This window comes from Excalfactoria chinensis, chromosome 12, assembly GCF_039878825.1.
Source record: "Excalfactoria chinensis isolate bCotChi1 chromosome 12, bCotChi1.hap2, whole genome shotgun sequence".
Lineage (NCBI taxonomy): Eukaryota > Metazoa > Chordata > Aves > Galliformes > Phasianidae > Excalfactoria > Excalfactoria chinensis.
Genome location: NC_092836.1, coordinates 6,191,630 through 6,335,808, shown reverse-complemented (window position 1 = coordinate 6,335,808; position 144,179 = coordinate 6,191,630). Strand labels below are relative to the sequence as shown.

Here is a 144,179-nt window from a genome sequence, read left to right as displayed (position 1 = left end):
AACCTGGAAACTTTCCTGACTGAAAGGTACAGCTCATAGATGAATAGAGAGATCCTGCAAAGACAGAACTGGAAACTACTGCAGAAGCAATTTATGTCACATTTAGCAGCCGGTTTGGTTTCTGACTCATGTGAAGTGCTGGCAGGACAACTCAGGGCACCCACTGCCATTTAGGAAAAAAAAAAAGCATCAAAACAAGGGCAAAAAGCAATCACTATTTTGTGTCTGCAGGCCTACAGCTCATCAGTTAATGAAATCTATTAGATGTTAATAGTGTCCTGCTCAACTCTTCTTCAGAAGGAGGTGAATTTCTGGGTGAGGTGCATGGTCAGAGTTGCGTTACATGAGCACATGGGGAAGAGTGACTCTCAATAAGCCAGCCCTTCCAGCTGTGCCCTGCTTCCCTCTTCCTGCTCTCTTCACTTCATTGCTGCTTTCTCCAGCTCACTGCTGCTAAATCAAAGTCCTGAGCTCTTTGCATGTCTTTTCCCTGGCAGCATCAAACCGAATACAAGGACCCTGTCAAAACACGACATTCTGAGAAGTATTTTCAGAATAAGGAAAAATAAAGGTCAGGTTATTTTTCCATAAAGAAGATAAAACCTTCCTATAGCAGCCAAGAGAGGATGAGATTTTTCAGAAGAGTGCAACATGCTGTTTATTATATCCAAATGCCTCAGAAAACCTGGCCTCCTTTGTGAGCGCTGAACACCTGGAAATGGCCGTGGTTGTTTTTGGATGTCTGGTCTTAAAAGCAACAATAGCTTGTGCTACACTGGATAATTCAGCTTTGGAAGCAGAAGCCTTGTTTTACACAAACTCCATGCTAATGGAGAATTACTTCCAGTTTGTTACAGATTTCAGCACTGAAATTAAGTGACTTTCCTGCCAAATTCAGGACCAATATGATTCCAATTGAATGGGTTTTGAAGAGCTCCGGCTCCATTATGCACTATAGCTTGCAAGCAGCTTTTACAAGTTTGGGGTTACCCAGTGCTACAAATTGTTGTTTTATCAGATGCAGCTGACTGAAAAATGAGGGGAAAAAAATCCACTCCCTCCTTCCTCCCACTCTAAAAGCATTTAAAACACTGTGTTTCCAGGAACCTGGTTGGGTGGAGGGAATTGGCAGAGTAGATTGGTCTGTATTAAGTACAGAGGGACAGATGTTCAACTGAATGCTTTAACAGATTCCATGGTGACACAAGGATAACAGCTCTATTAGATTTCAGGAGGTGGTGTGTCACTCGTTCAGTAGGCCACTCCACATCTTCATAAAAGCAGTTTTTATGGGGTGAGACAAGAGAAGTTCTGATAAGGGCGACGTAAGAATGGTAGTCAGCCATAATCATGAACGTGATGCAAGATTTGTTAGAAATCGCATTAAATGGGGGCTCAGATCTGCAGATCACTTGCATGGCATTCCCAGCTGACAGCAGGCCTTCTCTCCTTGCGGCCCAGTGCTCCCATCCACGCTTTCTCTTCTTGAACTTGCACTTTTTGTTGCTCATTTCAAGTGTAGGGAACTGTTCGCTGCTCAGATCATTGCTGCACAATAGACTTTTAGAAGAGATCCATGCCTGAGACAGCAATATCCCAGTAGTGCTGTGTCACTAGAAACCAAGGCTGGAAATTCCCATGATTTGTGAGACAGGAACAGCCCAATTATGCCTTCTCCATGCTATTATTTTAGGTACTTCAGTCTTTACTTTCTGCCTGTGATCTTCTCCTGCTTCACTTTGCATTTCCTTTTGGAACTGATTTTTCAGCTCTTGAATCCCAGGTGTTTCTCTTTCTTCAGCTGACACTAGGGCTGTGCATCAGGCAACCATCACCACTTGGCAATGGCTCACTGGGTCAGAGGAGGAAGATTCTCAGATCCAGGTTTCTACTATTAGAGTTGTCAGTCACACAAGTCCCTAGAGACTGCAAGAGTATGGAAATCTGATCTACAGATTGAATTATCCTGCGTTGTTTTTTTCCCCTTCCCTAAGTGCACATGTGGGCTTGTCATCTTGTCATTTTTTATCATTGTTAGTGACAGTCTTGAACAAAACACAGAACAAAACCATCCGATTTGGTACTCATGCTGGGAGCTGAATACCAAATATGAACTCCTCAAATTGCAGTAACTTATTCTACTCTGACTGTCGCACCATTAAACACAATGCTTATGTAGCATTTGCAATAAGCACAGTTAGAAACAGAAAGGAAAATATATATATATATATTTTTATAGGATAAAGCAGGGAAGGTTACCTATTTCAAATTCCAGTTCTACTAAGTTGAGGTTCATAAAAAAAAAGTAAATACACCAACAACTCAGAGCATAGGAGAACTACGTCACAGGCAGCAATGCAGGAAACGATGCCCTTATATCAAGAAGTGGCGCTACCTGAGAACATCTGCACTATGCCTAGCAATCAGTCAAGTTGGAAGAATAGGTAAGACTAGTACAATGGCTCTGACCTATAGATCTCAGCCTCTGACCAATCACGCTTAGTGATTACTAAGACACTTACAAGAACCCCTGGAAATCCAGAGCATGGAAGATATGGTTGACAGCTATGGAAAAATTGTGCTGCTCATTTTAAAGGCAAAGTTCATTTTTACCAAGCTTTCAGTCCAAAATGTCAAGTCAACCGAGAAGAGACAAAGACACAAACGCATGAAAAATTCTGCTTCATATTCATGAGTTCTTCAGCAACCTCATTTTTTCTAATATTAACATAACACCCTATTAAAATAGACAAAAAAGAAATCTAAACAGTTCTTTCCTTTGGAAAAATAGAAAGCAGATAACAACCAGCTGCATGCAAAAGCTGTACAGCACATCATGCTCTGCAGATGCAAACAGTGTGCTGAGAGTGGCTACAGAACAATGCGGACAGGCTTCAGTACCTCTACTGTAGGCATGCCAGGTCTGAACAGAAACAAGAAAGGGGCGACTAATTGACAGTAAGAGTTTCAGGTGTGATAAATATTTGTGGATTTTGTTTTTTTTGTTTTTTTAAATCAGCTTCTGTCAGAGCAATCTTATATAGGGTAAATAACTCACAGACACTGAGGAAAAGGTTGGTTTGCCACAAGGCTGGATTTCCTAGGAAGCTAGCAACAAAGGACAGGATTTGGGAGCTCACCATTAGTGAGCTGAAGTCTGTTGCCTTCTCCACGGGTCAGCTGTCATCTGTTCAATGTCAAATCATGCTCGGTTTATCTGGGTAAATGTCAAAATGAAGTGAGGCTTCATAACGCAGAACAACAGAGTCGAGCACCCTACACATGGGCAGCAGGAGCCAAGAAACCCCTCATTAAAATGTAACAGGTTTTGTCTTGGATTCATTATCTGGGACTTTCATCGGTCTTGAACAGGACAAACATCTTACATTGATAAATGACTGCAGCAAGTCAAGCCCTAAAGCAAATGATGTTGTGTCTGTACAACCAAGCAATCAATCTGACATCTTATGTCAGCACTAAATATTCATGTACGATTGAAGAGGAAATATTTGAGGGAGTTGGCTCTGAGAAGCAAGCTTGCTTCTAAAGTTTCACAAGATGTTCTATAAACAATCTCATCAGTAGAAACCAACTGTTTCAATACATAGCAGGCTTTAGAGCTCGTCTTCATGCTGAGGTACCCCAAAATGTCAGATTACACTGGAGAATTATATATGTAGCTCCTCCAAATATGTCCCTCCCACACTTTGTGTGTCGTGTCTACTCCCAGCTTCTCCCACTCTTTCCAGCATTTGCTGAATCCAGAGTTCTGACAGGCAATATGGACATAGGTGTGATCCATCTATTCTTAAAAAAAACCACAATGAAGAGTAGTGATAGACTCATTCTGGCAAATATAAAACATACAGCTCCACAGTTTGGTTGCATCTACTCTCTTTTAGGGTTCAAGGATAATTAGGCAATTGAAGGTGATGTTTTGATTGTGTTCCTCACCTGAAGGGGGATGAACATGGACCCACTTCCCACCCTCTGTGATGAGGAATTTATTTCCTAATTCTTAAAACTTAGACCAGCACATAGGATCAGCTCTAACCCAGCAGTAAGGATTTCTGCATATCAACTACACTGCTGCACCATTTGTACTCTATCTCCTGGAGTAGCTCCAACACAGATTTATTTCTGATTAAATTGTATTTTTTTTATTTTTATATAAGAATTGTGTAACTGTAAAGTTGCATTTTGCTTGCAGTTTTGTACACTGCCCCACTGGTGCTTGTTTCATGAAGAACTCGAGGGTACGAATACAGAAAATGTTGTGCAAAATGTCAAGGTTGTTTTAGCAGTTTCTTTTCCAGGGCCGCATTGCAGGAGAAAGGTAGGTCCACAGGGAAAGGGGGAAAAAAAACAACAAAAAAAGAATATACATACTCTGTAAATTCTTTATGCTTTATCAAAAAGCTTGGCCAAGATTCAACCATGGCTAATAGCCCAAAGTAAGGCTAGCAGGGAAAAATTTCTTGTACACAAATGCGTATTACTACACCCACACAAAGCATAAGGCATGGGTGATGAGGTATCTGAAGAGGTGTGTACCTGTGTCATCTGCATGTCACTATTCCCATGGAAAGCTTCTCCAGCATGCAATAAATAACACTACAAGAGTTTTGTGGGTATATTTTGGAAGACAATGGAAGACCTGTGTATGAGTCTTCCCTCAAGGACAGAACAACTGCTGAGCGATGTCCTCACTATAGACATTGATAAAAAAATACAAAGCCAGAGATAACCAAAATCAAATGTTTTCTTCCTAAAACAAAAGCCAGCCAACCAACAACAACAAAACACCAACATCTGTCATTTAAAAACAGACAGGGTTAGTTTGTGTTACTCCCTCTATGAATAGTCAATCCAGCCTGGTAGCCTGGCCCACCGTGAAGGATTGGAATATGAATCCCTCATGCTCTCTCACGTAGTGACACCACTCTGAATGAAAATGTTTAGGCTGTTAAGTGAAATATTATTGTGCCCATAGGAAATACAAACTTGAACGAAACAAAAGAGTAACTTTCATTGGAACAGCACAATTTTCTATTAAGAAAGCTATTAAAATTGGGCTTCTTACCAGTCACAGCAGGGCATCGTTTCTTCCACTATTCTACTCTATCTCCACAAAGAAAACAAACAAAAACAAGAAACTAAACAATATCCAAAGTTGTCTCCTCACAAGAAATCCATCCCTCGGCTGGATATCTCAAGCAAAAGTTCCTCTAAACAAAATAAATAAATAATAAAATAAATAAAATAAATAAAATGGAGAACAGCTATAGCCATTAAGAGCATCAGGGATTTGGCCCTCAGACGTTCAGAAATCGAAAACATACACAGCAGATGCAATTTTGTCTCACAGCAGAAATGAATATTCAACTTACTACAGGAATGTCCCAAAGGACATCTTTTCTAGAAATAAATTTCAACCGGAATTCATTTAGTTTTGCAACAGATGCTTTGAATCTGAGTCTGCCTGCTTTCAAAAGCATGAGGCAACAGCTGACCATAAGCCATATTTTTTTTTCCTATCTCCCTGATTCTCATATCAATTTATGAACTGCTGAATGAAGTCAAGAATAGAATCAATCACACATTTAGGATTTACGAATCACTTGGAAGAGTTCAGCCTGCCCTGATTTTATTTCATTCCTGTCGCTAAAACAGTCATTAACTACTGTTAAAGAATCACTAAACGACTTCTAGAGTTTGTAACACATCTATTAAAAGCCTTTTGGATCTGAACAGTAGTTGTTCAGCACAAATCCATCTCTCCAGCTCTTGACAGGCATCACATAGGCAGACATCAAGAGGAGCTGATAAAAGTTTAACTGAGCGACCTGCTGGCAGCAGTGAGGTTGCACACCTCCAGTGTTTGTGCAGGGCTTAAGTCAGGGTGCACAATATGAAGGTGCCTGATGTCCCACCAACATTCAGTACACTCAATCATTTGTGCTTGAAATGAAAGCAAATCTAAAGCCTCTTTAGTGAACGCTGTTTATAATCTTGGACAGAAAACAATGTAGGAGTTAACGTGCACATAGCATATGTATTTAAAACTCCCTTTCTGTTGTCTTACTTGTTTGAAACAGTCCAAATGAAAGTAGTGATATTCCCTTTTTGTTATCTGACAAAGGGAAACATTTACGTGAGTGCAACCAGACACTTAATATCCTAATTAGAGGTTTGGTTTGCTATTAATATTTGAAGAAAAATATACATTACTGATAACTACAGAGTAAATATTTACACCTCCTAGTTAATAAAAAGAAATAGTTCAGAAACAGCTTTAATCCACTGTTACGCTATTTGCTAGCAGCATAATGACTTAAAGCATCATGAACATTAAAGAGAAAATCAGTGGTGAGAATAAGGATCTCTGTGATGCGTGAATAAAGTGACTCCTCAGAAATTAGTTCAACGTGAACTTACAATTATTTATGTCTAGAAAAACACACATTTACACCATCACTCTTAAGCATGCGTTTAGGCCTAACTAAAGTGTTCTTAACTGCAAAGGGGTAAAATCTGATTTAGAGACCTCATGAGATAAGAACTTAACAAGAAGCAATTCTCTCATAATTGGAAAGTTGTTTACAGCTAAGAAGCCACGCAGAAAGCTTAGTCACTAAAACTGCTGAGCTAAACTCTGGCCTGTTGATCTTATCCTATTTCTCATTAAAAAAAAAAAAAATAAAATAGAGAGAGAGCAATCTGGCGACATACTTGGATTATCCCAACCATGAGTGAGAACACGTACTTAGAGCATTCCTGAAATTAGAAATTTTCTGTTGGAAGAAATAAGAATATTCAAAGCAATCCTAAAGTCCTCCTGTGGGGAATCATTTTCCCTCCCTGCCCTTACCATTTGCCCATCCTAAATTCCATACGTCTGCAAAGAGTGGGGCATTTCTTACTAACGATGCAATTTTTTGTGTTGACAGAGAAGAAACTAAACAGGAAAAATAGGAAAGCTTTGCCCTCTGACTGCTGCTGAACAACAATCATTGCCCAAAGCTTTTTTCCAAGAACATTCCCATCCCCCAAAATCAAAATTAGGGACATCAAACAAATCAGGGCAGCTCTTCACTTTTCTTGAAAGTTTTGCTCTGTCACCTACACCTGGCTCATGAAACACTGCATGCTTTTGGACTCTGAGCAGAAAAGAACTCTGAACATTTCACAGTTTGCATGTATCTGTTATCAGCTGTCACTTCACCGCTCCTTGGGTTTCTTACTGCTTTCATTCTCCCAAAGCACCTGGTTGCACCAGGTATCAGGAGAGACCAGACAAGGTTGTGCCAGGTGTCTCCAGCCCTGTGTGGGACCAAGATCATCCTTCCTTTTGAGATAAGGAGAGTGCTCTGTATGTGATTATGGCACAACCACAATATCCTCCAAGCTCCTCCTGTCCCCTCCTTGCTCTCCCATTCTCCCATGGTTGTGTTCCCTTCCCAAGACACAAAGAAGCAGTGGGCGATCCAGCCCACCTGTCTGATGCTCACTTCAGCGCAAAACCAAACCTGCAGCTGAAGTTTTCTGGTTGCCAACTTAATTTGGTTCCATGGAGTTCTTTGGTAATGGTGAACGTGCTAAGCAGGAAGAGGTATATAGTCACCTAACCTTGGCATTCCACACTGCCAGTGAGCACAACATTCATTCATCTGCACTATGCACAAGAAACCCCTGACCAATGTTTCTTATTCTAATTTAAGTCAGCTTTCATTAAGTTCTTCACTTCTCAGACCTGAAGCAACAAGCCTTGGACACAATATTATCCATGAAAAATACTCTCCCTTCACCCCTCATAGAATAGACTGCTGACTTACTTAAAAAAAAATAATAACAATAAAGAAGAAGAAGAAATGAAATCACACAAAGATGCTATTAAAAAAGTTCCTTACTGCTGCAGTTTGAAGGAGTTTTCTAAATGGCTCAACAAAGCATAGCAGACAAATGGCTGAATAACACTTCAGACAACTGCCTAAACAAGAATCATTTTTCTTATTTTAATCTGTGTGATACATACACGAGCGATGGTAATGATAGCAAGGAAACAATTTCTCTAAGTACTCTGTGGTAGAGTATAATAGAGTAAATAGGCTTTTGTTGGCTGGGATTAGGCTCAGATGGGTTCCTCAGAAGAAAACCCCCCGAGATGTGGCTGGACAAACACCAGACACAAATACATGCAGAAATTCCACGAAGCACTTTATTAGCAGGGCCATTCACTGAATGGCAGCCGATAAGATTTTCAATAACGTGGGCACTGCTAGTTGTATAATGCTCTGTAATCTAAACATAATTAAAAGTGTTAACAATTTTGTAGCCTTTATCTGAATGCATTTTTCCCACATGCTTTGGGTGACCGGGTCATAATCTGAAGACAAGCAACTCTCTTGTTTTACACTATTAGAGGAGCAAGCAGCAATTTTGTTCCTGTGCTCAGAGGTCATTGTACCCCAGGCAACATCTCTTGTCAGTGTCTTCCACAAATCCAGGATGCACCAAAACAAACACAGATGGATTACATGGTGTCTATTAGCTCAGCATTTCTCTTCCTTTCCTCAGATGCCAAAAAATAATTAAAGAGCATTTGTGTGCAAATGGTGGTAATGAATTCATATAATTTGGCAATTATCTTGTCAGCTACCTTTATTAGATTCTCAGTACTGTAAATTGCTTTAAAGCATGCGCTGTATGGCTCTGCTGAACTTACTGCACCATCTTCTGCAACTGCAAGCTCAGAGATAAGTTTAAGGGTAAACAAATTTTAGAGAATTTTGGGATGTATTTATAGAAAAGCCTTCTGTACTGTTTAAAGGAGCCACATCTTCTCTAGGAGGCTGAGTGGACCTTCTCTCTTTGATATTTTGAGAGGAAATCAGTTCCCTTCTAGATATGTACACAAATAACCAGCTTGGAAGGTTGCACAGCACCCTAGACCCTTAGGCATCAGTGGATGTACCAAGTTTTTCAGTGGATTTAGGAATCTAGTATAAATATGTCATCACACAATGGGGCAGTAGGACAGGCAATGAGGATGTGCGACTCCATGGAAGCCAGACTTAAAATATAAAGCTTCAGTCAAAAGGAAAAAACAGAAAGGCTGGGCCACTGGTAGGCAGAAATACAGGGACATGAGAGCTTAAGTCCTCTCCTTGGGAGCTGGAAGGCCATGGGAGTAAAAACATGAGATTTTGGAGAGAACAGCATAATTGCTGATTACTATTCTGGGTTCATCAGAAATGATGTACCCAGTATAATGACCATCTTTCCCTCCTTTCCCCTAACCCAGCGAATATGAAAATCTCCAACAAAAGAGTTCTTGGCTGGCTTGGTTTCCCTACATATTTTAAGGGAAGATTTATCTGTCTCCAGTTTCCAATACTTACTGACATAATGAGATAGACCACAACAACAGCAAAGCCAAACTGCTGTTGTCGTGCTGAGACGCATGCAGTGCATCTGAGCCAGTAAAACCTACTTCAGTGCTACTTGGAACACTGAAAGATACTCAGAGGATAATTACTATCTCACTTTAATTTGCAAATGCTTCTCATAAGCCAGGATAATTGAATGCTCTATAAAACTATTTTAATTGTTTGAACAGTCTGTTCATACTCCAATGCCCATCTAACAAATGCTGATGTTATTTAGAGTATCTACTCAGCTGCTCTCTTAACTAATGCCTACAAACATGCAATATTTGTCTGCTCTGTAGAATATGGATATTCCTAAATAATTGCAGGTAAGACCATAGTATCTCTCCCCATGGAAATTTTTCCTTCCTGGATGACATTTAACCACACCCCCTGTATGCAAGAAAAACACAGATGTGTGAAAAGTAAAAGATCCTAGGAGTAGAATACAAAGACGGACCAGTTCAAACATAGGAGTTTCTGCCTTTTCCATCACAATATGAAGTGCAGAGGTGGACATATCATGCTTGATTTCATGAGGCACAATCACAGCACTCAGTATGCAAGGCTTGATTTTACAATGCAGGCAAAATTACACAGCAGAGGTGCTTGACCACCTCCATCTGTTTCTTGCCTGCTTCATGCAACACTCACAAGAGCTACTTCAGATCTAAGCTGAGACAACTTTGCCATCTAAATGACATCCTCAAGCATGAGATCTGGCCTCTCTAGCAGGGATACTTATGAACCCAACATCAGGCAGTGGCGATGGGTGACAAGACTCTGATCACACAGGCAACATATAGAAACTCACAGTTACCACACATGTAGGAAGATACTGCATTATCCCTACCAAGGGTCAGCGATAAGGATGGCAAAAGTTACAATAACAGTCATAAGTGCAATGGGAAGCTGGAGCTGAAAGTTCCTGAAGCTGGGTTGGGGCCTTGAGGAACAGACAGTCTAGAAGGGTAGCAGGGTTAAATCCTATGCCTGATCTCTCCAAAGTTCAACTCATGGATTTATATATACTCTCTTCTCAAAACATTACAGCTATCAGAGAAGCTTAAGACATTAAAAAAATCATGAAGAAAAGCACTGCTGTTCTATAAACATACAGAATACATACTTTCAGTGTTTATAACTAATTAGGTTCAATACAAAAGTTAACAAGAGTTCATTCCAGATACAATGAAACAGCATCGTTTGAACATTCAATGGATGTGCATGGAAATTTTGTAGCAATATCAGTTTCCCAATTTATAAGTTATGCAGTTTAGTACTTATTTAGATCTGATAAATGAGCATATGAATATTACTTGTGACTTCTATGGACTGTCTGTATCTGAAAGTCTTAAGTAGGGGAAAGAAAAAAGACATATTTCCAAATTGGAAATCTCAGTATTTCAGCTTCCAGGCAAGTGTTCTAACCAACACCTTCCAGGCTCACTCTCATTATTTTGCACTGTCTTTACTCTCTTCTTTGAATCATTTGATGGAAATCAGCATAATTTTAGCTGAGGAGTCCCCTGCCCTGCCTTTTTCATAGCATGATGGTTTGGGAAGGCCTGGGAAAAGCAGAGACAGAAATATCAGCTTGATGGGGGCTGAAGGACCCACTCCACTTGGATCCATCAGCCAGAGGGAGGATGTTCCACTCCCGGAGCTGGTGGGCTAATGAGACCTGTCTAGCTGTTGCCCTCTCTCCTCTGCTACACAGGCACATGGAAATCCAACAGTAGATTATTTTCTCTACGATATCTTCACCAGCCAAAAACATAGATAGCATTGTTCTTGTACTGTGTTAAGTGTTGCTGATCCCAAAGGCAGTGCTTCCTTTGTTTGTAAGGAGAGGAAATATTGCAAGCTAAATAGTTCAGCTTTTCCCCTGGCATTACTCATTTGTGTAAGCAACTGCCACTTAGCATTGCCTGGTCAACCTACTTTAGTATGACACTGTCAGCATCACAGATATTTTTCAACTAGAACTGATCTCTGCCAGCTTGTTTCTGAACTCACATAAAGTTCAAGCTCAAGCCATATTGCATCTAATCCCTAAAATGTCATTCCTAGTTATAAGCCTGTTAACGCAGCATGCTAGTCACTGTGCTTTGGGTACAGCTTAACACATCTTCCCAGCATCAATGCCACTTGCACCAGTTAAACAAATGGGATGAGTCATCCTCCCCAGGAGAACATGTACCCTAGCACGATTGTCCTTTGCCCCACCGAGATAGTTCAGGTGGTAAGCTTTGCTTCAGTGATACCATTGCTTGGAAATGGGATTAAGGGGAAAGAAACAACAATTGCAGAGCCAGTGCTAGAGGTCAGCTCGCACATGCTTCCCTGTATGTATCTGGCAGCCTCGGAGAGGCAAATACATAATCACAACGGTATGTAATCTGTATGGAAAGTTCAGACCAGATACAATTACACCATCAGGAAGAAAATAATCAGCACTCATTTGCAAAAAGCCACATTAGGAGGGGACAGTCCGATACCTCCCCAATGATTTATAAGCTACAATTGTAATTACCTCTTTGAAACAGCACAGTGAATGACCTCTCACCAAATGTGCATACGGCACCCAGCCGTAATTTCTAACCTCTCCTTGTAAGAAAGAAAAAAAAAAGAAATGATTATTTCATTCCAGTAACAAAGACCTTCCACAAAGGGAAAATGATTCACATTAAACAATTCTGAAGTGGTGAGGGGCCCTGGAAACAACTATCCTGCCTTTGAACCTGAGGGAAGGGACCCATGATCCTGTCTAGTAGAAAAAAAGATACCTGCTTCATGCCAAAGGTGGACATGACTAAAGTTCCTTGTCCAGATAGCTGAAGCCTTTGAAGATGAAGGCATTAGTTGAGCTTTGAAGATGAAGACATTAGTCAGAGGTGTACCACTGTTTGACTGTTTATTTATACTGGTGCATGAAGAATAGATGAAGAGTAGCCAGGAGAATGAAGTAGAGGAGGAGGGAAAAATCAATTAAAACGTACTCAGGAAATTGCTAAAGAGAACAAAACAAGCTAGTGAAGTAATGGTGGGGCAGAGGTAAAGGTCAGGACAAGATCCATGGTGCAAAGCTTGGGCAGAGGAAGCAGAAATGACCATACACCCCTGTGTAACAGGGCTCCCAAGAGCAGCAGGTGCAGAAGATCCGTAAACCTCAAGCTGATCCTGCCTCATATGTGACAATCACCCTAAAACTGCCTTTTCCCTCAAACAAGGGGAGAAGACTGGAGCAGATCCAGCTTCATTGAGGATAGCCCAGCAGCTCCTGGCTGTCCTGCTCAAGCAGTGCTGGCAGAGAACTTGCCCCAGAGCCACTGATTGCATTCAGTGAACACGTTCACTCATCAATCAAGATACTGTAACGGAGAAGGGTTTGTTAGAATATTTCACTGAGAAATAGTGAAATACCAACAGTTTTCAAACATTGCATCAATGGACTTACTGTTTCAGAGCACATTGCAAGACATTCCTTGATTGCATGATGCATTTATTTAGTTTTGTATTACTTATGCTCATTTAAGACAATAGGAAGGAAGGAAATCGCCCCTAGTATCTCTTCTTTAAAACAAACATTTACTACCAGTGTTTCCCCCCATCCCTGTCTGACTCAGTTGCTTATGTGCATTGCTTCCCCCAGCCACCTGCTCTATGTATTCCAAGACTATAACAACAGCTTTTCTTTTAGGCAATGAGACAACTCAGAAGCTGGAACTGATTGAGCTAAACTGGGGAAAGAAGAGATACAAGTCACTCCATATCCTCATCTCAAGGGTTCCCTAGATTTCTGGAGGTTTAAAGTTATGCCTACCTTTGTTAAACTGAGATAAGGAAGGATATCTCCCCTGCCTGAGGGATGGCTTCCCTCTTCCTTCAAATCACCTCCCAGATCAGTCATTTGACAAAGTCTGAAATCCTCCGTCATTCTGCAACTGAGAGCCAATTACATACAGGTTCTACATGGATGTCCCCAGAATGCATGCAGGGGTCGATATCAGGAACCCAGCACAGAGTTTGGATGAGCTGAACTCCAAGCAAAGGAGAGCAAGAAATTCTTTTAACGAGACTAAGAGAATGAAGGCACTGAATGAATGAAATAAATGAATGGACGTAATTAAGCCATAAGGAATCAGGTGGGCAAAAATTCATTCTTGTCCAAATGGACATAGAGTAAGAGATATTACTCTGTTCTGCTAACATTTCAGAAGCGCTTAAGTGGAATGAGATAGCTAAGTAAAACAAAAGCAAAAGAAATGCAGAAAATGTACAGCTGGTGGGAAAGATTTCCACATCGCTTTTGCCAGGAAATAGATGTGTTCTCATGTGAAGACCAGGGGACAGAGTTAACAATGAGGCACAAAGAGTGCAATGCATATTGTACCAAAGACAGTGCTACTGTCCGTGGGTAGTGTGGACAGAACATGGCTTGTGAGCCCCCGTGTACCAGGTCCATAGCAGAGTCAAACTCGACTTCTGTCTGCTTTCCATAGACAGAGACTTAGAATTATACAGCACCAGGATGCAGGTTTTGTCATTCAAAAGCTTGGCACAGAGCCATCTCTTGCTGGATAAAGAGCCACAAACAATGTGGATGAAGATGAATCTCCACAGTGTGTTGGAAAGGAGAAAGCCTCTCACAACTGCCAGAAGGGGACTCCCAGCCCTAAGCCCACACCAAAAGTCACAACTGAATACTTCTTCCCCTAACCAATTCTCCCAAACCCAGAGCATTTTCCCCATTCCCCACAGCAGACATTTCCCCATTCTGAGAGTCTGCTTCTGTTCAGCACATTTCACTTGAACGCAACACCTTCTGGCATGAGCCTTGGTGTGTGTGTGCATGGATCTGTACCCTCACTTCATTTGCTAGCTGTGAGTCACAGAGAAATAGAGCACCCTCTGGTTTTAATGAAAACAAAAGGTCACACAAAACCCAGGAAGATGTCAGGAAAGTCTCGAAACAGCAGAGCTATTAACAAACGCAACTGGATTAGTAGTTCTTTTCCCAAGGACCACACAATAAGAATTAAAACTACCGCAACAACATAAAACCCCAACACACTGCTCTGCTTCACTGCTGTCTTTACACTGACTCACAGCTGGCTCCCACTGCCAGTGGAGTTCCGGGATGTATGTTAATCAAAACTTCTATTGGTAATCAGCTGAATCACTTTCTACAGGCACCACTGATTGCACCAGGTTACTGGCAGGTTGACAGATGGCTGCTTGGGAGCAGCCTTATAAAATTCCCCAACCCCGGCAGTTTGCTTTGACAGAACATTATGGGGTGCAGAAGGCAGATTCATCCCGGGCTCTGAATGTCAGGGCAGAGATGTCAGATTTCCATATTGATTTTGCTATCTCTGATCCTCGAAGGTCAGACTTCACCCATATGCAAAAAAAAAAAAAAAAAAAAAAAAAAAAAAAAAAAAAACAAACAAACCATTTTTTCAGCACTGAAGTGGCCAGTAGAACCAAGGCGACTGCTCTAGCCTTTCCATCCCTAGTAGCCTGGGTGATAAGCCTGGTGTTAGATACAGGAGTTAACAGTCAGCTCACATAGATATTTGTCTTGCACAGAACTCAAGCATTGGAAGCCCACTGCAATGTACTGAACGTATTACTCAAGAGTGCTATTGAATAAAGTCATATAAAAATGCACAGGGTTGCAGCTGGACTGCAGCTTGTTTCCCCGAACCCCTGCAAACCAGAAACAAACTCTCTATGCAACTGGAAAGCAAAAAGAGAGAGAGAGGAAAAAAAATAATAATCAGAGATTTATACCGGCACTGAGAGACTCGTGGACATTGTTCAATAATATGAAAAATAATGTGCAGAATTCACATAGAGGCAAAAGGGACCCTGTCTTAACCATAGAAAATGTCTGTGCAATTCCACAATTGCAATGTATACAAAGCAAAGAGGATGAAGAGGACACTCTGGGGCAGGGAAACCAAAGAGGCTACTGAGTGGGGATGGGAGGGCTGGCTCCAGGAAGCACCTAAAATTAATACAGCTGATGAGAGAGGAACCTTCAGGACTTTACTTATCTGTCTTGTCACATCTCAGAGGTGCATGGATAGTAGAAGCACTGGGAACTCAAGGTGGATGAGTTATGCACCAAACCTCTGGGCAGAAAGCTCCATTTGAAATTTACCTTTGAAATGTACACTTCAATTACCCCAGATTGAGTCATTGAAATCCCCTCACGTTGATGAGCCATCAGACTGCTAGACAACACATCCACAGACACAAGGATGTTCAGTAACCATCTCACAGTACACTGTGGCACATGGAAGTCTTATTTCCTTGGGTAAAGAAGGGTATTTGAGAAGAAAAAAAGACGAATTAAGGAAGAAGCCATCTCCTCACTATTCTCTCCTCACTGGGAAGTCACGGAAATCCCCTGATCTTGTCCCTTCTCAGTCACCCTCTTGCCAGGAAGGCTGCTCTCTCTGCCTGGGAACCCCGCAGGAAATGACCATCGTGTCCCAAGGCAAGTGCCAGTCTGGGCAAGGGATAAATTAGGCAAAACAAGCTCAAAGCAAGAATTCGCATAACATTTGAAGACTGACTGCCAACGTGTCCCCAGAAAGGTGCAAACGAGTGAATCGCCCATCCCTTGTGGGTTCTTTTTAAGTGCATCTGAAGACAAGTACCAGTATTATCTGCTGCTTACTTAAGACGGATGTTACAAAAAAAACTCTTCGTTTGGAATTTCTTTTCTTTCCAAGAGTAAAAATATGTTTTTGATAGAAAAACAAAGCTTCCAAACTAAGATTTCACCCTGGACAGAGCTAATTCAAGTGCTTTCCTACTGTGAATTCACAGTGGGAGAGAGAAAACTGCTGAGCGCAAAACTACAAGAGCTGTTTAGCTGAGACCTCTTCAGATTGCTAAGAAGTGAGTCATAGAGGCAACACCACTAAGCTGGTCATTCATCAAAACCAATCTGGCCACAGACACCACAAGCACTGTTATCTCGCTGCCAGACACTACATTTTCCCATATCAGTCTGCCTTGCAGCCTGGTCTCCTCTCAGTCTCGCAGTCTTCATCATTTTGCCTTTGTATGGATTTCTTTCCTTTTTTCAAACACTTTAATTTTGCCCCCAGGTAAGAGGGAGAGGCTCAAACAAAGCATGTCCGTGTATATATACATATATATATTTATACACACACACGCACATATATTTCACATATATTTCTTTTAAATTAACTTGCTGGCTCTTTGAAAAGCTGGGGGAAAACTTCATTGTGATATCTGGTAGGCATAAAGAAAGAAATAATCTGCTTATAGCAATGGGATTCATGTTACTAACTTTTCCTCATCTATTAGAGAAAAACAAATACTCTACAAGGCAGAGGGGGGAAAAAAAAGAAGAATAAAAAGCATCTTTTAGCCAGATCTCTTTTCTGAAAGTGAGCAACATATGAATTTGGGGGAAAGAAGTCACACTAAAATTAAAGCAGTAAGCAGATAGTTATCCCCAGATGAGAAACACATCAGATTGATATCAGCCATGTCACTTAGTGCATGATTAGTGAGCATTACAGTGACGAGACAACTGCAATAACATACAATCAGGAAGTGAGTATATTTTTTCCCCTGAAACAGACCTAAATTATACAAGTGCCTTCAGAAAGAACCTTTGCAGAGCATCCTGGATCTTAAGCTAGCCAGTAACATGTGGGCAAGCCATTATTTGCTTGCACTGTGCAAAAATCAGACATCCTGAATGGCAGCTTTGTTTCTCCATTTTCAGATTTAGGAACCAGTTCTGCATTTACTTCTCGTGCATGACAAAGCCAAAGTTGCTCTGTGCACACATTAGGCAGCCAGTCATCCAAGATGGCTCAGCATCTCCAGGCACATGTCTTCAGGGCACCCCATGATTTGCAACACATTTAGGGTACCCAGCAGACAATAGGCTGCTCTCTTTGAAACCTCACACTTGGAACAACCACAGTTTCCAAACACCGCTTTTGCTGAATGCAATAGAAATCAAATAGCTCCCTAAACATTTGTACCAGTGCTCCTGCTCAGTTTGTCTTGAATGCACAAGCACCTGTTTGTAACACACCATCTTCAGCTGGGGAATGTGAACATGGCTCCAGTGACAGCACCATACTGAAACCATCTCACACCCACCGATACCCAGACCCAGTGCATTTTCCACCATGTTCCAGCAGTTGATTCAACTTCCACTCCTCTTTATAGCATCTATGCTTGTCTGATTAATTCTACTTTCTTACAGGAAGTCCAGCAGCTGTAGACTACCATTTTATTAGGTAGAGCACACCCAGATGATTTCAATAAAACACTTTAAAAAAAGGAGTCTAGTTTCCTGGTGTTACAATAAAAAATTACTCGGAAGGAATAATTTCAGATGATAAATCTGCTGCCATTCATCAACATTTGTATAGCTGATTAGAAACAGTCCATTGTCCGGAGCATGCCCTCCCTCTCCCCAGTGCTGCAATGCCCATAAGTATAGACATGGAACATATGTCTGTGGGGTGGATATAACACTGGTGATAAAGTGGGAACACCTAACAGTTTTGTACTGCTTGTTTGCACATATCCATTTTTACATATAATATTTAGGTCCCAATATGTTGGGAAACCTCCTAACATCTTATTTTTTTTTTTTCTTTGTGAGTTTTTATGAATTAATATATCAAATCTGGAGACATTAGAACTACCAATTGCCTACATGGGAACCATAAAAACTAACAGAGTACATTGAGGACAATGACAATAGTGTCAGTGGTGCACACAATAGAGCCCAATTGCATCCACTATAAATAGCATATTTTGGCCTGGGTCTAACTTTTCATTATGCATTGAAGTACCATACTGCCACAGCAGTACACAGGAAGGCACATCAGCAATAGAAAGAAGAGCATGAATAAGGAAGAGGAGGAAAATGGGCAAGAAAACCCAACCAGTTTCCTGCTTTGACCCCCTTACAGCACAGCTGATGCCTCTATAACCACACATTCAACATCCAGACCCCAAATATGAGTTAAACTGATGAGAACTGGGTGATTGAAACCTCATCTTAAGACTAAGCACAAATTTGGAATCAAAAGTCTGTGATTAAGTTCAAACAGACTTTAAAATGCTTATTACAGAAGTTATTTGTATGACAAGAGGAAGACGATATGTCTGCCCATAGATGTGCTTAGAAGAAAAAACAGAATTGATTCTGAAATAGGAATCTCTGCCTAGCTAACACAATAAAGGCTAAATTCATGGGCAAACAATTGACATATGTCAGCTTCCTGGTTATCCAAAAGCCTGTAACTTTTGAAAGAACACCCGGACACCACAATCTGTAATCAGACTGCAGTAAATGCATCTCTGTGGGCAGAAACCTACACATCATCCAATCTCATTTTAGCATCAATAAATGCAGCTAACAGTCAGAGTGAAATCACAGCAACGATTTTCTATCATATCTTGGAAAGCACTGTTTTAATTAAGACCTGAACTAGATCACTGTGTTTGTGAAGGTTGCAGCTCTGGGCCATCCCTGTAGCGTTGAATGTTTGTGGTCTGCTCAGCTTCCTGCCTCTCAGTTGCTTCTTGCTTGGTGTTTGCCATGAGACGTGTTGGATGCAACATCTGTGCATGTAACATCAAAGATCCGCTCTAGTTTACATTCTGATGAGATGAAGTAAATGCAAGTTGTTTGAGTCAATTTTAATTTATTTTTCCTCCAATTTTTTGCTCTTTAGATAAAAAAAATCATGTCACTGGTGGGTCTGAGTCCAGCTCCAGACAAGTACAGCAAAACGTCATGGTTGCCTGCCAAGGCTGTTGCATGTTCTCCCCATGATATGGGAAAAAAGAAAGTGTGTGTGTGTGTGTGTATATATATATACAGACATTATATATATATATACATATTTATATATATATACAGACATATATATATACATACACACAACTCAAAAATGAGAACTAGATTAGCTGTAGCAATTTTACTTCTCTTTCCACTTCTATCAGTACAGATAACGTGCTTACCACGAGGAAAAAAACCTAATTTCTTTATATGGATGTTTGCAGTAAGGAAGAGGAGTCTCACTGCAGCACCTACAGGATGAGACAACTGCTCATAAACCGCTCTTATAGAGGGGAAAAGTGCCCAGCAAGCAGGATGACAGCCTCAGATTTAAAGTGCAGTATTCATCGTGTAGTCCTTAATTAGGGACTAGAATATTTTGATGAATCTGGATGCAACTCCCACTTTGATACTCTACTGTTAGAAAGAAAACAGTACCATTTTCCTAACACACACATAGAAAAAGCGTTCATACTAGGATATGCTTTCCCAAGGGCAATTTCTGGCTACTTCCATATCACCATGCACTGAAAAGTAAGAACTGCAACTCCTAAGCTTGTTAAGGCTCACGTCCGCATGGGCAAAACCCCTTGTTTCACCATAAGGAAAAAAAAAAGGAGCCATAACACCCTTAACATCTGTTTTTTCCTTCTTTGAAATTTGCATATTTCTGCACTTCTTCATCATTCATACATAAATGCATTTATTTCTATGTCCAGTTATAACCATCCCTGAAATAGTCTTTTGAAACTTAAGGCAGGAAAAAGCCACTGATTCAACATAGAATATTGACATTTTATGCTTGCTGGCCTGGATATCTGCCCAAACAAAGGGCTGGTTAAAGGCAAAATACAAAGAACCCTTTTGTGAAGGGCTAAGTTCACCTGGGAGAAGTATTAATGAAGCCCCACAGGGGTGGGGACTCAAACTTCCTAGCTTTTAACTAGACTAGAAACCAGGCAGAGAACACCAGACTCCCCTGCCTTTCTCACCTCTCTCTTTAAATGGCGAGAAGAAGGGTTAATGTAATTGAGAATTAGGGGCCTTTCTGCCATTAATCTACAGGGTTTGTGGTGAAAGATGCTGGATTTTCAGATGACATGCCAGCTAAAGCATTGCAGCAGAGAGCCTAAAATAAAGTTCAACAGCCGGTCACGACAAGATGGCTGTTAGCTCAGACAGAAAGACCTTTTGAGAAATCAATACCATAAGCAATAATTACATGCAATAGCAGTACGAATGACTGAACTCGGAGTATGGATGTTCTGGGGTATATTAGGTCATTGGATCAATTTTCCTGCTGTTACAGAAGACAAGAGTGTTGCTCTGTCAGATGAACATCTACTCCAGCCAAATATAATCTCCAGCATAACTGTGCAAAATAACTCTTCTAATTAAGTGAAAAATAGCATAAGAGACTGCTCTTTTTTTTTTTTTTTTTGTGCAGTACAGTGAGATTCACACATTGCACAAAGAGAAGCCTGCATAAAATAAGGTGCTTGCAAAAGATGATAGAGGTTAATTAATTCCAAGAGCTGAAGACTTACATGCCTCTTGGACCAGAAGAAGTGGTTTTCAAACACAGCTATTCTTATCATCGCCATCCCTATTCTATGGGCTTTCTCAAGAGCTTTCGGATACAAAGGCACTACCCTAGAAATACCACCTTGCAAGGCTAGAGGCCAAGTCCTCGACGGGTTGGATACTAGGAAAAACTCATCTCAAAAGGAGTGACAATGCTTTGGGTACAGGCTGCCCAGGGAGGTGGTGGAGGTGTTCAAGAACTGTGCAGATGTGGCACTGTGGGACGTCATGGGGATGAATTGACAGACAGACTTAGTGATCTTAGTGGTATTTTTCAACCATACTAGTTCTATGATTCTAAAACTTGGCTATGGGAACAGTAGAGCAGCCCTGGGAAGAGAGGCTGATACACTCTTGTTTGCTGAGGCTAAATATCCTGGTTTCAGCTGGGACAGAGTTATTTTTTTTCCCTTGTAGTGTCTGTTACAATGCTATGTTTTGGCTCTAGGAGAAAAACACTGTTGATAACACACCAGTTTTTTAGCTGTGCTATACCAAGCCAAGGCTGCTTCAATTGCTCAGCCTCTCATACTGTTCTGCCTCCCAGAGGGCTGAGGGGACATACTGAGCTGGAAGGGAACAGCTGACTTAAAGTGGTCCAAGGGATATTCCATGCTATTTGACATCATGCAAATAAAACTTGAAAACAGTGGCGAGCTGGCTGGGCTGGGTTCAACCACAACAAAGAGCCAGGCTTTCAGCTGTTGGTGTACCCACAGGAAGAAACCATCCCTTCAAAAGAGAAAGGAACATCCATACAGTGTTGTCACTTCAGAAATGGCACAAGAGGACAGCCAGGTTGATAAGCTTTTCCTTGGAAACAAAAGACTGCGGTGCCTGAGCTACCAGAAAGCTTTGAACCAGCTTCACCCACCTGCAGGACAACCATACCACCTACTGAGCATGAACACAGCCCAGCTCTCAGAGACACATCCCACTTCCAAGGGCCTTTTGTAGCATAAGTTCAGCTCCTTAACAGGAGCATCAAAACCACTCCCTGCAGCTCTTCACCTGCACAAAGCATAAAGAAATTCATACAAGGCATGAGGATTCAGCTACTTCTGCAGCAGTCACAGCTTTAATGAGAAGGGCACATTTCCAGGTCATCTCCTTCATTCTGAAGTCCACCGCTTCAAACTGCCCATCTCTGGAAGTAAGCTCACATCACAGTGCACTGAGGAGGGCTACAAGACAGCGCTGGGTTTGTCAGTCATGGCTTTTACTGAAGTTTTACACACACACACTCCTCTTTTTAGCACGAGCTGAAGATACAACACCACATCTTTTTCATAATGGCTAAGCATCACAACTGAATGTCATTAAGGGCACGTATCTTGAATGAATAAGTCAAAGCTAGGAACAATTAAGACAGGCTGCCAAAGCAGAAAGATTTATGGCATTCAGGAAACCACTATTTTGCAGCAGACAATTTTCAGACTTGCACTAGAAAATAAAGCAAAATGGTTTTGATGAGCCCATTTCCTTTTCTCTTTCCATACATTCAGACCATACGCTACTGAACTTTTTCTATTATTTTACTTCCAGCAAACTCAGAAATACCAAGAACATACCAGCACTTGACACTGACGCACTGTCATTTCAAGTAACCCTCACCACTCAAGAGAAATACTACAGCAATGAGCTTGTAACATGCTTTTAAGTGCGACTCTCACTGAAAAAGCACCATAAAGGAGTTCAGGCTGGACTTCAAAAAGTGAAAATTCCATAGCTGGTAAAATGCTTTTGTTCTGGGTAGCTTATTTCATTCCGACTGCAGACCTGAACCAAAATGAATCTGCTTAGTGTTCCTAGATAAATTATTCTGTCATTTAAAAACAAGTCTGTGAAGGTAACTACTTTTTGAAATTTGATAGAGGTTACAATGACACCATTCTAGCTACACTAAACAGGCAGCCTGTTACAGTAAGTCAATATAACATTAAACAGGATGTAGTATGTTGCCTTTGTTATGAAAACCCTATTACAAGGAAAAAAGAGGATTTTTCCTTCCCCCCCCCAAGTAGCACAACCCAAGACATACTGCAAAGAATACATGGATAAGACACAATCTTCCAATTCCATCAATATTCTAGGCTAAACTGTGAGCACAGATACCTTACCGTAGATGCACACCCACATGCAGATCTCCCATCTTCACATAGAAAAGGGCACAAGGTAGCCTGGTGATAAGCTTTGCTTCTTGGAACACAGAAATCCCTTTTCCACTCCAACCCCAAAGGACTCACCACAAGGCCAACTAATTTCCCCCCCTCCACCCACTCAGAGAAGAATGATGGGTATGTACTTATCCCCACAAGAAAACACCTTGGCTTCCTTTGAACCTGCAAAGTTCACACTTGCTCTCTTAGAGCTAGATTGCATAGAGAGCTGAGGGGCTACAGGTGGGCAGTGTTACCACCATGACTAACAAGCCCACCACCACCTGCAAGCACAACCTGAAGGATGGCACTTTAGCTACCATATACAGTGCTGTCCTTAAAATTCTTACAAAACAAACCTGCATAGATGCATATAAATGTTATTAGAAAAAAACACCAAGATAGGAGATACATGAATGCGAAGCTCTACATGTATCAAAGTTAACAGGCATCCTACTTATATTGCCTAATAGGATTTGTCCCACAACCACTTCTTAAAAATTTCACTGTGTAACTGTTGTAATAACAGTATCAGCACAAGTTTGGCTTTCTTGGTTTAATCCAAAGACTGATGGATATTCTCTGGACTCTTGTTGAAAGACTTTATTTTATTAGGTCCTTTGCAGAACTATCTTGCTGGAGAATGATAGAAATTCATCTCCTTGGTGATAGCATGCATGACTGACATGATGCATTCACCAACATCTTGCAGACAGCTGTGAACATTTGCAGTGGCGCCAATTAATCTATGATAGCATCAGTGAAGAGGGCGAAACAAAGAGGCAAACACAAAAAAGCTCTATTGGATAACATAATAAATGAGCGATGCAGGTGTTCTGTGACTTAGTTTAATTTTTTCCATCTTACCAAAAGGTAATGAGTCAGCACTGGTCGTGGTGTTTCCCAGTCATTGCCTTCTATCAAACAGCAATATGCAGCCTGTGGGATTTACACGCATGTACAAAGTTCGTATCTATAAACACTGTTTTATTCATGGCACAACTGAATGTACATTGGTTTCTTGAGCAGCCCCCACTGCTCTGACTTTGATGATTTTCACAGGATATATTGTGACATTAAAAAAAAAGAAAAGCAATCTGCAGTAACTATTAGAAACAGCTGAAATGTCCAATTAAAAAAATTTAAAAAAGGCGAAAGGCAAAAAGATGAACCTAAAACTCACTGAATATAATGGGACATAATGGGATGTGCTTTTTGCTTTGCTAAGTGGGGACCTTACGGTCATAGCATAATGAGTTGCTTCGTAAGCTCAAAGCTAAATGGAGCTTGGAATCTTTAATGACCAATCTGTGTAAACAGCAGCTACTAAATAACATTTTAATGCCCTGATGATCTTTTAATTCAATAGACAAATGATGAGACAATTTTAACTAGCATCATAGCATTAGTACAGTAGGGAACGCACACTGGGAAGAGCAAACAGTCTAAGAAAGCACAAAGCATGAACAGTATCTGATACAACTTAGGTACTCTGATCTGCTTCCCAGAAATCAGATATCCAACATTTGTCCCAGTTCAGAATGTTCGTATATTCTAGCAGAATCGCGGTAAGGTGGTACTTTAATCATGATGAACACTGGGTCAAGGTTTTAGAGCCATGTTTCCACTAATGCTAAAGGATACAACATGATTAAAGCACAGCATTGAAAAACCTCTTGGCATGCTCACAGTGAAAACTGAGATGTGAGGGTGCAGACTGGTAATATCACAACTGTGTCAGGAAGGGCTGTGCAAATGAGGAGTAATGGAGCAAGGTCATGATGATCGGCGCAGTCATTTACAGCTCCAAGTGCCTCTGCCACAAGGACTGGGTTAGTTGTCAGTCAAGCAGTGAAATAAACTCTTTAGGAAAAAGGTGTGGTTGAGGCCACAATGAAAGCAAGGCTCTATGCTTACAGTGTGTTGCAATGTCTTTAAAGAAATGCCGACCATTCACCTGGAGTGCCTGAGCCAAGAGTACACCTAATGTCTGCATTTAATCTGCTTATGTGCTAACGGAGACTGCATGTGAAATAAGCAGACTGCAGGTGCAAGTGCTTTGTCAACCCACGCTTCTGAAACCTGGCTGCTGCTCTTTTCTCTTTAAAATCCATTATGGTCTGATCCTATGGAAGATGCCAGCTACCTATGGGGTCACTTGGGTTGGATCAGATAGGAGAAAACACTTCCTGTACATACTGCAATGGCCTCTCAGCTCAGGCTGTTCCTTTCTTCTTCCCACTCCTGCTTCCTCTCTCCAAACTCTTTGATCCCCATTAGACTCCTTGGTGCCCAGCAGAGTAGTTTCATGGGCTGGTGCTAACAAAGAAGGCTCTAGATACATGGAAAATACACTTTCAGGCCTTTTAATGGAGCTTTTCCTTTGGAGAGCCTCTCCCCAGGCTGTCCACATTGCTCCCATCTGACTTAGGATGTTAGCATCTACCTAGATCTCCCAGCTGCAGGATGCTTGTGCTCCAGGTAGATGAGCTGGCCTGACTCAAAGCACAGACAGTGGTGAGAAATTTCTTTCCAAAACTCAGCTAAATGGGCTTCCACAAGTAGATAAGCTGTTCTTTTACTTTTCCTTTATGTGGCTGCTGATCCATTCTATGCTAGTTTTTATGGGTGCATAAATGCCTCTTCTTTGAAGGCTTGCCAGTTCATTATTTAATGGCTCCATCAAGACTAAAATTCCCTCTCTGCAGAATAAGGTCTGGCAAAGCCTTGTGCCCCAGACAACATGCAAAGGGATGGTCATCCTGTACTTAAGCCAAATGTGCTGTTACATCACTCTATGGCCATGCCTACACCTTATCTGTACTGCTGGAGGTGGCAAATCTCTGTGCCAGCAGCCAAGGCTGCTGTCCTGGGGGCTTCTTATCTCCAGCCTACATTTCCTCATTGCCCTCAGGATGTATGTCTGAAGCCTTATTTTTTCTACTTATCAGATGACAGCCCAATTGGAAGGGAAGAGCTTGTTGATTCCATAATGCAAGTGCAAAAGCAGCTGAATGATTGGCAGTCCTTTCCTACATCTTGACTTACTGAGTTCATATCTGACAAATTCATGCTGCAACATCTTCCTTTGCATTGATTTCCTCTTTAGTTTTTGCAGTTACTAAAGCTCTGGGACAAAGAAAAGGTGCTTTCCATGCTCTTTGAACCACAGCTCAGAGATTTTCCATTCCCTTCAAGGTAGGGTTATTTATGGAGTGAGGGACTTCATCAATAGTTAACAAAACTTCCTGTCTCCAAACTTGTGGTTCTAGACCTTATTTCCCCTTGACTGAAAATGAGAACATCACTCACCTCTTCTTTAAGACTGACGTGCTTATCAATCACAAATGATCATGGACAGCAGATAACAAGGCTCTCCTTGTTTTCTTGCTGAGAGATAAATACAAGGCAATAGCTAGGACTTTTCTACCTCCCCAGGCTCCACTGACAGTTCTGGATACAAACTCACATTTTACACAAAGCTTGCACAACACTCATCTAGCTGTCTCTAGAGGCTGAATTCCACCCATTTCCTTCCCATGCTGCCTTTTCCCATTCTCCAAGCCTCCAGGCGCTGCTCTGTGTTTTGACGTCTCTCTTAGCTGGGGATGTGCTGACTATTAGTCTTTGATAGTCACTGATAGGCAACACCAGCGACTGTCTCTAAATTCTCTCCCTCCCCCATATTAATCCACATGAGTATAAATATGTTCTTACTTACATCCTGGCCTCAGGAAAGATTCGCTTCCTAAAGCTATTCAGTCTGCCAAAAATCATCCCCAAATTTAAGTGCTGCTGCTTAAATTGTTTTGTTATTCATCAAAGGCTACTTATGACAGCGCATGATAGAAGAAAATTATGTGTCACATTCAGAATTATCATGTAAAACCCTCTGTAAACCATCATGTGGATGTTTTTTAAACTGCTGGCAGACTCCATCAGAACAGCTGTCTATCGACAAATCCCCCACCAGCAGAGCAACAGAGCAACATCTAGGGGCCACCACACCACGTGCTCTCTATGAATTCTGCTGCTGGGAACACAGTACTATTCCTACTTCTAAATACAAAAAGCATTCTAAGAGGACATAAGCTCATTTTACCTGGCCATATGTACATACAACCAGTATGCACAAAGAAGAATGGAGGACTGGAAGTCAGCACAGGACGACACTAGGATTTAATTTTATCTGTCTAGTCTGCTGACTGCAGAACAAGGAGCTGGGAGCTTTCCAGGACTTCACGTGTGACAGAATTATCATAAAGCAGACAAGCACTGAAAGTGAAATGCTCTGGGAGGCTGATCAAACCAAAGGTAACATTAATAGCCATCTCTTTCACTGCCAGCAGCATTCAAATTGAAGGTTTCATTACAGGATGCTTTAGATATTTTCAAACAAAGACAGCGATACTTCTTGGATGTTAATTTCACTCAAAATTTATGGGAGTTTTAAAGTCTAGCAATTTTTTAAGAACCTGTAAATTGTATTTTAGTTAGAAATTGTAGGCAATAACAAGAAATGGATACATTAGGTCAAACTGCACCAAGATGATAGAAAAGGTCAGTTTGTTCATAGAATCAGAGAATTGTTTGAGTTTGAAGGGACCTATAAAGCCATCTGGTCCAACTCCCCTGCAATGAACAGGGATGAACTACAGCTCCATCAGGTGCTCAGAGCTCATCCAGCCTGACCTTGGGTGTCTCCAGGGATGGGGCATCCATCACCTCTCCTGGTAACCAGTTCCTGTGCCTCACCACCATTACTGTAAAAAACCTTTGTCTTAAACCCAATCTAAATCTACTTTTTGTTGTTGCTATAATATATGTCTAAATCTTTTAAAGCAAGATCCTGAGCTCTTTCCATTCCTCCTGTTACCCATAGCAGGCAGGGATGCTGGACCTGCACTTACATGCCCAACACAGTGATGCTGGGCATCACAACTCCCCCTGCAGCATCTCCCAAGGTCCAGGTCTCTCCTGGACACTGATATCAAAGCAGAAGGTTCTCCCATTTCTTGCTCTGCCAAGCTGGGTTCATCTCTGATATAACAGTAGCTAGCTAGAGAAAAAGCACACTTGTATTTTTAATGACTGTACGTGGCCGGGGAGTTTGGATTTTGGAACTCAGTCCTCATTTTCCAAAAAGCCATATGTTTTTTTCTGCACTCTAAGCAGCCTTATTTAATATGGAAAGTAGAATATCTTTTAAAACAGAAACCAGCTGTGCAGTTTATGGGTATCATCACATGCCTCTGCTTTTTGTTTCTTTACTTAACCAGAGTTTGGGGTTTCCAAGTTGCCAAGCTGCTAACACTAGTAAATGGAGTTTATTAGAGACAGTGTTTGTTGAACAATAACATTTTATATAGTCTGTCACTGTCTAGTACCTTAGATGAGTTACACATTTCTGGTCTCTATTTCTGCCTTGATTGTTTTGGCGCTTTAGATTCTGTTTTCATCTGTGCTCACTGAAAAGCAAAATGAAAGTCCTGATCTTGTGCTTAAAGCCGTTCCCAATGGAGTCACCCAAATGACTGAAGAGAATCAGGCCTGCAAGGGTTAATCCTGCAGCGCCTTTTGGCTGAGCTCAGCCAGCAGGAAGGGATTGGATGGCAGAAGAAATACCTCCCCGGGAGATCTCTTCCAGGAGAGGGGCCCCTTTGCCCAGTTGTAAAAGATAATGGGTCCATCAAAAGGCTGTGGGCTGGGGCCGGTGGGAAGGCTGGGAGAGGTGGGGATTGTCCCTACTGCTGCTGCTGTCCCCTCCAGGGCCCTCCCAAACACTGTGAGGGTGCAGCGTGTGGCCAGCATGCAGAACAGGGTTACACAAAGTTCCTCCCGCTCAGGAATTATGGCTTCTTTGACTACTGCTAACTCAGCTCTAAAGGAGGTGATTTATCTTCATGGTTCATAAAAATACTTCTCGAGACATTTCCCTTTTCCTGTCCCCTTTGGAATAACCAGACTGCAGCATGCCTCAGATTTAAAAACAAATATGGCCTGAAAAATTGTATCTTTGGATTTCCCCTGCTCATACTACACGATGGCTTCGCTCCCAGCTTCGAATTAGATGAGTCCTATGTTAGCAATATACTTCACATAAGGACTGAGAGCAAGGCATAAATAATCCCAGCAAATGGGCTCAGCAGACATTTGTTTGCCAAGGGTAAGCTGTCACTAAAAGGTAATTTTGATTCCCGATTTTTAAGAGGCCCTTACCAAGAATAACAATAAAAAAAGTTTTACAGCTTTAGTTACTTTGAATTATCTTTAAAGAAATAGAAAAATTACTTGTACTGAGAAGTTGTGACATCTGGTGAGGTCTGTTGAACTGATCAATGTATTTATTTTATCCCATGTACCTTAATCGTGGTCTGTGCAGGGATTGGAGTTAGTCTGTTAAAGGAGCTCTAGATCCTTGTGCACGCAGGGATTGTGCATCCTTGGGTGCTTTGTTGCTTTTCTATGTTGCTGTTGAGTACAGAATTAATGGGTCAGAAACTCATCACTTTTCAGGCACAGCACAAAAGAGATGTCTCTGTCCTAAAGTTATGGGAGAGTTCTTTACTTTTTCTTTTGGAAAGATCAGAATATGTTTCTGATCCTTCCAAAACCAGACATGCCTTACACCATGCTGTGCACGGTCCAGTGAGATTCATAAAGGCAGTATCCATACAAAAAGTGGAGCATATAAACACACTTTTGCAAGTCTGAGGAATGAAGGATAGCAAATGTATCCCCCTGAGTTTTAGCAATCAGATAGCATACATATTAGTGATGTGCAATACCCTGTGTGGTGCATGGAAATCCACAAAAATGTGGACCGCTGGAGATGAGTTCCTGCAGACAGAATTCCCATGCTCTCAGAGGTATATCCATTGATATCTACACACAAATCAACTGCAACAGTAAGAATTTGTTTGGCACAGGCTTCCAGCAACTAATGGATAACACAGACCACAGCACTTCCCTGGCCTTTTGTTTGCCCTGGAATGCTGCTGTCACTGGAGACATCCACAGCAGAAACGTACCCTGGGGCTAAACTGGGAGGGTAGCTACAGTTAGCCCATCTTTGTCTATAGAAACCTTCGAGCCACATAAATGTGTTTTACAGATGTCCAGTGGTAATTCACTCAACTCAGAAGAATAAACTTCACAGCACAAAGAGGGATGCTGGGTTTAATGCGCAGCCAGCGAGCTGCATGTCACCACCACCTGCAGCTACAGCAGACGCTGGAGAGCATTTTATAGCCAAGGGGCCTGATCCACTCCTATTGGCACAAGGTGGTGCCAGCTCCCCGTTCCCATGGAGCCGAACATCAAGGGGTGACCCTGCCTTCTGTCCTGCACTGCAGGTGCTGCTTCTGGAGCCATCACCCCCTTCCACTCTGCTTTGAAGCAAACAGAGCAAAAGCGATTTGGACTAGCATGTTCCTAGCAAAGAGGATGGAAAAAAGAAAAGTAGATATAACCATACTGGGAACTAGAGAAACAAATCTCCTGCCTTGTTCTTCTGCATCTAGTTCAGCTCTAGTTGACACACACATTTGAGCCTTGCTCTTGATCCAGTGCAAACATTTGTATCCTCAGTCTGGCACTGAACATGGAAAAGGAAACTACTAGTCCTTTCCTGAAAGTTAATTACTGCTGGTTAAATCTCAGGTAAACTGGAGATCTCTCAAGTGGCCATCGGTACATCCAAGGCCAAGTTTCTACAGGTGACCATGCAGTTACAATCAACTTGAACTTCTATGAACTTTGTGTCATCACATCATGCAGAGATTTAAAAATAAAGAAATAAATATTTAAAAGTATTAATGAAGCCATTAATTTCTTGTCAATTTCCTGAAAACACTGAATGTAATTTGTGAAAACATCCTCGATACCAGCTGGAGAAAAAGGGGTATTTCAGATACATGCTGAGACTAACTTAACTTCCCCCCAGCTTCTGATGTGGTTTACAGATCTTTCTTGTAAAGGACCCAGAGTCCTTTACATGATTTAATATAAATGATGGGGAGAAAAAAAAAGACCTCTGTAAAGTTTGAAGAAATCACTGAGCTTGCCAAAGCTGACAGGAGGACTCAGAGTTCAGCTGCTCCCCACAGGAAGGACAGATCAAACCCCAAGTTCTGCTTAATAAAGGAGTTCGCTTACAGAACCCACCCTTCAGCAGCTGAGCCAAAATCCTCTGCAGGAAGGAGATACCAACAAACAACAATTTAGAAAGGAAAAGGAACAGCTTAATGGGCAAAGCTTGCTTTGCCAAGGCATGCCCCCACGCTCACCCACCAGAGCTCTGCCATTGTATCCAGCAGGGCTGGTCCCCCGCCCACAGTCACAGGGTGGGACACACAACCACAGCAGCCTAAACGACTCCAAAAACGTTCCAGTATTGGCAGCTTTCATTTCCTTTGCCCATTCCTATTCAAAGCATCTCCGAGAAAGATTTCCCATCCTCAGGCTGGCTTACATCACCCCCTGCAGCATCACACATTGCACTGAGCTCCTTGATGGTGATACAGGTAATGCAACCTTGACCACTCTTCATTTTTTTACAGAAATAACACACTTAGGACCAGATATATTTTTTTATAGAGAGACTTGAAGGTCATGTTGAAACCCAAAATGAACCTAATCGTAAAGATTAAAAATTGCATAATGGAAATGAGATGCAAAGGTTTTTAAGGGAAGCATGAACACATTGCAAAGGTTGAAGTTATGGGCAAGAACAGCAATGAAATCGCATGTTAACAGCACAGTTCTGATAACACTGCAGGAATCATTAGTTTATAATGGAGTTTATTCCAACCTTATATGAAAAGGTTTAGCAGCAGAGTAACTGCAGCCATACGTTTCTGAAAGACCTACAGGAGCTCCTTTGAGAAACTTATCTATTGGTGAGCATCTCCACCAGAGCTGCTATCTGCCTGAATAAATTCACTGGATGCACTGTGTGTGGTACACATAAGGCAGAGTTGAATGAGAGTATTGGAGCAAGCAATACAAACCTAGATGCACTGCAATCAGTAACTGTAGGTGGTAAAAAGCCCAAGCAGCACAACAGAAATCTGCTGTTTTGCTTTACAGGATACCATGAAAGCATCACTAGTGCTTGTGAAACAATATTAGAATAGTTGTCTGGACATCATTCATCAGAGGAGGCTTTAAACTGCTGCTAAACACCTGACAGTATTTTACTTAGAGGAGGCTGGGAATCTGCCAGAGAAACATCTACACTGCAAAATGTCAGCTCAACAAAAATCTTTGGGACAACACATTGATGCCAGCGTGACTTAGATCAGGAAAGGTTTCTCAGCTCCTGGCCAGTATTCCACAGCAAAAAGCCAAGAGAGACTCACTGCAGAGCAAGGAACTTCCTACTCATTGGGCAGCTCCTCAGGAACGTGGGAGAACCAAACTCAAGATCCTGCACTGTGACTCAGAGCAAGCTGCACCTCCCCAATCCCACGCAGCTGGCCCTGCCCTCAGGCCCTCCCTTGCTCCTCAATAGGCCTCTTTCAATCTTTTTGTTTTCTGCAGAATATTCTGGGATGCCTTGACTTTGTGTTGAATCAGAACAGGAAAAAAAAAGACTAAAGAGTAGAAAATCTTTGTGCGTAGATTGCATGTTTCTCTCCCTCCTCTTCACACCAGCTTCTTTTTCTTTAAGCTATTGATTCAATAAGTGGAGTCTGCAAAGAACATCATCACTCCTCTTCACAGCTCAGCTGCAGTCACTGCCAGCATCTCAACCAGATCAGAGCTCTAGAGCAACTGCTTGATTCTCAGTCCTACATTCACTCACCATCTTAGGATTGTTAGACTTCCTAAGGTTAGAAAAGACCACTAAAATCATCTAGTCCAACCATCAATGTCAGATTCATTTTCTTCCACCCCATCCCTCCTGGAGGAACGGCTCAAAGCTGCTCAGGGTACACTGCCTGCAGCCCACTCATCAGCCAGCCCTGACTGGGTCACTCTGCACATTTGTAGCCTCTGGCTTGGTGCTCTGTCAGCAGCTAATAGCTTGGCACACAGACCCAAACCTCCTCCTGTTTATCGCTGTAGTTGCCAAGATACACTTTAGACATGCCTGGCTTCTCTGTGGAGCAGGGCATGACCAGACGTTGCAGCCATAGAAAGACAGGCGTGGGGGAAGGCAGGAGAGGGCTTGTTGCACATCAACAGAGGGTAAAACTTTGTATTTCATTAAAAAACCCTCTGGAGGACTCTACTTAGATAATTCCTTTCAGCACAAAACCAGTATCCAACCTTCTCATTCTCTTACCTGCTGAAAAGATCATGGAAGGATAAAATATAACTAAGAAGTGGAATTGAATGCTAGTAGCACTGCCAGCTTTCACTTCATTTTCCACTTGAAGCTCAACACTAAACTAATAATGTTTGCAGGAAATGTACCTATACAGCTGCAGTATCTGAAGGTATGCAGTGTCTAGACCTGTAAAAGCATCTTGGGTTTGTGGATTGCTATGGGAGCTGAACTACCAAAGAGTTCTTGTGGCTCTGCCTTGGTATCAATAAAGAGCTGTGGTCATTTTAAGAAGCTCATACAAAATAGTTAATATATATATATATATTAATACACTTGGCAGTTTTCCCCTCAGCAAGTGGGTTTTGATCTCTAGGAAGTTTTATCCATTTCAGAGGTTGTTTCAGCTCAAGTCCTTGGCTCTGTTAATGCTTCATCGGCATGTGCAATTGCAGCACTTGCAGACATGATTGATGGAGCTTTCCACTTGTACAGTCCCACAGAGAGCCCAGACTCAGACTTAGAGGAGGTATTAGCTCAGATACCTAAACCACATGCTTACCACCTAAATCTGGTGTTCTGCTGCCATTTGGGCACTATTTCAGGACAGTGTTTTGGCTCACTTCAGCTCAGATCCTACCCTGCCACTCCTTAGATTCACTGAGATTTTCTCCTCTATGGATGGAAGGGCAGCAGTATTAAACCAATCACAGTAGCATACTGCCTTCTGCCACCCCTCCTACCACATGCCTGCCACCAGCTTGCCATCCATCCCACTTGCACCCCATAAAGAGGGGAACACATGCCTTGAGCCTCTTGCAAGGTATGATTTATCCATGTGGATGGGTAAGAAAAAACAGCCTTGACTGAGATCACATCACAGTGTTTAACTGGAGCATGGGCAGAGCACTCGTGGCTGCTACATCCATCCACAGTGTGTTTCATAGCAAAGGCCAACACAAGCATACTGTGACCCTCTCATACTTATTGTGCTGATGGATGACCTTGCTTTACAGAGCTCACTGAAAATTCTTTTTATTCTCTCTACTTCTGGGAACACAAGATTTTTTTTCTTCCTCCCTGTGAAAAACCCTGTGGCTCTTTTCTAGACACTACAACTCTCTTGGTAACTCCCCACATCCATACACACATTTATACTACTCCTGCCACAGGGAAGGAATGAGAACAGGTGATAGTAAGATATCCACGTTTTCTTTTGCTGACTCAGAAACTGGAGAAGAACAAGAAGCAGCAGCAGGCAGCATAACCGTATAATGCTGGAATCCAGTTGTGTGGCTCGCACGGAGAATTTCCAAGGCAGGCCATCACTCTTTACTGTTTACATTGCATCACAGAAACAGCTGGAAAAACTGTAAACTCCTTCGTTTTGCTAACTGTATAGGATACTGGTTGTTTCACTTCAGAGTATTACACAACAGTGGCAAAGATTCTTCTTCATATTTTTTTTGAAGGAGGGAAAAGAGGTGGAGAAAACTTTTTTTTGTTGTTGTTGCGACTGCTGCAAAGGTTCAGACTTGTTTAAAAAAAAAAAAAAAAGAACTCTGATGACTGCCTGCCAACTATAATTGCCAAAAATGTGCTTTCAGTTATTAAAGTCCTAATGAAGTAAGTAGGGGAAAGGACAGTTTCTTATTTCTTGCTTATGACAAAAAAAGAGAGAGAAAGAAAGAAAAGCAATAAATAGCCAAGAAGTGCTTGGGGTACTGATCAGGCTATGACCTACTGGTCAAAGCCATAGGGCCATCGGTGCTGCAGTGCCAACCAAGCCATTTTTTTCCTAAGGATATGTCTCTACTGGCTAATAGCAGTAGTGAGGTGTTGCCCCACCTCCATAGAGCAGAACCATTTTTCTGAGGCCACTGATTGCCTCCTGACATGTTAGGAGAGATTGGAGCATGGAGGGGGGGAAAGCAGTGAGAACACAGGTGAAGGACAGCCGCATTTTCTCGTTTCTGGCCAAAACTCATTCCCAGCAACTCCAATGAAATAAGTAACCTCTTCTCCTGTGTGACTAATGCAGCCACAGCTCAAATCAAAAGGCAACGAGACTAGACAGCAAATCTTAAATCTCTACAGCTGAGAGCCCCCATGATGAAATAGGATGTATTCTTCCCCTTAGCATCTGTAACACTTGTGCAGCAATAGGACTGGGGGTGAGAAATGCTGCTGAACATCTTTGTATGGGAGTAACACTGTTCTGGAGACCATGTTAGCTTTTAAGAGTCAATGAAAGGACTAGGATTGTTTGGTTCAAAACAGAAACCAAAAAAAAAAAATCACCTCAAGGTCCATACAGTTCATCATTACCTATTACTTTCCTGATCCAAACATTTGCTCCTCTGAAAACCCTAATCCATTGCCTGCCATGTACAGCCCTCTTGTAATGCCCTCATCCGTACTGCAATGCTTTGCTAAGCTTGGTATTTTGGAAAGACCATGAGGCTCTGAGATTTGGGATTCACAAACACCCACCAGGCACAGTGCAGACAGTCCAGCATGAGCTCATGTTCCAGCATCTGAATCTAATAATATCATGCCAACATTTGCAAAAGGCAGCAGGGTGATTCCTCTATTTTGGGTGGCCAGGAGCACTATATGAAGCCAAGGCAGGCTGGAAAAATGCAGTGTTATCTGCAGCTGCTCTGCCAGAGGGATGTCATGCACCCTGCCATCATCCGTGTGCCTCCATCCTAGGGATGCTCAACATGGTTAAACACTGAAATTGATTCTGAAGAGAAAGATATTGAGCCTTGGGCAATGCTGCCCCAAAGAGGCAACACTTTGCGTGTGTGTGTCTGCAATGTTGTTTCTTAATCCCTGTGCACATACTATTCTTAAAAAACAAAAACTACAGTATTTCCAAATGGTGGCTTATGTGTCTCAGTCATAGGCTAAGAAGACATACTTTCAGCACAGCAGGCTTTGAGTTTAGCTAGCTGTTTGTACTCTGGCTCCTGGCTCCCAGATGAAGCAATAGCTCCAGCAGGAACAGAATCTAGCTTGCATGTACAGCTAGGTTGAACAGCAGTATCAAAGGCATGAAAAAAAAATACATATCACACTAATCCCTTAAACAAAGCATTCAGCATCCCTTGCACTAAAAGGAAACCCTGGAGATCCAGACAAGAAATCATAGATTACTATTTATCTCTTAGCTGAGAAGGTGCCCTTGTTGAGCTCTAAGGCTGGCACCAGATATGTTGCCTCTGACCAGGATAGGGTCTGTTCATAATGTTCAGAATAAGCAGGAGTAGTTCCAATTTTGGGATAAACAGCTGCAAACAAAACAAAAATCAGTTTTGTTTTTTACTAATATGTATTTTCTGAGAGCACGGGGCTCATTCCTGTTGTTGCAGCTGGAAATTTCAAGGCAACTGCAAGGTAAAAAAAAAAAACACCAACAAAAAAAACCAGAAACAACTGAAATTGTACAAGCAATTAGCCCATGGTAATGTCTAATCACTGCTGGCATCTAGAAAATACGAAGCAGCAGGGATGGTTCACATTGAAAGCCAACTACTACACAGATGCAGGAACTTTGTTCAGGAAGTTTTACTTGGCGTGTTGATGCGAGTTGTAAGAATTGGCTCAAAACACAGTGATATAAAGGCCACAGATCTGTAGAAGAAAGTATCATGGCTAATCGCATCAGCATTTGAGTGCAGCTCCCAGGAAAACTATTCCCAAGGATCAAACTGTTCCTAAGGGTCATCAGCTTCCATCACATCAGTCAAATTATTCCCAGCTGTCATGAATAAGCCTTAACTTTGTGCTCTTCTGAGCCATGAAGATCAAAGGTGTGACCCTGCATTTGTCCCTTCCAGGGACAGGTCCCTTTGCACTAGCTCTGCAGCAGCTTCCAGGGGAGATGAAGTTCACACCATGGCAGCAGTCACAGACCCATGGGCACAAGTCCTGTTGCAGTGGTGCTGACTGGGAGAACCAAAACATCCCTACATTTTCAAACATGGCAGAAGGCCAGTTTGTTTTCACTCATTCAATACTTCTGACTGCTGTGTGATCTCCCAGTGAGCAGTGGGGTGGGTGCTGAGCTCACCACATGAAAGAGTATTCCCCAACATATGAAGATGCTGCTGTTGTTTTTCCTCCTATAGTTACTGCTGTGGTTTATTGCTGTTTCCAGAAATGTGTGTCCTAGAAGGATGGGCTACAGGATTCAGAGATGCAGCAGTTGATGCCTTATTTCTCAAAATTAACTGTTAGCTTGACTGCTAGAAAATGTTGGAGGAAACAAGGATTTTCTAATTTCAGACCTAGAAAACCCTGCATTAATATTCCATTGTCACATAACACACACAAAGCACAAGAAAGATGTACACAGCTCTGGTGACTGCACAAGAACCATCTTCAAGAAGAAGGACTTATCAGTCCTTTCCTCTTGTGATCCAACCCAACACCAGCACTCAGCTGTGTCAGGGCATGTCATCTTACATATCACACTAAACCCATTCTTGCTTTAATATTATTCTTTAAAAATCTTCCCTGCTTTGAGTTAAACCAGTATAAGCTATTGAAATCAGTGGGAGTGTTATTAATGCATCTTCACCAACTGCTAACACCACATTTTCAGCTGAAGCAAGAAAAAATGCATCACACAAAGCCACTTAGAATTACACTAGAAAGTAGAGAAGCAGTTAAATACATGCCACAAATCTCCTACCTGATGTAGCCACCTTGGTCAAAGCACACAGCACAAGTCATCTGAAGCGTATCTACTTCCTCCTCACGTGAGACCATATGATACCATGGAGGGTCTGCACATACACTCAGGAATCCTCAAAAGTAGAGTAAGGACAGGGCCAGCAAACAAGTCAAGCTCAGGCCTTAAAGCTTTTAAAGATGTGTGAATCCCTAATGCTCTACCATGATTGGCTGAGCTTCAGGCTGCTCCCCAGCTGCACTGTTCATCAGGCACAGGAGTACATCATTTGAGCAGGTGCAACATCTTAGTAATTAGGTTCAGTAGGCACATTCATTTGTTTTCTAGTTAGAGGTTTATTTTTCTCTATCAGCTCTCATAGGTTTCATGACCCCGTAAAGATGAACCTGGTATTTAACTCACGTATATTATGTATCCATCAGAAAAATAGATTGGTAGTAGGTGGACAGTTAGTCTTGATGATCTTCGAGGGCTTTTCCAACCTTAACAATTCTATGATATTATGATTCTATGAAAACAAAACTGGAGAAGCATCTTGCAAAAACTGCAAAAAGGACCACTGTGTATATAGTATTGACTTTTTTTAATCCACAGCTGGGCATGCTTTCAAGGCAGAGAAAAGGAGATGAAGACTTAAGTACTTTTAACATAATCCTCTAACATCACGTAAATCATGGAATTAAAAACCAACTCCCACAAAACACCAACCTGAAAATGTACATAGGTAAATCTGGTGGTTCTACAGATCTGATGGAATTTTGCTGAGCAAGTCAAATAAGCAGGTTCAAGGCTGGCTGAGCATCAGTATTATGTTCAAGTCTAGCCCTACCATCATATATTTAATCTTCAGTAATTAAACTTCTAAGTGAATCCATTTCACAAAACCCACTGTGCATATAGTGAATCGGTGAGTAAATGTTTGTAACCCCCTGTTTGACCCCAGGTTGGGCTGGAGCTGCTCTCTGCAGCAGTCTGTGGAAGAGATTAAGGGGTAACTGTCAAAATAAAGGCAAAAGAAACAATACAAAGAACTCTCTTGGATCAACATTTTCAAGTTCTTCCAGAAAGGGCACAGCCTCCTTAGGTATGTGTGAGCAGCAATGCAATGCCACCAACAATGCTGGTGTTTGTCTTCTGAAGGATGCAGAAAAGCAGGAGGCGCTTTTTTAGTGAGCTGAGCACCAGGGAAATGCTTGTTCAGTCCATTCTTAGAGAGCTTGTTCTTTGCAATAAGAATAGGACAGAACAAAATGAAAATACTAGGCACTGAAAAGCTATTGAATAATGAGGGAAGACAGTGAGAATGACTGGGTAGGGACTGAAGCCAGAGAGATTCGGATGAGAAATAAGGTATTGCATGTTCAGAGTGAGAAGGATTAACCTTTGAAATGAAATACTCGATGAAGTGATGGATCATCTGTCTCTTGGTATCTTTAAACCCGGACTGGATGCCTTCCTGGAAGACATGTGCAAGCCAAATTTGGATTTCTTGCTTTACACAGGGATAGATGGATGAAGTTATACATCCTGAGATGCAAGGAGGTTAGTTTGAGTAATCTAGTGGTCCCATCTAGTCTTTAAATTCTCCTAATGTGTGGCTCAATGAAACATGATGCAATGCAGAAAGGCCCTCAGGTCTTTGGATTACTGTTTGCTACAGGTTGCAGTAAATTGTCCCTTGCACAACAGGCAGTCCTACTAATCTCCGTGGCATTGCTTGCAAAAGAAGCTGCTGTGCCACATGGACAATGACGGTTCCATCTGGATATACGAGATCATAAAAATTAGTCGATTCTCATCTCTGCGGGACAAAAAGAGCTAATGAACTGCACTGGTCATCAAAACTTAATCTTATTGTTCTCACCTTCTGGGCTGTTAGGCTCAGAAATACTTAAAGCAGAATATTAACAGTCTCATTTTAAACACATCATTTCTAACAGGGAAAAGATTCTTTCCCCCACTCCTTATAAAGCATGCCCTGAACCCACCAGACACCTAAGCCTCATTGATCCCAAGGGGTCACATAACTGTCAGCTCCACCACTAACTTCCCTACCTGCTGAACAGGTGCTAACAACTCCCTGTAGACATCCCTACTAAGAAACAAATTCATCCATAACAACACTGGTAGGAACTTCCAGGACTTCAAGCTAAGTTCAAACTTCAATAACAAGGAGACACATGAAACATGAGGCTGGCAGTGTGCCCCAAGCGTCAGACCTCTAGGCTGGCCCAGGAGCAGAAGGGATAATGCTTCCATCAGTGATGAAGGATGGCAAATCCAGAAATTCTTCCCCCAAAATCAGCAACACGTGGCAAACAAGGCCACGCAGTGCTACCCTTCTATGTTTCACCTCGGTTTTTATCCATTCCATGTGTTGCTTTTAGAAGCTTAGTTCTCATTTGTCAGCATTTTCACATTTCACTTCTGGGCGCTGCAATCCATACATTAACCATCCTTTTTATCTCGCTGTTTGAACTGTGTTCTGCAGCTCTGTTTCAGTTTTACTATTCATTCATCAGCATGAAGTTAAACAATTACTAAACGACTTGGGTAGCTGGCAAGCAGCAAGGAAGCAAGATCCATTTCTGCCCAGAGGGAAGAAAGATTTTATACAATAGCATGGCCTTTGTTTTGCATCTCATGGGCGACGCTATTGATGTGAAGGTTATATCACGTTATGTGCCAAACCGCTTGAGCTAGTTTCAGATTGCAGTTCCCCTTGGGGTATTTCCACTTGATATATAAGAAGATAACCAGATCTGTTCTCTGTCCACCCCTAGCCTGGACAGTGCTTAGTCAGCTCCCCCAGCCTTGGCAAGACAAAGCAAGAAAGTGGAGCTGCACTCCCCCAGTTATTACCGTTTTATCAATGATCATTCTTCTTAATGCTTTGGAGCACAACACAAAACAATGAGCAAATTGCCTGTTCTCTTGCGGTGAACAGAAAGCAGTTATGTGACTGTAAAATACAATACCCCATACGTGTCAACTTTTTCTGCTTATGTCTGCAGAACAGTAATACTTTGTTTCAGCTTTAATTTCTGACCACAAAACTGTTTATTTTCTTGCTGTGAAGAAATGGATTTAGGGTGCATGGCAGAGATGCAATTCTGCTTCCCACGCATTGGGAACATTAGGGTTTGGAGAGCTGATCTGTGTCACTTTTTATTCTTCTTCTTCTTTTTTTTTTTTAGAATTACATCAGTTAGTATTTCCCACTATCAGGATATACAATATAGATAATAGCAATATTCGCTTTGTTTTGTAGACCTTGATATATATATTTTTTTCCCCCTGAACCTTTCTTTCATATTGTAATTGTTGTTTTGCTTTGTTCTTTCACTGTGCTACAGTGAAATATCAAAGGGATTTTTGCAGAGTTTGATACCTTATGGAATAACTGCAACTGGCTTGCTTGGAGTGAACCATCACTCCAGAAATGAAGCATGAAGAGAGGCCACCCAGCTAAGGGCACCCTATGGCTCCAAAGAGCCGCAGTGCAGGAGATGGGATTGTGCTTCATCCCAGGGACACTGTCCAGACCATGTGCTTGGAAGGAGAGGGGAATGGGGCTGAGGTTTTTGCTGATTTAACCCTCTCAAGCTGTTTAAAAATAACATTTCCTGCACTTAAAACATATCTCTGCTAATCCGGCGTCCCTTAGTCTTTTATCACATTTTTTCTTTTTTTGGGTTAATGAGCTCTGGAGGCACGTAGCTGCACTAGCAAAAAGCTTTGGGCTTAAGGGTCTGTACCTTGAGGCCCCTCTGTCCAGGAAAGATGCCAGATATGGGACTTTGCCTTGAAGGGTGTGCAGAGGTGGTTACAGGATCAATAACCAGAGGGGGTTTCTCCAGCATGAGGGACTGGGCCAAAGTTAAGCAGTGCTGGAAACAGCCAGCACATCCAGTCAGGGTCTGGTGGCAGTCTTAATGTCAAACAAACACCATGAGCACAAGGGTAGTGAGTCTGCAAAGGTCTTATTCTAGTGCCCTGAGTCTGGAAATTTAATAGGTCATTGGGAGACTACAAAGGGAAATGCCTTAAAACTTGAAGCCATTACTAAAAGGCTGAACTAAAAACCTCCCTAAAGAGCCTGAAAGCACTGACAAATCCATCATCTGAATACCGTGGGCTGGGCTTCTTAATGGTCAAAAGCAAAACCTCCTCTTTGATTTGAAAAATATGCATGCAAGTACTCATCTCAGAGCAGGAGGCTCAGGTTCAGCTCCTATTTTTGCTCATTACAGGCTTCTTTTTTTTTTTTTTGCTCCATCCTGCTGGAACTGCTTAATTTGTCTGAACAGTGAAGCATTCACCGGATTAGAGCGCCTGCCAGCATAATCTGGTAGTCAGGACAACACCAGGGAGATGGAAACCCCCATGCAGGTCTCCAAACCAAGCACAACAAGGCCTCTTGCATTTCAGGGAAGCACTGTAGCTCTTTCTGAACCCCCAAACCATCCCAACCAAATGCTCCCCACCATCCCATTATTGAGCTTGGCACATTTCCATCGATCAGCCTCACGCAAAGCAACACCAGTGCAGGAGGACATTTCTCACCGGCTCTAATCAAAGTCAGCAGAAAGGGGATGGTGATTTCATCCCATTACAAGTGTGAGTTCAAAGGCACCTTTCACTTCGAGTATTTGCTAGATGTAGACGTGGCCAACATTTGTTAACAGTTAAGCTGTGTTGCTTATCAGAAAATAGAACAAAACAGATTCATTCTGTTTTCTCGCCTCACCTAATACAAATCTATTGTTTGTTTTGCGTTGAGAGAAGAAACAGCAGAGGAAAGTTCACTAAAAAGTTCGCTGACATTTTTTGCAGAAATATTTTCCGCTGGAGGTCAACTCCACATTTCCAGCAGTAATTTAAGAAGCCAAGGCCATCGGATTGAAAATCCCTCTGGACTCCTAACAAACTAGACAGACATCCATAGGTCATTTTAGAAACACTTTGAAGACGACTCCAGAATCCATGCTGCACTATAGATCCTTGTTGGACAATTTATATTTGTTTTGTATTGTTATGAGAAAGCATTGGCTTATCCAGTTAGAAGGGCCTAGTACTGGTTGCACAACTGCACTGAAGTCTGGCAGAGCACAGCAATAGTGATCGAGAAAATGAAGGAACAGATAGGCAGGCATCGAGGAAAGATTTCTTTACTTATTTTTTTTAGCAGAACTATACAGTTTAAAATCACTCAGAAAGTGAAAGAGATACTGACAATGGCTTAACCGAGTCCCACTGCCTGTCCTTCTTGAAATGAAGATCAATTCATTTTTTCAGTGTTTTTTGAAGCCTTCAACGTGCGTACTTCTGTGGTGGATTTCCTTCTTTTTTATTAAAAACAACATAAGGGAATTCAGGTTTACTCAAAAACATGATGTACTCAAACCTAAAAAAAAAACAACCCTGCTCAAGGCTGGATTTGCCAACCTACAGATTACATTGAGCAGCAGCAGGCAGAAGCTGGAGTCGATCTGTGCTTTCCATCAAGCAGCCCTATGCTATGGAATGCTTCTTGCTGTGTCGGCCAGGCAGAGCATCCCAGGTCACTGAGCCACAAAGGACAGCACAAAGTCCAGCTCCAGCCTTGTACTCTGTGACATGGAAAGAACATGAGTGAGGAAAACCCTGATCTAACCCATGTTGTTTTTCAATCAGAGGATTCAGGCAGGAGTCAATCACTGGCCAAAAAGGAGAGGAGCAGCTTTCCTCCTCCCTCATACCTGCACCATGAGTAAGAGTCACAGTTAATATTCTTTGTCTGCTCCTGGAGCAGCACATGCATCTAATAGATTCTTTCCTAGACCAGAGGAGACCCTATAAAACAAGAATTTCCTCTAAAAAAACAGCTCCTTGCATAGCTCCGGATAACATGCAGCTGATGAGAGATGATCTCGCTGCAGAGCTTGGCTGGAATAACACTAACAAACCCAGAGTCCAGGCATCCTCCGGCTGCCCCAGGAAAGCTGTCAGCAGCCAGAGGAAAATCACCTTCAGCTGCTGCCTGACTGGTGTGTGGTGGTCTGTCCATCCATCTACCCATCCATACATCTATCCATCCATCAGTCCCTGACTGATGAGGAGATCCATGCAGGGTGCATCATGGTGTCTCTGCTCAGCAGGCAAGGACATGCTGGGTTTCTCCAGAGGAAAAACTGCAAGTGTTTGTGTCCCTGGACAGAGTCTGGAAGCACGTGGGTGTTTCTGCAGGCTCTGAGGGCCTGGCCCCACAAAATACTTAGGCACATGTGTAACTAGAAGTGACGTCCAACAGAGTGCTGCAGACACAGGCGCTTCCAGATCCAGCAGGATCCAAGTGGTTTCCAGGATCCCAACTTTGCAAGAAGTTTTAATTTGCTGGGTTTTTTGTTTGTTTGTTTGCTTTTTGTCCAAGACTTCTTTCTGCCTGCCCATGCAGCAGCCAGATTGGACTCTCTGCAGGTCTTACCCCTCACGAGGAAATACATCCACAGAACAAGGTACAAGACTTTGCACTGCTGAACACTAGTTATTAATGAGAAAACCAGAATTAATTCAGGACCAAAAAGTTAAGAGGAAAGCAACAATGATGATGGGCACCATCTCATACTACAGCTATTTTACAGCAATTCCACTTTACATTTTCTGGCCATCAGAGCTGCTTGAATAATGACATAGCCAGATGACACATAAGCAGAAAAGGCTTGAATGTGAATGAATATCAGTTTTCCAATTCTGAAAGGAATTTAATCATGCAAACTTTCTACCATATTCCAGAGAGCCAAAAAGCAGTGATAGCCCTGAGCTCATCTTTGTGGTCCTTTCTCCAGCACCAGAGGAAACCAGAAGAGTTGCCTTGTGGGGAACCTGACCACGGGGCACAGCTCCTGAAGACCCCTGATAAAGATCTAAGGGGAGACTTCTTTATAAAGGAGACATCAATTACAGTCCTGATACAAGAAATATTGTTTCACCTAACAGTAACCAGCACGCATTGCATTGCAAATGCTGTCTGCTAATCATCTTATTTGAAGACACAGCGTTTCTCAGCATATAAACCATTTAATTGCGATACTGACTCACATTTGAACTGCAAGGTTAGGCATGCATGTTTTCTGAATGTGCCAAATAGGCCAAACACCATCCAGCCTCCGTATGTAGTTAGAAGAACATGCTTACACCATGCACTGAAGGAAACATGAAAGCTGAACTGTTTTTCTGTGTGTGCCCTAATATTTTCTCATTTAATGAATATTAAAATGAAAGTGTGTGTGAAAAATCCTCGACGATTCATCCATGGAGTGTATTTACCAACCATCTGAGAAGATGCTGGATATCTGGAAGAGCACCATAGCACGCCTTTGCTTACCTATATTTCCTTCTGTTTTAAAATGTAGACAGTGCCTGAATAAATGACAAATTGAATCAGATAAGCATGAAAGTGAAACCATGGAAGATCTCCCATTTTGTTTTGTAAGCTGACATAAGGGGAGCTGCACAGAAACAGTTTGTGATCTTCACTGACTTAAACTACACAACGTTTATGTGAACCCCACTTCTCATCCACAGCATTAATCCTTATCTGCCAAGTTTTTGAACTGAGCACATTAAATCTTTCCTTGCTGGATCTGCATTTTTGTTCATGTAGGACAACATTCACTGTATTCATTCAACTATATCACATCTGATAAACATATTTTTCCATCATACCTTCTGGGTCCTCCTTAAAGAAACTACTGAATCAATGCCCAGACCTGTGAGTCACTGCAAGAAAGCTGTCGGGGAAAGGGCAGTAGGAAAAGAATTTACAGCAGCTGAATCTTGTGGCAGATCAGTGACTGCATTACGATGGTGTGACATAAACAGAAAAGGTATTTCCAGTCTTGGATTATATGGCAAAGGATGGGAGATTTGACTTATGAAGGGAGAATAAAACGGTAAAGCCCCCAGTTACATATAACTGCAAGAGCATAAGCACTGGTTAGAAATGCATGTGGGGATCAAAACTTCCAATGAGTCACTTCAAAAAGAGCAGTTTGCACATTTGTTGCCATACAGCAATAGCTGTCTTCCAGCCCTTCCAGGCATCAAACACAGGGCTTCAGGTGGGTGTTAGCCAGTGGTGCATCTGCACCCACCTGCCAGCTGCCTCTGTTTGGAGAAGATCTGCTCCTGTCAAACATGATGTGGTGGTGATGCTGTTACACATCTTGGGCTAGCAAAGCCAGTGAGGCTTTCCTGCCTCTCCATCGCTCATGCCTGTCAGAACACCTTCACCTGTTAGCCCAACTGATGCCTGTTAACCTGCTGCCTCAAGTCCAGATACACCAGTACAATCCACAGGTGATTCCTTGCAAGGCTTCTTAACATGTTCTGACCAGCACCATAGAAAAGACCCAGCAGGAGCCTTGTGAAGATAATATCCAGGCTTCTGGCTGTGAAAAGGCTCACAGAGAAAGACCAAGGAAGAGGATGGTGGTCAAAACCTTCCCAACTACATTTCTGCATAAGGAGGCAGGAGCATGAGACAGGCCTACAATAGGGTATGTGGGATCCCTGCACAAAAACTCATTGGCCTGAGCCATTCAGTACTGTGAGGATCTTCATTGCTGGGATCTGGTCTGAAGCCTGCCACTAGGATTCCACTTAAAAAACGTGTTTGATTCTCACTTTGTAGATGTAGCATCTGTCCCTATTTTCTACTGGGAGGAGGGAAGGAGTTGTGTAATTAAGTGCAAGTAGGGTTCTCATGATGCAATAGAGACCCATACAATACTTCCCAGGTGCCACTGTCTCAAGCAACTTGGCAGGATTTTCCCAGTTGTGAGGCTCGGCTTAAGAATAGCAGCAAACTTGTGTGGCCCTGCAGAAGCACTCCTTACGTGCGGCGCTCCGATAGCGCACTTGGGAACAGCTGTGCAAGTCCTTGCGTATGGCTGGGATGGTGCTTGGAAGGGAAGTCTGGGTTACTTCTTGTGCTTTCCCATCTCCCTCTTCCCTTACAGCCAGCCTTCACTGAAAAACCAAATTCTGTAAGTTTATCACAGGGTGATGGTGCTGTCAAGCTGCTGCAAGTGGCTGGTTGGTGTGGTGTTCAAAAAACAGCCTAGGACTAAAAAAAAATACCCAACAGCAGTAGAAAAAAAATCAGTGCAATCACTTTATATAAATAATCCTTACAGGAAGCAAAGTGTGGAGGAGTACAGTAAGTTGCATCCAAATATAGGATGGCAATTTAGGAGAGCAGAAATGCAAGAAGATGGGGAGTGGACTGGCACCAGTTCTATAAGTGTTGTGGTTCCTGAGCCTGCAGATACTCTAGGGCCATGATGAGATTTCCATCTCCCTCAGCACCACCATTTCCTCTCTACTGTGACCATGCTGGTTGGGATAGCCTTATTTTTCTGGCAAATTCTCTGCTGACAGATTTCAGCTGCTTACCACATTCTTTGCCTTTTGGCTGGATCCAGGAAGCATTTCAACTTTTGGTAATGGAAATAGAGATAGGTACTATTTTATTTATTTTAATAAGTAAAAGTACGAGCCATTATTTTTTCTCCAAAGTGATGGCTCACCCCAGCTTATGTTCTCACTGTTGCTGCTCCTGTCTCAGGCACGGCAGGTGGCACAATAAATAGATAATACGCTGCACAATCTGACATGGAGCTTTATCAATCAAAACAAGCCTTGCTTTTTTGCTCAGCAGGAAAGTTCAATTGCTCTCCTCTGGTGGAATCAGTCAACACATAATGCTTTCAGTCCAAGATAATGTCAGACTGCAGATTTGGATCTGCTCTCTTGCTGCTTCGGGGCTATTTATATCTTTGTGCCTTGAGGGCTTACTAATTAGCAGCCTTCTTCCACACCCTTTGATATCATTAACATAATCTCAGTGTAAGTGACTGCTCTCTGATGATATCTCTGGGGGAGTGGAGAACAGCTGGAACCGTTCTACATAGCAGAGCTGGAGCACTTCTCCCAGAGTGGTGGTTGAAAGACTGCAATAATTTTGCCTGTGCAAGCAAAGCCAGCAAAGCCCCCTGCCTTGTTTAGAGTGGCTGTGGCCAATGGGCTATCATAGAGTCATTATGGTTGAAAAGACCATTAAAATCATCTAGAAAGACTATCACCCTACTGCAGATGTAATCTCAAGTTGAGTCCAGAACTGGGAGGTACTGGGGAGGCCAGTGTGGGTTTTTCAGGCCACTGCCAACATTATCAGGTAAGTGCTTTTCAATACAAATATTCTTCTCTTGCCCTCCCTCACCTGCTTGTCTTGTCTCATTGGTTCTTTTATAGTAAGAAGACCCATAGTGAATTAGAGGCAAAGTAACAATGGAACCAAGACATGATGTAAGGGTGACTAATATAAAGATGCTAACAAAGATGATGGCAAATATTCAAAGGTTATTTGCAAAGGAAAACTCACCAATGTCAATGCCTTGGCTGGAAAAGCTGGGGCAGCCCCCACTGGAGAGCAATCTCCAAAAGATGCTGCCTCAGTGGTGGTCAGCCCTTAAATGAGGTCTTAGAGGAGGTGGAGTCGAGCTCTACCCCTTCCAGGAGCATAGCTAGATTACTCTCACCTGTGCTCCCACAGCTGACCCAACACTTGCCTCAGCTGATTAATCAGAGCTTCAGGCTGTGATTTCCCATACACATGAAAATCAGGAATTTGAGACAGCAGCTGAGAGCTCAGTGCTGGAATTACTCTGAATTTCCCACACTGTTCAACCCTGTAGGGCCCAGATTCTCACTTGGGAGAGCTGAGGACAAATGTAACACCACTGAAATCTCAGCTCAGGTAGTTTCTAATAATGCAGTGGATAAGGTTTATTTAAACCATAATTGCTTCCATTTTTTTTTTTTTCCCATATTACTCGCTCTGCTGCCCCATAACATTAGTTAATTTAAAGGCCTGTCATTAACTTAGCAGCTCACCCTGTAAAGAACAAAACTGGAGATGGGAAAAAGTTTTTTCCCTGTTAGAAATGCACTTCAGACCAGAGCAACATTGCTGCCTTCTGATAGCAGCTCCTCCTCAATAAATGAGCCCTTGTAGGAAAACATGCGGTTTCCAATAGCTGCTTTGATATCTGCCATTAATTCCCTACTCTTGCTTGCGTGGTCTCTTAGCAACTTCCTGCCCTTTGCTCCTTTTTATCCTTGTTCCTGTTCAAGCACTTCCTTTTGTCGCCAGTCTTTTGCTCCTCTTCAGACTGCTTTAGAGAAAGATAATAAAATCCTTGTGCAGATACAGAGAACCAGCTACAAATGGCTGTACGAGTGTATTTATGTTTATAGCACGAAGCAAAAGAACAGGCTGTCCTGGGTTCTGGTTTCCAACTACAGTGTAAATCCATCAGCAAATACGTTACAACTCTGAAGAAGGGAGCAGAAACATAACAGCAGACACTGCAGGACTCAAGCAGAGTCATGTCTAACAGGGCTCTGTATCTCTTAACTCCCCAGCAGTGGTAAAAACTGAGACTTTCACCCTGAATTAAAAGAGCAGCCATCTTCTGCTCTTTCATCCTAAAGCAGTTGTTAATTCAGTAATGTCAGCCCTCCCGATCACTCAGGTAGCAGCATCCATTTGGTGACTCCCCTTTGCCAGGCTTCATGCCCGCACTGTTTGCTGCTCCACGACTCTGTCCCAGGATGACAGTAAAATAGGGAGAACTGGCACAGGTGGTTTTGAAGGCTGAGAGTAAAGACATGGCAGTGCTTTATAATTTTTTATTTCCTTCAGATGTTTCATATGCAGAGCCATGCGAAGCACAAACCCAGTGACAAGGTAAGAGCATCTTAGCGAGTCTGCCTCAGGAGTACATTCCTGTTCTGATGGAGGGAGATGACAGCAACATGTGCAAGAAAGGCTGGCTGAACTGGAGCTTTAATGCGAGGTCTCCACATCTTAATAGACTTTGAGATAAATGGCCTTTTCTTGTCTCCCATATGGTTTTGCTTTCCATGTAACGGGGGAATCATAACTCTGGCTAAAGGAAAGGAGCTGTCTGGAGATGGAGCTGTGAGTGGAGGGAAGAGGAGGTGGAAGAAAAGGAAAATCTGAAAAGGAAGAGAGACCGCGTCTGGAGAAATCGTTGTGCAGATGGGGAGTAACAAGATGAGAATGATGCAGGAACTACAAGCAGCCGAGTAGAGGAGAGCCAGCAGTTTGGGTGCAGAGTGGTGACTCTGGCTGTGTCCCTGTAGTGCTTCACTCAGAAGGGTTTGCACCAAACACCCTCACACCGAGGGGCAGAGAACAGTGGCTTTCCAGTCCCTATTCTTACCCTACACTTTTCTATTTTCTCTGCTTTCCCTTAAACTTCTGGTTAAGCAAAGAATTTAAATACCAGCTTTCTTAGCTCCAGGTATATACATAAATCCTGCAGTGCTCAGTGTGCTTCAGGCCAAGTCCCTGCTTAAGCACTTTGCTGGTTTGCGCTCTCAGAAGAACAGCCTGAGAGGATCTTATTGCCACCAACAGCATTACAGGTTTTCCTGTGGGTGTCACTGGTACCATGATCTTGCTGATGCTCTTGAGAAGAGGTAGAAGCAAAGTATGTGTGGACTACGCTCCAAGGCTGTGCTTACACCACTATCACCGCATGCACAGTGTAAGTTGGGAGCTCCAAACACTGTCTTTCATCCTAGCAATATTTTATGCCTTAACATATTATTTGCCGACATTAAAAAGATATAAAACATATTAAAAGCCAAAGCTAATGCACTCAGTGAGAGGGCAGATCCATGCTTCAAGAAGTCTTCAGTTTTATAAACCAATTTAGTCTGGGTCTATTAAGAGCTTTTCCTGGTGACAGAGTGAGAGCATTTTCTCCACTATAATCATATCAGCCTATATTCTGGGTTAATGGAGATGAATATTACTGCCAGATTTTGTTCTTTCTCTGCATGTAATCTAATGCCAGATGGTTCTGAAGGGGTATTAAATCTCCCATGTGCATGACCTCCCCGAGGTTTTTATCATTACAACCTTAAAATAATTCAAGGAAAGCTTTCCCAAAGCCTGATCATAAACCTCCTAATGAGGTACTGAAGTCACAAAGAAAATCCTCTTGTTAATTCCTGTTTGGTGTTTTTTCCCCTTTAAGACAAATAAGCAAAATTCACAGCAGCAGAGGTGCTTTTAAACAGTTTCAGCAGAAAATGTATTAAAATGAGCGTTCAGGTTAACAGTTCAGGTTCCCAGCAGGGTTGGGAGCTGCAGGAATGGATCAGCCATCTCCAGCCTCCAACACAGGGCCCAGCAATGCCACTATCCCTCACTGTGAGTACAGCTTAATTCTGTCAGCAAGTGCCTGCTTTATTCCTAGTGCAACATAACGCCTGGTGTCAGAATGAATATGACCCTATGTCAGACAAGCGGCTGAACTCATACCTCATCTATGCAACAGTACAAGGATGTGCATGAGCACGCTAACTTCAGTTCAGCAACAGCAGTTCCTAAGAAATTCCTTAGGGTTTTCCTAAGAATTTTCTGCTCCTCATCTGCACGGAGCAGATGGCACATTTTTAATGACTTTATGTTTGGTTTTCTATTTCATGTTTACTGCATGACACCATGCCTTATTTCCGAGATCAAGTAACAGCAAGACAGGACTGTACAGATCCTCATGGGCTTTCTGTACTTCTCATTAACAGGTCATCCAAAAACCAACATAAGTATTCCCACAGCCATATCACATGTTCTGAGAATAGAGACAGATGAAATATAATCAGATTAAAATAAAAAAGTTCTTCCAGTCTTGGGGTATCCAAACTGGCCAGAAATCTTGTTTCTCAGAGACATACATGTTATGTTTGTAAAACCCTAATCTCATGAATACCTATTGCGACTGGAAATACTCGATGCCTTTGAAAAGCAACCCTTCTTTCAAAAATACCAAAGTAAGCTTCAGGTAGCTGAAGAAACTAAACCCAGTTTATCAGGATGCCACACAGGTGCATGGGAACACCCTACCTTGCTCTGAAGCCCCAGACTCACCTCCCAGCATGTAGGAATTATTTGGTCACTACTTGGTCAGTACTTGACTTTCAGGGTCAGACTGAATGGGATTTCATGCACCTGATAGAGCACTGCAGAGGAGTTGGACTAGATGAGCTTTAACGGTCCTTTCTAAGTCAAACAATTCTATGACTATCACTAAGGATCAACTCACTGTGCAGTATATATTTCCCTACATCAGAGATGTTCTTGCTCGCTTGTTATCATTCCCTCTATCCACATGGTGCATGTGTGTAGATATCTGACATGTCTGCTAGCAGACACAGGTGACCTTTGGGAAGGTTAGATCTGAACCATTGGTGCTGAGCTCTGTACAGGTACTGGAGAAAGTACCATCTTGGTAGACAGCAGCTCAGTTCCTTAAACATCTCAATGGAAGTCTATCCCAAATACCTCAACTTCACCCTTACCCAACCATGACTTCTCCACCCTAATTCTGTCCCTGTGTCACATTCATTGACATCCAAGTGGACCTGCAACCACTTCCTTCCCTCTCACAAGTTCCTTATCAGTCTCATTAGCAGCACTTTAGATCCCAGCACCACTACTGTGCCCTAAGCTTGTTTTGTATGGCTCCACCACACCTCATTCTCCCTCTGCCTTGCTAACACATCTCCATTGAGTGCAACAGGATAGCAGCCTGCCCCATACAAAGCATCATCTCACCTGGAGGGGAAACATCTTGGTTTGTAGGGATGACTCCTGGCAAAGGCTTTAGGGCCAAAACCTTCTCTGAGGTTGGAAAAGGGCAGAGCATGCAAGGCCAGTAGCAGATTGGCATCACTGCTCTGGGTCTGTCTGTACCCCAGTGGCAGCAGCACAGAAAAGGCAAAACTGAGTATGGAAGAAACTGATGACAAAACACAGAGCTTGCAGCCTGTGACATCCTGCCCTGCGCTCAGTCTTTTACAGCTGAGTGTGCTATTTGCTATCCCGTGCCAAAAAAACAAACAAATAAATAAATAAATAGTCTATGCTTTCTGTCTGCTGAACCTTTAAATGAATCTAGGAGCACTGCTGCCACCAGCCCTGGCTGGGAGGGACCTGGTGGGCTGGGTGGACTGGGGCTCAGGCAGGGCCATGGGCTGTGCGTCCCAAAGGACCGCGGGTATTTCTGGCACATGGTGGGGCCAGCAGCACTTGGACAAGGAGTGATTTTACTAAAAAAGGAACTTGGAGAGCACTGCGGTCCTGCTCTGCCTACATCAGGAGGGACATGGAGGCAGATGCCTTTCTGCATCCCCCTGCACTGCACAGAGCCCAGCACTCAGCAGCAAACTTCTACATGGAAACTATTAGCAAATAATAACACTTCCCTTTATAGCTGTGCGTTTCCACGTTGCTGCTTTCATTTTCTTTCTTTCTTTCTTTGTTATTTTCCTTTTTGTGCTTGGTTTTTCTTTCTTTTTCTTCTTAATACTTGGGTTTGTTTTGTGTCACCGTGCACTAGCAAGGACGGAGAGACTTTTAAATTGCAGTAATCTGAGTTCTATAAATAACAAAGCAACAAAGGTCTGTGATGAAACACAGCGTACACAGTATCCACAAAAAATACGTACTCTGTGTTCCTTAAGAGATCATTGAGATAACAGTGACACAACTGAGTACCTGCTCGTGTCCACTTAAATCAGCTAATATGCTCCCAGAGCAGAACTATCTACCTTAGGCAAAGAAGCAGCAGAAAAGAAGTAACAGAAAAGCCCCTACCAGTAGGAGAAGTTAATGCATTCCACTTCGACAGAGATTAATTATTATGAATCAGTCTAAAAATACGCTTGTCCCGTGTGGGAGTAGGCGCTCTTCTATTCATCAAGTTGCTTTCAAATAATCGTTAAACATCTTAAGGCAGAAGACAATTTTGCTCATGCAAAATAAATGCTGCTTAAAGTTAGATGACAAAGACCATCTATTTTTTTTTTTTCTTCTCTTTTTATATTTTAAAGCATCTGCAGCATTTTTGACCAAAAGTAGCTCCCCACAAGTGAGACAGACAAAAGCTCTGCTGAGAAAAATGTACGGGGGACTCTGATAACTGCAGTGCTGCCTTTTCCAGTTGCTTATCACGGTTGATTTTTCCAAACAACTTTAATTAAATTTATATTTGGTAATAATCTTCTAGTCTCAGCTATAGTCCCGGTGGCATCTCAAATGGAAACAGATCAGATTTAAAGGCCAGAAGTCACTTCTGTGGTGTGAGTGCATGAGTAGTTTGATGGGTTTTTTTGGCTTGGTGGGACAAGTACTTGCAGGTAGGAACTGATTTATTAACAGAGGTGCTGGCTCCCCTGCACCACTGGTTTCTGGCACTTGATTGTCCAGGTGTCTCTGGGCGGACCCTGCAGATTCATCTTGGTGGCAATGCACTGGGAGAAGGTTCCTGGCTGAGGGAATGTGGAAGAACAAGAAGTTAGGCAAAATAAAAGGGCTTAACCATTAAAAATGATGACAATACAAAGATGGAAGGACATCAGGAAGCAACAAGAGACTATTAAACTAAATTCATGTATACGGAAAATTTATCCTGCGAATCATTCCCCAGAACTTTGCTCTGCATTTACAGCTCAACATTTCTGGTAGAAGAGGAACAATAAACCCTTTCCCACCTGCTCTGCAGGGCAGGTGAAGCACAGAGTGGGCAGATACTGCCTAGTACTTAGCCAACAGATCTGGTGGTACTGCTGAGGCTGATTCCACAGATACCTTTATTTGGAAGAGTGAGAGATGGGCCTCTTAGCTGCAGCATTTCCAGCAGTCCTCCTTTTCTTCAGCAGTACAGTCATAATTTAAGGCTTAGCACTCATCCAACCCAAGCAGCGCTGAGAGGCGGTGCTTCCACTGACGCTTTTTCCATTACAAAATCGCATTCTACCCAAACATACTTTGTTTGACACCAATAAATCAGGGCAGCTCTTTTAATCAGATCTGAGACTGAACGAGGCTAAAGTTGCTTTTTTGTTTGTTTGTTTGTTTTTTAAAGCTTATAAAATTTGGTGACTTTTCAAAGAAAACTCTCTCTGTTGTTGTTGAAGTGGCACAGCCCAGCACTCCCTGTTCCTGGCAGCAGCTCAGAAGGGCTCTGAGAAATGCATCTCTTGTGGCAGCTCTGACCCAAATGAAATCAAGAAACCTTGGAAATCTCACAGGAGATGGATTTCTGTGGGTTTTCCAATGTAAACAGGTGCAGATAAGCGAAGATAAGTGTCTGAGAGAGCTCTGCAACGTATGGAAGATTAATCTCTAAAAGAAATGTCTATTTTTGTGATCTTCTCCTTCTTTTGAGATATGCCTAAAGACACCTGATTCACGGTGGAGAGAGTTATGTAAATTCATGAATGGGTAAAATAGATACAGTAGATTGGAGCTTTCATTCTCAGCTCCAGTCAATGCTTTCCAAAGGAGAGATTATTTTAATTGACCAGTCAGTGCTTCAGGATGGGTTTGAAATGACAGGGAGAAGATCTTCAAAAGCTCAGCACTTCTGATACTTTTCCCAGGAAACAAGGACAAAAGGAAACAACATTCCTGTTCTGTTAGTTAGGTATTTTAAATGTGCTGCTTCAGATCAGATCTCAAGTTCTTCTACCATGCTCACTATGCCAAAAAGAGAAACAGACAGCTTTATTTGCAGAACAGCTTTCACAAGCTGTACCACAGTTTATTTTATGATTTCAATATCTTCTGTATTTCTTTTACTCCATTTCTTCATGACTAACTCAATGACACCAAGTGTTGCTAAGTAACATCCTGTAGGCATCTATAATTTTCCAACATGACTGCACTGTAACTGAACGTTAACACTTTGCAAGGCAGTAACTACCAGCAATAGCCAATGTCTTACTTCAAGGCCAGGTTGTATGGGGTCCTGGACAGCCTGGTCTAGTATTAAATGGGGAGATGGTGGCTCTGCCTGTGGCAGGGGGGTTGGAGATTCATGATCCTTGAGATTCCTTCCAACCCAGGCCATTCCACCATACTTTAAGGGAACCATGGTACATTCTCATTACAGCAGTATTATGCCTCCAAATAGCACCCATCACCAGGGTAATTAACAATTCACCTCCTGGAGCTTGATGTCCTAGAATGTCCAACACCAGAGGAATGCACTTTCCTGAAGAAGGAGCTGAAAAAGACATAGACCAATACATATTTTAGCTTACCTCCTGCCTGGAATGATTTGCTGGTGTTAACCAGCATGGACAGAGTGAAAATCATTGATGATGGCACTGCAGTGATGTAAAGCGAGATGCTATGGGGTGGGTCCCAACACACACTGAGTTCAGAGGGAGTTTTCTGCCTGCATAAAATGTGAGAAGTCAGCCACATAATTAATTACTGGGGAAATACATCATTTTTCACCCTTTTCATTCTGTGGTAAAAGAAATTAAAGGCAAGATAAATTAAAAAAATAAATAAATAAAATTACCTTTAATAATTTCAAAATGTGTTTTCTCATCAATCTCCATTTGGTGTAACCAGACTTGCAGGAAGTTCTAAAGCTGCAGTGGAACAGAGGAGGGCTTTGGGGATTCAGAGCATTTCAGAAACATAGCTCAGATTGTGCCAGGTGATGTCTGCCTGTCTCAATCTTAATGATACTTTACAGTAAAACTTATGCTAAAGTGGAGACGCTTTGCATGCATGAAAACCTGTGTGTTCAGACACGCACAGGCTGTACATGCATGTGTGTGCTGCTGCATACATGTTCACACATGCACAACCTCATCTAACAGCAAAGGGAATGGAGTCCATCAATAATTGTACAAATTGTACTTCCCCCCCTTTACTTGGTTGAAGGTCTACCATCGACATGTTTCGTTATAGTAATCAGGTTTATTCCTTCTCAAGGAACTGTTTCCTTTGCCATGTTCAATAAGGTAATGAAAAAGCGAATAAATCTTTCCAGTGGAGTAACTGCATGATACTAAACCAATGTTTTATCTTATCCTCACCATGTACTTCGGTTGCTTTAAACGCATCTTTGCAGCAACCAAACGAGCCATAAATTAGTCATGATGATATTACAGCTGAATTTAATTTAAAGTCTCTCAGCAAGTTGCTAAGGGTTTCTTGCCTAGGTCACTCCTAAGGAAATTTGAAAACTCTGGTATGATTTATGAATATTGCTATATTACTAGAGTATAAAGGGCTATGGGGAATACAAGCACATAAACCTCTGTTTAATTCAGCTCCAATAAAAATTTCATTTCTTATAGCAAAATAAACATGTAAATCAATGTTTAATGATTCTGTTGTTTTATTATGTAACTTATTATTTGCCTTTAAACATCCAAGCCAAATAAAATCTGGGACCCAGCTCGTTTCTGCTGAACCATAATTAGTTAACAATTAGATCTGTTCTGCAGAGGTTGCTTCCTTCAATGGAAATCACAACACAAAATAAGAGAAGACAGCCCAGGAAACAAGGCCTGGCTTCTCTTTTTCCCCCACGTATAAACACATTAGCTCTGTTATTAGCCAATTCCTCAATGTAAACATCTTTCCCCCCCCACACACCCTGGAATTTACTCAGCTGTCTAGGGGATAATTACTTCCCTAAAATTACCATGCATTCAGTATTCAAGTTCAGAGGTGCTTTTACCTTGAGTCTCCTGCAAGTTCTGTGGACATGCAACTTCTTTTGCTCCTCTCACCTTGTGGCCTCTCCTTGTATATGGGAAATAGTCCCATTGGTATTAATCTCCTTCAGGTAATGGGACAGCGGCTTGCTGCAGATGACAACAGGAGAGAAAGGGTTAACTTCTGGATAAAGGACTTGAAACTTTAGCCATTTTTTTTCCCCCAGACTTCAGGATAAACCTGAATAATATATAATTCTTTCTGAAAGAAGCCAAAGTCACAAAACAGCTCATCACAAATTTAGACTCATTTTGATCACCAGATGATGTTCTAGATCTCCTTTGAAGAAGTAAGGACCATGGAACTTCCACAGTCAGTAACCTGGGGATGTTTTTCATCACCTATCCATTGCCATCCATAAGCACAAGAATCTGCTGCCTTTTGCAGTACTGTGCCATCTCAGCGTACTGCCCTGGTGAGTAAGTAACTTCCCAAGCTAGTTTCATTTCTAACTTACCATAGGGACATGCACCTTAGTTCCTCTGAAATACTGCACACAATCCCATAGTCCTTGGTCACTGGGACACAATAATTCCCTAGGATAAACCAGATTTTGTCTTGGTGATGTTGCTTGACCTTAGATGAGCCACTTAATCTGCTTCATATTCAAGTTGGATAATATTGGCACAACTAACCTGCTGAAGAAGGTGACAGTCTACACAAATAGTTGATGTAGGTTTAATATTTCTCAAGTACCAAACTGCTGAAAACTGCTGTCAGTTCCAAACGTACACTGCTGCAATTACAGTATACTATGGAAATTGGGCAGCTAGGCAAATCTCCTTGTGCCAGCCTTTTTCTTTCCTGCTCAGCTTTGCATGTACATGTTCAATGGAAAAGAAATTTGAAAATTTAAGTGCCCTTGAAACTAGACCAGAAACTTTCAACCAATGGAAGATATCTATTAACCATGTCTATCAACATCGACCTGGCTGTTTCTTCTAACTGACTCTGTCTGATCCTGCTGCTTCATGTGCCAAAATCCTCTACTCTTACTGGTAAGGGAAGAAGAGAACACTTGGAGGAAAGGATTGTGCTAGCTCAGGGGTCACCCCATCTCTTCCCAACACCTTGCTTTGCAACCTGCTTGTCAATGAATTCAGATGCCATTATCCCATTTGGCTGGAAATTCCCAGCAAAAGAGTGCCTGCCCCATATTTCTTCCATCCTCAGAATAACAATCCAATTTTCTGAGGTTATTATTACATGCCTCAGGTGAAAGCCTTGTACAAACCTTAATGCAGTATATTCTGTTTCTTTTGCAGGAGGAGCAGGAAGGTTTTCGGTACTCTGAAAGAAAAATGCTTCTTTTAGTGTATAAAGTTATCAGAAAGGGCTGAAGTTTTCTGTGAACAAGACTGTGCTCCCACTAAATACATGCTGTCTTGAATCCCTTCCCTCCCTCTCCCACATCTTCAGTTGTGACTCTTCTATTTGGAAAACACCTGGCCCATTTTGGACACGACCAAGAACAAGAACAACATTTGTACCTTTCAGCCACAGCCAGTTGGAGGCATTTTGGATAAACAATCTACTTTGTCCTCACTTCGGGCACAAATGTGACTGGGGGCAAAGAGGGCCTTCTCATTTTCTCAGTGCCACATTCCCGTAGGCAATTCCTGGGATTTCTCAGCATCCACCTGAATGATTCACAGTGCAGCTATACCACGTTACGTCAAACAAGTGTTCCACTGCCCATCAGGTTTGTACATCTTCAAGCAGAATAAAGCATGGAATAATTTGGTTGTGTGCTATTTTGTTATGAAGATGAAAAAAAATGGGGATATTCTCCTTTGGTAAAATGGCCAAGAAAAGAAAAAGCAAACAAAACAATAGCCTAGAGATAAAAAGCCCCAAAGTCCCAGAAAATGTCAATTCCAAGAAATGTGGTGGGTGTAAAAACCACAAATTAAGCTTTACATTCATATACAGCATCAACACTTGTTCCAAACAATGCTCAATGGTGAGAGCTGGGAACACCGTGAGTGCTGCCTCCCACTGCGGACATACCTCCCATTCCTTGCTCTGTATGTCCCACGGCTGCTCCTTCCCACAGATCCTTCCCATGGTCAGCCCTGCACAGCCACCATCTGTTCTGCACTGTGCCGGGAGCAGTTCTGCTTCCTCCTTGTGACACCCTTTCCAGTAGGATGGAAGTGGGGTTGCTCCAATAGCTGGGGTAATACCTCATAGCACTGTGTGAACAGGGATCAGTACAAGTCACTGGATACAGATATACCTTTTCCTCTGCATAAATTTCTGGTGAGCTGTAAGCAGTATTTATAAAACTGTAGAATGGCCTGGGTTGAAAACGATGTCAAAAATCATCCAGTTTCAACCCTCCTGCTGTGTGAAGGGTCCAACCACCAGACAACACTGCCCAGAGCCACATCCAGCCCGGCCTTGATTGCCTCCAGGGATGGGGCACCCACAACCCCCTTGGGCAGCCTGTTCCGGTGTGTCACCACCCTCTGCATGAAAAACTTCCTCCTGTCTTAGTTTCAAACCATTCCCCCTTGTCCTGTTTCTATCTACCCTTATGGATTTCTGGACTAAAAGATAAATCACATCAGAATATTCTTTTTTTCCCCAGCAAAATCTCCAAAATTTGACCAGCGTTGTTTTCTCTTTCTTTGTTTGCTGAGCAAATACTGTTATACTCACGGAACAAATACACTAAATCTGTATAGCACAAACATCCTCAGCTCTGCAAGACCTCAGTAACAGTTAACGATATTACAGAAGCTATAACACAGAGTGCTTCAGTGGAAAAAAAGTACTTTTCAACAGGCTGCGTTTTATTACGTACAGCCAAAGCATCAGAAACTATTTTAAAAGAGTCTTTATAAATATTTGTTCTAATGCAGTTGGCATAAGTTCTCACTGAACCACTGAGTGGAAAAGAATATTCTTATATAAACCTACATTTTCTCTGACCTATACAGTTTTTGGAAGTTAATCTAGATGCTGTTACATCACGCAGAGCAGGCAAATACACAGTAGGACTTAAAATCTTCAATCAAACTCACTTGTGCCGCGGTATTTGTGAAAAATAAATGCTTGCCCACCTTCAAGACATTCCCAGAGAGTTTGCTTGGTAGGTGTGCTCAAATTTTTCGAGCATGAAAGAGCTGCTGAATTGCTGGCAAAGTGAGCTAACGTTGAACTAACATGAACTTCATGCAAATTTTTGAGATTGCCAGAGCTGCTGGTTGGGGTGAACTTGTAGTAACAGGCTTGTCGGAGAGCTGCCTGTCTGGCAGGCTGCACGCTGCAGCTGGAGCTGCCTTGGCTTGATTCTGCTCTGAAGCTGGGACAAGCTTGTGCAGCCCAGCTATAAACATCGAGCTACAGAGCAACTCAATAACCCCAGAGCAGCTGAATGTCAGGGCAATCCCAGAGCCAAGTTGAACCTTCAGAGAAGCTGAAAGTTTACTGAGAGCAGATTGGGTCAAAGCCCATTTCAGCTGTGCTTAGGAAGCTGTGGTCTTGGGAGAGATGACTGTCGGGGAAGCCTATAGCTGGAATGGCATCTCTGTCTTAAAACAAGGAGACCATAGAGCTGGACAAGTGGAAATAAGCTGCATCCAGCACAGCAGTGAGGCAAGATTTCCAGGGAGAAATGATACCTTAAATAAAACCCAGTATAAAAAATGAAACAAAAGCCCAAATGGATAAGGGGGATAAAACAAGGGGGAATGGCTTTAAACTTCAGGAAGGGAAATTTAGGTTAGATGTTAGGAAGAAGTTCTATACTCAGAGGGTGGTGAGGCAGTGGCATGGCTGCCCAGAGCTGTGGGTGCCCATCCCTGTGGGTGCTCAAGGCCATGGGGGCACTTGGGCAGCCTGAGCTGGTGGGGGCAGCCAGCCCATGGCATGGGGTTGGAGCTGGGTGGGCTTTCCAACCTTTCCAACCCAAGTCTTTCTATGATTCTCTATGGACAACCTTCACCAGCTGCTGTTGTTCTTTTCCCAGCTCACTGTCAGAAAGACTTTGCTGATGTTTCGCCAAATGACATATAACAAATGGCCGACGAAGCAAACAGTAAGACCAGGCCAGAAAGAAAAGAGGAAACATCTAAAAGGAGGAAAGGGACAAATGAGTCTTCAGAGAATACGAGAAGCATAGAATGCACTGACTTTGTGTCTGGTACATTTTGCTTCATTTCCAGTAATTCACGCCCTGTAAGATTTCTAGAAACAAATAGATCAAACATTTACAAAAAAAGAAAAAAGAAAAAAAAAAACAAAACACAAAACCAGCCCAAAAAACAAGCTGAGCCACTGCAGCCAATGAAAAAGTGGATCCAAGATGAGCAGGGAGAAAAATACAAGATTTCTAACAGTTCTGACAATCAAAACTGATTGTCATCGGGTCAGCAACTTAGATTCTTCCACTTCTAATTTCAGACGGAAGTAGTAAATAAACAGGATCATTTCTTCTGTCCCTGAACTCTGTCATTAGGATTCCTCCCACCCCTACTGCTTTGCACTAGATAGACTGCAGACCTCAAACAACTTTGGGTCAAGGTCTGTGTTTCCTTTTTGGAGCTGACCAGTGTTTAGCACACTGCTGGAGCTAACCAAGCCTCCAGTGATGAAGCCAACCGGTGCTACGAAGGCAGCAAACCTTCCAGTAGCACCACTAGGTACCCCAATGAGTCTCTGCTGTCACTATTGCTGGGTGTTTAAATATACCCTCCAGGTATGACACTGGAACGAACTCTGGAGATCTGAAACAGAAAATAAAGTGGGCACAAGGTTGAAAAAGACAACAGGAAATGATGAAAAAGAGAATAATAATAATAATAATTAAAAAAAACCTGTAAAATTTGTATATAAACAGAAATACACAAATATAAGCATATGTATATAGAAATAAAAATACAATATAAAAATATAGTTCAATAAAAATATAAACGAGAAATGTACTGGAACAGGCTGCCCAGAGACTCTGTGGATGCTCCCATCCCTGGAGGTGCTCAAGACTAGGCTGGATGGGGCTCTGGGCAGCCTGGTCTAGTAGCAGATCTGCAGGTTGGTGGCCCTGACTGTGGGGGAGGGGGGTTGTAATCTGGTGATCCTTAGGGTCCCTTACAACTCAAGCCATTCTATGATGAATCATAATAACAAAATAATGCTCGTTCATAGACTCATTATGAACAAGCAGTAGCTGCTTATGGGCAGAATCTTCCTAGGACCACTTTCCACATCTTTATTTTCCATTAGGACAGAGGAAGTGTCTCTGGAGCACACGCTGTTTGTGTCTCTCTACCCAGTGACTGTGAAAATCAAAACTGTGTCTGTTACACAAATATTGGGAAATAACTCTCTAGATAAGCTGTGCATGTATTTGCAAGTAAAATATGCAGCCATACCAGTCTGTGCACACAAAGCACACAATTTGAACGTGCAAATAGGAGCTCCCAGCAGGTTAATGCTTTACAGGAGACCAAACTCTCAACCAGAAACACAAATCCAGAGGAACTGTCACTACAGCCACACCATCAAATGACAACAGAACAATTACCCCTAATAGCTGTGTCTTCATTTCTGCTTGAGCTTCTTGCATGATCCTCCCTCAATTCCCTTATCCATGATTATAGCTCAGATAAGAACTCTACTAACCTCACCACCTAATATCTGTACAATCTTACAGGCATGGTTCAGACCGAGAGCACTTGGCTACTAGACAGAAAATTGCATTTGACTTCTGGTTTTTCATTTCTCCTCTGGTTTTGTTTTTCTCTTAAGCTTAAAAACATTTTCCATTAAAGAAATCATTTCCTTTCTCTGGGAAGCTGAATGAAAAGCCACTAAAATCTCTGACGGTCTTTTCATTAGGGTACCAGGGCTTTACATTAGGTTTTCAATTAGAAGTAGTGAATGTAGAAGCATAAAGAAGTGAAAGATAAAGGAGGGGAAGGTAGGAAGTTGAAAAGTTCCACCGTTTACAAATCTCCAGGGTTTCATTTGGCTTTACCTTAAGTTTAGGTCAAAGGTTTGGGACAGCTTTTATTCTTCTCATTCCCTATTTGCTCTGATCTTCTTTTCCAGAGGGAGAATCCTGACAGATGAGCTGTGAAAAGGGAAGAATCGATCTGATAAAGTGGGATTCAGAGCTAAGTGATGGAGCAACCGCTTTGCATTGCCCTGAGCTGGGAGCAGGGGATGAGGTTGCTACTGGGAAACAGTTTGATTGGGAACAGTATTTTACAAAGCCTCAGCCAGGGAGATAGATATTTTGTCCTCCAGAAGTGGAGGGATCCAGAGTGACCCTGCTGCTGTCTCACCAGCCTTGGCTTCATAAGAGAGACAAGGCAGAGAGAAATGGATTTTGGTGGTCAAGAAAAGGAGATATGAACGATACAGGTCTGTAAGGAGACACTGTATCTTCAGGTTAACTTACTGGTTTTAATTGTCAGCTGAGACGGTGTGAAAATCAGAGCAGATTCTGGCATGTCTCCTAGCTAGCTTCAAAGTAAGTACAAATGGATAACAACTGCTGAATTTAACCAAATTAAGCTAACCTATTGGATTTAGAAAATACAGCAGGAACATGGGAGGAGTGAAGGATGTTCACAAAAGGAGCTGATAAAACCTGTCAATGGGGGGGGCGCAGTGAGGGAAACAGGGACCTTTCAGACCATTTTCTTAACTACCAATGCTATCTAATAGTCCATCTGTTGAGAAACTTTTAATATTTTGGGAGCTGATTCTTTTCAGCCACCTGGGTTACAGCCTGATGGAAGCGATGCTGACTCCACGGGACAGACAGCCCTGAACACCTGCACCTTCAGCTCTTGTTTTCTCCTTGAGTTTGCTTGCACAAGTGTGGTGAAGCCCCGCTAGGAGCAGAGGGACCAGATGCTGCTAACACACACATGCAAGCAGCTCCATTATAACCAACCAGTAAGATGAGATAATTTAAAAACAAGCCTTTCTTTGTCCTGAACAAATAATATTTTCATTATTCACGTTCAAGTAGCTAAGCAGCAAAAATGAGGCTTTCTTCTTAATAAAAAGCTTATGCTTTTAAAGCAAGCAAAACCAAACTGGGGCTGCTGGAATTTTGCTCACTGGGGAAGGCACAGCAGAACTGATGGGGAGTGTTGCATGGTAACACACCCTCAAATCTCTTTGGAATAATTAAAAATACCATTTAACACAACACTTTCAATTTGTTCCCATTCATACCTAGGATGACATTTCCCTAGGAGTGAGCTTCTGGGCATTGCATTATCCCACCTCGATGCACCAAATCCCATGAGGTTTCTCTCCACTGGGGCACTGGGCTGCTCTGTGCATCCACTCTGTAAGCAAACAGGTCATTGCAGCAAACCATAAGACACTTGAAGCCCCACTTGCACAACCCAAGTGAGATCTTTTTTGCATTAGGGGTAATCAGGGAAAGAATCCTCACCCTTCCTTTGGCTGAGAATCACAATTCTTATGTGTCCTGCAGACATGGCTGTTTAGGGTATGCAGAAAAGACCCTGGTATGTCCTCAATGCATTTCCTGAGCCTTTTTACCTTTAAAAATTTACACGCTGTTACTGATATTGATGCCACATAAGCTCTCATTTGTGATATATATATATATATATATATAAAATATATATATATATATGAATTTTCTTTTCCATTAAATAAGTACCTACCTGTACATACTCACACTTCTCCAGAGGTTTGGGGGAATTACATGTAAATGGCTGCTGCTGAAACACGAGCACTATGTGCTGGTGCAGGAATTCAGAGCCAGCTTTCCGGGATTAGATGTCCCTGGCTAACCTCAGCTGTTAGGAATTACTTTGGAGCTTGGCCCTAACAGGTGAGGGGGAACCACCAGGAAGAGAACAAAAGGGTTTCTCTCCCTTCTGCCCCTGCCTCCTCCCTTCCAGGCCTTGAGCAAATGTGGTTTTAATTCAGAAATACAAATGTCACCTCCAAAATCACTCTAGGGAGGAAGGAGAGCTAAAGAAAATTCATTTGGATTGTAATTTATCAAGCTTTTTTTCTTGTGAAATTGAACTGGAGAGTCTTAACATCTGCAGCAATGAGAAACAGGGGAAGCTGGAGCTGGGCTGCTGCACGCTGGCAAAGCAAAGAACAACTCTGCTATCCAAAACAGCCTCTAATTCTTGTTTTTCTTCAAGGGCAGCCCTTTCCTAATGTAAATAAACTTGTCATCCTGTGTAGCATAGGGAAAACAGCTCTACCTTAAGTGCTGCTTTTGGAACACTTTGAGCTACAGGTGGCACTGAAAGCCGTTTGGGAGAGTAAAGCAGTAAAGAGCCACATTTTTTTTCCTACATTATCCCCCACCTTGTGCTTTCAGAACTCTCCAGGCTGGGAGCTATTTTTGTTTCCTGCAGGTTTGGACAGCCACAAAGCTGGGGCTGTGTACGTGCTGCAGCTCTGACAGCAGATGTGAATAATAGAAACGGGCTCTGAGCATAAGAAGCCATTCGGCGCGCTCGCTGTACTTTCCTAATGGATATGACATTGACATAATACACCCCAGGGCGTTTTGGATCAGACGGCATTTTCCTGTTCCACGTGCTGGTTTTATGAACAGCCATCAGGTTGTGGAACACATGTCGCAGTGTGGGTGGCGGGCGGCTCTCCATCCCATGTGTAGGGCGTGGAGCTGCAGCATCACTCCACCTGAAATCCTTCTGGCATTAGGGCAGAAGGACTCTGACTCCATGGCAGGGCTCGTAGTGGATGCTGCTGGGATGCTGCTACAGGCTGATGGGTATATGGGGTCATACTAAATGACCATAACTAAAAACACAGAAGCGCAACCAAACACACCCCAGTGGGGCTGACCTGTGAGTTGAATTTGATCCTCATTGCTATAAATTTTTTTCCCAAGCACACAGGCTGGGCAGGAGCATCACAGTTCAGCAACGATCAGCCCAAACCCCTCATCTCTAGGCTGTGAAGCAGCATTTCCCCAATTAGATATGGAGCTGCAGCGGTGAATCACCAGCATGGAAAAACCTCTCCCCTTCCACACCCCCACTGTTTGGAAGGAAATATCCATTTCTGCACAAGCAGGAAGCAGGACTAATCCCTCTGTGATTTCCTCCTCTAGCCCCTTCTCCCTGACACCCCATTCCAGCTTTCATCCTCCTATCTGGGCTATTTAGTCTAGAGCAAGGGAGGCAGAGAGGAGTTGTGATAACAGTCCTCAGTTATGTAAAAGTCTTCTCCAAAGAGGTAGGCAACAAATTGCCATCCATAGGGAAGACACAAAAAGTAATGGGCTTAAATGCAGCAAGGGAGTCTTAAAAAGTATATATATGTATATCTATGAAAATCTTCCTTGTTGCAAAGACCGTTGGAAATCACCTGGGAGGCTGGGGGTCTCACCGCTGCTGGCAGGGTTAGGGAAACATGTCAAATAAACAAGTGTCAAGAACTATTTGCATAGGGTCAGACGAGATTACCTGCTTGGGTATCTTCAAGCCCTGTTTTCTTCCATGCTGTGGTAATAACAGTCCCAGCCTTGTTCTTTGTTAGCCACAACACAGCCAAGAAGATGTCTGTGATGGAGGGAGGAGTGAATGACCTACCATGGCAGGCAATGGGCTTCCTTCCCTTCATTGTCTCCTGATTCTCTTTGTGTTTTTCAGCATAGGATAGCACTGATGCACGTGGTTCAAGGCACTCCAAAGCCAGAAGCTCTGATGAAGTCTCCAGATGTCACACAGCAAACACAGCTGCTGGGTCCTGAAGAACTTAGAAGATTCCTCTGCCCGCTCCTAGATCATTTTGTTGTCACTTTGATAGTCAGCAAAAGAAACTCAAGCATAATAAGAGGTGTGCAGTCACAAATGTGCACCTATGAAGAAGTCACACTTCACCAGCCTCCCCTGAGGCATGGAGACATCACTGCAAGCAATACTGTTGAGCAGAGTTGCTTTGCTGAGTGCAAGACAACCAGAAAATTTGGACTCAGGTTGCATTTGCTGCTGTTGAAGCTTGGTCTTACACAGCCCTTCCAAGAAGCAGCGTCTTCCGAGATGCTACACTCCAAAAGGCACTTCCTGCCAAATCCTACTAAAAATGGGGCTGATCATATGTTTACTTGAGGATATCCTTAAGTACTTTGCTGGACTGGGTCCTTATCCAGCTACATTTCAGATTCTTGGAGATCAGTAGGGATTGATTAAACTCTCTGCATGACTGGCAGCCTGGACATCTGCATGTGTCAAAATAAAGATATTATCCTGAGGATATTTTTTCCCTGTGTTTCAGCTAACCCAGTTGGAAAAGATGGTCAGAATCAGAAAACAGCCATTGCCTTCTGATCGGTAAAAAGATGCAAGTGAGCCTTAACAGATGTAATTTATATCATTAATGCTGATGAAGTTAGTAACCTTTAGCAAGGAGACATGGATCAATAGTTATTTGAGAAGATGCAGCTGCAGATATCTAAATAGGCATGGACCAGGGAGCGAGGTGTAAAAGGTAATAGCAGAATATTTAAACCAGATGAGAGCTATAAGGTAGATTAGTGACCTTGAAAGAACCGGATAAGTAAAAAAGTAGAGAAGGGCAACAATGATTTATATACTTGCCCTGCACAAATATTACAATGCTTATTGAATAGTATAGTAAATTATGAACAAAGTAGAGTTTTATTAGATTAATGACAAGGGAATTAATATAATAAGGTATGTTCTTTTGAAAGTAGGCAAGAAAAATGAGTTTTTTATTAACTCCTGTGTTTCCAGGCTTGAACATTTCTCTTTCTGCCATGGACTTACACTTGGTCATTGCACATCCATTTTCAGATCCTTGTAACACTGATAGAGCTCAAGGCACAAAGAGAACTACAATACCAGGAGGAGACATATGGTGATAGGAAGCGCCACAATCCAGAGGCTCACCAGAGACCTGTTCCTGCCACTCCAGAATCAGGAGTGTGTAGGGCTCGCCCAAAGGCTCCCATTAACTCCCAAACCATTCTGATGATTATTTTAGTGATGTCCAGACTCACCTTGGTCTTGTATTGTACTTGTATCTAAAAAAGACAACAGAAGGCATCCACCCCCCATAAACATTTACATCTAGCAAGGTAGGGTAAAACTTAGTAGGAGAGCACGATCACACAAAAAGATGGGTCAGCATCCCCAAATGCCACTTCTCCCTATGAACCCTGAGTGAAACTGGTAGCCAAATTCTTGCTGCTGTCACCAAGATCAGGCCTGAGGAGATGGCACCAAGTGGTTTGCTGCTTATTATTCACTCCTTGCCTTGCACGGGTGACCCAAAAACCTGACCCACAACCCAGGGAGCCCCCTTTGGGTTTAACTGCACTCCGGATCAAGCCTCAAGAGGACAATTAGAATGTATGAGCTTAAGTAAAAATGGATTATCGTGCACGTATTCTTATCATTTCCATATGCTTCTCTTTGCTCTCAGTAAGAGCTGTTGCCCAGGTGTAATGCAGTCAAAGTAAGGTTTAGCTAAGAAAGGTTAATATTCATTCCCAAAAGAGCTGCTTATAAGGGAAAAATAGGATAGCTAAGAAATAAAAAATATTCAACAGCATCACCACCAGCAGAGAATTATTTTCACAGGTAGGATAGAGCAGACACAGCTATTATGGAAACATGGATCTTCAGCTCCATTACGTTATTCTGCTTTTCCTTCCTTGTGAAGTGAGTTGAGAAAGTGGAATCTGCTAATAATCCATTCTAATTCATCTCCCCTGAAGTTTTGTGTGAGCAGAATAAGTCATTCTGCTTGAACTCCTTAATTCCTATATAATTATTTTCAGTTCTATTGTCCTTAACTCTCTGCAAGCTTCTAACAAATTTAAGAAAACTTATGGTCTCCTGGAATTACATGCTGTAATTCCCCACTGCTGACAGCTTGTGTTCAGCTGGTGGCTGCTTTCTGTTTCAAAAACTGTTATTAAAGCCCTTAGCAGTCCATGAGGGGGATTTGGACAGGGAGTGTTACTCACTGCCCTCTCACATCTCATCCTCAGCCATTCCAGGCTCTGAGATCTAAAAACTGAAGTATTTCAACCCTCTTTTTCCTCTGAATTAAGCAAAGGATAATTATGCATTTATCAGTCCCCAGCAGCCACAGTCACTCCTGAAAATCACATCCCACAGTGCATAACTGTGTGTCTGCAGGGAACGTGGTCTCATGGGACTGGGGCTGAACAACTTGAATCCATCTGGGAATGGGAAATGCTTGGACAGGGCCCACCACTTCCGCACAGCAGCGACACAGCCTGCAAACGCACCCTTCTGCCATGAGAAAAGGCAAACAGGAGGCATGAGAAAAAGGAGGACAACTCCATTCACCCCACGCTCACTCCATCCCTCCTGCAGCTCCATGAGAAATGGAGGGCTTTGGCCCTGCAAACAAGGAGTCCCTCACACCTGCAAGGTCCACCAGTGGCCTCATTTCCTCTCTCCTCCACGTCCTCCCACTCAAATGGCTTTATCTGTTCAACAGAAATAACACTATGGGCTTTTTCAGTGGAATATTTCAAGATGGTCTGTCCCTGTATCTGGAAACTGGGGACTGCTTTTACTAAGGAATCTGCATTTTCTGAAGATTACAGGAAACTCTTTTAAAAGGAAATTTGTTATTTTTTGAGAAATCTTTGCCCTTACAGTCTCTTCTTCGTTAAAAGCAAGCCTCATCCAGATGGATTAGTTGGAAGTTCAATATTCCTGATTTAAGCAACCATTAAAAGCCAATCAAGGGAACCTCACTGTTGTTTAGAATAAAACATTTCATCCCGATGGTGCAAAAAGTGTCATGATTGCAGCGCACTGAAAAGTAGAGCTAAACATGAAATGGTAAAAAAAAACACAGAACACAAAATAAATAAATGATTATTGGAACCCATTGCAGTGAAACACAATATTCAATAACGCTTTAACACAGAATAGTAAAAATGTCAAACTAACTGCGAAATACTTGATTCTGATGAAATTGCTTCCTATGGAAAATAGTCCCCACAGAACCTTTTAACTCAATCAGTGGAAAATAATAATAATAATAAAAATAAAAAAAAATCAAAGAAGATTCTCATTTCCTTTTCTAAATAAAATGTCCTGTTCATGAGGGAAAGGTCAGCTGTTGTTCAACGGAGTGCTGGGGCACTTTAAAGAACTTGAAATCTGCACCTGGACTTCCTCACATCCTCAATATTCCCCTCCTTCTGCGCAGCTGGGAATCTCTGTTTAAAACCAAGTTTCTCGTTCTTTGTACCTTCATTATGCTGCTGGTTGCAACACTTTTTCTTAAAATTTATTCCTCCTGTAGTATTTGCTGGATTGCATACAATAAATACTGCCTAATGTCATAATCCCAGCTAGACAGCTATAGATGTGTTAAATATATACTGTGACAAGTCCAACAAATAGCCATCCATTCACATTACAAACAGCCTCAATTTCAGCTCAATGAATATTGCAATAAATTTGTTCTTACTGGGACATCTGTATAAATATCAGTAATAAGATAGATCAGAAAGGCTCACCATGCCAAGTAGGTTTTATTTTTGTAAAGAGACTATAAGAACTACTTAATTCCCCTTTGTGGAAAAAAGAAACCCAGAGAGGAATACAGGATGAAGGAAGGGAGAGTTTACTGAGCAAACTGCAGTTTATTTAGATGAGAAAAATGAGGTATGCAAAGCAAGACGTGTTTAACTAAGTGTCTACAGATGTTGCTCAATTTTTTGCATGTACTGAAAGAGAAATCACTTTGTTTACTTGTCTGGCTCTTGTTCCTAGCGCCATTACCAGTAGCTGAAAACATCTACTGAACACAGGTGGTGGTTGTTTTTTTTCACCTGTGGTGGTGATGGGGTGGGGATTGCAACCAAGGGTTGTCTGCCAAAACTGATGGAAAATATTCCAAGCATTTGGCTGACTGTTCAGCAGCCTTATCAATACCTGCTGCGTCAGCTTTTCTTCACCTGCCATCCACTATTTGAGATCCTTTGACAGACACCACAAGCACCTCACAACCCCAGAAGGAAGGGCAGGGCAGTCTGTACTTCTCACACCTGAAATACTATTCGCTCGCTGTCAGTTGCAATGCCAATACATGCCACAGTTCTGTGTTCCTTCAATCTGCTTAGTTTAATACCACTGTTGGTTCCCTCTTTGGACCCCCCTGAGTCCTGTTATCATGAGATAACATTACTGATTTCCTCTCAACGTCTGTTGAACCACAGAAGAAATAGAAGAGCTCTATTGTTGCACAAGGTGTGTTCATAACCTAATGTTTTCCACAGGGCCAAACTAATGGGTCACACTGGCTTCTAACTGCTCGGGTCTCTCAAGGACTGCAGAGTGAAATTAAATGAAGAAAAATAAGTAATGTTTCTTCCACATTCCTCTTCCCTCATCAGTAGTGCATGCTGAAGGTACTATAGGCTGTCTATAGGAACTGAAGCCATGGGCAGAGCACCAGTGATGTGAAAACAACAATTTTCCAGAAGCCTGTAGACCAGGGCAGTAGAATAAACCATACATGCTTATGCAGAGAGCTCGGTTACCTTGTCTTTTGTTCCTTGGGACCGTACTGCATGGTGAGTTTGAAGTCTTCATCAGTTGTGTCATTTGTCAAAACCTTTCTGGAAGTCGACATATCTACAAGAGAAGAGGCCAAAACTGTTTGCAGTGTTTGCTCCTTTCTTCCCTCTGAAGTCATCCATGCACATCCCTCCACGAGGGACTGCAATTTTTACTTTCATTTGAGAGCATCTCCATTTTTCTCAGTGCTTGGGCATGATGTGGTGCACTCAGAACTGACAGAGCACTGTAGGTTTCTCAACAAAGCATGGAACTGGCAGATTTTAAGCAGAGGATCAAGTGGGGAAGGAAGAGCCTTTTTCCACTGATAGCTTTAGAGTGGCATCTTGTTAAATGTGGGGTATAGTTACAGGGAAGTATGAGCTTCAGTTAATAGGTCAGAGCCCGTGTGCATCTAATTATAAACCCATCTGGCCCTAGCCTAAACATATTAATCTTAGTCCCAAAATACAAATTTGCCTGCAGAGACACAAAGTACCATCAGCCCATGCAGTGACTTGCCATTCTCAGACTGTCCATGTTGTTCTCTCTGTTATCAGAGTTTATTTTTTGGACAGATAGACTCCAGAGGCTGCCTGACGTGGAGCAGAAAAGCAGCACGGAGGATATGCTGGTCTGTGACAAATCACAGCACAGCAAGGACAAGGGGAACCTTTCCAGAGATTTCACTGTCTGTCTGTCTCCACATGACGTGCTGCAAAGGTTAATTTGTTTTGAAATCCTCGTTTTTTATTTGCGTTACTGATCAACTTAGCAATTATAAATGTTAATATATTCTTCAGTGGCCTTAACTTCAGATTTTGAGACTGTTGCACTAAATAAGGATTCCACACCTTGCTGTGATTTATTAAGACTGGAGTTATTCTGAAAACTCATTGAGTTACAGCACTGAAAGAAGCATGTTTTCAAGGTTCATCCTTAATTATCTTTAAAGCGAGACAGAGCCATTTATAACACTGTGGTTTAAATCAATTCGGTTAATTGTCACTTAAATCAGAACCAAGAAAACCCAATTCAGGTAACTTGGTCTGTGTTGAATTTGTCTTCTAAGGGATATTCATAAGAAAGTGTTATTCTCAAGCACTAACAATGAATGGAAATATTTAATTACAAAAAAAAAAGGTAGCTTTGATGTTGTGATTAATTGCTTTTGCTCACTGAGAAAACACCTTGTAACTGTGTGTACATCACTGTATACATCAGTATTTATTTCGTCCTGATTTTTACATCTGCAATGGAAAAAAGAACAGGCCGTGACAGTTTTAGTCATCCACTTACCTTCTGAAAGTGTTCTGTGTCATGCTGCTCCTAAACAAAAACATGCACGAGAGTAAAATCATTTAATTGTGTCCTGAATATTTTGGGAAATATTACCAAAACATTCATTGCATGCCAAGGCAGCTGATGTACCTAACATTAGAAATATTATTGACGATTAATGACCTGGGCTATTTTTTCCTTGCTTCCATGTTTTCTGAGATCAGAATTTGTTGATCTCAGACTCCTACACACACCTCTTACTCATAAGACAGGAGTGGGTAAACTGATTTTTCTCTTGTTTCAACTCCCGGCTGTTTTCACGACTAGGAAGATTTTAACTAATGGAAAGTGGATAAAATAAAAAGATGCTCCTTTTGCACCTGCAAGAGGCTACAGCTGTCAAGAGCTGCTTATTACTCACAGAGCTCCTATTCCAGGTGTCTAGCTAGTCATTTCTCCAGATTAGTCATTTGACATTCTTTACAAATTCAGCAGTGAATGTGTGCTCTCAACTGCTGTTTTTGTGTAAGGTACGTTAATGTGAAAACAGGATTATTTTTTTTTAAAGGCATTTGTACTGATTTTAGGCTGTCATCATTCCAGAATTTGCGCCTTCAAGTTTAATTTTTAAGAAACTTATTAATTTAAAAATTAGAAGATGAAATTATGCACACTGTGAAAATCCGCAGAGCTCATCACAGAGCAACTGACAGATGGACACAAACTTGAATGGATTAATTCACATCTGCTCCAGAGGGAAACCCAACAGAAATACTCCGTGTTGCAACTGAGACTCTGTACAAGCCTCAGGCTTCCTGGAAATGACAGCTCAAATGTGAAGGATGGATAAAAGTAATCAGTAAATATCTCAGTCCTGTTTTTGGAAGGATGCAAGATAAGATACAAGACCAAAGGAATCATTTTAAAGCTGAGAGAGTAGCTAGAAGAGTTATATCTGCTGAAATCGTCACAACTGCAAGGCTTGCATAGGAGAATCATAGCAGAACAAAGGAAGCCTCCTTTGCTTGGCACAAGTGTAATTATTAATGCTTTAGAAAACACAGGAAATTCCAGCAATCATTGAATCAACCTTGAATGCCTTTCTGAAAGATGTGCATTAGTCAAATACAAACCACTAAGTAAATGCATGGAAAAAGTAATGTCCTGGAAGAAATAAACTAGTGATATATACCGCATCAGACTAAACAAGCTAGCTGTTCTTTCTTGGCCTTGTACTAACTTTTAAAATTGCTGGAAAATAATCACAACAAAAAGCTTGAAAAAGTAGAGTGGAAAACATGGTTTGTTTTCCCTGCCTCTTACATCTTCTCACTGTGCATTGAATAAATGCACAGCAGCCTAGAGCCTCATGTACCACCTTGCTTTAATCCCTTCCTGTTGACAGTGAAAAATGTTATACAAGTGTTCTACAAAGATATACAGTATCTGCTCATCAGGAAATCACCTCCCTGTGCAAAGATTCCTCATTGAACCACACTAAGGACGTCAGGCAGGGATGCCTGGAGAGCTGTCATGCAATGGGGCAGATACTCTATTTGGGAACAAACTGGCATGCGCTGAAACAGCTAATGCTAAATGACAGTATGTGCATCTCATCCCAACCAGAACCAATATTCACGTCGGATCTCCTGACAGCAGCATTGTTAAGAAATCGGCTAAGTGGTAGAACTACCCAAGACACCTATGCCATCTGGATACTTGCCCTCCTGCATGGGGAGGGAAGGTGAATAGGAGAAAAACTAGCTGACAGCAGGAAAACTGAGAAGCAGTAAATCATGCAGAATTTGCCAAGAAATAACCAGATTCTTTTATTTGTTCCTGGACTGGATCCATTCTGACCAGATAAGCTCCTCCTCAGCACAATACAGAGCTTTGCATGTTGATGTAATGAAGTGAGGGGTCACACTGCTGCTATCACATCTGGGATTTATGAGGAGACTTCTTCAGCTGAAATCAGGGAATGGAGGAGGCAGAGACATTTTGATTCTGCTATGCAAACAGGTTTGTAAGGCAAATCTAAATGGGTGGGATGAAACCAGTCTTATTAAGGTGTTCTGTGTAGATGTAGCTGCACTTACCCCAGAGATACCGGCGTGCATCAGGAAAGGATCTGACCAGTCAGGCATTCATTCATGAAGCAGGAACATCTGTTAGCAAAAGCAGGCACACCTCCTACAGGTAATGAAGCATATTTCCTCTCTTTCCTTAAAAAGAAAATGTTCAGTGCAGACACAAAAGCTGCCCTCCCTGTTGATCACCTCTTGTCTCTCCCTTTGGCATGTTATGTGCAATATTCATGCAGCAACAGATGCGCACAGTGAGTAAAACACTCAGAGATGTTTGTCAAACATTTCCTAAGGCTTTTCATGTCCTTGCTTTCCTGTGAGGTGCCCAAACATAAGTAATCTCTGTTGGCTTTAGAGTAGATTAATTCAGAGCACAGCCTCAGAACAGCGTGTGTGCAAGGGATGGGGGGGGGGGGGGGGGAGGGTAATCAGTTAGCTGGAGTGTTGAGGTGGAGCATTTTTCCTAAGAAGGACAACTAAAGGGTAGGAAAAGCATTTTTGAATTAGCACATTTTCATCCAGGTAATACAGCTCCCTGTAGAGCTGTACCTCTAATGCAAGCTCATGGACAGTTCTTTTATTGGACATGATCTAAGAAGCCACTGGAGGTGGAAAAAAGCTAATCAAAACAGAAGTATGATTTAGCATTTCTCAAAAGCACAACAGGATATTAAATAGGAGACTCAAGCATTTGGGCCCTGAAATAGACTGCATTTTCCTGATCCATTGGGATGGAAGGAGGAAACCTCCCAGTAACATCACTTCCACTCATCCCTACCTATTGGAGATGCCATGAGGCAAGGTTTTCACCAAGAGAGGCCATGAGCCACCAAGTGTCAGGGTTAGGGACATGGAAACTGCAGCAATCCTTGGGCAAGTGTAATACAGAACAAGAGCTTTGGTGGCCCAGCCATGCACAACTTTTGCCATGCAGTGAAGTGGGAAATGGGCGATATCTGCAGCATCTTGGAGCTCTGATCTAAAGCTAGTCAACTAGTAATAGGAGTTTTCTGTAAAGAAAAGGACCCTGCCTTCAATTTTCACTTCATGAGTCCTTATACCAAATTTATGCCCAAATTGCATCATGTAATGTCAAGCCAAGTAGGTTTACAGGTTTTTGAGTTGGGTGAAGGATTAAATTTCACCCACCTGTCTTCAAGTCTCCAAAAGATTTAAGGATGTGACAAAGTTCCTCACCTTAATCAATGGGAATATTCACATGAATGGAGTTTGATGGGTACAATCAGGATCTAGCTTCAGAGAAATGAAATGACATAAGTGAAATTATTTATTACAACCATTCTGTTTCCGTGGAAAGGGAGAAAATGAAGGCAAGTTTGAATAATAGATATTGGATAGATAGCACAGGATAGACAGGCTAATCCTTGTAATCCACCATCAGAAAAGGACTAAATTGAAGTTGTTGTTATCCATCTTGTATATCCATTAATACAATCCACTGCAATGGTTATTCAATATTTGTGTTGCCTCTGTGAATTACTGCATATTTCACTCTCCTTTGAAAACTGAGAGAGCTGAAATAGCATAGCATTTCTTTTTATCTGACTGAGCTTTAATCTTTTGCTCATCATGGTTTTACCTGAACCCTGGCTTAAAAATAAATAAATAAATGAAAATACACACATGATTTTTTTTTGCAAGATAAGGAATTCCCAAATTACAACTCTGTAGTCATCATTCTGAGTCATGATACATCCGCCACTCCTTGTAAATAATAGATATACGGAGATCTGTTTTTTCTCAAAATAAGAGTCAGTGAAAATGGCATCCACCACATTGAACAACATTCAGTAGGGTTCATATTGTAGCCAAGGAAGGCACATTTGACATTGTAGGAAGTAAGAAAATTACTTGCAGTCATCAAGAAAGACCTTCTATTCTACTTATGGGAATAAACATAACTTTTGACTCCTCTCAGCAAAACACAAGAATCCAGCCTGGCACTCTTGATACAGAGCAAAATATCCCTGAGAAAAATAAACCATATTTCTCTATATCCTTAGAATATAGCTTGTCCCACATCTATCCTTTCATCATTTGACCCAAATGAAGATTCACCTGAATGTTAGACTGGAGGAGAACAATTGCAAACACAGGTCTTGGAAAGAAAATCACCCACCTTATTCTAGGTGCCCATCAGGGAGTGGGTGTAAAGTCTGCATCAACCATAGCTGAAAATCCTTGCTCCCTTGATATTAGCTCCTGAATGGACTTTGTTGTATGTTTGAGGCTGGCTCCAGGCTGAGGTAGACAAGAGAGACCCTGAGAAGTCATCAGGAAGGTTCAGCACGACCCACAGTGTAGGTTGTAGAATCAGTCAGCAGGTCACATTTCTCTTATTTCCTGTGGGAGGATTCAAATGAAGATCTAATCATGATCTTAAAAACTGGAAACAGAAACAGGAGGCAGTGCTGCTGTGCCATAATCCATGCTACCCCAAACTATCCTCTGAGGCAAGGAACTGAAAAACCCCATCAAGGAACCAGCTCCATAAAACAAAAATAAAGTATAAACAGAAAAATAAAACCAGACACCCATGTGTACCCAAAGGAACTATTAAAAGCAAAATGTTTGTCAGTATAGGATGCTCCACCGCACACATCTGGTGCTCTCAGCAATACAGAACATTTCTTTAATTGCTACACCTGAGACCAAGAGCAAGAAATAGATCTAGGGACTGATCTCAATGTATTTTGAGGCAGGTGGAGATGAGTAGTGGCACGAGGATTCCATTGTCAGTAACCAAGCAGTTATATATTACTGCATTAAACAGATACTTTCAGGATACAGCTACATGTCTGTAATTTGATGTCTGTTTTTCAGATCCTCCTGGTGAAAGACTATAGAGATAGAGGCAACGTGCCTCTTCTTTGGTATATATTACTCAGTACTTAAACAATCCAAGAGGTCGGTACAGCAATGTCCAGTGGAAGGCGACTGGGGAGACTCCAGGCTGCTGCTTCCTCTCATGGGGTTGTTGCATCTCACTGAACTTCGTTCCCGATTTATGCGCTCAGACTGTAAGCTCTGGCTACACCCATAGGGAGCACCTCGCAGAATGGACCCTTAAGCTCTCCTGGGCCCTTAAAATGCGCCGCAATTTAGCGCTACCCATTCAAATTCATGACTTCTGTGAATGAGGCTTCAGTGCAACAAACACACGGTGAAGACGATAATGCACCCATTGAGACAAAAGGATCCAAACGCGGACAAAAAAGCAACAAAGGAGATAACTACCACTCATCTCACTCATTGTCTGATATTTCTAAAGAGGAAAATGAGCTCCCGCTTCTCTTGTTCAGCATGGTTAAGTGAGTGGTGAGTCTATACAAAGGGAACTTTAGACATCTCTTGACCTGTGACTGGCCGAGATTATCCTCATCCTTTGCAAAGTTGGAAGTTTATGTGTTGTATTATGGCACTTTTGAGGTCTGGAAAAGATACCATGATGTTCCCAAGCCTTATAGTTCAGGTTGGCACCCAGGCGTATGCTCAAAGTAAAGCACATCCTTGTACCTTGTGCATTCTAAGTGCATGACCAAGAGGTTTCCTTAAAACACTCGCTACCTTTGAGCAAACTCGAGGCAGTTCACATAGCCTTTCCCACCCACTTTGCCCTACTCTGAGACAATTTATTAAAAAGAAAAACCCTTGATCTAAAAAGCATATCGGACATTTTATTTTATTTTATTTTTTTCCTTAAATGATGGAAAATGTTCCCTGATATGACGGCCCATCACTGTGATTAATCACAGCGCAGCCAGAGCAGAGGACTGAGCGGGGCGTTCAGCAATCAAAGCCATCAGTCCTGCCTGTTGGGATCAGATTGCAATTTCTGGCAAGTGTGGGAATCAGTTTCCTGATTTCATCTTCTGCAGAGAACAAGCAGAATAGGAGATCAACAGCTCCTTTGGTGAGCGCCTGTGGCTCATTCCATCTGCATCTGTGGGATGTCTATCCCTGTGGAACGATGCTCCACAGACCTTACCACGTTTGTATTGGCAACGTCAAAGAAAGTGTACTTTAAAATTGTCAAATCAGGGCAAGCATGAGGCTTGCTGAGCATTCCCTTTGATGTTCAGGGGAACTGAATGCATTTTGAATGTCTGATGGGATTTGCAAGGAATATTGTGCTTTTCATTTTGTTTTGAACAAAGCTCAAATTTTCCACCCTGAAAATAACATCAAGCATCCTGATATGTGCTCTTGTGCTGATTCAGAAGGAAAAAAAAGAACCATGCAAACAAGCACACACACACACAAAAAACATCAACCAAATCAATACCAGAGCCAGAAAATACCCCACCAAAATAGCAACAACAAAAACATCCCCCTCCTCAAAACAGAAAAAAACACCATCAACAACCTAAAAAACCCATACAAGAAACAAAGAAACAACAACCTGAAACCCCATGTGGGCTGGTCCTCATTTTTTTCTTGTAATATAGCTATCACAAAGTATTACACTTTCAAGTTACATTTTAGATAATAGTTTTGTTTTTTTTTTTTGCATACCAAATATTGAGCATAGACATGCTTTGCCATCACAGACAAAATTAGTAAAGACTTTATACATGTTGGAGTTACCAAACAGTATCAGAACAAAACATTTCACTTTTCCCCATCATCTAGGTTCGGAGCATTTCTAGACTATATTCCCTTCCCTCTCTAATGTAAGCTTCCCCTGTCCAGAGTTTTGCAACAAGTTCAATGACACAGTAATTGTTTCTTTCCTGTTTAGAAATACCCCAAAATAGGATGAGGTTCAATTTCTGGCTGCAAATGCCTCCACATAATTATTGTGTAAATGGCTATCCTAAAGAATGATGTTAAAACTATTTTAGGTGTTTATTTCAGTTTTAGTTAAAATAGATTTCTTGAAGCTGAAGAACCTTTGCATTTGCTTTTGGCTTTCTCCTCATTACTGTTTCCCTTGTAATGATGCCATAATGATTCACTATTTGATGTTCTCCAGTTTCAAACTTATTTATTGTAATTGCCCAATTTCTTATGAGAATGACAGATAAGGAAATATTTCAAGAGGCTTGTAAATAACTGCCAAGGACCACAAGACTGCAGTTATTCTTGATTTATATCTGGACTGTTTTGCTGTGCTAGCTGAAATAATGTGTTTATATAATTTTTCAGTGCAGTTTGTGGTATTCATCACTCAGCAACCAGTATGAAGTATGCATCTTGTTTTAAAACTTCAAGGTATTTTTCAGGTTATCACTACTGTGATGTATTCTTCTAGAAAACCATCATAGGGTACTAAAGTGACTTTAAAACAAAAGGACAGTCTTTAATACAACTCCAGGAAGTCTTACCATGAGAAGAAAAGTGTCCCAAGTCCTGCAAGATGTGCTGTTGCTTGGCTTCCCAGTGCAAAAGAAGTCAGAATTCAATCTTCCTTAGAATTCAGCTCTGCAAGAGTTTCTGTGTTATAAAATATATAAATATGCATATTTTAAATATATGTTTATTATATGTATTTACTTTAAATGCATATATGCGTTACTGCACCCCTTACAAATATTTAAGGAGAAAATACCTATCCTGAAAGCATGACCTTGCAATATTTTTCTATTCTGCCTAAGAAGGAAATTGGCTAGCTAATAAGTGCAGCTTCCAGCCCCATGCTGCTAATGTGATTGATGTTGCGGGTGGTGGTACTTATGATAATAAGGAAGTTAATGAGAAAAGCCAGGATGGTTCATGTTTCGTAAGAAACAGAATAAAACCCAGCATTTCTTAATGGAGAAAAGATAAACACTGAAAAGAAAAGAAAGGTTGCAGTCCAAAAACTCCCCTAAAGACCTAAAAAAAGGAGAATGAAAGTACTGTAGCTAGAAATATCAATGAATAGCGCCTGTATGTCAAAGCAATGATGCTTTGTTTACATGGTTTATATTAATATTGTTAGTTACTTCCTGAACCAAGACTGGGGATCTGTTGAAGAAAGGATATTTAAAAATAGAGAGAAGGGACAAAAGAAAGGAATGTTCAGGAGTCCAGAATAAACACTGCTGAATCTGGATGGTGCTCTGCAGATCTCTAGCTTGCTCATGGACTAAAACTGCAAAACATACAAAAAGAGTTATAGGCCAAAACCAACCGTCAACAAAAAACACACCACCAACATAAAACACTGCTAAAATTTTTGCCATAGGAGCTTGGTAAATCTGGAAGAAACATCACAGAAATGATAAAACTGGGAAATCAAAATTCTGCCCAGCTGCCTTTATTTCTGCATCTACAGAGCTTTGCTTAGCAGCGATCAACACACAAAGACAAGACACAGGCAGGTAAGGCCTTTCTATTCCACTACCTTTGTGCACAGCTTTCCAGAAGTGAAATGGTGTACATCTTTTCCAAAAGAAAAACAGGAAATAATGGCTCTGGGATGATGCCATTCACTCCTCTTTCTGTAGGCATGTCACACCTCTAGACAGGACAAGAGGTACTTAAGTTGTGGTAGGGAAAGTTCGGGTTGGATACTAGGAAACTTTTCTTCTCTAAAAGAGGAGTGAGGTATTGGAAGGGGCTGCCTAGGGAAGTGATGGAGTCACCATCCCAGGAGATTTTCAAGAAAAGGGTGGATGTCACACTGAGGAACATTGTCTAGAGCAAGTTGAGGCGTGGGTTGATGGTTGGACTAGATGATCTTATTGTTCAGTCCAACCTTCATGATTCTATACACATTCTTTAACTGGAGCTATGGCTAAAATTCACCTTAACATCATAACAACGGATTTAGTTATGATACATGTGACTGCGAGCTGTATTTGAACCTCCCTTTGACTAAATCTGATTGTCAGACACTTGACATTCTTCTTTGTGAGAGAATCTCAGTTTTGGCAGAAGTTCTGTGAGACAAAGAACTGCATCCAGAAATAATTCTAATATGAAAAGAAAAAACCAAAAAAATAGAAAAGAGGATGGGTGAGCAAGTTGAAAGATATGGATTAGGTGATATTAAAGTGCACTAGTATAAGTAGTGGTGAGAATAAAGGGAAGGTTTTGTCAACACAAATAGGCCTTGAATTGTTCTAAGATAATCCTAGGGGCTGACCTCAGTGCATGCTGAGACAGGCTAACAGCAGCAGCAGATGCAGGTTTGGACAGCAGAGCATCAGGACCTCGTTTTGTTCAGTAACACTTTTCACCACTCTCCTTGAGAAGAGTGCAGGATGAGGCTCAAATAACACTAGTCAGTGTTTTGGTCCACAAGCATTTTACAAACAGTTCTGGCATCAGTTCCAAGGTGCTGAGTGAAGATACCAGCACATGATCCCCAGAGGAGAACCTTTGTACTGTTGTGATCTGTCACAGCCTTTGGGGATCTCTAAAGGATGCAAACTCCCTGAGAAAAAGGAACAAAGCTCATAGCCTTTTCCACTTAAAAACAAATCTGTTAAATGAGAGGAAGCAGGGCAGGTGGCTTGCTTCCTGAGGGCTGATTGCAGGGTGAGCCCAAGCGTTGATTCACAGCCAGCTTGGAGCTATTGTCCCTATCTGCCCTCGCACAGGAAGGAGTCTGGTCCTGGCCAGCCACCGCCCAACACACCACAGTGCCCTGGGCACCCAAAACCTCTGTGGGACTTAAAAATGTGATCACAGAGCAAGGTAGCTTACCTCAGTTGACCACCAGCTCACTGCTTGAGGAGAGCACAGTGATGCCATGTTAAATGGGATCCAGTATTCCCAGGAAACAGAACAATGATAGCATGTGCACGCAATGCATGTCAGAGAAGTCGTTGATATTTCCCTCTTCCTTGGTTCTGGTCAAAAGAACAAGCGTCAGACTCTGTGACAAAGCACTTCCTATCTCTGCTGCTCTGTTTCAGGATGTGCTCACCCCGCAGCCACACCATGAGCACTCTGTGGACATCTCTCACTAAAAATAGGAGTGGAAAAGCACTGATTTATAAGTAAGCCCCACCTCCTAATTTAAAATATGTTTTACACCCTCATGGGTGCTTCTTTAGGACAGCTTTCCCGTTCCATCAGTGTTATTCTACATGGTAGGGGCTAATGAATGAAAGAGGACAATGTGGGCTGCTCAGCCTGCATCTTCTCCCAGCCTGGCCTTTTTCTCTGCTCCATGCTACCCAATTCAACCAGGCTGCTGCCTCACAGGAGGCCAAGGAACAGTCTGCACTGCCATAAATCCAGGCGTTCCCAGAAAGATCAAGGAGGAAGAAGGCTGTGGGAGGCCTTGGAGGAGGCAAGGGAAGCTGTAACAAATCTGTGAAAATTAACTGGATGGTGTTTACATTGATATATTCATACATGTGGGCAAGGGCAGCGATACACCCGCTTAGCCCTGCTTGGGTCCCACCAGATGTGAACTGCTTACAGCTGGGAAGTGCCTTTTGTTTTAAGTTTTCCTTTCATTATGGAGTCTCAGTTAAGCTGCCTCAGCACTTAAAGCCCGGCTGCAGAGCACCCAGCCTGGACTGCTTCATATCCAGACAGAGATGATAAAGCAAACGTTTGCACCTGCTTGTGTGGATGGAATTCCAGAGGTTTTGCTGACCATGCCAAAGCAAAGCCTGACTCCAACACAGACTGAATGAGAAATAAGAAGGGAAAAACTCTGTGACCACTTTAAACTTGGAGTTTGAGTTGACACTGAGCATACAAAGAGAGGCATTCATTTTCACTGTTGTTATTTTTCATAGTACTTCTGAGAAAAACGTCTAAACTAATGACAGTGCAATCTACTTTGTTAGCAACGACCTCGCATCTACTATTTTCTGCAAATAAAAAGGGGAGGGAAAGGTTCAGATTTAATATTCTTCAAAACTGAATACATCCCTGTGCAGCTATTTGCAAAAACAAACCCAATCTTTAATCAGCTTTTCTCTCCTCTTCTGGAGGATTAATAATGCCTCATGCAAGAGTTATAGTCCTGTTAGCAACATCTTATTAGGAAAAAAAAAGTGTTCTTTTTGTTTGTTTGTTTTGCCAGTTCGTTACTTAAATAGTGAATAGTCACAGCATAAAAGGACAAAAATGGGAAAGGACATTCACCTGCAGATCACCTCCTGTACACCCACCTGATAAGAGATCAAATGAAGCACAGCGTTATTACTCCCTGGGAGAAGATTTTCACGTTGGCTTGCCAGCTTCATTATGAATGACTGTTACCCTTCACCATGCTTTTCTATGGACTATCACAGTTATTGTCCAGTAGAACAAAGTCGACCCAAAGGGACAGAGCTGATGGCTCAAGGGGGCTGTGGCAGCTGTGGGAGGGGTGGCATGGAATCAGCTCACCTGCTGGATCCACCCAGGGACAATAACTGCAGAGCTCACAGAGTGCAATCAAGTGCATTCTTTCCTTGGGTGATTAAAGAAATATCCAATTTGATTCAACTGAGGTACAAAAGCTCTCTGTATCCTTCTTCTGCCAAGCGCAGAAGAATGCTTTGCTTTAAGCAATCTACAAGAAGTGTGGTATGCCAAAGACATATCACTTACATGGAATCCAGGTAGCTTCATGCAATCACTGCTTATGCATAATTATACCAAAAGTAATGGGGAAAAAAATCTAAATGGAGTAAGTCAGCCTAGCAGTGGCTGAGGTTTATTGTACTTCTCCCAAGGGGAAGCTGTGGAGGTTCACCAGGAAACCCTCTTTTATAGTAATGCTAATACTAATTAATCTAACATTAACAAAGAAAGATATTTCTTCATGCTGGTTTTGTAACTACATCCAGTTCAAAATCTGAAAACAATATAAAACTAATACAAAGACTCTTTCAATTATCCAAGACAAGATGTAAAGACGAGTGAAAAACTCAAGCGAGTCATGAGAGTTTTCCCTATTTCTCTTAGGTTTCTGTCCTCCACAGTCTCTAGCAATGGTATAAATCACATCTCTGTCTCTTCAAAGTGTGATTAAATGTACAACGTTATATTCTCCTGTTAACAGCAGTTGTGCCCTAACGTATTCAAAATCAATTACCTTTCACACATCATGCTGTCTCAACTTTTAGCAGTTGTTTGTGGTGCTAATTTGAGTTGTCCTGGATAATTAGAGGATCTGCATCTCCATCATTATAAAAGATTATGTCTTGTAGGTTTTGTGCAGGGGTACTAACAACGCTACAGTCACAGGAATTTTAATAAGGGCCAGCTCATATCCCGCACTAACACTCCAAATCTTTAATGACTTTAGCCCACAGTATCCACAGAAGACAATTAAATACCTATATCAACATTTGCTGTCAGAACGAAACTGAAGCTCAGAGGTAACATGGTTAGATGCTCACAGAATAAGCACCCCTGCTTACCTGCATCTCTAAAGCACATACTCTGGGGAGAAACCACAACACAAGTGTACTGATGGAGGAAGAAAGAGTTTGGATCCATTCAGGACTGAGCTTTTGGCACCAATATACTCATGTCTTAAAGTACTGCAATAGTCCCAGGCCAGCCTAGCTTAATTAGGGAGGATTCACAGGCAGGAGTCCTAACTAAGCTATAGTACGTGAGGACAGGGAAGAATAAAAATCAAAAGACCATTGGAGTTTTGCCTGAAGCAGGGGAAGGAAGTTTCCCAAGGAGGGTTATTGTTTCAGAACTGTTTGATGAAATAATAAACAAAGTATGGCATTGCTAATAATTTCTGTAGACCCATGATGCCTTGCCACGCAGAGGAGTAGGTATACTCCCTGCATAGGAAGGGCTTCCTCACAGTTTCAGTCTGAAGAAACACACTCATATATCAATGACAAACGGGTAGAAGGTAATTTCTTAGTTAGTGCTTTCTCTTGAGCAGAAATGGTCCTATCAATGTTCAAGGTGTGTGATAGAGTCAAATGGGTTTAACGCTCAGGCTTCTTTCCCAAATCAAATTGAACTGCCCTGAACAAATATTGCAAAGGACAAAGGTCAAGGCTTTATTTATATAATACAAGGATGTAATGCAATAACCGGCTGTTTGATACACGTAACTAAAAGTCAGGGACAAAGCTGCAGACAGGATGTCAGCACTGCACAGGGAATTAGCCACACAGCTCCCTCCCATTAATTACAAATACGCGCATCCAAATCACCATACATCATCATGAAAATGTACCAAGTGATAACTATGATTCATACTTTACCATTAACACTGCAGCAAAAGGTGAAAGAAGATGGTGCTCTTCCATCACCATTAGGTAGCTACAGCTGCATGTTCTTTCTATGTCCAAGAGCAGTCATGGAGTAACATGGTAGTTGTCCCTTTCATTATGTTTTTCAAAATATTACTTCTATACAGGGAGTAAATATTCCCATACCAGTTGTCAGGCACCAATAAAATATTTCTCTACAAATCCCTAACAAAAGTTAAATTTTGTTACAGCTTGCAAGATTACCAGAAACCCATTGTGTATCCTCACATCTGCCAGAGGCAAAAGGGATTTATAAGCCCAGAAACACTTTGAAAAGTTTAATTTCTAAATCCTTTGTGTAAAGTAACTTCCTTCCTTAACATGGGGCATATGCTGCAACTCACAGTGAGTAGATCCACAGTTTGGAGCACGCTATGTGTTTTGGGTAATGGAGTACATCTTAATTCTGTGACATACATTCTCTTAGCAATGTTTCTGTCCAAAAAAAAAAAAAAAAAAAAAAAAAAAACCACAAAGAAAATTTCCCTACATATTAGCAACATACGTAAGGGATAAATTATCATGCTTATTACCAGGATCAATTGTGCTCAAATATTCTTGCACATTTGTCACTGATGTGAATAAGAGGATGAGTGCATTAAACAGTCTGAACTTGATCCCTGAAAATCCCAGTGACCAGATTCAGACAGCAAGGAGCTGTTTCTCAAGAGCTGGTATCTCTTGCAACAAAGCTCCTTGGGTGTACAGAGTCTGTTTGATATTGGTTCTTACAGTAAAACTGAGTTCAAAAGATAATGAAAAATGCTCAAAACATAGAAAAGGAATTTATGAAAAATGGATTGAAATATCCCTAGCAACACAGAAATGTAATTGATTTGGTTGGGGCTGCTGTAAATGCTGGTTTTCTCTTTCCTTCTGGAATGGGATTACTGCATCTAATACAATGTTGACTTTCTGATTTATGCAAGACAGCCACAAAGACAAAACCCATCAAATGTTAACAGGACGTATCTAAAGCTTTGCTGCATTATTCCACAAATCTGTTGACATTTGGCTTTGTCCTCATGACATCTGTAACTAATTCAAAATTGGAGCCCTTAGAAGGGCTTTAAAATAATGTTTATCAGCATTAGTTTAGGTGAGGTCACGTATTTTCAGATGTTTTCTATACACTTTCTATTCTTGCTTTGGAAACCATGGCTCTTCATGTAGTCTCTAAGTGATGGAAAAGACCCATCAAAGCTCTTCTGGTAACCAGGTGTATCCCATTTTCCCAGGAGCAGTGTTTCTCTGGCAGCGAAAGATGACTTTACCTCAAATGAACTGCACCCTGTAGGCCAGGAGAAAACTGAGCCAAGAATCTGCTCCTCAGCTGAGCTGTTCTACAGGTGAAATCACTGGTTATGGCTCACGTTCACCAGCTGAGCCTTGAAGGGGTCTGTGCTTGGAAATAGGAACCCTTTAATTACCCCTTGTCTCTGCTGGTCTCCAGATAGGTCCAATATTCACTATCTGTAGGCTTTGCTCATCTTTCTCAGGGCACTCTCCTTCATAGGACCCTTCTCACAATACCCATAAACATGACAGTGCCTGTAGTCACCTCTCGCCACTTCTGGAGTAGCACAGCCAGTGACAAAGAACATGGCGAACAGCTTTCTGCTTTGTTCTCTCTCCTTGTCACAGTAAACAACAATCAGACAACATTCCCAATGACATTACTTACTGATGTTTCTATAGCATAGCAATTAATACATACATTTCAATGCATACATCTGTACAAAGTACTTAAACTTCAATTCCAAGTTTCTTTTGTTTTGTTTTTTTTTTAAGCTCAAAACTTATCTTCAGACATGAAAAATGATTATGATCCTTTATGCTTTACCAGTCTTTGCCAAGCTGACAACAGATATCCAAATTACCAATTGAACTACAAAATTTTTGGTCACTGCTGCTATTTCATTATAATCACATCACACTCCAGCTTTGAGATGTAAAGGCCTTAAATTAAGGCACAGAAGATGAATAATATAAGAACAGCGAAACGTGTGTTAGGAATATTGATTTTTGACATTAGAACTCAGTTCCTCAGGATGGGAACATGCTCAGTCTCCAGGGTTTTTGACAGCTGAAGATGCAGAGTGTGCAGCAGAGGCTGACTAGCACCCAATTAAACCTGCCCTTTAATTTCTATAACTAATCTCCTGTCCAAATCTACTAAAAGAGATTCTCAACAAAGATGAAAGCTTACCTCAATTTACCATCTCTCTTGACCTGCTCCAGTGAACTACAGCTCTGCCGTTTGCAGCCTGAAGTACTTATGTGAAACTTTGCTGAACACCTTTCGTAGACATAAAACTCATGAGTCCAAGCTATCATTTTTGTCAGCTTCAGGTTGCCCTGAGTCCTGCACTACATACATTAACACATGCTCAAGAAAAGCACCCCACAGCCCAGCTCTCTGTGAAGGGCAGAACCTTTCCACATGAGGAGAATACACTTCTCTAAGGTTGGTTCCTCTAAATCAAATAGGGAGGTAAGTCACAAGTTTCTGACCACAAGTTGAAAGGCATTTCAGCCAGCTGCTCATCCATTTATCTAAATTTGAGCTATCACACAGATTTCAAAGTCTTTAATAGGCTCAACGACATTGTTATGCCTACACATGATTGCTTAAAGGAAAGAAGAAAAGTGGACTGGGGCTTCTGGAACCTATGCTTAATCCAAAAGGAGAGATGAGAAGAAAGTGAATGTATAGAAACACGGTGCCTCAGAGAGAAGGGAATATAAATGTTCTTTATCCCCGCTCAACGTCAAAAAAGTTGAACATTTCACATATGACACAAATTTAAGCACAGCACTGAGAGACAATATTATTATTCCAGGTCTGCAGAGAGAAACCCGATCCCAGAATAATACTGCCTAAGTAGTGGGAAACTCCCAGAGACTGGGCATTCCCTAATTCAATGCCTGTCTTGTGCATTTTGACATTTGCACGATGGAAAGTACAAAGGGTCTTGTGTTTACTTTTTGCCTCTGGCTGCTATTGTAAAACACAGGAACATAAATATTGTTCATGTTATTTCAGCAATACACTGCAGCAAATCTAGAAAATGAAATGCAAAATTCTGTACTAAGAGTCCAGCATGTCCCAACCAACAGTTCATCTGTCCTCCTTACAAAGGAAGAAGAAACAGCAGTGGGAGCAGAAGGCAGTGAAGAAGGAAGATGGGAACAGACAGAACTTCTCACAGACCCATCTCTGCAGGATGCCTTCTACTGCCCCAGGCACCCAACTGCTGGAATAAAAGGAAGGTCAAAAAGCAAGCCAAACCTCCACAAATCAAACTGCATCCAGAAGCTCATTCCTAGAGAATACAAATAGATGCAGCAGAAAAATAGTGATGCAAACATCTGAAATGAACGCAACTGAACCTGAACCGTGCAAACTCAAAGGGATTTAAAGAAAGACCATTGAAGAGATGTTCAGACCATTGAAGAGATGTTCAGTTCAGAATATGGAAGGCTCCAGAAAAGCCATTGTAGCTACAAACAGGGACAAAGTTTCTTGAAGGCCTTCAGAAAGGAATTAACATCTCCATGCTGACACACACAGCACATAACCAGGTATCCCAAAACTGCCTTGTTCTGCAATTTCAGCACAGATGCATGAGTAAGAACTACAAGTTCAGGGGAGCATGATAATAAGCTCCCATGTAATTATTTACGGCACGAGCAGTCTTTTATTAGGGAGAGCAAAATCCTGTCCTTTCTGAAATCTGCCACATAAATCCTATTGACTTGTGAAGGTCTCCAGTTTCAGCAAGTAGTACGTAATCCTGAAATCACAACTGCGCAGACATGCTGCATGGAGAGAGCAGTATTTGAGTACTGCTGTTCCGTATAGGAGTTGGTAATCTTTTGAGAATGGAAGATTATTGAAGCTATGGCACTGTAGAAGACTACTGAAGCTATGGCACTTCAGATGTTTCTGACTCCTGGACCCAGCTCCTCTAAGACCTCTCTAGTGGTGATTTTGGTTAGAGCTCTTGAAGAGCTTTAACAGGAGAATGATTCTTTCTCTCAGAGATGGGAGATATACCCAGCTATTCTCCACAAAACATGTTTTTACTCCAACTCAAAACATTGTAAGCTGTACTGTAGCATCCACTGTGCCTTTGTGCAGGTACAAAATCAAGCAAAGTGAGAGATTACTTCTCCTTGCTACATTCACGTGAGAGGTTCTAATCACAACTGGTTTGGATCTGCCCAAGGACTGAGTCAGCCCGTGGACCATCTAATTACCCGACAATGTTTCTGTATACTGGAGATACATATTTATGCTGAGAGGAACACAGTGGGGTCATCACTATGCAGCACCAAGCCAGGTTAGCTGGGATGGGGAGCAATCATGGCCCAGCAGCAGTATGGTCACCTAATGAGGCAGCAGGCTCAGTCCCCAGCACAGCATCTCACCTCATGCAGAACTGTCACCGCAATTGGAAGTAATTGGAGGTCTTTTCGCCAGGCTCAGCAGGGAGCACAAGGAGCAAAAGGGCAGAGGTGAGCTGAGGCCCAGCTGCTCTCTCTGGGGTGGGGACAGCCTGGTGGCAGTGTGCGGAGAAGGTCACAGTGCCACCGGGCTGCCCTGGAAGACAGGGTGCAAGCCCTGGGGCTGTCAGCCACAACCATGAAGGAACTTAAAAATAAACCTGAGCTAAACTGTTGCTGACATCCTCAGTTATATAAAGGGCTGGCTCTAGAAAACAGCCTTTCCACTGTGTCGTAATGGACTCCCTTCCACCTTTCTTGCTCCATTTCTCATCTGTAGCTATAACTCAGCCTCAGAGTAGAAAGTCCCATGCTTGTGCTGGTCTCCTCACCACACACAGAGCAGGAATTTGGAGCAGGGTTATTGTTTGGGGTAGTTCAGGACTCAATGTTCTCCTGAAGTGGGCTTTGTTTCTTTTAAAAGCATTATTATTTAACAGTTTGAATAAAAATAATACTGAAGTGTGAGAAGGGGCACTTGCGCTACGCCAACCTGACCTATTAAATTCCAAAGTGCTCCAATGCACCACCCATCAAACGGAAGATGTTTTGTAATTGTATTTGCTACAGCCATGTGGAATGGTATTCATCTCAGGCCAAATCTTTTGTTTTTAATACAGCTGAGGTTCTCCAGAGCATCCTCTATCCTTAGGCAGCAGAGTAGCTGAGGTGCAAAAGCAGAAGCCATAGGCAGGGCCTACTTTGGGTTGGTTCTACTGTGTTCCAGGGCAGAAACACAGTTATTCATAAGAAAACAGCATTCAAAATGGCCTTTAGAGGAAATAAGGGCAAGACATTTTCTGTAAACACTGAAAGAAGAGCCAAATCAATGACAAAACGATTGTAATCTGTTCTTCCACTGCCACATTCTTGGCTTTTTGTTGCCCTGTCTCAATCTTTAGACTATATACATTTATTCAGGATATCTTTCTAACTCTTACATTTGCTGCTATAGGATATAGTTGCTTTGTGCCCAAAGAACAGCCTGAGGCAAAATATTATGGTAAAACTTAATATTCTGAAAGGCTGCATAGGATCTCTGATCCCAAGTGAGTCTTCGAGTTTGCTTTATTGATTTGTTTTGGCTGTACATGAACAAAGAGCTGAGCTTTATCTTACATTGAAACTGTATTACAGAAATGGGAGCTTTTGCCCTGGTCAGAATCAGGCCTTCAGTTCTAGAGCCAACAATAGCAAAAGACCCAAATATGACCTCTGCATGAAAGAGCTGTCTGAAGAACGAGCTGTGCTAAAACCCAGCCTTGCAACTCCTCTTACAAGTGGTGTACACTCCCACTCCCTTTCTGGAGCTCTGCTCCTAACTTGTTCCTAGAAACTCAAAAGGCAAAAGACGAGAGCTGTGATTGATTTTTCATGAGATGCTCTGCTTTCTCTTTTGTCACAATGAAATCTCCTTTTGCCAGATTTTGACATCTTCTGCTTGCCTCCCATGTGTCCATTTCAGCCAGTCTCCACTCTTCCCTCTAGTGCCCAACACTGCTCTCTTTGTCAGACAAGGTGCACAGAGTTCAGGTTTTCCCCTCTTCATTTCTCTTTGGACCTGACATCATTGCTGACCCCTGCTCAGCCTTCTCTTTGAAGTGCTTTCTTTGCTCTCGGCGTTCCCACTGGATCGCATTAACCCTCCTTCTCTCCCCACTCCATCAGTTGGCTTCAATAAGGGAGAGGAGCTCACTGGAACCCCCGTTTTTGTCTTATCAGCTCTCTTTCACTTCTCATAAAATCCTACCCACCTTCCACATAAAACAGTCTGGCAAAAACCAACCACTGGGGAGGCCTGGAAGCCTCTGCTAAATATCTCACCAGGAACACCGCCTGCTGCATGACATAAGCTGTCTGAGCAGGACTCCGTTTGACCCATTCTCCAAAAAACCCACTCTCCAAATTTTACATGTTATTTTGGCTGCGTGCTCTAAATGATGCTGCTCTCACAGTTCTGAGTCACTGCTCAGCTCTACTGCAATTTCAATAGTAAAATAAACCAACAAACTTGGCTTAAGTATAGATGGCTGATTTAATTCAGTGACACTTGTGCTACAACTACTAACTGATGGATGTTTGGGTCTAAACAAAAAATGGTATCAGCACAAAGAGAATGGTTTTTCTCTCACTCATTAAAGACTCCTGAAAGCTTTCCAGATCTATAAATATTCACATTATTCCCACAGAGGGGCAGAAAGAGAATGATTTGTATCCTTCTGGCTTGTTGTGTTAACACATTCCCATTTTTCAGAGTTTCCCAGTTGGATAAATACCATGACAAACAGAGGAAACCCCTGTGAGAGAAAATACGTTTTAAAGTAAATTGGACTGATGTGTCGTTTATAAATATTTGCAATGGTAGAGGGAAAATATCTCTATTCATCACACTAATGTATGCTGAATACAAAGATGACCGCCTCCATTGATGCTCCCCCTTCCCCCACCACCACCACTATGAAGAGAATTTCCAGCATAGGAAAAGAACTGTAGATCCGTGCATGTCATGTAAACATACATAAACTTACACACAAACCAAAACACTTCAAAATCAAAAATACACTTTAAGTACAATAGCAAAGCTTGATTTGTTTTCTATACCTCTTCTGCCAGAGAGCAGAAGATACCACAAAACCTAAATCACATCGCTTGAGGATCAAGAACAGAAAAGAAATTTCAGAGCTCAACAAATATAACCTCTTAATTACTACACTAATAAGAATGGATGATGACATTTGAACAAGCACGCACAAACATTGTTTTGATCAAAAATCACACTGCAAGGATAAATGGTAGGGGCTTGGAAATACTCCACTTAACAGAACAGGACACGTACAGACCCCTCTCCCCATCTCTTCAGCATTTATCATGATTGCTTTCCAGATCACTGACTGATTTAAAGGATTATCATAGCTACTAATCCTGCCTCTGATTTCTTCAGCCACCACCTGAGAATAGCCACAACTGTGGCTTGTTTGCAGAGAGCAAGCACATTTCCACACATTGATGTGACGTACACACACACGTGCTCTTCCTGGAGAGCCACATGTATGTAGAGAACAGCATTCAAACTCCCCCATGTGTAAGACTGGGCTTAAGTGTTCCTTGCCATCACTGGACAAGTTAATCCCTTTGTGCCATGCTAACGTACCCATGGAGAGGCAATAACAGCCTCGCCTTGCTCCGACCTTTTCACTACCTTGCGCATTTCGTGCGAACACTACCTTCCATCTCAGGCAATCACGTATTCCTCCCAGTTGCTCATTCTCTAGTTCCCATCATCATCATGCAATTAAAGGATTTCTGACGCAACTCATTAAAAATCTGCCCCATTAGACTGTCCAAACTACAAACTGTTCAAAAGGCACCGGGCGCTGCGTACAGCCTGCTCCTGTGCAGCAACTTCCCACCTCCAACAATAAAACATAAATAGAAACCAAGACAACTTCCCCAGCCTTGATTACCCCATGCACCCCATGAGCACCAAGGTAGCCGAGGCCACTGGAGCAGCTCTCCCTGGGGCAGATGCCTGAGGGCTGCAGGAACCCTTCCGTCTCCTTCAAGGATTTTAGCAAGGTGAACTCTTGCTGTTCCAGAGCTGGCTAAAAGCCATCAGTCATTTTGCACTGGCCATTAAGCAGCCTGCAGGCAGCCAGCACAGATCCAAAGCTGTCTCATATGTTTGTTTTGCTGGGGGGGAAGCAGGTAGGGAAGGGAAACGCTGGCACAACCCATGCCTCAATTCCTTACACAAATACCATCTCATATCTTTCCTTTCTGGCTTATAAATTTCATTGCATGTGTTCTCAAGGTCTCAGCATTGTCCCAGATAGTGACAAAGCAGCATCTCTCCACCACACAGCTTGAGAGCAGAAACAACCATGTCCACACTGGTGAGTTCAGGGCATCAGAAGAGGGCAGAAACCTGCAGCCAGGAGCAGAGGGAGCAGTCATGGGCCGTGCTCTGAGCTTTTCCTCAACAGCACGGAGGAAACCACTTCAGGAACAACAAAGAATACATACATTTTGTACCACGATAAAGAGAGAAAATAACAGCCAGGAGAAGAAAGCCTGGGTTGTGAGGGATGTTCCAGCAGAGGTGATTAATGGTGTTGAAAGAAACCCCAACTGTTGTTTCAAATTTCTTTCCAGTTAGCCGCAAATTTACTCCCTCTCCTTTTCCTTTTGTTTTTATTTATATTTCTTCTTCCTTTTACCTGTGTTTGATTTAGAGTTAAGTTTGCTGACTCGTATGTACTATGACCGCAAAAATAAAGGATCTGCATACTGTATGCATGCGGGCTTAAAGCATTGCCTTTGATGGCTCATTAGCTGCATGTGGCTACATGCAACACTGCTTGGCTGAGATATATTGCCCAGCATTTAATTCCAGAATAATTTCAAAGGCATTAAATTGAATGCTTGCCCTTTTCACCATGGTATTTAAATGGTACTTTGTATGCCAAGCTGAAAAAAAAAGAAGCAGAGGAAACACAGATGCAGTACTGTTGGAGCATATAGTGAACTTTGTTTAAATGTTAAACATTTATTAGATTTTTAAAATTAATTAATTTTTTTTTTAACTAGATAGTGTTGAATTACTTGTTACTTCAATTAACTTTCTTTGCTACAAGGGAAAAAGGAGGGGGTTTGTACTAACAAGCACCACTCAGAACTAGTGAACAGCATCTTGTTTGTTCAAGGAGGCTTAAAGACAAGAATGGTTTCAGGCTGGAGAGAAGGAAAAGGAAGAAAAACAGTCCATGCACACATTTATGTGCTGACTGAGTAGAATCAGCCAGACAAAGCTGACAGTCGAAGGGATATCAAGACCCAGAATGAACTGAAGATCCCAAGCCACATGGCTTGGCAAACATGGCCATGGCTGCCCCAGTACATGCAGGCAGAGCCGAGGGGAGCACTCAGCTGGCAGCCCCACAGGGAAGGGCTGGGTTGGAGGCCTGCCCCATGCTCAACAACAGTCCTAAGTCAGGCTGCACCCTCAGTCCATGCTAATCTACAGACCCTGTGTTTTCTCATTTTCCCTCCACTTGCCTCAATCCCTGCAGTTCCAGAAATGACTTCTGGTGAAACATGAGAAATCTCACCTTATTGATTTTTAAGGTCAACCTTTCACTTTTGAAATGAAACAAACCCAAAGCACTGCACTGCTTGAACTTGCAGCGATGTGTCACACCGGCACAATCAAACATGCAGCCACAGCAGCCCAAGGCTTCGTCCTCATGCCTATCTCTTTATCAGCATCTCTGCATGACCAACACTTTGACATCTCAACATTGGCATGGAAATGTTCTTACAGTGATTTAGAAAGAGCATAGCTTCTTTCACCGCTTTATCTTACATGTGGTTACAGCCAAGATGAATGCCCAAACACCAGAGTTGGTGGGTTGTGTGGAGCCTGAAAGACAGCAGGCATCACATCAGTCCAGATATATCCAGAAGTCACATTAACCTCTTGAATTTCAAGATGATTTAAGTCTGCTAACAAAATTTCATTAACAGAGAGACCAAACTTCTTCCCATGCCTGAAAGCACAACTCATGCAAACACCAGTCCTTTCCATTTCTGCCCTGCACTAAGGGAAATACAAAAAGCAAATCAGCACACGTGACACTGGCTCTCTGCCCTGTCAGCAGCAGGGCAAATGCTGGGGGCAGAGAGGCTGCCCAGACTGCTGAATTCCAGCATGTCTACTGATAATTGGGAACTTTGTGTTACCTGTAACCAGCGCGTATCAACGGTTCTATCAGTCATCTAGCAACTAAAGAGAGCTTTCCTCTATTGAAGCAATTTATCATGTACAAAGGTTGGAAAAGAGAGCTTGCATTGCTCAACTTGTCACAAAGGTGCACAATTGCAGCTGATCCTAAAAGGATGGAGCTATCCAGTTATGATTTAAACGTAACATACAACTAGCTACAAGTATACCTTCAATGTCATGTCATCAGTATATCCTACTTTCATCCAGTCATGGGATGTTTCAACATAAGGGCACTGCAGAGTCTTCCCTAAGATCTATTTCATATACTTAAGAAAAGCTTCAGCTTCAAATAAAAAGGGTTTTAAGTCTTGCTTTTACATGATTTCATGGCATGTTGAAGCACCAAGGACTAGGATTTGGGACAAGTGATTTACTGACATGGGGTTATCCAGAGGTTTAATTCGTCATGCATCTCCCACACACAATTTGTTTCCCTCTTCTCTTTCTTAGGAGGCAGTACGCTGTGCACCACCAGCAGTCAATGCAGTGAACGAGCCTCCCTTTGCACAGAAGCAATTCATTTTTCTCAGCTTCCCTCCAGCTAGATATCAATGATTCCCCAGCATCTGCAAAACCTTTAAGAGCCTGTCAGAAATATGGGAGCCTCCTTTTTCCTGCTGCTCAGTTCAACACAGCCTCTGCACTTACATTACCCAGCTTTGTGCATCAATCTCATTCCTTCCACGTTTATAAAATATGAGGTGTCAGTGTTTTAATCCCATGATCTGCCAGCCATAGTCCCATTCATCTACCAGGATGAAGGCAGCCCTGCTGAGAGCAGGCTGAAAGTTACGCCTGATCCATCACTGCCTTTACTTTTGGAAGCTGGATTATTCTAGTGCCTAAAGACAAGATCCTGTCCCACACCTTGCACCAGTCACAACAGCTGAAGTTAGATTTTGCCATAGCAGCATGCAGGGAGACAGTCAGACAGAGAAAGCAAGGAAATGTCTGAACTATCTCATGCCTGCAGGTTAGAGATTTGCATCACGATGACTCCACCCACAAAGAAAACAATCACACATTCTCCACCTTGGTTCTTGTACAAGGCTTATATCACACACACGAGTCACTATATAGGGATGTCCTCAAGGAGTTAAGGCTTGCCAGAACAGACCTATTTCTCAAGGTTGATACTGGCTCAAATCTTGTGAGTGACCAGCTGTTCTAGTCCATGCTCTTAACTCATGCAGAAGCTCCAGTCTCTCTCTGCAATTCATTTAAGTCATCAGATGAATGGAAATACACGGAAAACACATGCTAGTAGAAATGACTACTTATTTATTTCACAAGGATATGCCAACTGTTGGGACAAACTGTCACATCACAACTACACTGTTGCATGCAGTAACATGAACCTTAAATGAGATTAATTAGTGAAGCTAACTTAAAACTGATTAAAGTCTACTAAACCAGGCATAATTTCTTCCACAACCTGCTCAATTTTAATGTGACATTCTATAATAGTGTTTTTCATTGGGTTTGTGCTTTACCCTTCTATATCCTTCTCCAAAGAACACCAAAGATCTTCTCCAAAGTTACCTCCATGGAACAGCCCAAGGGGTTCTGGTGAGGACCTTTGTGTCAATAATCATGCGAAGGAGAGAATAAATGTATACTTGCTGAATCTAATAAGGGCCTTTGAAACACACAGATGGGATTAGTACTCATCTCCTGCTGACACCTGAACCCATGTAACTTCCTCAATTAACCTGCAGACTTAATTTAACCACACATTCAGTGAATCCCAGAAATAAATGGTGAGCACTCAAAAGACAGCAGCGCCACAACACATGCAGGCAGATGCCTGCAACCAAACCTGAGAGAACATATCTACAGAACCCTCCATCTGCAACAGTTAGGATTGTATTACAGCAATACCTTAAAAATCCCCACTGAGATATGGAGCTGTCAGCTACTATAAAGCCACAGAAGAAGAAGAACTGTCTAAAGGCTACATCCCTTGGGTGCTGGGCATGATTACCTCCACGTGCTGCTATCCCCTGGGTGCACTGGTTACCTCAGGATGCCTTTGTTGCTTGCCTTGTATGCCCAGCAGACCATTGTGCAGAAAGAGAGGCAGTGAAACTGTTTCCACACTTTTTATTACAGAGAATTTCTCTGCATTCATCTGCACTTTATATCCTATGGCCCTCTGCCACAGATTTGTGATAAGCAGAGAAGTCTCTCTCCCTTACAGTTTAACATCTTTAATGTGAAATAGAGATAATACAGTCCACCTCAGTTCCAAATCTAGCCAGAACATTTTTCTTTTAAAAGCAGTCCAGTCATTTTTTTTCCTTGGGGCAGTGAAAATATGAAATAGAGCAGTATCCAATTTTAAAATAGACTTTGTTCTAGGTTTTGGGGTATTTTGCTGAGCGGTGTGCCCTCAGTATAGACCAATAAAAGGGGAACTCAATTTTCTGTCACAATGAAGCTGACCAATAACATTTTAGACATGGACAATACCTGTACAGCTCTATAAAACCTGAGCAGATTCATAAAGCTCCATTTAAAAGCCTAGAGGCCCTCACAGAAGGTATTCTATAGGAGTATAAATTCTCCCATTTTACTGTAGAAGAGATACACTGCCCATCACAATACACTCCTCAGTGTCACCTGAACTACTATCCTGAAAGGTTAGGGGGTTTGTTCTTTGGTACCAGGGGCTGCTGGGCAATAGCAAGCAGCCAGCAGCATGGAAAGCCTTCAGAGCAGAACGCAATGCACCAAGAGAATACAGGCTGCTAATTAAATTAAAGCAAATGTGACTCTGCATTACACAGCTGCCTGCAAGGTTCATCTGAAATCATGAACCTCCTGGAAAAGAGAGCAGATCGCTGCCCCGCAGTCTGAATAGAAAAGACAGATACAGAAATGAGGGGGAAAGGTGCTGCTTAGAAGTCAAGTCAATGTGGTGACTGCTTGTAGATATTGTGAGGCCTGCATATCCTTTCTGAGGTTCATTTCTTGAATGTGAGTGGGTGCAATTCTTCCAACCCAATCGGGTGGAAAAGGAAACAAGCCAAAATGGAGAAGGCAGAGAGGGAGGGAGGTAGCAAGAGGTTTGGGAAGGTTCAGACATCCTCAAATGGCAAAATCCAACATGCTTGGAGCTTGCTTGTCCACAGCAAGACAAGGCTACCCCACAGAGTCCACCAGAAATCAGCCTGACACCAAATAAAAAGGGAGATGTTGCAGAACAAGGGAGGGGTCACTACTGGCTGGTACTTCATAAGAGGATGCTGGGAGTCAAACTTAATGTGGCAGAATAGCAATCAAACATTTGACAAAACTTTTACAGTTGCATGGAAACCAAAGCAGAGATATTCAGAAAAGACCTTTAGCCTTGGAAGGGAGGTTGGTGGCTGGGAGGTATTTATTAGGTTCTGCCCCTCTGTAGAAGGCAGACGTATGTTTGGTGCAGCCAAGGGTCAGATGCTGATACTGAAGCGCTCTCAGCTCTGGAGCAGCAACATCAGACTACAGTGAAGGGTCTGTCCTGATGGTACCTACACAGCACAGCAGATTTATTACCTGTGTGCTTAGAGACAAGGAGCCAAAATGCCTTTAAGCACCGATAAGAAATTTGTGAGGCTTGCCAAGGAGAAAAAAAAAACAAAACAAAACAAACCAGCACACACTTTGCTTCTGCCTAGAAAAGCAGAAATTCTCCCCAGATCATCAAGGAAAGGTCTCTGAGAACATTTGAATTAGAACGTGAGGATTTGATTAAGCAAAGCACTTTAACATACTTAAAAATCTTTGCTGCATTAAGGCCCAAATCAAGCAAGGTACAGATGTAAGGTAATTAGAGAAAGAGGATTAGAGGGTCAGATTCTATCTTCATTATGGAAAAAGGATGCACAGAGTTTACCATTTTGCAGGGCACACATAAAATAGAGGCCACTGGCCTGGGCAACTCAAGGATTATTCTTCCTGATTTCCTTCCCTCGTGCTGATTGGAGCTGTCATGTCAAATGCTCGGATGCCTGCACCAGGCTGAGCTGTGTTTGCTTCATGGCAGTCTTCACTGCAGTGTATGTATTAGAGGACTATGCTATGATAGCAATCATAATATATTTAAAAAAAAACAAACAAAAAAAAAAACACACCACATTTCCCTACTTTTAATTTAGAGACATCAAATGTAAACACCCTTCTGAAAGCCCATCAGACTACAGAACATACATGCTCTCTATTTTTGTCTGCTGAAATGACTGAAGCCTTGTTATGCAAACAGTTGGTGCTGTGCTTCACCTCAAAGTGACTCGGATGCGGTCCTTGCAATACTGGAACAAGACTGCATCATTGGCAGGATGCTGATTCACTTCAAGTGGCTAATGATGGCCTGAAGAATAATGAAATCCGGGAACATATGAAATTCTTATCTTTTTGCATTAGCCAATCAAGAACTGTTACTCCTTAATTGCACTCTTACCTACTTTTTTTCCTTTAAAGTCATCTTTTCCTGTCAGGGAAGATAAAATATATCTGAATTCAGGGATTTATGCTTTGAGTCACTACTGAAATGTTCTTGTTCCCTTCTTTTGCATCCCTAGGCACTGAATTTTCAACACAGAGAATGGCTCAGAAAAAAAATTAAAAGGTAATGATGGAAAAATATTCAAGAACATGTGCAAGAGCACAGATGCCTCAGAAACAGGTTCACAGAGGATTGCTTAGAGAAGTAGCATAGGGATCAAGAAACACATACAATAATCACATCTCCAGATAGGTAAGGATGCAGTGAGCACACAGCCTGCTGAACACCTGGTAATGCTGCTGGCCACAGACACGAGGTGGCAGGAATATGCTACACCTGGTTGGTACAGGGGGTCCCCTGGAAGTAATGCTTGTCACCATCAAGGTAAACTATGATTGCAAGCTCAGCCTTGTTACTGCTGAAAGGATGCCAGCACCCGGCTCATTCAACACAATATATTGACACTAAACAGTCTTAAATCCAGGATGCAGCAAGTATTCACAAGAAGCAGTGACCACTGAAAAAGATTCTGATAAGAAAAAGATGTGGACCATACTTTGTTATAGGTATTTGTGTGTTATAGAAGGAAAATAAAATACTGGGAAAAGTTTACCAATGGCTTAAAAACTGAAGATTAAACATTTGCTGTTACACTAGGACTGCTGTAGAGTATCATAAAGAAAAATTCCACTAAGAATTCAAAATATGCCTTCCAAATAGAACAGAAAACAAAGATCCAAGTCCGATATGAAGCATTCACAAAGAGTATTTGCAAGCAAAGAAAAAAAAGGAAACCCTCTCCACTGGAAACATAGGCCCTGAGAAGGAATCATCCCCTGAGAAGCTGTATCGGTTATAGCTCTCATGAAGTCCTTACAAATTCCCACTCAACCTATGAATGCAAATGGGTCTGGAGGGTGCTTTCACAAAGGGCATCCCACCCGCCCAAGCGATGCTGCCCTGCATGGTGACGTGTGTGTGCCGCTTTGCCTGGGGAAGGCTGGCATTGTGCTGGAACAAGGATTCTCAGCATGGGCTTCGTGAGCAGTGCTGAGGAGCTGGGTCGTTCCTTTGCTGCTGAGGACAAAATCTTCTTGGTAAAGTGCAGCTGAGACGGAGGAAGTCTCAATCAAAGCATGGGAAAGAAGAGCTTTGCTGTGCAAGAGGCTGCGATGTGTTGAATAGAGGAGGCGAGGGGAATAACGGATGGCTAAACCAGCAGAAACAAGAGGATGAATTCAGCTTCTGCAGACACAGTGTTTCACCAGCGAGATAAGGCTGAAGGACTGCATTTTAACTGGCTTGGTCCCCGACCAAAGAGCTATAAATCTAAAGCCCCAGCCAACGTGAAATAAGTTTGTGTTTCCCAGTTTATTGAGCCTCTTGCTAGAAAAATGAAAACACCAGGAGAGACCCAGGCACCCAAGCAGAACTCCTTGCGATAATGAATGCAGTGTTCAGCACAGAGGATCGGTTGCCAAGGAAGGTTATCAAAACCACTGGATAAAGACAGTTTTAAAGAAACATCTGGACACTGTTATGACAAGAGCCGTTTGAAGCACACGGGGATAAAGTTTTAATGAAATATTCTTAATGGGACAAACTTGCTTGGCTTAGGCAGATGAGAAAAGGCCACAGCTCCTATGAGAGCAATTCATCACCAAAGCCAAAACCCCACCTAAGAAACACCAGGGTAAAAAATGGTGCTGGCAGGGACATTGCTCTGGCATCAGGGAGAAAAATAATAAATACATAATTTTCCATTTATTTAAGAGGTGTTTATCCACCCTGAGGGGTTGGCTCTTCCTCAGAAAAGGGGCTAGCTCCAGTGAAATGCTAGTGCACATACATCAAGGGGAATGGATTTTGTGGAAAGAGAAGGAGAGGTCTTATCAGAAAAGTAAGGTGAAAGAAACTGACAAACAACATAAGTAACCAATATGTAACATCGTTTTGTGCCCCTAAGCAGTCTACAGAAGCCCCAAACTATTCAATTCAGAAGCCAGGGGCAAAGCTACCTGCAGGTTACTCATGGACATGAGAAAATTTCTGGTTTTATCCACATATGCGTGGTATAAAATGCATGCAGGCCAGTGCACGAGCAGAGCTGTTCGTCTGACCCAAGCAAGACCTGCAGCTTCATAGGCAGCGGCCAGACCAAATTCACCACAGAATCACAATATCCTGAGTTGGAAAGAACCTGCAAGGGTCATCAGATCCAAACCCTGGCTCCACACAGCACCATCCAGAATTCAAACCCTTTATCTGAGAGCACTGTCCAAACACTTCTCCAACTCCAGCAGCTTGAGGCTGTGATCACTGCCCTGGGGATCCTGCTCCATACCCACCACACTCTGGTGCGGAACCTTTCCCTAACCCCCACTCCTGCCAAATCCAACAGAACAAAGCCAGACCTCCTCCCAAGCCTTCCCACAAGCACTCACAGATTGAGGCTTTGGGCATGGTCAAGATAGCTTCAAATGTAAAAGACAGACTCTGAGCCTCCCACTGCACACACACATTTATTAAATGAGCACTTGGGAAATCATTACTGTTGGCTGAATACAGTTATGAATCCCATATCACTATTTTTCCACAAGGAACTACTACAAATCCAATCCCTGTTATAGAGGTGAGAAGTAGTGCAGCACTCCACGCCATACAAAAAGACCATGGATCCCAGCACACCTACAAACTTCAGAGCTAATTTTACATTTCTGGGGAATGTTTTTCCACCAAGGACAGCAAGATATCCAGCTGCCCTTTCTGTGGGTGTCCTGGGACACAGGGTGCACAAGTACAGCAGGCAGCTGGCTCTTCAGGGGAAATGCTGGAGGACATTTCTCATTAAGGAAATGTTCCTGTAAATAAAGGAGACTACTGTATATCATCTCCCACCCGAGGCAGATGCTCTAACACAAGCCTGGGAGGCAGGGCTGCTCAAGATCAGAATGAGAGTTAAGTCCTCAAAAGGGATCTGGAAAATGCCACAGCTGACAGCAGAGGGGAGGCAGAGGAAGCTGATTTAAAATCACAAAGAGCAGGCTGCATGTGGACAACAACACACAGGGGCAGAAGGAAGTGAGGGGTGCAGGTATTCAGTCTTCATCACCGAATACTGGTTTGCCTCTCCATTGTGTGTCTGCTCTAAGGAAAGTGTAGCTCAAGTTGTGCCAACAGTTTGCTCCAAGTCCCATTTATTGCACATTTATTTAACATAACAATCATTTCCCTCCACTTCAGAGCACCATTCGCCTTCCACAGACAGCTCTCCTAGCTGAAAATTGACCTGGGTAGGCTCAGCTGGAGTTAGCTGGTCTTAAAAGGAGAACATTATCTTATTAAAATCACCAGAAGTTTATCCCTGTGGCTTTCAATAATCAGTCTAGAAGATACTTTAGGCCTTAATGCTACCCTTCTTAATTCTGTTGAGCAGCATTCTTGCTTTGCAATTGAAATCCTTCCACACAGGAGCAGCAGAGCCAGAGATGAATCCCTCCTAACTTCAGCCATGCACATTCAAGGCACTTAGGTAAAATTGTAATCTATGCTCCTAATTCAGCCAGGCAGCATAGAGAGAAGTCTTGACTATAGATTTTCAAAGATAACAAATCCCACCACAGAAACACCTCTTTCTGCCCTTGCTTGCAGAAGATGCTGGAAGCTTATGGTTGCATTACTGTAACACATAATAAAACACTCAAACCACTATTTCCACGTCTACTGATGTTCAGCACACACTTAGCTGCTTTGTTAATCTGAAGCCCTAAGAAACAGAAATATAAATCACTTCAGCTGCAAAGCCCCTCCCAAAGGCCAACTGACTCTGCTTTATTCCAGAAGAACAGTTTGTACAAACCTAATTAGATAATTTACAAGTTTTACAGCAAAGCACTGACTCATCTGTACAACAAACTCAGAACAGCGTTAGCAAGAAAGTCACAGAAGCTTTTGATTAAGGAGAACTTAATCAACAGTATCACAGAACAAATTCCTTGCTTGGAAAACAGACCAGAATTATTCATGAATTTCTCTAAGATGACCAGTGAAATTGGTCAGACCTCAACCACCAAGACTTGCCATACAGATGCAAGGTAATAACAACTCAAGAAGTCAGAGAAGTGCTGAGAACAAATACCCACAAAGCATTAGTGGTAGTATACAAACCAGAAAACCACACAATGCCAAGCAGACAAACTACACACAAGTGACACAAAAGCAACGCACGCAAGAAGGGAAAGAACAGAAAAAATCCCGATACCACATTTCAGGCAGAGATTGCTCCAGGAGTGTTAGGAGGTCTGTCCAGACAGCAATGACCATTTCAAAGAAGGTCGAACATTCCAGTTTTCCCATACTTCCCTTATAACTGCTCCATAGTCAGGGTTACTCAAGCCTTGGCATTATTGAATCACATATGAGCCCAGGAAACATAGTTCTAATAAAAGTTAACTTTCTTCACACCATTCTTAGATGCTTCAGTTGCCTGAAGATTTAATAGTTTCCACTTGCAAGAAGAATTTTAAAAAATAAATAAATAAATTAAAAAAAAAATTGAGTAGGACCAGACCAGAGTTTCCAGAGTAAGAATTTAAATACATGGTTGTTGTGGGTGTTCCCCTTTCGATGAAGTGATTTGCATAGTTGTGTTTTGTCACCTCTCCAAGATATTTGCTTCTCTTAGGACAGAGAATCAGCAAAGCAGATGGTAGTGTGTCCCTGCAGTAGTTCAGGCATTCCTCTGGAGCAGGGAGCACAGCTCAGCTCAGAGTCACCCTGGCCAACCTTCTCCAAAGAGAACGGAGTAAAGATGCATCCTACAAATCCCACTCTATGTAAGCAGCTGGGCTTTGCTCCCCTGCTAAGCTGCAGACTGTCTCAGCCACACTGCTTTCTGCATCTGAACCAGTAAACTTCCCCCCCCTCACTGCTTTCTATTTCTATTGTCACTCTTAGGTCACTCTTCTAAAACACACACCACTTATTTTCTGCAGTACCTACAGTTGTTATTACAAGTAGCAAATAAAAAAATAACACCTAACCTACACTGAAAGCTCGGGTATGACCTTTTGTTTATTCACTCCTACTAGGAAATAACTAAAAATAAAACTGCAAGGAATCTGCAGCAAGGCAAATTAAAAGGCTTGCCATGAGTAAATTTAGGTAATTCACTGCCACCATGTGTTTTGAAGTTTTGTTTTTCAAGGGTGATTTGTGTATGTTAATATTTAAAACAGCATCAAGCACAGATTAACTTCAAATGTGAAGGGGTCAAAACTCATCTTACATCCAGTTCTTCCGCACGTTTGGTGATCTGCAACATCCATTTGCCCTATTTCCTGTGCATGAATCCCTACTGCATGTGCTCAGCCCCATCAGGGCTGGCAAACCCCTCCCCATCTACACTGCATGGGACAAATCCAGACATTTTAATCTGCTTAATAATATGTGTAAGTCAGCAGTTGCTGGTGTTTCTATTGATAAGCAGTCACTTTTGTTCCCACCAGCAAGAAGGAAGAAGAGACCATTTCCTGTACTTTGAAAGACACTAAGAAAAAACAGGCATTAAAAGTAACCATGTAACAGTTTCTAGCAGATACATATCTGATAGCAAACAAATCACACCATCAGAACTGCTAAAAACCCTGTTTTTCCCCACCTAGTAAACATGCAGATGCAGAGCAACAATCCATGCGTGTTGGGTACAGCAATAAGATGCTAACTACCAGCACAATTTCCCACAACACAGAGGGTTCAACCCCATCCCTACATCATTCTTAAGCCTCCTAGACAAACGAGGGTAAATTTCACCTTAAAAGATCACAGGCACTCTCAGGTCTAATCATAGGTTTCACAGAGGTAAACACATGCTGCAGATACCCTGCGTTCACTTAATATCAAGGCAAGGACACTCACTATGTCTCAGCTGTGAAGATTTAAGAGTTGCGTACTCTCAGATAGCTCACAAATACCCTGTCCTTGTTTTGTTTTTGTTGTTCAGACATCTGTAAATAGCTAGATGCTTTCTCTGCTGCTTTTCCTACCATGCCACAATACAATGCCTGTTCCACAACCTTAATGTTTCCAGCACTAACAAAGCAGTTCAGTTACTCTTCTGTTCAGCACATAGTATGACTTTTCTATCAGACTTCAGTGATTATCACCTTGCTTTCCAGGGACGTCATATCAACTGTGCTCCACAGTTAATAAGAGGGAATAAGAGGGCATTTTAGGCACCTATGCACATTAGCTAGAAGAAGTAGACCTTCCACTTGATGCAAAAATGTAGTAGCTAATGCACAGCATGCTATTCTGCTTAGAAACACTTTCCCAGACCTACTTCCTCCAGTAGTAGGAGCACTTGAAACCACAGTGAGAGGTGTACATTCTATCAGAGCCAAAGTCCAAATAAGATCAAGTCCTATTTCTGACAGAGCTGGAACGGGAGGCAAGGGTCAGTAAGATTCACTCAGGGATTTCATATAACATAATAGGCATAAAACAACATAGTTCTGGCTGATAAAAATCTTGGTACAAGGTCATACAGCAAAGAGCAATAGATTCTGAACACTGTAGAGGAGATGGATGTTTCTGCAGGAGCCTGTGAAATTCGGTCATGCACAAAGCGTATCAGATCAGCTGAATCGTTGGAATGAGCATCCATGACAAAGTGACTCAGATTCTACCTCAAAACTGAAGTTTCAAAGTAAACACAGCAGAAGTTTTTCTGCTTTTGAGAGCGGATGAATGAAAAACAAAATAAATTGGCTGAAAACTTTGGGTGCAACATTCCAGCAGAAATAGTATTTTTCTAAAACTGTTACAAACATCATAATTCTGAAGATGAAAGGTGGGAAGAAGCCAAAGAACACCACAAAGGATGGCTAAAGTCTCCATTACGCAAAGCCATAAAACTCCACTTGCACTTGGTCGTAACTGTCAGCCATACTCCTTTATGTTTGTCAAAACAGCCTGGATTTAACTTCGGCTCTCAAATTTCTGCCAAGCCTTGTACAAAACTTGAACCTCAAATGTAATGAAAGAAGGTTGAAAGAAGAGATCTGGCAACAACCTTTCAGGTTTTATTCAAGTAGTGCTTTAATTATGGAGGAAAGTGGACCTGGACATCTGTCAGCACATTAATATAGTGTCTTCCAGTGCAAACATACCACTTAACTCCTTCAAATCAAATGGAAAAGTTTATTTGGTAGTATCACTCAAAAGAATTAGTCTAATTGTATCTGCTGGGCACTGATATCAAATGACAGATTAATCAGAAATTAAATCTAATTTGAAATAATTTAAGCTCAATCATCTCCTCAAATCTTGACTTCAAGCAGAAAAATCGAGATCTTCAACAGCTTTTCTATCTTCCTAAGTGCCTTCCTGCCTTCCACCTCCACAAACCTTTTTCCTCACATCCCATTTGTCCTTTCTAAACACTTTGAAATCAGTATCTTACAGATACCTGGAGGAACAAATGCAGTAGAACATTTTTATTCAAGCTGGAGTCATTAGCTTAACCCTCCACGTGCTGCCTTGCACTAGAGCAGCTCTATTAAGTTATAGAAAGAGGCCCTATAATTTTACAGAGGTTAGGAGAAAGCCTTCCAAAGTGATTATTTACTGAACACTGGAGAAAGTCACGTGTCCACTGAGGAATAAAGGAGGATGGAAAAGAGCTCGCAGTCAGTACAATTTCTTTGCCCATTTCAAACACAAAAACAGTTATCTGCCATAACGTGGAAAACAAGTAACTACACTTCACTTAGAAAAATCTGTGTGAGCAGAAATACTCTTTCACATGGCAATGGTGGCATCTTGATCCACCTCACCAGTATCTGCCCTTGATGATTTGACTGAGTCTTGATTGGGAGGAGAGCTGTGCCTTCCTTACTTCATTTTTAATTGTTTCTTTTCCATACAATGAATGCCTTGGTCTTCTGATTCATTCCTCTCACTCCTCAGAGATTTTATGTCGTAATCTGATTTTTGCAGGCAAAAGAAAATTTGTAGGCAAATTCCCAGTGGAACTAATTTTCATCGCCTTTAGCACTTCTGTAATTGATTGCAGCTCTTATTCCATCACTTTAATGAGGGGGTTGGGAGCTCTTTGTCAGCAGATGGGTTAGGAGATCCTCAGGTTTCTTGATTATGCACTCTGTTAGGAGGACTGTGCAAGCAAGCAACGGAATCCTTCCTGCTCATCTAGTAATGCCCAGGATATTCAGATGAGTTTTGCCTCTTTCAGCACTCATTCCTATAGGTTTCAGATAGGCCAGTCTGCATGACTGTCAAGAACAGAGAGGATACCCCAAGCCATGCAATCTCACACCCTCCCTCAACTGCTAGAAAAGCAGTCATGATCCTCTGGGCATTGCCCCAGATCTTATTCTTGGTGCAAAAGCAATGGCTTTACCAAAAAGGCCTTTCCTTGCCTGGCAGAGCTGAGCTCCTTCACACCTGGCTGTCATCCAGCCATCCAATTCTTGCTTCCTTCCCACTGCACAGGAGCTGTGATAATGGATGATGGGGGAAGAAAGCCCATTCTCACCACCTGGCAGGCTCAGATGATACTGTTTCCATGGTTATTTCACACCATAGTTTCTGTATGAAACGTGCCATGTTTTCTCTCATTGACACCTCAGAGGGACATCCCAGCCCGTAACTCTGCCTCCAACTTTCACTCACCAAAAGCAGTCACACAAAGTCGCTGCCACTATTGCCTCTGTAACACAGACCACTGCTTGACTGAACACTTAACCTGAGGGATACAATGGCTCCTAACATTCCCCCCAACAGATTTGGCACACTCCCAAACCAGTAAGTGATGGAGGTGACACAAAGCATTGCATTGTTGGCAATGCTGGGCTCTGATATACAGCGTACAAACAGCTGCACCTCGCACCCATCTTCTGTGAAACATTTCTTCCCTAGTTTAGTGCACATACGATCTCTGAGTGGCCTCACAACACTGTGGTCAGAGAAGAAAGTGAAACAGAGGAAAAAAACCTCTATGGAAAATGGCTTGTACCAAGCAAAAAGAAAGTAAGTGCCCAATTCAGGATTAAAAACTCTGAGGATCCTGCCCTCTAATGGATGATATGCATCCCTATGTGACTTATTGGATAGATTTCATAAATTATAGAACAGCATGATACTTTGAGATGCATCCTTTTGTTATTCATTGCATGTGTTTCAGTCTATGAGAAAGGATTTCAGTTTCCAACGCACAAAATCTGTAAGTATATAATACAAGTTGTTATCATCAGAAAAAGATACAGTTCTCCACATGCTTGATCTTTTCTTGGAGAAGAAAAAAATCTCAGAGCCCTTGTGTGCAGCCCTATTCCCAGCCTGAACTCCACCGTAGCCATCAAGCATGTAAACCGATTTGGCACTACACTGCATTTCTCAGTACTTTATGTTTAATTCACAAATACATTGCACTTGTTAATACCTTGAACTGCTTGAGAAAATGTTTCATCTGCATTTGACGTGATCACAAGGAGCATTTTACACTGACGGACTGATGAAATAGCAAGACTATTTTGTAATCTTCACAAGGCATCACTAGCATCTGAAAAATCACCAGAAGGATATCTTGCATTCTAAAATTCACTCGGAACCATTAACATGTCTGTACAAATCACTGGCAAAATGCTCATGTTAAGAGAAAGAAGAAAAAAACACACAAAAACCCCCATGATTCCTAATGTTAGCTCTGCTCTAAATTATTAAGAGCAGCCAGCAGGACAGAGAGGACTGGCGGTACAGATGTTTCTTAGCGTTAGTGCAGCCAATGGACTGCAGATTTCCCAACTCTCTGAGCACTTCAGCTGCTTTCAGCAACTTCACATTCACATTCCAGTAATGGGAGACAGTTAATTCGGTCTGTTGCGCTGCTTTGAAAATTTCCACCCTTGACTTGCAAACAAACAAAAACACCAACCTTTAAGCTAATGCATTTCCCTGTGTGAATATAATAACTTCTCCCGGTGACAGAAATTCTGCTGTGAGTAGTGGCAAGCCTTGCTTTGTTGAAGCCTCCTGCAAACCCACATTGTTTGATGTCATTACATACAGAGAAGCTGAAGCCTGGTGTTGGTAAGTCGTACATTTTTGCTGAAATCGCTACAGCTGAACATCAGCATAAAAAAAAAAGGGGGGGGGGGGGAAATGTAGAACTTGATTAAAGATGCACATGTTTTCTTTTTGAATGGACAGATCCTGTTTATATTTGTATCAGCACAAACCAGCAACTACAACAGTTGTGTGGATCTTCTGGCTCGTGTGCTGAGACTTATGCATAAAGCTACCCATAGCTGAACAGGCTCACTGCTATAGTGGCACAAAAATAGCATACGTAAGATCTACAGCATATTTAACATTACGTCCTGATTTCTCTTCTGGGCAGACACATCTCCGCAGAACAATGCAGCCATGCAATTTAATTCTTTTAAGAATACACACGGCACAGTTAGGAGTGCTCCAACTCCCTGCGCAGTAGTAAAGGGTGCTATTATTTTCTCAAGACAAGTAAAACATGCGCACACACTACTGTAATTTTACTATTAAATTATTTGCATCCTGTCTAATGATTACACCCAAAAAGCCACTGCTAGAAGCAGCAAAAAGTCTCTGTAGTACTCACAGGTTAGGAAGCACCCCAGGCTCATGCTTATTCAGCTGCAGCACTGCCAGAGCTGTTGACTGCTGTGCACCACACTCTCCTGGGATGAATCCTGCCTAGGAAAGGCAAGCCCTTGTCACCAGCCCTGCTGGCTTTACATCACTACTCAGAAAAGCAGGTTCTCTGGCAGCTAGTGATCCTTATCTACTGAGATTGTTAAGGGTAAAGAGCCATTTCCTTCTTGCAACACAGCTAGATCCGTCTAGAAGTGTAAACCAACTTCAAGGGACCCAGTAGGAGCTTGTAGGAGGACCCAGAGTCTCCCAGCACTTGTTAGAGTGACAGCAGATTTTCCTATTCCCAAGTTGTTGGCTGCTCTGCATCTACTACTATTGCAATACTCTGCAGAGGTGACCAGATCAGACCCTGGCTTCAGACCTCTCAGTGGGGACAAAACTGATTTGAAATTTAGAATGTAGGAACTCTTCTACTTCTTCAACATCAACAACAAAGAGACAGATATTTTCAGTTTTAAAAGTAAGGCATTTTAAAGCTCATGCTTAAATGAAAAAGGATCAGAACAAATATCCCAATGCACTATTGTGTATAAACATTGAACTCCTAGATCATATCCTGCTAATCACAGCCCCGGGTGGAGTAACATAAATTGTGTTTGCCAAGTTAACACGACACATATGAAAATAGCCATTACAGTTTCACTGCCATTTGTCACCTGGTGTGATGGGTACAACTACTGCACCAGATCTTTCAGATAGGAAGAATCTCAGTCTGGTTAGAAGACTAGGATCTCATTTATTCTTGCTGAAAGAACATCAGTCTGAATAGCTGCCCTATCTTGAATAAGAGCTGCCCCCACTGCATCAAAAACCAGAGTCAGAAATGCAGAGTGGAGATGATATGTGTGAAAGTAACAGTGAGATGTATTTGTCTTGTAGTTTAGCCCATGCCCTACCAAGAAGCCAAGGAAACTACTAGAACCTGCATCCTGAATGGCTTTGTCCTGGATGTACCCAAGACACCTCTCCCAACAGATACACATCAATAGGATATTAATAGCATTCTGTCTAACCCTCACCTTAAGTCTCAGAAGGAAGCCATAATGCAGGCAGACAGGGGAGCAAACCAGCAGCAATTTTATAGTCAGAATAACTTATTAGAAATGCCCAGAAAAAATAATGCCAGAAGCAGTAATGAAAGACAGAGGCTTTGGTCACTGTACTCTTCTTTCAAGTAGTCCATGCCACTTAATAATATTTAAAGTCCCAGGAATGACTGTAACCAGATACAGTCATGATTCATCCTCTTTGAAGTCAAAACTTATCTCCTGATGTTTCAGAGATAGAGAAAGACCAAAGATGGAAGAACAGAAACAAAACCAAAGTCCAACCCCTAGATAGTTTGTTTTTCTACAAGTCTCTTATGTACACAAAATAGGAAGCTCTTTGAGAAAAGAAATCTTTGACTTTCTGTGCTTAATACAAAAAAAATACAAGATGACTGAGACAGTATGTCACGCTCTCCCGTAACTTAAACTAAGTTATACCCATAAAAATAGCCTGACTCTTTGTTTCCAAGAGCCATGCTTCAGTCTTGGGTTGTTTGTTGTTTCTTTTTACCCATGGTCTAACATACCTTTCTGCATCTTGAGAAGTACGTACAGAATTATTATTCTGTTAGGAAATTTCTGTTAAAAATAAAAACAAAAACCAAAAAAACATCTCTCACAACACTCCAGTAACAAAGCAGGAGTTGAAATGTCAACTATTTACAACAGCTCCAAATAACCTTTGACATCTGGTCAGTAGAGCCCCACAACAGAGAAATGGCACTGGGGAAGTGTTGTTAAATACACAAGCAGCAAGGGGAGCCTTGAGAAACCTGCCAGTTCCTTTTTTGGATAATAACTGAAGATAGAGCTTCAAGGCAAAAGAACAGCAATGGTAAAAGGAAGAGTCAGAATGACAACTCATAGCATTTCTCAGTCCTCAGCTCCTCTCCATGAAGGTCGTTCCTTGACAAGAGGCAGTCATTTCTGTCATAAGCTATGAATGAGGTAGTTCATTATCAGCAATTTTGCTACTTCCTCTGCTTGGGAAGTAAAAAGAATTGGAAAGTGTAAAAAAAGAATTGCTGTGCTAGTTCTCTCTCTTCCAAACTGCCACACAGAGTACAAATAGATATTAGAGATTTTAAGTTGGATGAAGGAAAAAAACATTCAGGTGGAAGTAGCAATGAAAAGGACAACACCAGAGGTAAGAACAATCTCCAGTCAATAGAGGGGGTATGGGAAATGCACCTCACCTGCTTGAGGGCATTGTCAGCAGAGCCAAAATGGTCTGTTCCACCTCAACCAGACCCTGGGGTCTTTGACACAGGGTAAGAAGTAAAGCTAACTGCAGATGCTGCATTATTTCTCAGCTTGGGCATCATTATTTCTGAAATATCCAAGTGCAAAGACAGAAATATCCAAATATTCAGGACATTATCTATGAGCATTTACACAGTAGAAGGGCTTTCATTTCCAAACCATTTCCTCAACTAGGAACAGCAGTAGAGCTCCCACTTGAGGTAGATATTTAACCCTTGAGAGCAAAGAACCCACCTCACCCACACCTTAAAACAGCTTCATGTTTGTCACATCTTCCACAAAGCTGATAGAGGAAGATTCTGAGCTAGCATCTGTGCAAAAGCCTAGCTCCTAGACTCCTTTTCATTCCACAATTGAATCCTGGCATAAACCATCTAAGTTAACCATCTTAACATCAAGAAAATGGCAGAAACAGGAGGAGAGAGAATCATAAAATGGCTTGGGTCAGAAGTTACCTCAAAGACCACCAATTTTCAGTCCCCATGCTGCATGTTATGTTGCTAACCACCATACTGGGCACTGATCAGGCCGCCCAGAACTCCATCCAACCTGGCCTTGGAGGGATCTGCAAGGATATCATGCTGCAGGAGCCCTGCTTTAAAGCACTCTGCCTGTCATCAGGTCTGGCTGTGGAGACCACCTAGTCCCTAATGCTTGAGCTGATCACTTCTACCAAAGCAGCTCAATGCATATAGGGACTGGTGAACAAATAGCTGGATGGCAATGCAATAGACCCAAAGCCAAACAGGATGCAGTAGTTTTCACCCTGGTATGATCCTCTGCACAGGAAGCAGGTTGTTCCAGCAAAGCAAAGAGTCTGATCTCAGAGCAGCAAAACAATCGGTTTTTGTCTAAATTCAGGAATCCCTTAAAAGAAAAAAATAAAATCCAAAACTGTGCTTTCTCCATTAAAAACACCAATATCAGGTTCAGCAACAGCACAGGAAAAACTCCAGAAGCCAGCCCAGAAAACTGGAAGGAGGAAAGCAGAAATTACATTTGCAGATCAGGAAGCAGATGCTTCTGGCAATGGTTCTGCTCAGCCACCAGAATGCCTCGAGGAGGATTACGCAAGAAATAAACTCTCCATTTAAAATATGTAAACTGATAAAACAGCCTTACTTTGATGCTTGCTCTGCAAGAAGCATTTCAGCTGAATCGATAACACAGCGTTGTTCTCTCACTGCAGCGACACTGCAGCGTCTGCAGAAATAGTTTCACATTTCAGCTGTACTGTTTATTCCAGAAAGTGAAAAGTTTGCAGTGATTACATTCTGGAGATGTAATCTGTGGTGGTACATTGCTGTAACCACTCAGACTTTGTCATGGGATGGATGATAGAGGATTTAGCCTTCTCTTACAAACAGCATGCCAGATTTACGTGCGTATTGTATTTCTCAGTAGGAATGTCTGATTTATTACAGAAACCACAGACAGATCCAGGTGGAGAAGCATTCAGGATATGACAACCACCTATTGCAGATTAGATCAGAAAAAGAGAGGCAGCAGCTGAGCTTAATATACAGAGAAAAAGTCTGTTTTACTTTATAGTCTTTTCAGAGTATCTAAGAAAACAGTCACTCATCTTAAACAGTCCTAGCACATCACTGGTAGCCTTGCCATGCCAAAGCTGTTATTTTCAATAATGTGAAATCAATGAGGAAAGCAGATCTGAAGATCAGTATCAAAAATGGGAAGATAGGCAAACACAGGATGTGCCGAGTTTGAGTGATCTGGGTTTCAAGCAGACAGTTTCTGCTGAAGTCCATCTCCCATTCAGCACATCTTCCTCCTCCAGTACAATTCCTTTGCTGTATCCAAGGTGCAGTAGGTGAGCAGTTTTCCCAGTGGCAGACTTAATGAGTCTGCATTGTCTTTATGAAAATATTCCTCACTAAAAATGAGTTTTACTTAGGCATCAAGGAAAGGGGATCTGAACACCTGCATTTATCACAGTATGTAGTTAGATTTATTGTCAGGATGACCATACCCTACCAGGGATGTAACAGCCTGACCGCTCCAGCAGATCAGCTGGGGAGCACAGGCTGCAGCATCCCTTTGTGCTGGCACAGCCAGGCCTCCTTATAGTCCCTGCAGTGATCTCAGCCCTCAAGACTGCTTGTTCAGCTGGATCCCTGTGAAACGCTGTCAGATTTTCCATAGCACCATAACAAAAGCTTATTTATTTATCTGTTAAAAAGGTGCGTTAAGAGGTGCAAATATTTGAATTGGCTCCTAAAATTCAGTCTCTGGGCTGGAATTCAGACTACTGGGTGAGAAGGCTAGCAAATACCCAGTTAACATCTCAGGGTGCTGCAAGCCATTTTATTCTCCATTTTTGATTATTACTTTTTTTTTCCCCCCATTGGTTTCTGTGCTGAAGGAGCTGATGTGATTTATCAAAAAGCAGCGGCAGATGTCAGCTGAGGAGAAACATCCTTTTTCAAACACTGAGGGCAGTAACAGCAGCGGCAGAGTTCTGAGAGCAAGCTGTAATTTCTGTGCATCAAAACAAAGCTGTGACTGGCGCACAGTGTTCCCACTTTGACTTTTGTAGAGATTCTCCACATTACTTATGTTAAAGTCATTTGAAATAGAGATTGAAGCGTGCCACTGTGACATTCTGTGGCGCTCCGCTTGGGGAGCAGTGAATGAAAAGTTTCAGCTGTACCACTGCAATTGCTTTTCCATTTAAAGTTGCCTATAACTTCCAACTAGAAAAATAAACAATGAACATTCAGAAGTGCTGCCTTCTGTGCTAATATGCACCAGAGCTAAAGCTCACCTCTTTTTTTCTCCCCCCTCCCCATATCTATTTTAATCAGTGCTCCAGCAACTGAGTGAGCAACACAATGCTGCAGGAATGAGATGGAGAAAAGGAGATGCTGATGACAGTCCAGGCAATAATTTTTCCCAGTTTTTCTTTGGGCTTAAGAGCCCTTTTGGAGTTTTTCTTTCAGCTATTTCCAGCTTCACTGATTACCTTCATTTTTAGACATCTTACTTTTAATTTTGAACTAAGCTTCCAACCGCAAAAGGAATGTGCCACTCTTCAACTTTTGTTTCTTGTTCCATCATATTCTTCACTACTCTTTCTACTTTTTCCCCTGAGCTTTGTTTTCTTTCTCCTTCCCACAACTTATTTCCCCCATATTTTTGCTTCCATATTTCATGGATTGGTTCCCCCTCTCCCTCTGTACTTTTGATCCAGACATTTGGCAAGCCAGCAGTTAAACGCTGCTCTCACCCACTGACCCCTCACTGCTGATGCACACCTCAAAAATACATGCTCTCCTACTTTCATTCAGTTGGTAGGAAAGGATTGCTGTGAGTGCTGCCTCCATTTATTTACAATTCAACATGACTTCTCTGATCCCAGCCAGGTTGTTTAGGATGGATTTTCATGGCAAGAGGCAACGCTTCCAGCTCTTGATCTCATAGGTCCTTTCCAACCTTGTGATTCTATGAGTCTATAATTCTCTCTGTTCTATTTTGACTTATTCTCATCTCTCTTATTCATGCATCTCTCTTAGCTCCAGCCTATGGGGAGAAGTCAAGGCATTATGAGAAACACTGAGACAAGAGGCACAACTTCACAGCATGACACTGCACACTGAATGTGGAGTCATGGGCTCCCTCCAAAGAGATTTGCCAAATCATTTTGCACAGAAATAGGGTAAGTCAACACAAATGACCTCAGCAAGCCATCAGAAAGTACATGGTCAAACTGGAACAGGGTCACTGAATTCCAAGAGGGACTATTTCCTCTTCACAGTGATGAAAAGGTCAGCTCCCTTGGGGTGGGATGTTACTCAAGTACTGCCAAGACAACCATGGGAATTGCATCAGTTGGGCTAGCACACTGCACTTGTAACAGATGATGACAAAAGCACTTGGGAACAGATTCTGAACATCAGTTCTACATTGTCCTTATGGGCTTAAATCACGCAATTGCTGTTCCATATTTTATGTGTATTTTTCCAGCAGTTTGTCAGTCCATTTGTTGATGCTGTTAAATGATATTACTTTGGAGGTCAGCTAGAGAGTCTGTTGTCTGACACGACTCGTATTTCAGCATGCCTCTCTGCTTCAGTTAGAAACAGAAGCCCAGTACACTGCTGCACTCAGAACAGCAGAAAGTCTATCCCAGCTATGAAAGGTTTGCAGCCAGCAGCACAACACTGGGAACTCAAAGTGATGGTCATCTCCCACATATGCATGAATGTACTCTCATCTCTTTTGATGTGCTGCTGTCCTACAGGATCTGCCAACTCCTCTTCACCCCCCAGGGCTCAGCAGTAGGTAACTTCCCAACAGCAAGTCACTGCAGTAAATGCATTGAGTCCCATGTCAACTCCCTCATTCGCTACAGCTTGTTACGACTACACCAGTGGTTCTGCAAGAAGTGGCTCATAAAACAGTGCCCCAGAGGAAGTGAGTTCTGCTCTGTCCCTGTGTCATGCTAAGGCACGGGTACCAGAAAACTAGGGCAGCTTACATTAGACCATTGTGTAAATTAAAAATAGCTCTCACTATAGTACTGACAGTAGCATTACTTGCCCTTGAATGCACAATATGCATGTAGTGGTATTGCAGGAGAGGAAGGCAGTGCACTTTACTGTTCAACTTATTTCCATGCAGCTGACTCAGGCAGGTAAGTAAGTGGCGTCCTGCCATGTACAACCATCTCCTGACATTTGCAGGAGTTTCCTCTGCTATTGCTACATTACTGCAAGGAGGAGAAGAAATACACTAGCCTTTGCTGAAGGAGTTCTTCAGCAACTTGCTCTTGTTTTGATTGGCTCCGAACCTGAGAGGACTGGGAATTTGGAAGCTCAAGAGAATTTGCTTCTTAAACATTACTGACACAGTCAATACAGCCTCCAAGTCCCATAACAAGCCCTCCTTCCCACGTCATGTTTTCGCAAACATTCAGCGATCTGAAGACCCTACTTGGATCTCTGCAACTGTTTATCACGCTGCTACGTCACTACTCTGTGCTGCTGCCCAAGTGCTTGCCTAACGTCTGGTTTCTGGGAGAGCGTGGATGTTTATAAAAGCTTTAAATGATGCGCGTAGTGATGAGACACATCACATCCAGCACACTATGTCCAAAGCATTACTATTAAAAATAGCCTGGACTGCATCATAGCATTTGTTCTGATCTAGAGAATTCATGTGCTCTCCAGTGCCACTAATAAATAATTGACTGTTTAATATAACATGCCAGAATAATTTAATGTTTAATCTACCTAAAGTTTGATGGAGTTTTTAACTCCTTGCTACTTTGGGCAAGCTTCTCCATTATAACACACTATCCCCGTGCAGAGGGGAGGGGGAAGGGTGAGGGGAAAAACACAGCAACATCTGGCCATCTTTCTGGGTCTGCACATCCAAACTCATTCCCATGATGATTTAAAGCCACACAGCAGCTTCAGTGCTGCCCTAGACCAGCATCTCCATGCCTTCCATCACCTTCAAGGATCCTCAGAGATCCAACTTGGAACAACCCACCAACTTTTGCCTCTCTCACCATAAGGCTTTTCCCTTTGGTCTGCTACATTTCCAGGAATTTCACATTGGCAGACATCCCTTCCTCAAATTGCAGTAAAACAGCCAATTCTCCTTCTTTATAAAAATGTTCAGCTAGTTTTTCACAACTCTCCCGAATACTTTCCACTGAGCAATTAAAAAACAGAACAAAAACATTAAAAGATATAAAGTCTTCAACAAAGACCATCCCATGCTGAAAGTTTTCTCTGCAGATCTTGTTTCCTCCTTCCTTTTCCTTCATGTTGTTACCCTCTAAAAGTTTCCTTTTCTACCTTCTCCAGAAGGGTTTCTGTTCTCTCGACTTCCTTTAATCTCCCTGCATCTCAGTGCTTTCAGAAAACATTGTGCTCTTGTCATTTCTAGAGCTTTACAGCACAAACTCACCACATCAAGCCAATGCAAATCCTACAGCAAAGTTACATCACTGCTACCAGGTTATACCAGGTTACATGATAGGAATTAGTCCCGAACTCCATATCTTATTCATGAGCTGTATCAACATACTTTTGGGCTTATGTAAGATCATCTAATCTTACAGCTGGTTAAGAAAAGTAGTAGAAAGCATGTCTTATATCTCTAAGAAACCCTGACTACTCCTTACATCTCAGCAACAAACTCAAGCTTCTACATTTCACCCATGCTCCAATAACTTCTATTTGCTATCTGTTTTCTCATTTTCAGCTGTCCTTCCAAAGAAATGAAGGGGACAAAAAAAAGCTCACAACCCAAAGAAGTGGATTTTGTAAGTGCCGTGACACAGTGCTCTGTGATGCTATCACCACTAGACACATGGTACTAAGATACTGGCTCTGTTTGGACTTGTTGCAGTCCCAGTACAGAGATCATATCCATTTTCTCCTTTCAAAAGTGTCCTTCATAATAGGCTCCTGCAGGTATCGCATCAAAGATTCACAGGGAACTTCAGTCATCAGCACACAACAGAGCTGCTGGTAGAAGCAGCTCAGAGAGGTGAGGGATCCCATTTGAAACTAAAGACAGTAGGGCTTTTGCTGCAATATTGCAGTATTTCTTGTTGCAAGAAAAGAACAATAAACACACTCTTTTCTCCTCTTCAAGAAACACCGTGCCACATTCGTGTGGTATTTATTTTTTTCCCAGACCATATGGAATTCCTTTCCTTATTTATGTATATTAGATGAATCTGCTGGCAATAGCTATTCAATAGCTACAGTTCTAAGACAGCAGCCACATGATTTCGTTTCCAGATTTGTAGGAAACCAGCACAGATGTAGAAAGAGCACAATTCAGTATTTATGAAGTGCTGCTGTTCCATAAAGAGTGAGATCCTGGTTATCATCATAACTGTTCATTAAATCCAAAACACGGTTACAGGCAAATAGCAATTAATCCAGAACAGTGAGGTTTTAAGTCTAACACTTGTTGGGCCAGACCTACCTTGTTCTTAAACACACTGAAGTCACCAGAAGTGCTGGGAGATGCAGGATTACACCTTAACAGAATGGATAGCACAAGCCCTAGAAAGCTACTGGAGATTCAGGTCTTCAGCAGCACAAAGCTCATTGATGCTGGGACCTATCACTGTGCAAGTCATCACATTGCCACAAGAAGACTTCTGGTATCCTTCAAAGAGGATCATACTGCTGGTCTAAAGCAAGCATAACCAGAGAGATGCTACCAAGACTATAATTCTTCAAAGAGAAATGAGCATTTATCCCATCAGTACTTTTGTAGGAAAATGTACAGTTTGACAGAATTACAGCAGATCTGAATTCACTGAGCAATGTTTTGAGAACTGGTTATTTTGGACATTGTCACCTCTACTGTTAGTATCCCACATTCAAATGAAATTGGACTGCTGGCTGATTTGATACAGCAGCCGCCCTATACTTTTTGGCTATAACTCCTTTTCTAAAAGGGAATTCTTCCTCTCTGACCCCCCAGCATCACTTCTGCAGTCTATCCATTAAAAGAAAAATCCTCAGAAAATGCAAACCTTTGGTTCCTGTCAGTGCTGATTTGGCACAGGAAACAAGGTGATCTGTGAAAGATATCCTCATGAACAACTTCAGGCTCCCTGGGACTGTCAGAGCTGCTCATACAGTGTTCAAACCTACATGGCAGGAGATGACTGCAAAGTGTCAGCCCTCCTTCCTGCTCAGGGCCCTGAGGTGGGTGAGGAAAGCTGTGATTTATGAAATGCTCTAATTAATATTAAGCTCCATGCATCAGACTATTGCCAACTATTTGCATAACAGGCCATAAGGCATCCTATACATTTCAGGGCAAGGAAGGGAAACCAGTGACTGGGATTGAAATTAATTCTAACGTATAGAAGATTTCTTACAGTTTAGCACTCTCAGTATATGGAACCAACAGATGCTCCCATCTCCTGCATGCTAAATGTTTTGTTTCTGAACAGAATGAGGAACACGATGCAAATAAAACCCAGTTTTTGATCCTCCACCCACTCTCTCTGTAGCTGTGCCAGTGGGACCAGTTTGATGTGTCCTCTAGGAAGTCCCATCATCTTCTCCTGTCTAAACAGCCAACACATTCATTCTGGTTAGGCAAACGCTGATGTGGATAAGAGGGAAAAGAAACACATCCAGAGGGGTCCATTACCAGAGCTGCATACATAACTCTCTGAGACAAGCCTGCTAATTCCAGACTGAGCTGGTATCCTGGGGATTCTGATCCATCATCATAAGATAAGAAATATAAGTTCTCAGAGCTGTGTTTCTTGTAGAAATGGGAGAAGATGTGGAAGCAGGACAACACCTTGAGATATTGTGCACCAGAGCCCAGCCCCATTTGAAAAATACTCATGTCCAGCTAGCATGAATCTGCAGTTGCTGCCATTGTGCATGCAAAGTGGCAAGAACCATATTTACAGAGATTAACATTGTAAGCCTGTTGTTTCACAGCCAACTTCCTCAATACAGCAGTTAGATGGAGATTTTCAGAAAAGTCCAGCTGCCACAAGCAATAATCCAGTGGCTACTTTGTGCCTGTGAAAATCTCATCGCCCTCCTTCATGCCTGCAAAGCACCATTTTGCACTAGATTCCTAAATAGGAGCAATTACTCTTGCCTTGGCAGTAATACAGCTCTTAGAGAGAGCTAGGACTGCTTTGTCTCCTCACTCCTGTTTCCTCCCATGGAGCTATTTCTTTAATACAAGTCTCTGTACAATGCTTCCAGAACTTGTGCTGCTATAAAAATCTTACTTCAAACCATCTGACTCTTATTTCCCTCTCACTAAATCTGAAAAAATTACTTTATGATATCTGGGGCTTATAATAGATGGGATACGTGCCAGAGGGAACAATAGGAGGAAATGAAAGATGAAATTATTAGCCAGGAGTTAAACAGGAGATGAAATTACTCTGAAGTGCTTTAGATATGAGAAGTCCTTTGTTTTTGGAAAAAGCAGGAAGATTCTCAAGACCAGTTCTGGGTAGGGAAAACCTCCAGTTAAGAGACAATTGCTATGCTCTTGTAATCATTGCTGTTCCACCCCAACATACTTTAAGGATAATTTCTGCTCTCGCACACCCACTGCATTGCTTCTTCCCCCATGTCCCCCTGCTGACTACGATTCAACAGTCTGTAACAAAAGTGATAGCAACAGAATGAGCAAAGTCCTACTCCACAACACAGAAGAAAGGAAAGTATTTGGAATGCAACCTCAAAGAAACAGCCACAAACGCCCCTGATTTAATCCTGACCCAGGCTTCACACAGTTCAACCTGGTCCAGCACAGCCAGCAGGCTTCACTCACCACTGGGATGAGAAGATGGTGCTCACAGTTTTGGACACTCCTCCTCTTCCATGGATCAGCTTCCTCCCTCCCACTGGGGAAATACAGACAATGTAGTCGTAGCTTTTCCTCCCATTTAAAACCTGCTTAGCAGGATGGAGAACACCTGTGGCCATTGGGCACTCATGAGATCCTCCTGTAGCCGAGAATTGTTTATCAGCACTGTGCCCAGCTGGTGGGATTGGAAGAGAAGTCAGTGCAGAAAGCTTATCTTCAGCTGGGGGACCAGCTCTGACTCGGGCTGCAAATATGCACATTTTCATAACAAACTAAGAAACAAACCACAAAGTTTTGGCTTGTAAGTTTGCAGGTACAAGGAGAAGAGAAACTACCCTAAAATCTTTCATGAGTGTTAATGTGTGAATCCCCACCCCACCAGCTGAGCTCCACTTGCTGGAGCTGCTTTAGAAGGTGCTTGCACTATGCTTGTAGAAGCAAAATGCTTTCTGACCACAAATATCACACCTGTGCCATGACATTGGCCTCTGTAGCAGCCCAGGCTGAACAAGGCAGAGAGCAGAGGGAACAAGAGACAGAAGTAGGGGAGCCGGGTGTTCTTCAGTGAGGCTGGAGCTCATTAGAACAATGAACACAAAACCTGTATTTCCCTTAGCTGAAGCTTCAGGTCAGGGCAAAGTATTTCTAAATGAGCCAGCAGATGAGCTATTTTACTTTCTATGCCATTTTTCATGCTGTGCTATTGATTTTTTATTTGGATTTTGCAGATATTTTTGTACTCTGGATTTTTAAGGCTGTTTTCCCCCTTGCTCATTAACGATACTACCCAGAGTTGAGCTACAGCAGCAGTTCCACTAAAGTCTCCTTGGAACAAGCAGTGGTCAGGGTGACCTTCATTTGACACAGCAAGTAAAATTCATTTCCCTTACAACCTGCTATAAAAATAATAAAATATAGCTGTTACTATCAATGTTCTCAGCGTGGTGAAGGCTGCTAAAGAAGTTATTGTTCATCTGCTGAAAGGCAGAATTCCAAGAAAAATGCATATCGCTCACTATGTAAAAGTGAAAAACTTTCCCAGATATAAATTTCTATCCGTGCTGAGAGGTGGGAGTTGAGGATAACAAGGCATGCTCCATGAGGTTTGTGTTTACAGCTGCTGTGTCATGTATGGCTCTGCCATGCTGGGCGCTTAGCACCAGCCCTGCCCCTTCCATGAGCTTATGAATCGCAATTGCTTTTCTGCAACCACTCTTCTTGTATTGCCCCAGCAGCATCTGCTCTATGTCCTGTAGTGACAGATCTATTAACACTTCGGTGCCTTCCTATTGTCGGCTGGGCACCATTGGCAGCAAGCAGGACCTCTGGGTGTTGTCTGGCCTTTGGTGGCTTTGCAAAGCCCTGCTTTGAGCCCAGTTCCTCTTCACAATCTGAGAATGAACCTGTTTTTACAAAATTTCCATGTAATATATCCTCAGTGGGCTTCTGACATAATGTTATGCAAATCTTTGCTCCCCTAGAGAAGTACTGAAGAAAATAAGCCGAGAACTATTCCAGACAGGAATGTTATGTGTGAAAAATACATTAGAGTAGTTTAAGAGAGGATATTAAGGATGCATCTGAAGCAGAGCATTATTTCACATTAAGTAAATAGACCATCTCTGATGCGTACTTAGTTTACCTGTTGAAGCTAGAAAGCACATATTCTTGTATTTCTTAGCATTGCTTTTTGCTGCATGGCACACAATTTTTGGCTCAACCAGTGTCTGTGAGGGATATACCATGAATGGTCACTGAGTACAGGAGAAAAACTGGGTAAAGTCTCAGTGTCTGGGCTGATACACAACACAGTAGCTATCAAGCTATCACAGACACTGTCACATCCAGTCTGCTTGGAAATATGTGCTGTTCTCAAAATGGACTAAATCTCTATTCCAGCAGAGTTTATTTCTCCAGGTTTTGCTTGTCCTTCCTCTTAGTAAAGCTACAAATGGTGTCTGATCTCCCTGGGTAACCTTTTGCTATCTGTGGTCTTCTCTGTATTTCTGCTGGTGTAAATCACTCTGTGCCACTTAATGCCACTGCAGAAGAGGTATGGGCATGATCACTGTGTCCAGCGTCATCACCTGTTGTGTTTCATGGTGGAAGCCGTGAATGCTGTTTTGCAGGAGCAGGAAGACTCAACCATGTACAATACCTGTGCACAATAAAACCTGAGAATCCATCCCAGTCACATTTCTTCAGTTCAGCCTTAGTCATCTCCTAGATTTATAAGCCACTTTTGAGCAGTTTTGTTCATGGAAAAGCATCCTGGCTAACATTGCCTTCACATGCAGCATGATGCTTTTGATTTAATCTCGATAATTATTTTTGTCCAGGAATTCAAAGCTCACTCGTCAGGGGCACTGATTTATAGCACAGGGCATGAAGTAGCCAGATTCTATTAGGAAGATTTGCAGTTACGAGACTGAAGCATTATTTATTGGGGTTTCAGTAGTAAATGGCAACTTTTCATCCAACACCTGTGAGTGGGCAAGCAGTTCATGTTATTCACATTCACTGTGATCCTTCCTTCTTTTATTAATATGACTGTTCTCACCAGACTTAAATATGCAATAATTACAGGCAGCTAATGACATAAATTTAAAGACGATTTAAATACTCCCTAAATAGAAAGAAGGCAAGAGGGGCAAGCACTTCTAGCACTGAGCATATCTAATACCTGAATCTATAGGCAAAAGGACACAGGACTTATTAAATCTCAATTTAATCATCCAAATGCTGGAAGTAGGTATGTCGAGCACTGACATCCAACATTTATTTTCATGGGACTTAAGAATATACACATCTGAACACAAATTGCCTCTCATACACCATACATTACTGCTTACCTGCCCCACTTGTGGCTCCCGAATATGGACACCACATTCAGCTGTGCTGCTTCACTTCCCTCTTGTCTCCTTTAAAATCCAGCCTGTAGCATATCCGCCTTTTCTCTCTGCTTCCACTAGGGTGTAAATGCTGCAGGAGAAACAGTTTATTGATTATTTGTCAATTGGATTTACTAAACAAGAGAAGGCTCATGTGTACAAGGGAGAGGCAGCAGAGGACCTGGTGGGTTTGAGGGGTCAAGAACCTCTCCAGGGCCCAGACAGCTGGGGGACAGGTCCAAACAGATGTTATGCAGACAAGATTTACCTTTCTGGGGCTGTGACACTGCTCTTCTCTGCTAACCAGCAAGCTGGAGATACTGTCCTTCATTTACTGCCTCCACCAAAATGTGGAATTTCTGTTCTAGATTAGGAAGGATTTGGTTGTTTGAATGGATTCACAGTCAAACTTTCATCAACTTGATCTGGATACGGGTCCATTCCCAGGTTAAGGTTCTGATGGAAAAACAGAGGCTGTAAATCCATGCTGTTTGCTCAGCAGCCCATCACTTACACCACAGACCAGGAGCTGCCCTGGTTCCATGGCTCTGGGCAGTCACAGCCATTCCTTTCCCTCTCTAATACAAAGGCTTTTGTATAGCATGTTAAAGGAAAGCTCGCGTCTGAGATAAATACTGCCTTTTCCTCTGCACCTTACCCCAAGGTCCCATCATTTTTCACAATCTAAACAGAACCGGCCTCTTCCAGAGTGCACTCAGGATCCCAATGAGCAGCACATAGGAAATGAAGGGAAGGATGCTGGCAATTCCATGGCATCTTTTATAATAGATGGGGTCTTAACCCCAGTGTCCTGGATAAACTCCAGTTCTGGTAATTGCATTCTGCATAGTTAAAATCCCCCTGCAGTTTCAAATGAATCCATTATTCTTCACTTCCTTTCCTAAATTGCTGTGCAGCCTTGCTTTGTGCTGCTGAAGAGTTGCTTTGTTTCACCTGAGGGATGATGGCATTTCATGGCTGCATGAAACAGGCCTGAGTGCAGTTTGTACAACAGACAGGGAAACACTTTGGGATTATTCATAATTAAGTATCCGCTCCCTGCAAATGAATGGGTTTGGGTGAAGCAGCAGGAACACAAAGCACTGCTTCTCTTGGCACTTGGAAGTTGGTAATATAAAACGTACAGGGCAGCAAGAGACAGAAGTTCCTAAAATTCCCCTCAGTTAGCTAAGCATGCGAGCTTCAAGCAATTGTCCCAGTCTGTACTTTCCCATATTGTTATTGATTAATTGCCCTACTTCAATTTCCTAGTTCTAAATGGAAACATTACAATCATAACTCCAATCTCTGGCTGCGGTACAGACTGATTTTAAATCTTTAAATCGTGTCAGTGGGAGGAGGTGACGGGGGGTGGAAAGAAAGCTTTTTATTCTTATTATTAATCTTCATGTGTTCCAGGACTTACTAATTCCCCCCAGATGTAGAGAAACCATGAGGTATTTCTGCTCCAGCTGAACCCAGGAGATCCCTCAGCATCATAAGCTTGCTCTTGTCCCAGCAGTCTGTCCTGGTAAGAACCAAGAGGATATTCCACAAACATCAGAACATGCCAGGCTTTCTGGAGCAGAGCCAGTGGCTTTTCTCAGCTCCAGCTGGTTGAGTTATAACTTTGTTCCCCACCAGGATTTGGGCTCAGCCTTATTGTACTCAGTGTCTGCGGCTTTGCAAGAATGCAACAGTCATCTTCTGAGCTTCTAGCCTACCCTGGAAGGAGTCGATACCACCTCATAGCTCTGCATCCCGTGCGAGAGATGCTTTCTAGGAGAAAAGCAAGGGAGAAAATTGCCAGGACTCTCATCCTTAGAAAAAAAGCATCATTTAGATAGAATTCTTCCCCAACCCAAAAGTATTACCCCAAAAGTAGAAGGCCAATAGAGCAGTGTAAGTAGATGGCTTCTGTTCCTTCTCTGCAGGGTAGGTCCCAGTCGCCTTTTTGGCATTCTTTTGACAAAGGCTAGGAATGAAATCAAGAGTATGGAAAATGAAGTATGATGTGGCGTCTTGAAGAGAAAAATTTAAGCTGAGACAGAAAATGCCAGTTTAGGAGCCACATATGCATCTCATTTAGAAAAAAATCTGTACTCTTATAAAGTAGCCGCTATGCGAATATTAGCTACAAATTAGGCACGTACTGGGGAGCAAGCTTTCTGTAGTGCATGGAGGAGGAGCAGCATGCTTTACACTCGGAGGCAGATCAAATGAAAGCTGAAAGACTGGAGTGCTAGGCAAGGTCAGCTCAGGACCCAAGTGAACTTCGATGGTATTTTATACATAAACAATATTTTATCCACAAACCATAGCATTTTAAGAACAATCCTCCAGCAAAGAAAATGTCAAAGCATAAATAAGGACTTTTCTTGAAGACCTTGAGGGGCAATGGACCTAGAACAATCACCAAACTCCAGCGGATGGTGTGTCTCCTGATGCCATGATGTGCACACACAGCACTGCTCCCGTGTGGCTGAAGGGGAACCCCAGCCATGGGGTCTGTCTGATCTCCCTGCCCCATCCATCCCTTTGCCTGCAGAATGTAGGGCTGTTTCAAGGATCCCTTCTCTCCCCTCCATCCCCAGCTGTTGTAGGTTGGGTGCTCTGGAAGAGGAAACATGCAATGATTTGCTACCCACAGGCTTCTTTGTCATGTCACCCAAACTTGCTCCACTTCCTCCTTCAGGAAGGAGGTAATATTCTATCCTTATTATATTATCATATTATTGGCAAATACAATAGATTAAAATTAGCTTAAGAAAGATAACAGAATCCTTTCACATGGCTATGAGGACTGGCTGGAGGGAGTGCAGGACTTCTCCCGCAAGCCCAACTGCTGGTCTGATTGTAAAAGGTAGTATTTTCACCATTAGGACTCCAAAGATTTTGAAAGCTCTCCAATTATTATTATTATTTTAAACAAAACTAGGAAATGAGTAGTGCAACTCATTTCCATGTTCCTCTCTGCCCTTTTTGCCTTCTCTTTTAGTATGAAAAGTTTTAAAAAATAAAGGGAAGCAGGAAGCATAAATGAGAAGCTATTCTGGAGTGCAGTATTCTGATTAAAAGTCCTGTTGGAGCTTCAGGTGAAGGATGTCCTTTAACCAACCGTGCAGTAGAGAGAGGAGTGTGGAAGACAAATTACAGGAACAACACCTGTGCCTCCAGCCTCAGCCTCACGGGGTTAATTCCATGAGCTGGTTAACCATCACGAGAGCAGTATTTACACAACCACCCCCTATGGGAATCACACAGTACCCTTTTACCCAGTATTTATTCTACACAGAAGTATGTAAACCCTGTGATCCATTTTAAGCTGCAATCTCTTTCTGATAAGTTAAACAGGTTGAACTCTGTGAATCCCAAACCATAAGGTACGTTTTCCTGTGCTCATATGGCTCTTCCTGGCACCTTTTCCAGTTTTGCAGCATCCCCTCCAAGATGTGGAAAGCAGAACTGAGTTTATTCCTCCAGTCATTCTGTAGAGGTGTTACCACCCTGTTCTCCTGCATCCCCACTCCCAGCAGAGACACAGCACTGCAGCATCCAACACTTGGTTTCATTCGGTTTCCTTTCAGGAGAGGAGACTATTTCCATTCAGAATATCAATTAAAAAATAAATGAAAATTATCAGATGCTTTTAAGACCCGCACCTTTTATTGAGTGTTGGGGAAATAGTAATTCCTGACACAGTAAGTGAAGTTGTTTTGAACCCAGACTGATTAAAATGATCTTATTTAGCAATTCTGTTTAAGAAAACAACTGGCATGTAGCATTCCCCCCTTGTTTTCTCCAGAGAAAATCCTATCTAGGCGTATGTCTCAGGAAACAGCTCAGGAGTATTTCATACTACACGAGAATTCCTGTGCATTTGAAATTATCCCTGGTGATACGTATGGATCCTTCCTCCTTTAATAAAGGAACTTGCCTTGCAGTCACAGCAGCTGTTCACACCATACCAACTAACACGCCACTGAAAAGAGGTCACCTTTGCCTTCAAAAGAAGCTCCTTCAGGAATCTCCATTCTACCATCACCTGATTCCCTGGGAGGAAAAAAAAAACCCACATTAAGAGACAAATTTACAACCCCCACTGATTCCGTTTCAAACCGTTAGTTCCTCAACACTGCGGCCATAAAAGAGCTGTAAAAACAATTGCTTGTGAGAAGCCCTCGTGCTGTCCCATGAGTACTCAGCTACTTATTTATGATTGAGACCACAGAAGAGGGGAGCAGAGAAAAACTTCCTTATGTAGGTTCCTTGGAGTAATCCTTTCTCTATAAGAAACAAGCATTAAGTTGCTATGCAAATATAATTTGGGGTTATTCTTTATACACGAGGATGGAAATACAAGCTCTTATACAGGTTGAGCAGAAAAAAAATGATGTGTACTCAGAATCAAATACAATCCATACTTTAATGCCCAAGTCAGGCCCAGGGATCTCAGCAAATGCAATTTAAGAGGTAATTGAAACATCAATATATATCTCTGTATTATTTTACTTGCAGTCAAGTAATTATTACAGCATATGTCATCTGAGCTGGCCAAGAGATCTAACATGACAGCATTCCATTATCCTCATTGACAAAGTGGGTTCAGGCTTCACGTGTACAGCTCCCACTGTGGCCACATCAGTGGTGACTAAAATTACTACTGAAAATGCATCCCCTGAAACTTATATGGGGAACCTCAGGTAAAGCTGGAGAAGGAGAATAAAGCATCATACGTAACACTGATATTGCTTTTGCTGCGAGTTTTCGATGAAGATTCTATGGCAGAAAGAATATAAGATTAATTTATAAACATTCTTCAATTAGTTTTCCTATTCTCAATAAATATTCTATTTATCAAGAAAGTAAGTCTCATTAGACTCTGCACAAACCAACTATCATCTCAGGCTCATCACCTTTCAACTGTCATAGATTCTTAATAACTGTGGAAAATTGCTAAGTAGCAATTACTACATGATCCAGATATCATGACTGTTGCTCCAGTAAAACACACTCTATATTTGTTTCATTCCTCCTAAACTTCTTTTCCTCTCGTAGTAAAGAATCAACCTGCACAAACTCTCCAGTTAGCAAAACAGACACAGCAAATGTATGTATATACATGCGACACAGAAAATATATGTACATACATATGTAATTCTCTTGTGCATTCCTTTTCCACTCAGCAAAACCAGGGAAGATTCCAAAAGATGCACTGCAGCTAAAAACTATATTTCTCCTGAACTAAACTGCTCCAGGCCCTAAAAATTCAAGAATTCATTAAAAACATCACGACATCTAAAAATAATAACTCTAACATTTTAAAGGCTGCAGAGTCTTAACTTGTCTTCCAAATTCTAGCCCTGCAGCTCTGCATGTTCAGCTTGCATTCTGGAAATGTTTTAGTGCACTAAATATTTACTTCTTTTGTCTCCTTTAACCAAAGTGGAGATTCTCATGAAACACCACAACGAATTAACCTTGAATCACCCCACCAGTATCGCCAGCAACAAGTCCTTTCAGATTGAATGAACAAGGAAGATCACCAGCAGCTTTCAGATAGGACACAGTAGGCTGGGGGTTATTTGTGCAGAGCCTGTAAGATGTCTGTTATGTTGAGGTATCTAAAAAAGGACTAATAATTTTAGATAACAAATGGCATTTTCTATAGAGAAAACTGGATCTATAAATCACTTGGGAGAAAGGAAAACTGCAGCATCATTTCAGGGACTGTTTTGAGGATCTGCCTTTGAAAGCTTGCTGCTTACCAGTGAGAGAAAGTGACACACTGAAGGGACTGAAGCTAAAGAATGGGCACCCAGGAACAGGAGAAAAGGAGCAGAAGGGTGCCAAATAACACAAAGTCAACTTAGAGTATCTGTCAGGTCTTGAAGGAAGAAAACCACTGCTCCCAGCAGGCAAGCTTCACCTTTTCCTACCTGAACAAATGACATTCACATCCCAGAGTATCAGAAAGAGTGAACTGGTGAAGTGTAAAGAGTTGCCATAGCTAAAGGAAGAAAAAGGCACCAAAGTGGCTGTCAAAGAGCAGGACTGGAAGACTGAAGGTGAGACAAGCCTGTCCAAAAAAATGCAGCCCCCAGGACAAGTTTTACCACCCACTTGCGATGCTCCAGGCAGTAAACCCACAGGTGATCCTCAAACATCCTCTGGGCACTTCTGTCACACCTGGGGTATCAATCTTCTCCACAGTGCTCCCTGTCCTCCTGTAACAGCCTCTGTTGGTCAGTACTTTATCTTGCATCTCAGGCTGTTGTGCAACACTACTCTTTAAATGGCACCTGTAGAGAGTGGAGTGAGTTGCTACCCCTGGATGCTTTGTAATGCTCTGTGGGATGCCCAAGGATGCCAGTGGCTGTACACAAGCAAGAGCTTAATGTTGCTGGAACACTGCCTGCAAACGATGGTTGCTAGGAGGTAAATATGATGTTTATGAACCTGAAAGGAAGCAACAATTTCAGGTCCAGTTTGAGGCTCATTGAAGTCATTCTGCTGACTTTAAACAGGATGTAATCCATCCTGTAGCAAAGGCAGTGGAATTCTTTTAAAAGAAGTAAAAATAAATGTCACTCAGATGATTTCAGGTAATAAGGGCTGGCAACAATTGGCCATTGGGAAAGGAGAGCGAATAGGGAAAGTGAAAGGTGACAGCAAACAGCTTTAGTGAACAAAACTCCACAAAACAAAGAATTTAGCTGGGAACAGCTAACAAAATAAGTAACACCAGACCTCAGGTGAGGCTTCCTTAACACCCACACTCATTTTGGTGCCTTTGTTTCTTTTCATTTCACTTCTTCTGACTTGTTTCTTGGTCAACATCCTCGTGCAACACAACATGCAGTTCACCCAGCCTCCCCTACTTGCCCCAAGCACAGCAGTGTTTGGCAACCTGCGCTGGCATCTTAACTTGTTTTATGTTTTGTTATTGTTCATTTTCATTAAGAAGAACACAGACAGAAAAACAAGATCAGTCTGAAGCACGGTGTGTCTTCGCTTGTGATTGCTTTGACAGGAGTTTCACTGGGATGAAAAACATATTGCAAAACTATTTAAAACAGTATTTTCAGCACCTCAGAAACTCCCTGGTGGGATTTCAAAGTCTTTGCTCACTACAGAGATATTTACACCCACTCCAGTTCTCCAGAGAAGAATCATTTCCTCAGGTTTTGACTGTGCTCAATAAAAAGAGCACCTCTCTTTGTTAGTGAAAGAAAAAAAACAAAACATTGCAATTTCCCCAGAAGAGAAAAGAATTGCTGTGATCCTCACCTACTGAATGCTGATGTGGCTCCAAACAATGTCATATTGCTTATCCATCACCAAGGAGGATTCCTCTCATCTGTAGAAACAATATGGTAATATGCCTAATTTTTCTTCACCAACAAAAAGATGATCAAGGACAACTACTTAGAAAAGCACCAAAATGCTATTCCTTCTCTCAGTAAAACCTTCCAAGCAGACATACATATATTTGTCCCCCTAAGATGAGTGAAGTTGCAGGGTCCTCAAAAACTGAATCTGCACTGCATGGGTGTGGAACTGAACCACAAAACCCAGCTCACCTGTGTAGGACTGAGAGCCACAGGTGTTACAAACTCCTTGCACAGTTCCCAGCCACCTGCAGGCATTACTTCTGTATGTTGCCATGGGCTGCTCTGAAGCTCCTGTCCTTCACCTGGGGTTTGGCCAGGTGTGACAATCAGCCAGCAGAGCCCTTATCTTGCTAAATCAATAGAGTGACAAACTTCAAACAAGCCGTTATAAATATTAGCAGATCTTTGAGAAATTTTATGGATGAGAAAAAGAAAAGATACTTTTTAGTGATCTCAGATCCAAGGAATCCACTCCTGGAGACATCCAATGACTGAGTGACAGAAGACACAAACCTGCCTCTAACAGTACAGTCTCATGTTCATGATCACTATCCCTAACATATGATGGATAGCGATGTTGCAAGCTCCTTTTTGGGGCTCTGGGTGCCAAGCAAAGCCTGTTGTCCTCCAAACCAAACTGCTGCCAGCCAAAGTAAAGTTAGAAGTGACAAAGCAAAGGCTCCTAAATAAGAATTTAATTTAGATTGATTAAGATAGCAGTTACATGTCAATTCATTTAAATACAAATGGATTATTTGGAATGTGATCATTGAAGATTAACGGCTCCTGCACACGATATAAATACATAGCTAATTATAAAGTCAAGCAGTCATTATTAATATTTCTAACGATCAATTTGTCTTCAAACAACATAAAATCACCTATTCTAAGTCTTCTTCAGTCATGGTAATTGAGAAAAGAGACCACGATCTATGCAGAAATCAATGGGCTGATGAGTGCCTGGCTGAAGTCAGAGCTGTGGAGGTGAGTTTTCTGAAACACACAACAAAACTGGGATTTCAGATCAAGCAGAAAGAGTTATTTTTGTTATATTTTGGTTATATTTGTCGTTTTTCTGTAAGCACAGCCAGACAGACTAAATTAAAAGATCACCAAAATGCTTGCTGCAATCGGTATGTAGACAGGGGTCTAAAAGGGCACATGCTCCGATCACAAAGAGTCACTGTAATACAACACCAAGCTATCAGACAGGTGATAGAACAAGCACTCCCTGCGTGTAGATGAGATGTTCTCAATTAGACATACCTAAATGCAATAGACCTCCACAGAAAGACAGCCCAGTAATAATTTCCATTCTGAACGTCAGTTGAAAGAGCAGCAATGATTTAAGACAGAGTGTAGGCAATTCTTCACACCGTACCTACTTGCTGTTGAGCCACTGCTAGAAGGAAGAGACAGTTTGACCATACTGGCACATTCCATACAAGCATTTCACTTTCAACATGCTGCCTTCAAAAGGGAGCTAGCAAATGAGCTCATTTTCATAGAGCTGAAATGCATCCTCTTGTCTCTGCTTTGACTTTTACGTATGTGTGTACAGATAACAATTTCTGCATTGGTTTTATTATGCAAAGCAGGGATATGTTTTTTAATGTTTCATTTTTTTTAGGTAGAATATTTTGAGCAGACTTTTTCAGGACCCGGTGACAGCCTGGGCTCTCTCATACCACAGTTTAATGTACCAACAGTGGTTTGCAACAGGATGCTCAGTCCAGCACATAAGCAAGGAAAGGCTTTCTGTTTTGCTGGTAAATCAGTTCAGCTTCTTCATCTAGAAAGGGCTGAATGCAGCATACAAAGAAGAAGAATCTTTTCTTGCAGCTGGCCAAGTGGACTTTTTGCTGCTCGTTGCAGATACCACTGGATTTGTGGTGTAGGGACTTGTGAATCTCAGTTGTTTTGCAAGGAAAAAAAACCACTTCTAAAAGTTGCCAGCACTTTCAGTTTTATCCCAAATCAAGAACTGGCATCTCCCCAACTCTAATTAACAGTGGCTATTTTTTGCCATCTCTAGCAGCAAGAACACAACAATTGGCCCAGAAGTAGAGCAGACACAGCTTCTGCCACGACCTGCTGGGCAGCCACCATTCCCCCCATCCAACAGAAAAGAAAAAAAAAGAGGAAAAATCACACTGACCTTAATATATTTCTTTTTCCAGTGCAAAATAAATGCTGTACTAAATCACCTGCTTATCACTCACCAGGCATTTGCAAATAAATCCAGCCTTAGGTTTCAGGCTTGTCAGAAATTTTCTGCCAGAAAACACTGATTAGATGCAATATGCTCTGTGGGAACATATTGATTCTGTCTGACCTTTGGGCATAAAGCATGTCTGGCTTTTTACATGCCCATCTACCCAACTTTCTGAGCTTCACTGTTGCTTGTTGTCCAAATAAAAAGAAGACGGGATGGGACTGCTGGGATGGATGTGCAGGTCCCAGCAGAACCAGTCTGAGGACATGGAGAATATGATTCCTTTACGGACCCCCATGAAAGAGGGAGGTATGTTGGGATTCACAGGGCCACAATGTTGGGAAGGACCTCAAATGACCATTTCTGGAGTCTAGCACACCCTTGTCCCTAGGACCAGCTACACCCACACTTTCCCAAACTGACCCATCCTTCAAGCCCTGCAGGAGATAGCATGGTCTTCTCCAGGGAATCAGTCCTGTGGTGCTTCATCAGCCTTTCTACCAGCATGCTCCCACTGCACTCCTTCCTCACACTGTGGGCAGTGAGCATTGGCTCAGCCCTGAGCAGCTCAGGGCAGGACACACATCTGTCTTTGCTTTGTTTTGCCAGGACAGAGTGGAAGGAAACTCCATCCAGACCCACAGTCTCCCTTCACCCTTTAATCTTCAGCCAATGCAGACAGTGCCAGATAGTCTCCCAAATATAAAAGGACAAGGCCATTACTCAGAGAAAAGCTTTGTGGCAATTGCTTGATGTTTCGCTCATTCGGAAACTAAGCCTCTACCAAAAAACTGCTCCTTCTATTCTGGGCCACTGGCAGATCCCAGGGCAGGGTCTGAAGCTGTGGTGACAACGCTCACTCCAAGTGTATTTTAGTCTTTAGCAAAATAGACTCAGAGCTGAGGAAAAAAAAATAGCAACAACAGCAACAAAAAACCAACACACATCAAAGCACCGTGCCTGGTTGAAACACCCCTGTGTTAACATCTGGCTGTCAGTGCCCAACCTCCCATGGCCAAGAAGGTGCAATTGTCATTGTCACTCCAGTGTAATCCTCACCTGCTCTGCTTGCAATTGCAGGCAAATGGGCCCCGCAGCCACCCCAGAGCTCCCTGTGCATGGTCTGGCTCTGCATGTGTTAGCAATGAGCCCGGCAGCCCATTCTCAGTGCATGAGCTCACTGCACAGAATGGACCTCCCTCCTTTTTTATCCTTTGGCGGGGCTACAGGCTGCTCCTGCAGCCGGGACAGAGTGCCTGCTGCTGCCTCAGGGCTGGTTTTCTGCTCAGGGACCTGCACAGGGAGTGATAGGGAGATAGGGGGGGGCTGAAAAAGCCATTATCTGAAGTTAAAGTTGCAATGATTCCTCTGCTCAGGGAAATGAAAACTAAATAAGGAAGTGCACAGGCTGCCTTGCGTTGAACTGCGTGGCTGCTGTCTTGTTTGCATTTGCATGTAGCATCACCTGCATCACCCCTGGATCAAGTCAGGCATTTTGGAAGCAGATTGATAACGTGCCACTTGTCAGAACTATCTGGCACCTTTTTCTTGCCATAGCTGCCTTTGCATTTTGCCAGAATTCTGCTTTGGTGACATGAGAAAAGAGTTTGCTGCCCCATTCTGATAAGCCTGCTGCTGACTATCCAACCACTTCATCAGTGACTCCAGTTGGTCTGTGTCTGCGCTAGGGGTATTGTAGTGCCAATGTTTTCCAGGCACAATACAGCAATTGTGAAGTGTAAATTCACATCAGCTTTCCTTTGCTTGACCCTTCTTGTCACTACCCTACAGAAAAGAATGGAAAATTTCACTGCCATATTTATCTAAAGAAAAGTAATTAACCTCATGGTAGGAGTGCAAATCTCAGATGAGCCAGCATCACACTTAAATGATGAGCAGAGCCTTGTTTCTCCACCTGGATACCCAGTGGAGGTGCCAGGTGACAGCAGTCACCATGCAGTGATGTCCCCTGGGGACAGGAGGCAATAACCACATTGCACCTAGCAGGTCCAGCTGCTAAATGCTCTCCATCCTGCACTCCTCATCCTTAGCTTCCCCCCATTCCAGTGCCCCAGCAGCCAAACAAATGCTCTCAGCTGTTCCAAACATTGGTGAGCTGATCAGGGCCTAGATTCAGAGAGTAATTTGGGTCAGGAGAGATTATTGGAGGTCTTCGGGTTATCTCTAACTTCTTCCCTATCTGTCTGCTCTCAGCAGAGCTCATGTTGCTCAGGGCCCCATGCTGAATACCTGAATATCACTGGGATTCTGTCTCTGTTCTAACATTTGAATTAGTTTTTTCCATATATCCACTTGCAGACTCCCTTGCTGCTACTTATGCCTCTTTCTAGATACATTTGTGGCCTTCTTAATGTGTTCTGCTATTGAAAGAGTAAATGCTCTGCTGGGATTTTCTTTTTAAAAGATAGGAACAAGTCACATTTATGCAAAAATGAGGGAATGTGGAATAGTCATAGAGGACTCATAGGAGATTTTTCTCCCAGCAAAACATCATACACTGCAGCAATCCCAGCACCGTGAGCCATATACCATGCAGTGTCTGCGTCATAGGACAGCCAGTTCACATTGCAGGCATTGATTACTACTGATGAGATAACCTGGCATTACTTACCTCTAATTGCTTCTATTTGTTGGCCACAGCCACTGTTGGTCTATAGTGACCACCGTCAGTCAAGGAAAACCAAATGCAATTCTTGTTTCATTCAATCACCTCAGTTGTGTGAGCTTCTCATGCCCAGGCAGCAGTAAAATCACACTGTAGTTCAGCCGGGACTCCTCATACTCACCCACTGCCCCAACTGTGCTGCCATGCACTAAGGAGAGAGACAACCCCTTAGCAAAATGCCACAGAACCAATAACTCCTGAAGAGAATGGAATTCTTCTGCAGCATTTCATAGCCATTCACACGCAACGCAGCCCATCTGTCTGCAAAGGCAGCTCCGACAGCTGGACTTCTGCAATCACACTGAGATTCTGCCTGTTTATTCAAGGCACAGAGTTCCTAGAAATGGGTTAATTACCTTTTTTTTTTTTTCCTTTTTTTTTTAATTGCACAATCTCTTATTAAATGCCAATAAAGGGAGTGTCTGCCCTGTAGATAAGATTATGCCACATTCGTAATTTGACTTTTTGAGGCAGCAGATAAACCTCTCAGCCATTTTGAAATACAAATTTGTCATTCATGAGAGCAATAAATAATGCAAAGGGAATGTGTGGCTATACTGACATTATCACCTCGTCATCACTTAAAGGCACTCCGGGCATGAATACGTACCACTATAACCTCGGCCTCTGTGATAAATTATTGCCCATCACAATCCCATCTAACACCAGGGAATGGATGAGCACTGGAAAGATATTACGGTTACAGCCGCAGTTCTTTGCAGCTGCAATGCAATTACTGCAGCTATTGCTGAAGCAGTGAGGGATGCTGGAAAGCAAGGGAAAGTCTGCATCCTTCTGGGAGGTAATGTGTAAAGAAACCTTCACGAGTACGCCCCGTGGGAGATTTCCTACCCTGCAAGTATTTAAACTGCTAATTAATTCCTATTAAAACAAGGTCTTTTGTGTACATCAAGGAGTGGTGCCTGAGGCTTTGCGCCTGCAGTGGGATCTCCTAGGGCTTCACATCAGCTGAGGCTGCGAGCTTGGCTAACACAGCATGAAGCGCTGAGGAGTCCATCAGTGGCCTTCATTGGCAGACTGGAGCTTCGAGCTCATGTCCACAGTTTAAGTTCATTCTCAGGCATCATCCAGCCACCAGAAAATGAGACAGCGCAAAAGCAAGCAGCCTCCAGGCACAAATAAATTATGCATGTCTACGCTCAGCTCTTACATTGCATGTGCAGTATACATATTTCAAGATTCACCACCACAGTTACACGTTACACAGTTACACAAGCAGTGCTTTTAGAGTCTCTTCCCTGAAAACAGAGAAAAAGTTGGAGAGAACCAGCACCCTCAGATCACCTGTGGAAAACCAAAGGCTGACAAAGGAGCCTCAAAGGCCTGAGGGCTTTGAGTAAAAGAGGACCATGCTGTGAAAGACAAGATTGCTGGTACCCTGTGGGATGCAGTGCTGGCTTGGTGGAAGGGTTCCTCTCCCCATCCCTCCTTCCTGGGATGAATACCTTTATCACTGCTCTCATTTAGGCACTCAAAGCAGTTTCAATGCATATATTTTGCTTTAACTTCTTCCCTTTTATTGCTCTCTAAGAGGCACTGAGTTAAAACAAAGCTGTCTTCTACTGGCACAGCTTGGGATTGGCAAGTCCCAGTTTTGAAGCAGCCATGTCCTTTATGGCAGCTGTTGGGTGGCACAAATGCTCCCACAGAGCCGGGACATCTTCAGTACATGATTGGTGCTCCTGCCCACTGAGCACAGATGCAGATGCTGAGCCCTCAGGCAGATGTCACACGTGCACTCCAGTGCCCAATGTAGGAAAGAAAATCCCTATGGGAACAGCAGCTATCATTTACAGCAGACTGCCAGGGGATGAAGGTGGCTGCTGGGGCTCCGGTGCAATATCCATGCCCCACAGTGCCCCACAGCTGTGCCTAAGGCAGCAGCAGCAGCACCAAACCTGGAGATGAAGGTGCCTCCTTGCGAACAAACAAAACTGATCATCCATGAAGTGTTCCCATGCTAATAGCACCCTTGCGTGACTCAATTCGACGTAACACTGCCCTCTTGTGCTCCATCACATGAGGGGCCTTTGCAGCTTAGATGACTTCTTATTATTTTTTAATTGGATTTACAAAGCCAGGTGTTTGTAAAGAGACGACCATAGTGTTTTATCCCAAGTACTCAAACAGTTTCTGTTTCTTGTCATGAGAAGCCAGCACAGTCCAGACACCCATCCAATCAGGGTGGGGAAATTACAAAGACAGGTGAAGATAATAAAATCAAAAGGGAAATAATAACAAAATCCAAAGGAAAATAACAGTGAGATCACTACTGGAGGTAAAGGAACAAAAGAAAACAGTAAATAGAAAATTGCACCATTATGAAAACACTTAACTCACGCAGTCTGTGCTAAGCAATTTGAAAGCACCAGGTAAAGCAGGAATCAGCATTTAATTAATGCTCTGTTAAAATTCGGTTCTTTAGAGGTGCACATGCCAAGCAGAAAACATAAAACTGTCCATCACAATTGATGTTTTACCTAGAAATAACTGCAACCACACAGTAATCATGAGCAATAGTGTGTGTGGCACTATGGGTTTTCCCTCTGTGCTGTGTTGGGTGGGGAATACATTCTCAAGATCCACATTTAGTGGATGGGTATGAAAGCATTTCTGCAGAGTATTGGTGCTATGATAACAAAGCTAGGCCTTTGAGCCTACCCAGTCCATGAAGGCACATCTTTTGCTCAGTCCATCTAAAGGACATTGACTGAGACAAACTTGGCTATTAGCTGCCCATTTATGGCAGCCGTGAACCCCATACAAACTGTTGTTCCCAAGCCCTCAAAACAGAGCTAGAATCATTGGGACAGCAAACAAGGCTGCAGAGAGAGGGTGCACAGGAGTGGGCACAGGAGCACAGTGTGAGCAGCAATATCTGTCTGCTGACATTTGTTTGCCAAGAAGTTCCCTGTGCTTTTATGACACCATCAAAACAGCTGCAAATATCACTTCTTCCTTCTGCAGGAGGGCTGAGGATCAGCTCTCATTTCCTTTCAATCTTTATCAGAACTGCTTGGACAGCACTCATTTCCTGACAGAGATAGGCAGTAAAATCTTCGTTTTTAAAAGCAGTGGTTGCAAAGCGGTAACCATAGCACTCAAGCAGAAAGTCATTAGAAGCTCAGTGAAGGAGGAAGGAATGATGATCACAGAAAGAAGGGAGAATTGACAATGGCATGGAGGAAAAGGTGCTTTTCTGGCAGAATATTGAGTCTGTCCTGGGTATTGCTATTTAACAGATTACTGCATATGCAAAAAAAAAGAATGAGGAAAAAAAAACATGGAAAGGAAACAAATTAAATGCCAAGATACAGGATGAATGTCAGCACCATTTTCAGAATGGTTTTGGAACAACCTGTGCTCACCCACTCGGCCACACATATAACTGCGTTTGTGCTGCCCTCTCCAATGTGCTCAAGTACGTGCTTTACCCTTCTGCAGAGCAGGGCTGCCTACATGGACCTGCACAAATGTTTTCTTTAGTAGGATGCTTTGTCCCTGAGCCCTTTGAAGAAGCCTCCAGGGGACCAATGTTCATTCAGAAGGGGAAGGACTGTAAGAGCACTTCAATCAATGGCCTATGAAATACATAATCACCAAAGCTACTCCAGCTCACCCAGCCTGAAAGAGGATGGAGCTCATTTGTTACAGTATAAAGACAGAAAAAAAAAACCACACCAGCTCTCAGTGGGCACCAAAGCCAACTCTTTGCATCCAGGGGGTGGTCACACAGTTGTCCCTCTGCAGCCCAGGCAGGTCACTGCTGCTGCTCATGGACAGGCAGCTGACATGAAGGGGAACACATTCCTCCTTGGCATCACCCAAATTAAACATTGAAGATGTTTCTGTCAACAAGAGACCTGGCTGAGGATTTGGGAAGCTTTTCAGACGTTGCTAAATGCACTAAGTGGCTTGCTGGCAGTTACCTAGCATTGTCACCAGCTCAGGCCGGATCTGGTTTGTCAGAAACTCCTGAATGCATTTTTCTAAATAAAACCTGGATAAAAGATGTTGTTACTTTCTTTCTCTCTTTCTCTTATTTTGGCCAGGAAAGCTGACATTTTGGTGTTGACATCTCCTACTAAGTACTCATAATAAAACTTCCCAGGAAAGACAGCCAAATTATGTCGTGAAGCTTTCATGGGGTGGACTTCAAGGCGTCCTTATATGAACCAACACAAAACTCCTGTGATCTCCCTTTGGCCAGGAGATCTTCCTTCCAAAGTTACCACCACTCTCCTTTTAGCAATAAGTTTGATTCTTCTGATAAACTAGTTAAACAAAGTTGGATGAGAATACAATAGAGAGTGACCTACCTGACTGAGATTTTCTCCCATTAAAACTGATGGCATATTGGAGGGCTGCTGAAGCCCTGGCTCATATTCCGTTTTCTTTTCCAGCTGAAGATATCTTGATGTCACAGCCTGTGCTGTGGGGGCTCATGGATCCTCAGCTGTTCGAAAAGGTTTTTCAGCAGCAATGTTCTGGAACATTTCCACTTATTTCCTGCTGTCTTCAGCTAACGACAGCTCCGAGAGTGTGCTTCAGATCCTGCCATAAGAGTAGCATTCTTCAGCTCAGGACTTGAGCCTGTAACGTACTTCTCCCGAGGCTGCACCTTAAGGCAATCTGGAAATGGAAAGCAGTGAGGATACTGATTTATTAAGAATGGTAGATTTGGGTTGTTTAAAAACATTAAAAAAGGAAAAAAATAGTCCATTGGAATCTGACTTGTACTCCATTGCCTTCACCAAGTGCTTACACTGTGTGCACCAGGATGCAGCCAACAGAGGGGACTGCCAGAAAGAACAACAATTATTATCATTAATCAGATTTATCACATTTATAACTGTCCAGGGCTAGACCCACTTCTGACTCAGCACTGCAAGTAGTTTTAATATAAAGATTGGTCCATTCACAAAGATGTCTTCTGAAGTGCTTGCAGCAGGGGACAGGCTTCGCTAACCCCAGAGGGCCATCACTTACGCAATGCTGTAACATTTTGCACCATTCTGGTTTCC

At 42.3% G+C, this 144,179-nt stretch overlaps 4 long non-coding RNA genes across 4 annotated transcripts; all 4 read right to left on the bottom strand.

Annotated features, from left to right (window-relative positions):
* Positions 1–55,922: 55,922 nt before the first annotated feature.
* Positions 55,923–57,748, bottom strand: LOC140257978 (uncharacterized). Its single transcript, XR_011905155.1, has 3 exons — positions 57,640–57,748; positions 56,464–56,536; positions 55,923–56,160 (listed from the first exon to the last, which is right to left on the bottom strand). It is a non-coding gene; the product is annotated as an uncharacterized lncRNA (long non-coding RNA).
* A 1,945-nt stretch (positions 57,749–59,693) lies between these two features.
* On the bottom strand, positions 59,694–67,389 carry LOC140257856 (uncharacterized). The gene is made up of 4 exons (XR_011905133.1): positions 67,133–67,389; positions 64,875–64,990; positions 63,661–63,756; positions 59,694–59,872 (listed from the first exon to the last, which is right to left on the bottom strand). It is a non-coding gene; the product is annotated as an uncharacterized lncRNA (long non-coding RNA).
* An 8,248-nt stretch (positions 67,390–75,637) lies between these two features.
* LOC140257855 (uncharacterized) lies at positions 75,638–123,986 on the bottom strand. The gene is made up of 5 exons (XR_011905132.1): positions 123,913–123,986; positions 83,266–83,411; positions 80,958–81,066; positions 77,750–77,973; positions 75,638–75,747 (listed from the first exon to the last, which is right to left on the bottom strand). It is a non-coding gene; the product is annotated as an uncharacterized lncRNA (long non-coding RNA).
* Positions 123,987–130,636: 6,650 nt separating this feature from the next.
* On the bottom strand, positions 130,637–134,375 carry LOC140257575 (uncharacterized). Its single transcript, XR_011905060.1, has 3 exons — positions 134,326–134,375; positions 134,130–134,199; positions 130,637–130,892 (listed from the first exon to the last, which is right to left on the bottom strand). It is a non-coding gene; the product is annotated as an uncharacterized lncRNA (long non-coding RNA).
* Positions 134,376–144,179: the final 9,804 nt, after the last annotated feature.